The 143,622-nt window shown below is 42.5% G+C and overlaps 3 protein-coding genes across 10 annotated transcripts; 1 reads left to right on the top strand and 2 right to left on the bottom strand.

Annotated features, from left to right (window-relative positions):
• The first annotated feature begins 19,251 nt into the window (after nucleotides 1-19,251).
• Ankrd34b (ankyrin repeat domain 34B) lies at nucleotides 19,252-36,595 on the top strand. Its single transcript, XM_075976331.1, has 5 exons — nucleotides 19,252-19,552; nucleotides 20,430-20,575; nucleotides 22,146-22,228; nucleotides 27,137-27,195; nucleotides 33,125-36,595. The coding sequence occupies exon 5, from the start codon at nucleotides 33,148-33,150 to the stop codon at nucleotides 34,669-34,671; it is 1,524 nt and encodes a 507-aa protein (XP_075832446.1). The 5' UTR covers nucleotides 19,252-19,552; nucleotides 20,430-20,575; nucleotides 22,146-22,228; nucleotides 27,137-27,195; nucleotides 33,125-33,147; the 3' UTR covers nucleotides 34,672-36,595.
• Nucleotides 36,596-44,416: 7,821 nt separating this feature from the next.
• On the bottom strand, nucleotides 44,417-76,888 carry Fam151b (family with sequence similarity 151 member B). 5 transcript variants are annotated; one of them, XM_075976329.1, is made up of 7 exons: nucleotides 76,764-76,888; nucleotides 70,116-70,255; nucleotides 68,106-68,231; nucleotides 63,693-63,858; nucleotides 60,772-60,989; nucleotides 59,958-60,093; nucleotides 44,417-45,034 (listed from the first exon to the last, which is right to left on the bottom strand). In XM_075976329.1, the coding sequence occupies exons 3-7, from the start codon at nucleotides 68,179-68,181 to the stop codon at nucleotides 44,875-44,877; spliced, it is 756 nt and encodes a 251-aa protein (XP_075832444.1). In that variant the 5' UTR covers nucleotides 68,182-68,231; nucleotides 70,116-70,255; nucleotides 76,764-76,888; the 3' UTR covers nucleotides 44,417-44,874. The 5 variants fall into 5 exon arrangements, with proteins under 5 accessions (XP_075832444.1, XP_075832443.1, XP_075832441.1 ...); XM_075976328.1 differs by lacking the exon at nucleotides 76,764-76,888 and adding an exon at nucleotides 76,617-76,723; XM_075976326.1 differs by lacking the exon at nucleotides 70,116-70,255 and having other exon boundaries at nucleotides 76,764-76,872.
• Nucleotides 76,889-83,611: 6,723 nt separating this feature from the next.
• Nucleotides 83,612-129,707, bottom strand: Zfyve16 (zinc finger FYVE-type containing 16). 4 transcript variants are annotated; one of them, XM_075976322.1, is made up of 19 exons: nucleotides 129,564-129,686; nucleotides 127,054-127,103; nucleotides 120,393-120,501; nucleotides 117,142-119,378; nucleotides 115,297-115,393; nucleotides 112,413-112,574; nucleotides 109,814-109,956; nucleotides 107,761-108,133; nucleotides 106,318-106,440; nucleotides 105,227-105,382; nucleotides 104,359-104,583; nucleotides 101,141-101,223; nucleotides 99,994-100,098; nucleotides 99,501-99,648; nucleotides 94,396-94,476; nucleotides 89,648-89,810; nucleotides 88,169-88,274; nucleotides 87,195-87,362; nucleotides 83,969-84,278 (listed from the first exon to the last, which is right to left on the bottom strand). In XM_075976322.1, the coding sequence occupies exons 3-19, from the start codon at nucleotides 120,460-120,462 to the stop codon at nucleotides 84,117-84,119; spliced, it is 4,602 nt and encodes a 1,533-aa protein (XP_075832437.1). In that variant the 5' UTR covers nucleotides 120,463-120,501; nucleotides 127,054-127,103; nucleotides 129,564-129,686; the 3' UTR covers nucleotides 83,969-84,116. The 4 variants fall into 4 exon arrangements, with proteins under 4 accessions (XP_075832436.1, XP_075832437.1, XP_075832438.1 ...); XM_075976323.1 differs by lacking the exon at nucleotides 129,564-129,686 and adding an exon at nucleotides 129,201-129,219; XM_075976321.1 differs by lacking the exon at nucleotides 127,054-127,103 and having other exon boundaries at nucleotides 83,612-84,278; nucleotides 129,564-129,707.
• Nucleotides 129,708-143,622: the final 13,915 nt, after the last annotated feature.

Below are 143,622 nucleotides of genomic sequence, written 5' to 3'. Positions count from 1 at the left end.
CTGGAAAGATGATCTGCTCCCAACACCAATCAGAAAACCACGGCAGCTGTGGTTTCCCTGTGCAGCATGCTTTAAGAATCAGTAAACGAGACAGGCCTGGTCTTGAACTCACAGAGATCCATCTACCTCTTCCTCCTAAGTGCTGGACAGAGATCCATCTACCTCTGCCTCCTAAGTGCTGGAATTAAAGGCGTGCGCCACTACATCAGACATAACACTTAAATTCTGAGAGTCCTTCTTCCAATAGATTTGAGGTTTGGAGAATGTGGCACAGAAAATATGAACTCAAACATAATGAAAACAAGAGCTAAATTTCAAATAAGTTTATATAGGTCCTTGCTCAGAAACCTGAGGTTGCCTGAAACTCACGATCTGCCTGTCTCTAGCTTCTGAGTGTCAGGATTGTAGACATATACCCTGCCTCAGTATGATTTTATTGATAATCTTAAAGAGATCAGAGAAAACTTTATATGTGTGAAAAGATTGGACTATGTTGTAGGAGCTGCGGGTTTGCATTCTGCCACCCAGCTCCCGCCACCGGCTAGCTTTACACCAGAAATAACAACACACAAATTGTATTCTTTTAAACACTGCTTGGCCCATTAGCTCTAGCCCTTACTGGCTAATTCTGATATCCCGATCAACCCATCTCTAATAAACTGTGTAGAACCGGTCTTACCGGGGAAGATTCAGCATGTCTGACCTGGCAGCTTGCTTCATCGTGTGCGTCTGCCCGGGAGAGGGGAGCATGGCCTCTGTCTGAGGCATCTTACCTCACTTCCTCTTCCTCCCAGCATTCTGTTCTGTTTACTCCACCCACCTATGTTCTAAGCTATGAGGCCAAGCAGTTTGTTTATTACTTAACCAATGAAATCAACAGATTGATATATGACACTCCCACATCAGGACTATGCTACACGAAAAGAATATTCAGATGCCAAGAAAGAGCTCTTAGAAATTAAGAAATATGCTGCTAGTGTTTTTGTAAATCCTTTATGAAGTTGAAAGACAAATCTGATGAAATCTTACTAAAAGTAGAAAAACATAAATACCAAAGAAATCAGCAATAGGAAAAATCATACTGTGCATATGGTTCATCTAAAGTATTAACATGCAAAAGTAGAAGAGTCCCACAATTAGAGTAAGTGAAAACAAATAAATCATCAAGAATGTGATACAAGACAAATTCCTAGAATTATAAAACAAGAATATCAGTCATAAAGGGTCCTATCACTGAAGAACAGCAGAAACATACTCGAAGATAAATCTTCATTGTCACTGGAGAGAAATGCGTGTTATCATTGAGCTCAGAAGGAAATAAAAATCAAAACTTCAACATCAACAAGGATCTAAGCCTCTGAAATACAAATATAAAATACGTTCTGCTTTCCTGACACTCATTACTCTTCAATTAACAATTTAAGAAAACTGTAAAAGTGTCTTAGAGAGCTTAGTATTTTAAGAAATTCTGTAACTATTTCTTTTATAAACATGGCAACTAAGATTCCCCTGATTTGAAAAGACCTAGACAACCCATGAAGTGAGTGGAGAAAGGGGACCCTTTCCAGGAACAGGCAAGGCAGTTGTCTTTATCCACTTTATCCTGGAGTCTGGGTAATTTAGAAGGAACAGAACTGCATTTCTCTCGGTTCTGGAGTCTAAGTCCAGGAGCCGTTTTGTTCTGGTGAGAGCTTTCTTGGTTTACTCTCCTGTGGTGGAAAGTAGAGAATGGAGAACGAGCTCATCCATCCTTGTGTGATGCCTCTTTTGTCTAAACTCCAGTCTCACTGACAGGGAAGAGCCCATGGTGTTTTAGTTCCCTCCTGAGGATCCACCACTTAGTAACATTTGGGTTTTGGGGTCACTGTAGTAGAAGGCCAGACAGAAGCAACCTAAGCTGCAAGGAAAGGAAGGGCTCATTTGGCTCACTGTCTGTGAGGATTTCGTTTTATCCCAGCAATAAAAGAATCAAGTCATTGCGGCAGGAATGTGTGGAAAGAGGCTGTTTGCATCACAATGGACCAAGGAGAGAGAGGGGGGGGTGATATTTCATTTGTAGTAAAACAGCCCCACTGGTCAGCCTTACAGACCAGGCAGTGGTGGCACACACCTTTAACCCCAGTAGCCACACTAGTTCGCCATAGAAATGGGGCGGTAGAGGTGCACGCCTTTAATCCCAGTCGTAGAGATGAATGTAAGACGGGAGGAGACAGCTCTCAGACAGTCTCATTCTGAGTGTCATCCCTGGACGCAGGATGGCCATTTCAGACTGAGGTAGAGGTAAGAGCCAGTGGCTAGCTGTTTTGCTTTTCTGACCTCCAGGTTGACTTTATTTATTAAAATGCAAATAAAATATCACTACAAGAGAGAAATCAAAGGCCCACCCTATCAGGCTGGCCCAATATCCCAAAATTTCTAGGATCTCCTAAAACAACACCATCAGCTGATGATCAGGAATTCAAGACATGAGCCTGTGGGAGACATTTTGATTGGAAGCATAATGCCATTACCCAGACAGAATCTGCCTTCTAGGGGAGGCGCATTTAAGCCAGGGTAACAACTGACTGCATATAATTTCAGAATGCTACATAAAACTAGCAGATTTTTTCATGATGAATTTCTAAAGCTCAAAATTCCCCTTGATAAAGGAGCAACCACAAAATTTTGCCGAAGTCTTAATTACACACAAGGAAATGTATCAGGTAGCCAGTCACAATAAACATCAAAGTTTTGGGTGAGCTGTTTCTATTGATGACGCTTGCCTTTGTGGCAGTCTTTAATGTTATTGGTGGTTTATCTTTTGATGTGGGAGTGTCATATATCAATCTGTTGATTTCATTGGTTAAGTAATAAACAAACTGCTTGGGCTCATAGCTTAGAACATAGGTGGGGAGTAAACAGAACAGAATGCTGGGAGGAAGAGGAAGTGAGGTAAGACGCCTCAGACAGAGACGGACAGCTCTGCTCTCTGGAGCAGAGACGCAATGCTGCCCGCTCCCGGGCAGATACACGCGATGAAGCTCTGACCCAGGATGGACGTAGGCTAGAATCTTCCCGGTAAGATTGCTGCTCACAGATTATTAGAGATGGGTTGATCGGGATATCAGAATTAGCCAGTAAGGGCTAGAGCTAAAGGGCCAAGCAGTGTTTAAATGAATACAGTTTGTGTGTTGTTATTTCGGGCATAAGCTAGCAGGCGGCTGGGGTGCTGGGGACGCAGCCCCGCCGCTCATATTACTACAATCTTTCTCTTAAGATACTTGGCCCCAAGAAGAGAATCACAGCTTTTATTCATTTTGTTTACTCTCCTGACGTTTTATCAGATAGATTTATGAAGACCTGACTCTCCCATGTAGTAGCAGGAAGATGTAAAATGCTAAGGAATGGATGCTTAAACTGTGTAGAGTTGAATAGCACAGCATTTGAATGGCAGGATATAATTAGAGATCACCAGGGATATGGCACAGAGTGTGCTCAGCCTCACCTCTTCCTGCTTAGTAGAGAACAGGGTGCCTCGGTGAGATATGAGATTAATCAAATAGAAGAAGAAATAGTAATTTTAGAAGGATCAAATTTTCCCGGTTAAAGTGATCAAAAGTACAAGACTTGAAACTAAAATGTAGTCAAATCCATTTCAGCTGGAACCTGTGCTTTTCATGTTTGGATTAACTAGAATCTACTTTTTATTTTCATCTTACTGACTTCCAAAAATATTTGTCCAATACTCTGTAAATGCATTCGTTCCTTATGGGAAAACATCATTTCTTTTGCGGAATATGTCTCTTAGCTTGAGGTTCCCTCCAGACGGGGCCAAGACAAGGTCATGAAATAGGTAATTTATTTGGGATGCTATTCTGGGATGCAGAATGCCAGTGGAGAAAAGCAGAGGAGAAGGAAAGGACCTTCTAAAGGGTATGTTCTTAAAATGGCTGCTAGGTCATCGTAGACTGGCTGAAACCGGATGTAACCAAGGGAATTCTTCATCCTAGAATCTCCCTCCATTCTAGAGACCCTTAGAAAAAGCTTCCTGAGCCATGTGACTCAATCAGTAGCCTTCAAGCCGCAGGACCCATTTGTGATATCAAGAAATAGTTGCCACTTTCCTATTCTAATCACACCCAAGGCCTCATCTCATTTTGTGTGTGCCCTTGCGTCCTGTGACACCACATACCAACATAGACTAAGGCATTAGTTTTGGAAGCCCTGAAGGTATCTTTAGGAATCCAGAATGAGCCTCAGGCTGGATCTGGGTGTAGAAATCCGAAAGTGCCCTTTCTCTCTGTATGGCTTCTTTCTGTTTTTCAAGAGTCATCCTGCTACAGGAAAGAGGAATGAGAAATGCAGAGGGAAAATGCAGTTGCTTGGTACAGACACCCCAGACGGCCATTTGCATCCTGTCCTCCTTCCTGCCTAAGCTGTTTTGAGTTGGGTTCGTGGTACAAGAAACACCCATGCATTTCTGTATCCTGTCTAATGCTGCACTTGGAGGCTGTGATGATCAGGATGGCAGCTTGTGCTAATCCTGAGAAAGGGTGCAGAGAGAGGGGGAAGGGAGAGAGAGCGCTAGAGCAGAAGAGCTGAGGTGCGGAGGATGAATGTGGGGTCACCAGACAAGAGCAGGTAGAAGGGCCTTGGGGTCCCTCCCCAGGAAACACGCATGAACATAAATGATGTTTGAAGGATACAGATAGGATGGTGAGGCTAGCTGACCACTTCGCTTCTGTGTGCTCAAAGTAATAGATCGGCTGTGACCTTTGGGTTCCTGGGGTCTGTTGTTGCTATATTGGAGTGTAGTCAGAGGCTGCTTGTTTGTTTCCCGGCTGCCCACACCCTAAATAATCACACTGCAATTATATTAATTGCAACACTTTGGCCAATGACTCTAGTGTATTCCTAGCTAGCTCTTACATCTTAAATTAACCCATTTCTATTAATCTGTAGGTTGTGGCCTACTGGTCAGGTTCTGTCCAGCATCCGATGTCTGTCTCCTGTGGAGGCTACACGGACTCTGCCTACTCTATATATCTTTTCCAGCCTTGATATATTTTGTTAAGCCATTGGCCAAAAGCAGCTTCTTTATTAGCCCATGGCAATAAAACATATTTACATATAGAAGGGAATCCCACATCACTGAAGGTTGAACTCGGAGTATCATCGTGTTAGGCAAGCACTTCAATGTTAAGTTCTATTCTCCCAGGGTTTTCTTTTTTATTTTGAGACATGGTCTTGTTAAAGTTCCCAGACTGGCCCAGTGTTGGGCCTCATGAGGCCCAGGCGTAAGGCCCAGTGTAACTTCCTGAGCCTAGCTTGAGTTTGGAGACCTGTCTCTGGCTACCCGACCTACAGCCATCTCTACCCAGCCACCACTAGCGTAGCAGAACATCATTGGCCCTTGCTCCTTGCTCCACCTCAACCCATCCCAAGCTTCTCCACCCCATCACAACCCTATATAAGTGTCTGCCTGATATCACTAAACGAGATCCTGCTTTGACAGACTCAGGACTCAGTGGATGTGTTTCTCCCTAGTGGCCAAGGCAGGGAGGGCAGCTGGATTCAACACTCACCATCCAGCTCATCCCCAGGGAGAGTCGGTTCCGGCTCTGCCCCTACCCTTTCCAGAGAACTCTGCAGCCTAGGACTCACTCTGTAGTCCAGGCAGGCATTGTGTCTCAGTTCCCCTGAGTGCTGTGATTACTCATGTGAATTAGAAACAGAATGTGTGTTTGGGTATTATGATATTTTACACATTGCTACCCCGAATGTGGTTCTGCAAATCAACCAGCTGGTAGTACTTGAGTTCTTTTAGGAGGCAGTGTGTCCCACATCCCCAATAATACATCTACATTAGCTCTTTCCTGAGGCTGGAGACTCTGTCCCCTGCTCCAGCTTTAACAGGGACTGTCAATTAGCTATGGGCACTCTCTACTCATCCTGAGATGCTGTTGTGTGACATCCAGGGTCGAGGTGTGGTAAACAAATGTCTGTTTACTCCAGACATGGAACTGACCAAAGAAATTTTCCTACTCAAATCCAGTTGATGAAATGGTAAGTTTAACTGTACCTATTGATGGGTGAAGATGGGCACTTAAAAGAACATGCACAAGTTACCAGCTCTACCACCCAAGACACAGCAGCCTCCGCCAGCAGCTGTTAACCTTTGATTTCCCTGGAGAGAAAGCAACCTTATGCTTTGCCTTGTGCAAGCCTTGAGTGCCCTCCTCCCCATCCAGGAGAGAATATTGTTGGCCAAGGTCTAAGAGTCTTATGCCAATAACCAGAACAGCTCTGATTTCAAGACAGGAATTGCCATTTTACGTCTAGGAGACAAGGGTTCCACTGCAATTCTGGTGTAGACAACATGATTCTGGATCCAAGGAGCTGAGGATTTTCCTAAGAAGACAAGGAAATGTATACACACTCACACACTCACACACACCAAATGGCTTCCCCCAGGCTAAGCAACACACAAATTTACACAAGAGGTGAGTTACAGTGATTAGGATGGTTTGCAAAGGTTGACGGGGGGGGGGGGGGCACTTGAGCAGGCTTTCCCAGGAAGTTTCAGAGCTAGAAAAGTAGAGAGAGAAGATAGGACAGGAGAGCTCAGAGAATCAAAACAGGGGAGTATTCAAGGAAGGGCTGTGTCTATCCATTTCTAGGGCAGGAGATGACTTCATCTGTGGCTCCACCCACACTGTTAAGCTTCCCATATAACGCTGGCCAACATGGCAATCCAGAATCCACTTGGATGTTGGAGATGCCTCCCTCTTTCTAAGCTTCCCTTTGTGCATCACCTGCCCTCACATGGGCCTCAGATGCAGAGGAACCCTGAGTGACTGTGTACTGAACAGGTGAAGTCCTGAATGAGTATGTTCTGTTGACATGGGCACAACCATGTCAAGGACCCCAATGCCTCAGACCCATGGGAAGTGACTCAGAGGGATGCAAATGTTGACAGTGTTTGCAAACACTGGAACCTCAGCTTCCTCCTCCCAGATAGCTGTAACCTGAGACCTATCCCTGCAGAGGCCTCCCACCAAGACTAACCCCTCCTTCTGGTATTGTGTGGAATAAAAATGCTGAGGTTCTGGCCATCACATTGAGGCTCCAGCAGAGCACGAAGCACCTTAGCTTTTCTGTACATGTGTCTGTGGGTCCGTCCTGTCTGCATGTCTGTCCGGTCAGGTCAAGTCCTAGCCGGAAGGTTATGAAAACTATACATTCCGTGGGGGACCGTCATCAGTCTCCAGCAAGTTCAAAAACCAGGTGAGGGCAGCCACCAGCAAGGGTTGCTAACGGGTCAAGGGGCAAAAGGGTGGTTTTCGTTTGTTCAAAGAAGCCTGTCACACAGTATTTTCAGAAAATTTAGAAGCACCTGTCATCTTACATTAATATGAAGTCCTTTTTCCCCCTTTGATTATTCAAGACAGGGTTTCTGTATGTAACAACCCTGCCTGTCCTGGAACTTGCTTGGTAGACCAGGCTGTCCTTGAACTCACAGAGATCCGCCTGTCTCTGCCTCCCGAGTGCTGGGATTAAAGGCTTGTATCATCACAGCCCAGCAGTATGAAGTCCTTATAATGCAATAATAATTTCATTAAATGATTTCTTTTGTGTTAGGGTAAAATTATGCATAAAATGAATTCATTTATGCTTGGGGCAAAAAATTACAAGTTACACTAATTATTGGTTCATTTTCTAGTTATTATTTTCCCCAATCTCCAAGATGCAAAACTGTGCATCCACAATGCGCACACACATGCACATGCAAATGGAAAAAGAAAGAAAGAACTAAAACCTACCAGAACTAGACTGGGGAGAAGCCAGCAGAGTCCGCCTGTTCTGATCCTTTCAGGCCTCTCTGTGTGGCTTCTCTTCCTCTGCATATGGAGTGAGGGTCTTCAGAGCAGAAGTGAGGTTCTTCCTGGGTCTTATGGCTCTGTTTGGTGGAGAAGTATTCTTAGTTTCTCTTAATCATCTTGAGAAAGAGAAATTCTGGTTTCTGTGACCTGCTCTGGGTGAGACAGGAGAGGAAGAGCTGGGAGGAAGGTTTGCTTTCAAGGCCTTGCATTCTCCCTTAATTTACAAAACCACGACAAACCACCAGCCTTTGGAATAGCATGTTCTTGCAGAGGCAAGATCCTGGCTTCCCCCTCATCTTGAATTTGCCAAAATAGAAAAGATGTTTGGGTGCTGGACAGCCAAACCTGACAACTGTTCTCTTCACAGCTTCCTCACTCCCGGTTCCAGGCTCATCACGCAGCTGCAATCACAGCACAAGCAGGCTCTATGGCGGAACAGCTACCCTCGCGTCCCTTCGTCTCATCATGATTCACAGGAATCACTAGGTGCCTGGTTAATGAAATCATATTCATCAGCACAGTGACTCATTTATCAGGCCAGCATTTACATGGCTCCGCTGCATGACAAAAATGAATATTTAGAATCAATAATGAGTCGCTAGAGGGGTTGTGGGGACATCTCCTTAGCACAGGCTGCCCTTGTATCTCCTGGTACCCAATCCTGGTTGAAAATTCTGAACAAAGCTGATGTTATTTGTCCCGTGACAGTGCATTGTGATTTAGAAATCTCTAGAAGCAGTGGCTTATCTTGACTGGCAGTTTGATTGGTCCAAGAGACGAGAGACATGCCTCGTGGACATTTCCAGAAAGAATTAACCGAGGCGGAAGCTCCCTCACCCCCCAAGGATGGGCAGCCTCATCTGGTGAGGTCCAGAGGTGAAGTGGTCCAAGGGAGAAGCAGGACAGCCTGCTTGTTCCCGCTCCTGGCTGCTGAGCACATTGATCCCATTGCCGCATCTGTTGCTGCTGTCATCCCTCCCTGGACACAGAACCCACTTCTCCAGTGTGGTGATGCTTTGTTTGTGTTTCAACAAATAAAGCTTGCCTAAAGATCGGAATGCAAAGCCGGGCGATGGTGGCACACGCCTTTAATCCCAGCACTCAGGAGGCAGAGGCAGGTGGATCTCGGTGAGTTCGAGGCCAGCCTGGTCTACAAGAGCTAGTTCCAGGACAGGAACCAAAAGCAACGAAGAAACCCTGTCTCGAAAATCAAAAAAAAAAAAAAAGGTCAGAATGCAAGAGCTAAGCCACTAGAGGCCAGGCAGTGGTGGTGCACACCTTTAATCCCAGGACTCAGAGGCAGATGATCTCTGTGAGTCCAAGGACACCCTGGGCTAAACGAGATTGAATCTGTCTAAAAGAGAAACAGCTCACACAAAGGTGATCCCAGCACTTGGGATCTCATGACTTTAGTCCCAGCACTGAGGAGGTGGAGACAGGAGTGATATGGCTGGGCCGAGAGAGGAATATAAAGCGGGAGGAAACAGGAGCCCTTTGCAGTCTGAGATTGCAGTCAGTCTGGGGACAACGTTTGAGGAGGCAGTCTGAGGACAGGATTGCCCCTTTGTTCTGAGCATTGATAAAGGTAAGAACTCTAGTGGTCAGCTGCTCCACTTCAGTTTTAACACCTTTAACTGACTCTGAGTTTTCATTATTAAGACCAATTAGAATTCATGCTACGCTCCAGCCCCCCAACATGGACTCAACACTGACTGCCCAGAAACCCCCTACTGAAGCATCCAAATGATGAACTGAGGAGTTTTGGTCCTCAGTCTCTCTAGTTTGCAGACAGCTGTTGTCGGGCCCATCTCTTAGTGTGTAAGCCAATCTAACACGGACGAGCCGGTGAGATGGCTCAGTGTAGGTGCTTATTACCAAGTCTGGTGACGTGAGTTCAATCCCCAAGGCTTACAGAAGGAAAGAACCAATTCCTGAAAGTTGTTCTGAGCTCCACACACATGCTGAAACATGGGCCTCCATATGTTATGAAGGTATACATACAATAAATATTTATTCTCTACTCATTTGTTTTTTATAAGTTTTAGAAAATTCCATTTTATGTATATGGGTGTTTTATCTGTTCATGTATCTGTGTACCACATGTGTGTCTGGTGCCCAAAGAAGCCATAAGAAGGAATCAGATCCCCTCTGACTCGAATGAACAAAAGATTACCAGCTACCTACCACGTGAGTGCTAGGAATCAAACCTGGGCCTTCTGAAAGATCAGCGGGCACACTAACCACTGAGCCATCACTCCGTTTATTTGTAACACATATTCATCCTATTGGTTATGGTCCTGACTCATACAGTTAGGCAGTCAAGCTACCTAGACTTGTTCTGCTTTTTTTATTATTATTATAAAACAAAGAGGTTTATCTGGATCACAGTTTTGGCCTTATTAAAGGGGCTGCTTGGGAGACGGACTCTCTTCTGTTCAGAGGGGCCATCGGGTGTAACATGACATAAGACAGAAAGTCTAACTTACCTCAGAGTTAGCTTGGAAGTGTCTGAAAAGACACGGGAGCTAAGTCGGTCTTACTGACGAGATCTTCCATAGATGTTATGCCCGGACTGCATTGGCAGCCTCACCTGGAAGGCCTATTGTGGTTCCTCAGAAATTCAAGGATCCACCAAACAGAAAAGTGTGCAGCCAGCAAGCTTCGGGCTCTAACTCCTCTTCACAATGTCCTCAGTGGCCCTGCGCCCAGCTCCCTCCAACAGTAGAGGGAAGCATGCTGTTTTCCTGCAAAGAACACACTATGTTTTTATATTATTATTGATGGTACAGGTTGGATTGTATGTAACACTCTCCAACAACACAGTGAAGATGGAAGTGTGGTGTAGGAGGTCCTTCTGTATTTGTGTTGCTTTCATTGGTTGAATAAAGAAACTGCCTTGGCCTTTTGATAGGGCAGAACTTAAATAGGTGGGGTAGACAGAACAGGATTCTGGGAGGAAGAAAGCAGAGACAAGCAGACGCCATGGCTCTCCTGCCCGAGATGGATGCTGGTTAGACTCATGCCAGTAAGCCATAGTCAAGGGGTGATACACGTTAATGGAGATGGGTTAAACTAATATGTGAGAGTTAGCCAATAACAGGCTAGAGATAATGGGCCGGGCAGTAATTTAATTAATACAATTTCTGTGTGGTTATTTTGGGGGCTTCAGCTAGCTGGGCGGCGGGTCATGGCCTGTGCTCCTACTACAGAAGTGTGTTTGGCTGCATGTAAATATCTCCCCATCTGTCCCTGCTAGGACACCTGTTGTCCTTCATGTGTCACTAAAAACTCCAGCCCTTATGAGAAGTCTTCCCCGATGCCACCCAGAGAAGCTCACACTGCTCTGCCCTGCCCTGAGCAGCTTCAGGTTCCTTTGGGGAATTAGCACATGGGGTAGCGGCCTTGTTTGTGTTCCTCCACACCATGGTCCAGACAGCATCCCTCTCACTGGCATGGCATAGGTACTCCTCTGTTGAGTGCACTCACGATTAGGGGGACTTGAATACGTGTGTCTATTACACAGACAGCTGCTGCTCAGAGACCAGACTGAATACAAAGCAACACAGAGAAAGGATGGCCTTTCATGCCACTAGAATCCAGAGCTGAACAGGGACAAACATCGTTGGGAGGGACTCAGCTGATTGGGAGGGGTCAACAACATTTCTTTCTGTGAAGCCACAAAAATAGCAAACATTTTGCCCTAGAGATAGTGGGTGACACACTTGTAATCTCAGTGCAGAGATTTCAATGCTGGGCTACTCAGGTAGTCTCAAAAAAGGGGGAGAGGGGAAGAAATAGTAGAGAAAAAGAATTCGTTACTCAACTTTGCATCACGATGCAAAGATGCAAAAGTAACAAACTTATGCAAACAAATGGGTATCAGCTGTTTCAGTTTACTGACAGGCACTGAAATTTCACCTTTGTAAAATCTCATGTGCCATATTACCCTTCTTTTTATTTTTTCCCAATCATTTATTATGCAAGTGCATACTTAGTGATGTACCTTAAAAAAACTAAGCTGAATTTGGTCCATAGGCTAACCTTCGCTCATGGACTAACCTTTGCTCACAGACTAAGGTTTGCCAATCTCTGTCAGAGAGCCATTTTTTTTTCAGAGACAAATCCCCATCTTTCTATTATTTATTTATTTTGTATATTTGATGCAATTTAAAACCACAAGAACCCACTGTGTGCTGGCGCTGTGCCAGATGACAGAGACAGCCAAGCCCTGGTTCCTGCAACATGGGCTCACACAACATCAATGCAGGGCTGGTTGGTGGTGACAAGCTCCTTAGGGAATGAGCACACTGCAGTGGCAGCCTCTGGGTTAGGAGACAAGGATATAGTTCATATCTGGAGGCATGAAACATGTCAAATGCTGAACACATCCAGGAATCAGAAACATCTAGTCTAGTAGTAGCCTAGGATGAATGTCACAGGTCATAGAACTGCTAGGAAGGCGTGGCCAGCCTGTAGCAGGGCCCTCTAGTGCCAGCACCAATTCCAGTGTGGTAGGCAGCCAAGACCACACGGAAAACAGATGAGCAATGCCGACGACGTGTTTCTCATTATTACGGCACGGTGTTACACACAGCATCTTCACACAAGAATAGAATGTGCGTGGAACATCTTGCTTCATAGCCCACCCCTTCCTCCTTCTCCCTGTCCCTCCCCTCTGCCCCTTTGCTCCTCAGTTTTGTTTCTGCTTTGATGTCATCAGTACACAAAAGATTGTATGCAATGCATCACTTCCTGAATGACTCAACTTGGAAATCGCTAAAAGGTAGTTTCTGGAACATTCAGGGTCTTTTTGGTTTTCTAACTTACCGAACAATCCACCTGGGGGAAGATAATGGAGTCCAAGGACTGCTAAGAGGGGCATGTGCCGTGGTGTGCTCCAGTCAGGGGAATCGGTTCTTCCCAGGAGCCATGGCTTACAAAACGAGCTAGCGCATGAAGGCAAGAATAAAATAATCATTTCAAATATTCATTAGATGTGGGACTCCCAACCATCTCACAATGCCTCCCTCGGTCTACATTAAATAAGAAACCTCCATTTTGTGCTTTGGAACAAAATGACTGGAGATTATACATTTGGCCTTGAAGTGGAACTCTTTTTTGAAAATCATGAATAGGAAAATAATAAATCACTCATTTGAACATAAAATATAAGGGGCAAAGACATCTGCTCATGTTCCAAGGACAGACACTGAATTTTCCATCAGGTAGATGCAGAACGCTGTGTTGCTCAATCAAAAATTCAGGATGAATTGCTCAGGGTGCGTTATATTAAAAGATAGCATCTTGGAACACAGGATGCTCAGGAAATAGGAGGGACATTAATCTGCATGCAGCAATCATCTCCTGCAAGCGGGCACCGGAGTCTGATGGGAGATGAGCCATCCAGATGCCGGCGCCCAGAGGAGCTGGACTGGACAGAACACTGCAGCCCCGTACCATTCAGCCCTGCACCAGGCTGCTCCCCCCTCTGCTGGCTTTCTCCATCCCCTTTCTCCTGCTGCTGGTCATAGGATTGGGAGATAAGGGAGTTCCAGTGCAGTCCGGCTGCTGATCAGTGTGAAGATGTACCAACTGCATGCTGCTAGATGGGCACCTCACATCATCATCATCATTTCTATTTACAGGGCTCCAACCTCAATGAATATAAACAAAACAAAACATGCCGCCTTCCCATCACTGTCTCCCATTGTCTCGGTTCCCATGTCCACATAGAGCTTGTAATTAAAATTTCTCTGTATCTCTCCAGAAATACTTCACACATGTTTTAAGCAAATGTGCTTTTAAAGATACTATTTTAAACTATGAAAATGGTTATATTAGTTGAGATAAAATAATAGAATGGAAAGTTCCAGAATGTAAAGACCTCCCATGAAAATAGGAAGCTCTTTCTCCTCTGAGTCTAGGGTAGATGTGCCAGCTCAGCGCTCGGCTCCATACCATGAAGCCATTCAGGAGTCAGGCCTCTCTGACACTCTGCCTTTGTCACAGAGAACCTTCCGTTTCCACTGCTCGTGCTGTCAGAGGAGCAAAGGGGAAAAGGTGCAAGATTTCCCCAGTCACGGCCCTCTATGGATAAAACCTTAGTCATACAGCACATTGGTAGGAACACTGGGAAATGCGGCCATATCCCAGCTTCTCTCTCTTCCTGCTCTTCCTGCCACCTGGAAGAGGTTGCTTAGCCCCATATCAAATCGCAGGACACCGTGAGAACCAGTCCCAGGTTTCAGGCACATACTGTGTCACCTGAAAGCCCCATCCCTGCTCCAAATCCTCACAGGCACGGCGAAAATCAGATTATAGTGTTTAAGGGAGCACTCTTGCCAGAGAGAAACACCATCAAAATAGCCATGCTTGGGGACTGGCCCCACTCACTTCAGAGCCATGGATACAGGCTCCACGTTACTGACGGCCTTAGCAAATACTTCCCTGGTGCTATTCTGCTTTGTAAAAATGAACTCATCAATATTTCAAAGTAACCCTCTGGTTTAGGGGCTCCTACGACCTGTGAGGTACATCACTCAGGTGGTTAAGCAGCAAAGAGTAGTTAGATAGCCAGCCGTTCTGTGTTACAGAAGGAGACATATGCTCTTCTGCCATTTTTACTAATGGACCCTGACTCCAGGGACATTTCCGTGAGATAAAGGAAGGAAGGAAAGAAGGTGGAAGGAAACAATTTCTGCTTCTGTTAAAGATAGAGACAATCTGTGATCTGACCTCAGCAGAAGCCACAGGTCAGACAGGAACCAAGGAAACACATTGCTTTTCTAATCAAACAAAGGACACACAGTTGCTATTCATTTTCCTCATTTTGACCCTGACCCTCCAGGCCTGCACTGTGGATATGTCAAGAAGCTAAGCAGTCGTTCTGTGAACATGGGACCAAAGCTAGTAAATATGATTGAAAAAGAAGCCAGTTCCATCTGCCCCAGGCGTATGTGAGGAAATGTTGGCATACTAAATTAAAACACTAAAATTGATCCAAAGCTATTTTAACTGATATTTAAATGTAGATTCTGTTCCTGGACATTCCAAGGTTCACGGAACAATAGTCCTTGTTCAAGGCTTTAGCGGTCACCTCTCCTTCCTTAGGCCTGCCTCGTCCTATCCAGAACTCCCTTAAGGCATCAGACACAGAACCACCTTCTCTATCCTGATGCACAGCAGCCTAACCATCAACTGTGAGTCTCCTTGTCCCAGGACAGGCCTTTCACCCAGTCACGGACATTCACAAAACTGGATAACCTCATCTCACCATCTCCACAGCAGCTTATACACTAAGCCAGTTATAAAGGCCAAGAAACAAAACACTGGGATCCAAACTTTGGAAAATTATAGCCTTTTAATAAAATCAAATGGGTCAATGTACAGGAAGGAAAAAATTGGTCTCTCACTTCTGAAGGACAGCTGTCAAGCCCTAAGAGCCACAATACTACTTACCTGCTGGGCACATTGAGTTACAGAGGCCCAGCCCCCAGCCCAGAGAAACACCTGAGCTGACCAATCCTTGGTTCGTACATACAATTTGTATCTCATTGCTTTTTTTTTAAATTTATTTATTTATTAAGGATTTCTGCCTCCTCCCCACAACCGCCTCCCATTTCCCTCCCCCTCCCCCGATCAAGTCACCCTCCCTCATCTGCTCGACAGGCAATCAGGGTTCCCTGACCTGTGGGAAGCCCAAGGACCGCCCACCTCTATCCAGGTCTCGTAAGGTGAGCATCCAAACTGCCTAGGCTCCCCCAAAGCCAGTACGTGCAGTAGGATCAAAAACCCTCTGCGATTGTTCTTGAGTTCTCAGTATTCCTCATTGTCCTCTATGTTCAGCCAGTCCGGATTTATCTCATTGCTTTTTAGGAAAATCCCATAGGCTGTTTGGAGGCCAGTTTTTCTGGGCATCTTTTCAAGAGCTGTGGACTGTCTCGGCAGATACATGGGAAGCTGAGTCTTGGCAAGACAGAGTACATACAGGATTAGGGGTCATGGGTGGGTGCATGGGATCCATGCTGGGCATAGACTCCAAGGCCTTATGCACACTGGGTAGATGCTTTGTTGCTGAGATAAATCCCCCAACCAGGCTCTGACTTCAAGCACAATCTTTGGAAGGAGCCATTAGCTCTCATTGCTAACTCTTCTAGCACTTTTACTCCATTTAGTTTTTGCTTGTTTGGTTTCGGGGTTTTGTTCTGCTATGAGACAGTCTTGCTGTGGAGCCCAGGCTGCCCACAAACCTGTGGCAGTCCTTTTATCAGCAGACCAAAATTCCCAATTTCTCTTTAGAAGACAAAAGCAGATTGCGAGGTTTATGATAAAGATGCTCATCGAAGCCAAGCATCTACCTTTACCTTCAGTGTAGGATGGAGGGTATGTACCTTCAAGAAGTTTTGTAGCCCCTGCCGTGTTCTGCTTCCTCTGCTCTCCCTTCTTCGGGTTGGGGGGAGCCTCCTTACCAGATTCCGTGGCTCAAAGATCATTGGGAAGAGTCACAAAGCTCTTCCTGTTCCTGGTCCCCCTCCTAAGTGTACCTTGGAGCCAAGATGGTCTTGCTGGCAAAATATGGTATAACATCCAACCTGTCTCCTCTCATATATGGTTGCTGGGCTAAGAAGGGCTTAATCTAGGAACTTAAGCTGTGTGTCCTGGAACCTCTTTGGGGACCAGCCTTACAGAGGTCACCCCTTCTTGTCCTTGCCTCCCCTTGGCTCCTGCGGTAAGTCAGTCCTCATGATTCCTCTATGAGTCCTGAGACAGATAAGTCCCAAGAGCTGGAGAATGAGAAGGGACACAGTCTGGTTCAGGGACACCTTCCTTTGACCACAGGACCATGCCACTGAAAAGCACTTTTCAGGGTTCTGGACTCTGGGAAGTCCAAAGGCTCGGCATCTGGACAGAGCTGCTCTTGTGGTTTCAGATGGTTCTGCTGCAGCATCCTTGGGAGAGAACGAACATTGCTCTTCACACAGTGGAGAGTGCAGAGACACCAACCTACCCCCCGGGCCGTTTCTCCAGGGCTGTATCGCACCAGAAGGGCCACGCTATAAACAGCACCACATTGCATGTGCATTTCGACCTCTCACTGGGAGGAGCACATCCAGACCACAGCATCCCATACAGCAGATAAAGCCGGCCCACCTTCTCTAACCTTTCGCTCAGCATAGGTGTTTCTAGCCTAAAGCATCCTGAGCTCCCGTTCTGTGAGCTCCTTGGGGTAGCGACCAGAAATGAGTCTCCACCCTCCTGTCTCCTGACCTGGCACAGCACCGGGCCCACGGGAAAATCCTCCATGTTTCCTTATCCCCACCTCCCAGCCGTCTCTTGTCTCCAGCAAACACCTTCCAATGCTTCAGTGTAGCAAGCCAGATGATAGCCTGCCAAAGAAGTTCACAGCCTCATTCCTGGAACCCATGAATATGTTACGTTCTGCGGGGAGAGGAACTTTGTAGGTGTGATTAAATTATGAATCTCGAGATGGCAGATTATCCAAGTGAGCCCAGGGCAATTACGAAGCTAATTACCAAGAGCGAGGCAGGAAAGTCAGAGGTGAGAAGGATGCAGAGGGTTCAGGGGAGAAAAAGACAAGCCAGAGCAGAGGAGTGAGGGGAAAGAAAGGAAAGAGAAAGAGAGATGACACAGAGGGACAGAGGGACAGACAGACAGACACACACACACATTCATGAGGGGGGGCGGGAGAGAGATCCGAACATGATATGGAGGAAGAGACTACTAACCAAGGAATCCGAGGTAGCCTTTGAAAGTCACAAGAGGCGAGGAAAACAGATTTTTTTCCCCACAGCCATCCAGAACCAGCACAGCCCCACAACTGCTGATTTTAGTCATGTTAAAGCCAAGTCTGGACTTCTGACTGCCAGATCTGTAAGCAAGTAAATAGATCGGCACTATTTTAAGATACAATGTGATTTGGTTGTGATAATAATCGATAAGGAACTAATAATGTGGGAGTGAAATTGGATCAACTTTGAAGACTGGCAATATCCACAGAAGCTGAACACATGCCAGCTTCATGAGTCATAACTCCACTTCCAGCTACGCCCCCCACAGAAATGTGTATACAGGTGGGCAGGAGATAGCACCTGCTGGGTTCATAGCAGCATCTTTGAACTTTCCCAAGCCCGAGAATAGCCCAGATGTCTACCAGGAGCAGAATAAATCAAGATATACAGACACAATGGGATACCACACTTCTAAGAGAGTGAGAAAACCACAGCTGTGCATTGTATATGGTCTGAAACGTAACACCAAGGGGGGAAAGCCAGGCAAACAGGACGTATTCTCTATGGTGTTAGAAAACACACAAAGAGCAAAGCAACTCTTTTCATGGTAATGTGTTCTGTTTTTTGACCTGCATGATGCTTCTGTTCATGCGGAATCACTGAACTTGTGGTCTATACCTTTTAGTATATGTGCAATATATACAGAAGTAAAAATGGAGAGAGAGAGAGAGAGAGAGAGAGAGAGAGAGAGAGAGAGAGAGAGAGAGAGAAATGGGAGATAACCCATGCCTTTAAACTTTTATGAAGTTTGTTGTGTTCTTTCTGGGGCTGTACAGATGAATGTGTGACAGGGAAGAGTGAGCCACCCCAGACAATCCACATTCTTAGAACATACCTCTGATGCAACTTGTCCTTGAGTGTGCGCCAAGTGCTCAGTCAAAGGACCAGTTTTACCCGAACTTTGTTTAAATAAAGAATATCTATCTAGGGGTATATTATCTTCCCTTTGGGGGAAATCGTGCCTTCTGTCTTCTGGTCTCTTTCCCAGCGCTAAAATGGCAGAGGAGACCATCAGCCTGGCTCCAGAAAACTCTTTGATTGACATTACCTGGTCAAAAAAGATCTATCTTTTCCTCCACTGGCTGCTTCAAGATATATGAAGAGCTGAAACCTTTTCATCTACTTAATTTCCCTTTTTCTTGATGTTTCTGTGGAGTTGAATACCTCAATTTTATTTTTGCAAAATTTTGTTAGCTATTCTATTAAGCCTTAATTAGAGTTTAATGAGGTCATAAATTCATAAAAATAAAAACAAGACGGTTGCTCCCACAAACAGCCTTGAAGTGAGTCTCTGATTTTACCTTGAAGTGGGGGAAGAGAGTGAGGAAAGGGACCAGCGAAAGCTGAATCTCAGACCCACAAAATGGATATGAGATGGAAGGGAACATGGACGAAGACTCGGACCAGGGGCACCCACGGGTCATCTTCATTGGTCCACGCTGTGCCCCTTTGCTCTCCCACCAGTCGCTGCAGTCAAAGCTCCGTTGCATGGAGGGGGGACGGGGCGGGGCTTAGGAGCGAAGGCGGGGCTTCGGAGAGCATCTTTGGGCCCCCGAGGCCAGTGCTGGCCCGCCGCCCCCACCTGCAGCGCGGTGGAGCGCGGGCGCGTCACTCCCAGCGGAAGCGCCAGCCCCGCGTCTGGCGAGGTGCGCGCCTCGCGGCTCCCGTTCCAGAGCTTCGTGGCCCGCCTATGTCTGCAGAGCAGGGGCGGAGGCCCGGGGACGGGGGCCCGGGGCCACGGACTGGGGACTGAGATCGAAGTCCTGGGACTGAGATACTGCGGAATCGTAGACAGTCATCCGGTTCAGCTCAGACGGCGCTTCGGGGTGGGAGCAGATCGAGAAGGTGAAGGACCACTGCGGATCCGACAGCGCGTCCCAGGTCAGTCCGTCCGCTGCACTTGGGGAAACTTTGGGATGCGGTGACGACTGCGAGAAGAGGGCACTGAGGGTTGCGAGGCCGCATGGCCCCGGTGCACCCTGCGAACCGGTACCTGCTACGCATTTGACACCGCAGCTGCTGGAGCGGGGACCGAGACCCTGCTGCCGCGGACCACTGCGGGCCACCGGGGTTAGCTGGCTTCGGGGGGCCTTCTGGGAGCCTCCGGCTTGCCCGCGCCCTGCCGCGCGCCTCCGGGTCCCCGCGGGTCCCCAGCTCCCTTTGGCGGCTCGCGCCCAGACCCCGCGGGGCTGCGGATTCCGCCTTCTCCCGGCCTCGGGGTGCTGGCGGAGTGGCCCGGGGCCCAGGGCTGAGGGGTGACGGCCCCGCGGCTGGAGCGGCGCGCGCTCGGCCAGTGGAGCGCGCGGGTCGCGGGGTCCAGCTGGAGCGCGTGGCCGCAGGTGCCCGTGGCCGCTGGGCAGAGGTGCCGAGCGCGGGTTGGGGCCGCGGAGCCAATTGCAACCTCAGGCTACAGAAACCAGGGTCGCTGGGTGGGCAGTCCTGTCCCCGCGGCTCTCCGAGCGTGCACATCCTTGGCACCCGGCATCCAGACCCCCTCAGCGGGAGGCGGGCTACAGAACGGCGGTGCCCGGGAGGAGGACCAGTGCTGCCCGCTCTGACACGCCATCTCCCCAGCGAGGGCGGGGTGCTAGGCTGGCGGGCTGCACGGGGACCACTGCCCAGGACCTCCTGGCACAAGCCCTTTTCGTGGACAACCGCCTGCCCTGGCTTGGAGTGGAGGCGACGAAATGAGCACCCCGCCCCCATTCGCGCCCCAGCGCTGTCGCCCCAGTCACCTTCCTTTGCCCTTCTCCTACAGCACCTTGGACTTGCTCCCTCCTGAACTGGGGAAAATCTGAGGAAACCAAGCAGGGACCTTGGAGACGCCGCCTGCATTCTCAACAGCCTGGAAATCCAGTCACCTTGGTACCTCCTCGCTGCTTCCCAGACACTTCGGAGGGGCAGGTTTGCCATTTCTATCCCCATCCCTATCCCATCCCCCGTCTGTCTCTGCTGAGGAAGGGAATCTTCTGAGAGAAGTTGGGATTTAGGTACCCTGTAACCTAGCCCCAGAGCCCAAGGGGCAGCTCATAGGTAACTAAATGCCATCCTAGCTTTGTAGCTTTGTGAGGGAAACAAACCTTATCTACTAACTCCTTCCCTTGGGCAGTTTTGAATATTTCTTAGAAGACTGGAGACCCAAGGAAGCCGACTTTACTGGCCAATTATTGCACCCTTAGCTTGGCTCTGACTCTCTCCTTCTGGGAGACACATTCTGCTTATGACCTCTGGCTGGCCTCGGTCCAATCGCGGCCTGGCCTTGGGCTGCCATCAGGACTGTGGTTTTAAAGACCTGATTGAAAGGAAAGGCTGCAAACCTCCAGCCATAATTGGCTCAAACTCTGGGTTGTACTCTTCTCTGGGACCTGCCGGCTCCCTAATCCCGCTCTGGGCTGTGGCAGCACCTCTGCCCTTCAAGCCAGCAAGAAAATAGGTTGTCAAACCACTTGGGGATGATGATGGAGGCGTCCCCTGTGTGAGCAGGTGCGGGATTTGGAAGCAATCAGGAAACAAACAGGAATGAGGAATCTTTTTTAAAAGGCCCGCATGATTCTGGGACTAAGAAAAGATGGAGATGCTACTGGGGTATGATACTTGGCCTCTCCTTGTCAGGTCCCACCAGCCCAGGGGACTCACATATGCAGGACCTGTACTGGGTGATGCATGTTCAGAACCTAGCACCTACTGAATTCCTGAGCAGTAAATGCATTCCAAATGTTAAACTCCTCACAATCGCCTACTAAGTGTAATGTAGATGTTGACCCCCCCGCACACACACACCTTAGGAATGATACCCTGCCGCCTCTTCCACATGAGGGCAGGAACTAGGACAATGGAAAGGATCATTTTGAGCTTTGGAGACATGTGCCCATTTTACAGCGCCATAGCCAGACTACTGTTTAATAAGAGAGCGCACAAAGGCAAAGGCAAATCACTGTCCTGTCCAAATGAATAGAGAGCTGGGGATGGTGGGAGGACACGAGCAACAGGAAAATTCATCTCTATGATGTCTTTCCAAGCATGCCAGTCTTTTGGCACTGCCATGTTGGGTACCACACAAATCAGGTACCCCAAACCGAGCCCTGCCTTGGGAAGTCTGTCATCTAAGAGGCAGGGAGATACTGAGATACAGTACCCAGAAGCTAGTATTTAACTCAGGCAGGCAGGTACTAGGAATGACCTTGGGAGGGTGCGCTCACAGATCGTGGACTGAACCGGAGGAGCGCGGGGGCCCCACCAACTTTAGCAGACCTTGTGTGGTGGGCTTGCCTGCAAATGGACTTCAGCTAGGTTGCTGTGCGTGGGATTCCTTCCAGACTCATTTACAAACTCGTAGTCAGTGAAATGTGATAAACCGAACACTGGAGGGATTTCTAAACAAGGAATTAAAGAACTCGACTCCAAATGGAAGAGATTCAGGCAACAAATCGTCAGTGTTTATGTGCCTCTGAATAGCTCTGATTTCCTTCGGTAGGAGCTGACAGCTGGCTGACAGAAAGCTCGCCCAGGGAGAGAGGAGACAAAAATCAAGTGTGGAATTAGGAATAATGTTTTCAGGTAACTTTCTATTTCCATTCGGAGTGGGTGTCTGGGAGGGTGAGTGTAGTTCTGCTTTGAATTGCTCCCTTTATCCACAGATATTTTTTCCAAGGGCTCCAGACTCTAAGATGCCAGGCTTCGCTTCTCTCTTCTAGTTTCCTAGTAGCGGGGCAGTGAGCTAAGGATCCCAGCATTGAGCCTGAAAATGCCCTTTATTCTCACTGTCTGCTGCCTCCATTAGCTGTGGTCTTTCTGATTTGCTCAGAGGGTTCATCGTTGGTTTCCTGCCCCAGAAACTGCTTGTAGGCTGCTCGAGGTGGGGGCAGCATCTGGAAGTCCAGGCGCTCTGTCCCCACCTTTTGTTTTCTGTCCTTTGCCTCATTGCCACTTAGTGTGGTGCCTGGGACTACGGGGACCTATATAGTTCGAGGGTCATGTGTACCAGTCACATGACAGCATTTACCATTCTGCCAGCTCTCCTCTCTTTGCAAAGCTTATTTCAAAATTTTCATTTGATAATACCTTTCTTCCTGTTGCCTTTATTCTTGGAAGTATATGCCTTTTAGCCTTAAAAAAAAGGTAAATAAATTTTGAGTGGAAGTTTACCAGTAGAGAAAGGTATTGAAACAATACACCAAGCATACAGTGATGGTTCTAACTAAAGTTAAAGACTTCTAGTTAGCTGTTTGGATGCTCACCTTCCTAGACCTGGATGGAGGGGAGAGGACCTTGGACCTCCACAGGGCAGGGAACCCTGACTGCTCTTTGGACTGAAGAGGGAGAGGGAAGGGAATGGGGGAGGGGGAGGGAAATGAGAGGAGGTGGAAATTTTATTTTTAAGTAAAAATAATAATAAAAAAAGACTTCTAGTTAGAACAAGGAATTGGGCTGGAGCAATGACCCAACAGTTAAGAACTGCTCTTCCAAAGGACCCAGATTTAATCCCCAGAACCCACATGACCCCCTACAACCACCTATAACTCTAGTCCCAGAGAATCTGATGCCCTTTTCTGGCACCTGAGAGAACCAACATAGACATGCAGGCAGGCAAGCATTCATACTCATAAAGTAAAAGTTAAAAAAGAAATAAAATAGAGAAGGGGTTTACACAACTATTTCATAATTAAGACCTTCTAATAATGTAGGAACCTATGTGGAAAATCTAGCAAGTTCCTACTAGATTCCACTCAGTCCGATGAAACATTACTGACATAGTAAAAAGGTCATTTCCAATAGTCCAATAGTCTTGCTTCATTTATCAAGCACTGTCTGTTTTGTGGCATGTGTGCATGGTGTGTGTGTGTGTGTGTGTGTGTGTGTGTGTGTGCACATACATGGGTGCACACTGCCCGTGTGTGCCCACATGCAGGTGTCCAGGTACATGTCCATGTGTGCATGGTGTGTGTGTGTGTGTGTACCTGGGTGCACACTGCTCATGTGTGCCCACCTGCTGGTGTACAGGCACATGTGTACCTCTGTGTGTGTGTATACATGGATTCACACTTGTTGTAAAGAAGGCCACTTGTTGATCCCTGGCTGCTCAGCCCCAGAATAATTACACAGAAACTATATTAATTAAATCACTGTTTGGCCCATTAGTTCTAGCTTCCTATTGGCTAACTCTTACGTATTAACTTAACTCATCTCCATTAATCTGTGTATTGCCACGTGGCTGTGGTTTATCGGGAAAAGTTTTGGAGTCTATCTCCAGCGGGGCTACGTGGCTTCTCTCTGACTGTGCCCTTCTTTCTCCCGGCATTCAGCTTAGTTTTCCCTGCCTAGCTCTGTTCCCTTATAGGCCCAAAGCAGTTCCTTTATTAACCAATGATATTCACAGCATACAGAGGAGAAGCCCACATCACACACTACTCATGTGTGAATTTGTGCATGTGTACAAGTACATGTACACCTGTGTGTGTGCATGGTGTCTGTGTGTGCATACATGAGTTTACGCTGCTCATGTGTGAACATGTGCAGGTGTACATAGGTATGTATACCTGTGTGTGCGCATGGTGGCCAGAAGTTGAGAGTAGATGGTGTCTTCCTCAGCTGCTCTCCTCCTTTTTTTTTTTTTTTTAAATCAAGGCTTTCAGTGAACTTAGAGCTCACTGATTCAGCTAGTCTGGTTACCCAGTGTGCTCTGGGGTCTCCTGTCTTCACTTTCCACATGTTGGGATTACAGGCCGGCTACCATATCCATCCTACATTATGTGGGTGCTGGGGACCTGAACTCTAGTCCTCCTGCTTGCATGGCGAGTGCTGTATGGATGAACACATCTCCCTAACAGGGAACTCAACACCAGGTGGGTTAGTCTACTGGTCAGTGAGGCCCAGGGATGTATCTACTTCTGCTTCTCAAGTGCTGGCGTAACAGGCATGCACCTCCCATGTCCATATTTCTTTGAGCTTCAGTTCTGGACCTCAAACTCAGTTCCTCAGGCTCTCAGCACAACTGCTTTATCCGCCAATCCATCTTCCCATCTCTTGTCATTTTAAAAGACTTTGGATTTGGAATATGACAAAAAGAGGTTAAATTCTGAGATAAACTTCTTAAAAAGAAGAATGAATCAAGTAGAACGTGAAGCAGAAGAAACTCCTTCTAGTGCTGCCTCTTGGTTTCATGTCCACACTGCAAAAATATTATAAGGTTGTCATTCCAGCCAGCTCCCAAATAACAACACAGAGGGACTTCGTATTAATTATGAAATCTCGGCCTTAGCTTAGGCTTGTTCCTAAGTAGTTCTTGTAACTTCAGTGAACCCATTTCTATTAATCTAAGTGCTGCCACACAACTCATGGCTTTCACCTCTCCCCCTGCATCCTGCTCCCTTTGCATCGGGCTCATACCCTGCCTTTCTTCCTCTCTGTCCCCACAGTCCCACCTAACCTCTTCTTGCCTAGCTAATGGCCATGCAGCTCTTTAGTAAACCAATCACAGCGATACATCTTCACACAGTATAAAGGATTATTCTGCAACAGCAGATGATGAAGCCAACATTCCAACAGGCCAAGGCTTGCCTGGGCATACAGCTAACAGGGAAGTTTGGATCAAATTCTGCATCTGTCTGTTCTGAATCTGCACTGAACTGTGACTTGCATGGAAGACACACTGTGTCAAGAAAGTAGAAGAGCAAAGGGGCTGACTGTCCTCATGGTGTTGGCCCTGGGTTCTCAGGGTGGGGCTTCCTCCCACAGGAGGAAAGATCATTTTAGGCAAGAAAAGTGGTCTTCATCAATCACTCTGTGAAAAGCAAATCAGATTCAAATGTCAGGATTTGTGGTCTACAGATCGATCTGGCAAGATGAAAGAACTCCCTGAAAGAGGGTAAAGGCCTAAAGACAGGGCTGCTCAAGTGAGGCGCTGACTACAGAATGAGGTGCCGGAAGCCTAGTCATAACCTCTGGGGAATGAAGTACCCGACGATCTTTTTCTACAAAAGCTGAAGTTTTAACAGTAACAGAATGTGAGCAAACTCAGAAGCCAGTAGAGCACATGGAAGGACAGACCCATGGTGTAAACACTCTGGAGACTGAAGCAGAGGATTGCCAGAGCCCAGGGATTCAGGCCAGTCTGAACAGCCTAGCCTAGCATAAGGTCCAGGGCTGGGGAGCTAGCTCAGTCAGTTAAGACTGAAGCAGAGGATTGCTGGAGCCCAGGGATTCAGGTAGATCTGAACAGCCTAGCATAAGGTCCAGGGCTGGGGTGCTAGCTCAGTCAGTTAAGACTGAAGCAGAGGATTGCTGGAACCCAGGTATTCAGGCCAGTCTGAACAGCCTAGCATAAGGTCCAGGGCTGGGGAGCTGGCTCAGTCAGTTAAGCACTTGCCATGCAAATGTGATGACCTGAGTTTTTGTCTCCGGCATCCATGTGAATGGTGCACTCTTGTGCACTCAGCACTGGGGAAGCAGAGTCAGCCAGACCCACAGACTGCCTAGCCAGCCAAAGAGCCTTATCCAAGACCCCTGGGTCCTGGTGACAGACCTTATCTCAAATAGCAAGGCATGAAGCTCCTGAAGGACACTGGAGAGTGACTTGGGCTGCACACAGGCATGCCCCACCACCAGTGAGCATGCCTCCATCCACACATAATGATGATGTGAACGCAGAGTTCGTTCCAATGGGAAGTAAACCGCCTGGACTCCTTTCTGCTTAATAATTCTCTAGGCCTCCGGAGAGAAGGCTTGGCATCATCTGCATAACAGATACAGGAGGCAGCCATTTGGTAGTCAGCTCCCCTGCAGCTCACCACACCCCCATTTCTGTAGGATGGAGAAGAGGCTGCTGCCCCTCTCGGATATCCCCGCCTCCAGTTTGTTACGACTTCCTCTCTTAGAGCCTCCTGCTAAGTGCTTAGGGTTAGTGTTGTAGAGAAGGGCTTTACATGAAGGGTGTGTGTGTGTGTGTATGTATGTATGTAAGTAAAGCCTTTCCATATTTCCACACTTAAAGGTTCTGAAGAATGAGAACAACCAGATAAGAGTCCAAATTCTAGAAACTATAGGAAAGTGTAATATTGAAAGTCTGAGCCAAGGCATGGTGGTACACATCTCGAATCCCAGCACTCTGAGTTCGAGGTCCAGCCTGGTCTCCATAGTGTACATAGTGAGTTCCAGGACAGCCAAGGCTACATAGTGAGACCTTGTCTGGAGAGCATCAACAACAAAGACATAATAACCTGTTCTTATTTCAGGGTCTGTTTCTCAAGCACGACTTTGGCTTTAAGAATTTTTTTTTAACTTGCTTTTTTTTTGTGATTGCTACTGTATCATTTCTTTGCTTGGAGTTACTAAGTGCTTTCTGTATTTTATATTATGTTCCAATGCCTCCTATTTTCTTTGTATATTAAACCCACTTGTATATGAAAACTGCAAAGAAGTGGTTTCTTTGGTGTTCTCATGTGAACTTTCAAATGCTTATGCTTCCAGAATAGACCCACGAGTTGGGATCCACACTGCCATCTGAAGTCCTGCATCCCAAGCTTCAGGTATGTTTTGATAGTAGAGTTGCTTTTCTAGACTGTGATGATAGGGGCATTTGCTTCCCTTTGGGTTATGCACCCACTCCCTGAGTGCTTGGCTGTGCATCATGAACGATATCAAAATGGAGGCAGTTCAGTTTGGGGTATTGTCTTCTATGAGCTTATTGACGGCAACACCAATGGAACAATGGAACACTGAGCAGCAAATACCGTTAATAATACCGTGAGAACTGGACTGTGTTGTGCAGGAAGGCCTCGTATGACCTGCCTTTGCATATGCTGATCTTTTCTGCATGCAGGCTCCTATCACACCGAGAGTGGTCCTGTGTGGAAGAGTGTGTGAAATGCACCGTTTAAAGACCAGACAGACGCCTCTAAATACCACACCTGTGCTCAGCATCACTGGGCCTTTAGGGGCCTCTGGGAAACCCTCCCAGATCACACTGTTTTCCTCACTCCACCAATAGCCTCTTTCCCTTTGGATGCTAGTCATAGTTATCCTCTATGCTTTCGTCGCTGTCCCGTGACTTCTAAGAAGAATAACTTTAATTAGTTAGCAAGCACGACACTAGATGAATTGGGTGGCAGTGGCTGTATGTGCTGGGTCTCAGAAGACAAGCTGCCTCAGGATTCATGGGTGCTTACGGGAACCCCTCTAGGCAGGGTCAGGAGTGAGTCCTAGGATCCATGGGGCATGGTCTCCAGCCTGGGCATGATGCAGCGTGGTGATTATGTGTCCAAGGGGTATGGGGTTGCTCAGCCTTTCTCCAGCTAAGCCCACCAGGACTTGGAGCTAAAAGGAGCACAGAAGCAGGACAGGAGGGGACACAGAAGCATCAGAACACAGCAAATAGAGACAAGAACCGAAGCCAAGCTGCTGTGTGCATTGGGCCTCAGCTCGCAGATGGAACATGGAGGGGTGACCATTGAGGATGTCTGCGCACATCCATCAAAGCTGGCAGGCCCCTCCAGCATTTTCTGGGAGCTTGGGGTACTTCTCTTCCATGATCTTCAGCTTTTGGATTCTATGTGTGCTATTTTTTCTTGTTTACCATTTCATCTTGGTGGATTCTATCCTTTGGTTAATTCTTGAGAGTATGTCCCAATTCTTGCCTGGAGGTTTGGCTAAATATAGAATTCTAAGCAGAGGGTCATTTCTCCTTCGGATATTTAAAGACATTTCTGCATTGGTCTCATTGTTATTGTTGATGTACCTGAATCTAAATGCAGTGTGTGGCTTATCCCCACGCCCAAGGGCCTTTCCCTTCCCCTGCCATCATGACTGTAGATGTAGTACTTGTCAGTGCTCTGGAAGTTCACACATACATGTTATGGGTGTACACTGTTTCATTCAAAGGGCAATACTCTGACTAGGTCTCTTTTGATTTGTTAGCTCTTTATTCCCCTCCCCCACTTCTGTTTATGATGTCACCTCTTGGTCCCCTTTTGATAGTTTCCTTGCTGATGCTGTGGAAAGAATACTCCTACGAAAAGCAAGCTAAGGGGAGAGGCTTTGTTTGGCTTCCAGTTCCAGCTCATAGTCATTGAGAGCAGTCAGGGCAGGGACTCAAGGCAGGCAGGAAGCGTGGAGGAATTGCCTGCTGGCTCCCTGTCTGGTTTACTCACAGGTTCACGTAGGGTAGCTTTCTCCTACATCCCAAGACCAGCTTCTTAGCAATGGTGTGGTCCACAGAGAGCTGGGACCTTCTGCGTCAGTTACTAATCAAGGCATTTACCCAGAGACATGCCCACAGGCAGGACTGACCTAGGCAGGTCCTAAATCAAATCTTTCTTCCCAGGCGACTCATAAGCTGACAGCTGATGCTAACTAGGACACTATTCTACCACTTTTTCTTGGTACAAATATTATTTATTTTTCTTGTTTTGTTTTTTGTTGTTTTGCTAGTTTTTATTGTTCTTTTTTCTTTCTTTTTCTGTTTTGTTTGTTTGTTTGGTTGGTTTTTTTGTTTTTTGTTTCGCGAGATGGGGTCTCTCTGTGAGGCTGTCCCCAACCCTTCTACTTCTCCTTCCCAAGTGCTGGGATTACAGGCAGGTGCCATGAAAGCCCAACTTTTCTCTTTTGTTTTCACTTTACCATGTTTGAGATTCTTACCACAGCTGCCATCCACATTTTCTATTGCCTTTTTTAAAAAAAATGTGTACTGGTGTTTTGCCTGCATGTATGTCTGTGTGAGGGTGTGAGGGTGTCAAATCTTGGAGCTACAGACAGTTGTTAGCTGCCATGTGGGTTCTGGGAACTGAACCCGATCCTCTGGAAGAGCAGTCAGTGCTCTTAACTACTGAGCCATCTCTCCAGCCCACTTCTATTGACTTTTGCAGGCTTCTTTCATGTTCTTTAGTAATTTCATGGTCTCCAACTATTTTTTTCACAGACTTACCTCACACTTATGACATCTCTTATTTCTTCGAGGATACTGAGATTTTGAAGTTTGAATTCTCCTGACTACTGTCTTTTCTCTCCAGTTTACCCTGGTATCTGTCTCTATTTTTTTCATGACTGAAGGGCTAGAAGGAAAGACCAGTGAGAAGCTTGAGCATAGAGGTGATGCTTGCTAACTGGGAGCCTCACTGTGGAATGCTGGCGGCATGTGAAATCCCATGGTACTGGCTCAGGCAAGTCCAGCTGTTGAATGCAGACCTGAGCAGCTTCCTCCTGAGGGGTCAGGTGCTGCCAACCATCAGCTGGTCAGGAGGGCGGGATGAACCAGCTCTTTTCAAACAGTGGTCATTAAACAATCACTTACTTGTCTTCAGTCTAAAGACCCCGTGCTTTACCATTTTCAGAGAACAAACCTCCGGATGGCCCCAGGGTGGAAGCAGGACACCCATCTATCCCTGGTGGTCTGGAGCTGGTGGCACTGCCCATTGTCCGCATTTCCCAGGCTTTCTCATGCCACCATTGCTCAGGGATCTGGGTGAGGGCAGGACTGACGTAATGGCTAGGGATGGGATCTCAGAATCTGTGGTAGGAAGGCTGCTGTCTGACTCGCGAAGGCTTTGCCTGGTCCCTAACATCTTTTGACCTGCCCCTCCTTATCCAGGAATCCTGGTTCTAAACTTCTCTGCTTAAAAAAAAAAACTCTATGTTGTCATGAGCTAAGTGCTTAGCTTTCTTGGGCTGGCTCCTCTGCTTTCGGGCTTCCATGATGTTGTTGTTTTCTTTTGTCTTCACTCTGGCTTTGTGAGTGTGTGTCTTTGGAAAAACTAGTTTGTTCTGGGAAGTTTCAGGAGGGAGCCAAATGGGTTGTGTGCACATTTCCATGTAAGCCCTAACCCTGGCATCTGCGACAATATTTCCTGAGTTTGGTTCTCGCCCCGTAAGCAGAGTGTGGCATCATGGAAAACAGCAGTTAAGGCTTTGGCATCTCCCTTCTTCCTCTGTCTACCTGCAAAAATTCCCTTCTTAAAAACTTACTGTTAATTTAAACCATAATTATTATCATTGCATGTATGATATGTGAGTAGACACAAGGCATGAGGCACATGTGGAGGTCGGAGGACAACTTTCTGGAGTCGGTTCTCTCTTTCTCCCTTTATGTAGGCTCCAGGGATCGAACCCAAGTCATCAAGCTTACACGGCAAGCACTTTTACCTACTAAGCCTTCTCACTGGCCCCTTATTTTATCAATTGATTGATTGATTGGTGATGGGGTCAGAGCTAAAGCCTTTCAGTGCTTTACCACTTAACTACATTCCTAGCCCACCCTGCTAAACTCTTACACAGTCTACAAAAAGAAGCTCCAGTGTCTGGTTTCTGCGAAGCCTATTTGTGTGCCTAAATTCCTACCACTGTTTACATCTCAGGAATCTTACTGAGACCAGCCCTGTGCAGCATCTTCCACAGTCTCCATATGCAGCCCTCATGAACTCCCCGGGATGGCTGGTGTCTTATGAACTCCCCGGGATGGCTGGTGTCTTATGAACTCCCTGGTATGGGCTGGTGTCTCATGAACTCCCCTGATGGGCTGGTATCTCATGAACTCCCCGGGATGGCTGGTGTCTCATGAACTCCCCTGATGGGCTGGTATCTCATGAACTCCCGGGGATGGCTGGTGTCTCATGAACTCCCTGGGATGGGCTGGTGTCTCATGAACTTCCCGGGATGGCTGGTGTCTCATGAACTCCCCGGGATGGCTGGTGTCTCATGAACTCCCCGGGATGGCTGGTGTCTCATGAACTCCCAGGGATGGCTGGTGTCTCATGAACTCCTCGGGATGGCTGGTGTCTTATGAACTCCCCGGAATGGGCTGGTGTCTCTGTGGCTCTGCCCAGTGTCTATGGGGACCTGACAAATGTCCACATTGAATTCATTTCTGTGCATGCTTACTTCATCTTGTCCCCTCCACTTTCTGCTCTCTTCCTTCTGATAAGAGACAGGTGTATTAACCACCAGTGCTATCATCAAACAGAAATTCATGTCCTATAATCCTAATCCTCACTTGTTTATTTTTGAGACAGGGTCTCACTCTGTAGTTTCCACACTGGCCGTAAACATATTATGTAGACCAGGTTGACCTCAAACTCATGGTGATCCTCCTGCCTAAGCCTCTCAAACACCAGGATTACAAGAGTGCTCCATCATGCAGGTAGTCATAATTTACATTTAAAAATGAGCGATTGGTCAGTTTACTGTGCTAGGTTGATATTGCATAGAAATGAACAGCCATATTTGCCTAGAAATGTTCCTAGTTTTCATTTTTACAAGGATAATGCACTGTGTGAAATAGAGATAGTCTTATCTATGTGGGTTTGATTACAACAATTAATAAAATATGCTCTAAATAATGAAAAAAGCCAATGACTAGTAGAAACAGCATTTTTCAAACAATTATTCAGATTATGTCTACATGTTCTACATATCACATTTATAGAACAATCTGATCTTTGTCTCCTACTGTGAGCACAACTAAAAGACAAATTTTCTCTTAGCTCAATATAAAGTGATCATTATTACCCCATAATGAAATTATCTATTGAGGGATCTGAGACATTTAAATAAATTGAACATGTATTTTTAGTGTCAATAGAAAAAAATTAAATGTTTATAAAGCCCGAGTGCTCCTTTTAAAGTTTCTTTTAACTTCATTATTCTTATTTTATGTATATATGTGTATGCTAGTTTTGCCCACAAGTATGCCTGAGTACAGCTTGTCTACCTGGTGCCTGTGGGCGAGGGGCCAGAAGAAGGTATCAGACCCACTGAAACTGGTGTTACAGTTTTGAGCTACCATGTGGCTGTTGGGAATGGAATCTGGATGATCTGAAAAGGGCAGCCAGTGCTCTTAATGACTGAGTCACCTCTCCGAACTCTTTAAAAAAATTCAAACACTTTCTTTGAGATTTACTTTTATTTAGATGTGTGTGCATGTGTGAGGTGAATGCATTGGGCTGGGGAGACATACATGGACCCATGTGCTTGAACTAGTGCAGTCACATGAGGAGACAGAGGAGGGTCTCTGCGATTCTCTCTTAGACCCTTGAGACAGGGTCTCTCACTAGACCTAAAACTCACCTTTGCAGCGGGGCTAGCTGGTGAGGGAGATCCTAGAATCTACTGTTTTCTCTGACCCCAATGCTTGAGTCACAGGGTCACGTGGCCATTCTTGGCATCTAACTGGGGTGCTCGGGAGTCAAACTGGTCAGGGAGATCCTAGAATCTACTGTTTTCTCTGACCCCAATGCTTGAGTCACAGGGTCACGTGGCCATTCTTGGCATCTAACTGGGGTGCTCGGGAGTCAAACTCGAGCCCTCCTGCTTGCATAGTTCACTCATTGCCCTGGCCCCAGTTCGTGATTCTGCTCCGCTCCCATTAATAACACAATCCCCTCTATGTCCCCTCCATACATACTTCAGAGATAGGCAAAATGAATTGGACATCGAGTCTGATTAATCTTCAACTTCTTTGATAACCAGGTATCGATCTCTGACTTTTGAAGATGGATGAAGGCACAGAAGTTTCGACTGATGGAAATTCCTTGATCAAGGCTGTGCATCAGAGCCGGCTTCGCCTCACAAGACTTTTGCTAGAAGGTGGTGCCTACATCAATGAGAGCAATGACCGTGGAGAAACGCCTTTAATGATTGCCTGTAAGACCAAACACATCGACCAGCAGAGTGTCGGTAGAGCCAAGATGGTTAAATACCTTCTAGAGAACAGTGCTGACCCGAACATCCAGGACAAATCCGGGAAAAGCGCTCTGATGCACGCATGCTTAGAAAGAGCTGGCCCGGAAGTGGTTTCCTTGCTCCTCAAGAGTGGGGCGGACCTCAGCTTGCAGGACCATTCTGGTTACTCAGCTCTGGTTTATGCTATAAACGCAGAAGACAGAGATACCCTGAAAGTCCTCCTTAGTGCGTGCCAGGCTAAAGGGAAAGAGGTCATTATCATAACGACAGCAAAGTCGCCCTCTGGGAGGCACACCACTCAGCAGTACCTCAACATGCCTCCCGCGGACATGGATGGGAGCCATCCGCCAGTCACGCCTTCAGAAATTGACATCAAAACTGCCTCGATGCCACTGTCATATTCTTCGGAGACGGACCTGACACTTTTTGGCTTTAAAGATAAGGAGTTTTCTGGAAACAGTGATAATACCTGGGACCCGGACTCTCCTCGGCGGAAGCCTGTGATGACCCCTAATGGGCCCAAGCTATCCCAGGTTGGGTCAGGCTGGATCAAGAATCCCCCATCATTAAAGCACCAGGCCCGAGTGGCCTCCTTGCAAGAGGAGCTCCAAGATATCACGCCAGAGGAGGAAATAGCTTACAAGACCAACGCGCTGGCGCTGTCCAAGCGCTTTATCACCAGACATCAGAGCATCGATGTTAAAGACACCGCACACTTGCTCAGGGCCTTTGACCAGGTCAACTCAAAGAAGACTTCATATGATGAACTAAATTACCACTCCTTGTTTCCAGAAGGAAACCAGCCATGCATGGAAATTCCTGCTGACCAGGACCCAGACCCTAACCAGACCCTCTTCGGCTCCACTTTAAGAAGTATAGTTCAAAAGCGAAACTCAGGAGCCAGTCACTACAGCTCCGATTCTCAGCTCTCAGATGGTGTTCCGCCTCCAAACGTAGAAGAAGGCAAAGCTGGAAAGAAAAAGATCTTTGCGCCGTCTCCTTCCTTGCCCAAAGAATTAATGGAGACTGGCCCTCCGGGCCCCCTGAGCAGGAGGAACCACGCGGTTTTAGAAAGGCGGGGTTCTGGAGCGTTCCCCATCGATCACAGCCTCGGGCAGAGTAGACCCGGCTTTCTGCCCCCCTTAAATGTAAATCCTCACCCTCCTATCACAGACGTCGGTGTCAACAGCAAGATCTGCAGCCTGCTTTCCTGTGGCCAAAAAGCGCTTATGCCAACTGTTCCTAGTTTCCCAAAGGAATTCAAAAACAAAAAGATGTTGTTAAGACGACAGTCTCTGCAGACAGAACAAATTAAGCAGTTAGTAAATTTTTAAGAGATGGCTAGAAAACACATCATGTCCAAACGTCTGTATCAGAAAAAGATAGATTTAGAGAAGAAATCTTAACTGTATCCTTTCAAGTTTTAGCTAGTGCATCACGGCTAGGCAGATGAAAATATAGTGTATTTTGTGTTAGGTACAGTGAGCACACCATAATATATAGCTTCCGAGGAAATTCTAACAAAATGAAAGCCGTTTTTCTCAAAACCTCCAGTATTTATCGACTTTCATGTGGTCCAAGTTTTCCATCTAAACAAAAATGCTCCAAGAAAGAAAGGTACCTATGCTAGAAACGATTTTTAAAATTTCAGACTGGCTTCATGTTCTATTATGAAACAATGTTTTCAAGTTAGTAATTTTGTCAACACTTTATGTCAACGAGGTTGTAATTTTCCGTGATGTCAAAATCACCAAAGAAACCCTGACATCAGTGAAGCTAAACTATAAGGGAAGGATGAACAGATTCTTTAAAAATGTTGACTCAGACAAGTGAAAGTCTTATTAAAACAATGTAAACATGAAAAACTAGTTAGAAAGAGCAACCACTGCTCATAATGGCTGCCATACCTGCATCAGAATGGCAGGCAATGGGCCCGAGGAGACAGCATACTGGCAGTGCAAGCTGAGGTCCTGAGTGTGGATTCCTAGAATCCACCTAACAGCTAGACCCAATAGTGCAAGTTTGCGCAATCCTGGCATTCTCTGTGGGGAGATGAGGGGCAGAGCCAGGAGAATTCCCAGAAGCTCATGGCTCTGATAATCTGACTCTGAGGTGGTGAGACCCTGCCTCAAACAAGAGGACAAGGGATGACCGACCCCCAAAGGTAGTGCTCTGACAGCCACGCACCCCTCCCCCACACTGGCAAGGCAGGGCAGCAAGCCATATGCCAAATTCTGTTCTCTTTGCACCGTGTATTGCTTTCAAACAAACTTACCAATCATGTTATCTTATGGTATTATTCCTCGTGTGTGGTTTTTTTTTTTTTGAGTATCTTGCCCATAGGTTTCCAACACCAAGATAATATAAAAATTAAAAAGGGTTCCCTTGATTTGCATTATTCTTTTCTTCCCAAAAGAAATGGGATTCCCCTTGACTTACATTATCCTTGTCTTTCCAAAAGAAACACCCAAAACAGGGCGGGGGTGGGGATGGGCTGCAAAACGTTTGGGATTGAGCATAAATGGAAATTAAATGCTTGCTTCATTCTAAAAACAGAAAAGCTGATTAACATTAGTTTTTTAGCTAAAAGTACAAAAGCCAAGTAGAACCTTAATCATAAAACATATTACTGGGTCACTACTAAGCAGTATCTTTATTTCTGATATGTAGATATTAGACAGTCATATAAAGATATATAATGCCCTTGGTGTGACATTTGGATCATCTAGTATCTTAGGGTCAATGAATAACTTTTAACAAAGTACACATTATTATAAGATATTCTAAAAATTACAGTATTACCTACATGACTTCAAAGTCTGGTGTTCATAGACTTCTTTCTTCCTTGCAGCAGTTCTGAAGCAAAGACTGATAGAAACAGAAACCCCAGGGTGTGAGTCCAATGACATCATCCACAGCTTCAATTCCTCGCCCAACAGGTGGCATGATGCCTTTCTTGGTAATTTGATATCAGCAATTTGAAGTGTACATAAAATTATGTAATTATCTGTGGCTTTTATTTTAAAAACTAATTGCAGGTTTTTCCATTTAATGTTTTAAAGAAAATATTAATTACATTAGAAAATATTTTTATTCACAAATCAAAATTGTACTGATGTTTCTAAGTAGCTGGATTCCTTTCATGAGTTTTACTATCACAAAAAGCACCTGACCTCACACTGCAAGAAGGCAGTTCGGAAGAGAATGTAAATAGGGTAATTCATTATCAAGATGCTATCAATAAAGACTTAAAATAGCATTTTGACCAAGTTTTATTTCTCCGTCAAATACTAATAGTAAACACTGCAACATGATTTCAAGAGAAATTGTGCCGCACATGTAACTTAAACAACAAAAAGATAAGAATAACATGAGAACATGGTTAACCATCATCAGAGTTTTTAACCTTCTGGCACTCCTAAGAACACTGTAAATACTCAGGCTGTGAGAGTCTGGTTCTAAAGCCATTTATGAGGCTTTTTACTGCACTAAATGGTTATCACTGGGAGCCCATGAGGAGTTTCCTACAAGAGTCTGTGTGTGTAGTGGGGAGAGACGAGCTACGTTCCTTGCCACCCCAACTCCCGGCTGCCTGGCTAGCTTATGCCCCGAAATAATTACACGGAAAACTGTATTCTTTTAAATACTGCTTGGCCCATTAGCTCTAGCCTCTTACTGGCTAATTCTCACATCTTGATTAACCCATTTCTAATAATCTGTGTAGCACCATGAAGTGGTAGCTTACCAGGAAGATTCTTAACCTGCGTCTGTGTCAGAGAGGGGAATCATGACGACTGCCTGACTCGGCATCTTTCTCCCAGCATTCAGTTCTGTTTACTCCGCCTATCTAAATTCTACTCTATCAGAGGGCCAAGCAGTTTCTTTATTAACCAATGAAAGCAACAAATAGATACAAGACCCACCTCCATCATGTGTGTGTGTGTATGTATATGTGTGCATGTGCGTGCACATACATATTTATTTTACATTTATATTTGAATTTCATGTAGAGTTGGATTTAACTTTAACTTAGAGGTCAAATAACACTTCACATACTGGCTTTACAGTTACCATCCTTAGTTCCAGGAGAGCAGAATTTCCTCAATCATAACTAATACAGGCCCAGGGAAACAGTCATTCAGAGGGGACAGGGCAGGCTTTGTTACTAAGACAAGCTTGACATTGCCTATCCAAAGAAGGCATCTACACCTGCATAGTTTATCCTCAGTAGAGATGCACAGGCCAGGCATCTAGTCACAGAACCTTTGCAAGTCTCGTTCTGCTCCCTAATAATTCACTTAAAAGAGAGATGGCATTTTTAAGGGTGACGAAGAGGTTTCTAGGAGTGCCAGAGATAGCAAATCAGCCGGCTGCAGTGGACTTGCTCACCAGCTTCGCCATGTACAGACGGGTCAGTCAGTCAAAAAGAACAAGATGACATCACTTGCAGGAAAATCGATAGAGACAGATCCCATTATGTTAAGCAAAACATGCCAGACTTGGGTAACTACATATATTTTGTCATAGGGAAACTATTTTAAATCTATAGAGTTAAACATGGCTATGATCTGGAAACTATTTGGGGGAGGAAAGGGAACAGTGGAAGGGGAACAAGAGGAGGTGCGGGGGTTAGATATGAACACAATGTATGATGTCACCTGCATGAGTATATTAAAATGAAGCTAGAGAGATAGTTCGGGGGTGAAGTTACTGTGGAAGCATGGAGACACGAGTTCAGGTCTTCAGGATTCACATAAACTAGCTATGGCTATGAGCATGCGTAACCCCAGGAGAAGAGGCAGGATTCGGGGGAGAGGGTTGTGGCTAGCCAATCACACAAGTTCCAAGCTTAGTAAGAGACCTCTTCCCAGAAAACAAAATAGAGAACAATAAAGAAAGACACCCAAGGTTGACCTCTGGCCTACACTCACTCACACACACACACAGACACACACACAGACGTACATACACACACACACAGGTACATACACATACACATGTACATACACATATGTACATACACACACCTGTGCATACAACACATCCATGTCACAATTGTAAGGTAATTCCACCAAGAAACACACCCACACTCGTAAAGCCAAACAGAAAGTCTGTATTGCCAGCTGGCAACTGTACGGGGAACTTGCCAAAATCATGCAGCCCCAAGCCACACCATTCTTTGCATTTTATGCAGAAAAACCACATCCTGGTTGGTGCACTTTGGTTAGCCAGGACAGTTAGTGAGAAGTGAAACTACAGAAGCCAAAAAGCAAGGTTAACACAGTTAGGGACTTTGCTGGATTCTGAAACTCTGATCTATCTTTGATGAATTAGGTCTCTGTTCCCATCTTGGCAGTTGTAGGGGTTTCTGTGCTGGGTTGTAAGGTCAGGATGGCACCTCTAACATGGTGTCAGTTGTGCTAGGATCTCAGGGCCTGTTACATTATGGCACTCATTTTGTATGATGAATAGATGCTAATAATTATTTAAAATAAAATAAAATTTTAAGAGCATCTCTCATTCCCCTTCCCCTTGCTCTTTCTGCCTCCGGGAAACCTGACGTTGTCCTGGGTGGTGATAATGGTATGGGCTACATCGTATTCTTTTAGGAAATAGCAGTTTTGGTCTTTAGTTTTGCTTTTTTCCTTGTTTATTTATTTATTTTTTTTGTTTTGTTTGGAGATACGGTTTCTCTGTATAACCCTGGCTGTCCTGGAACTAGCTCTGTAGACCAGGCTGGTCTTGAACTCATAGATCTGTCTGCCTCTGTCTTCTGAATACTGGATTAAAGGGGTGTGCCATCACTGCCCGGCAGTAGTTTTCAAAATTTTTTCATTCCTATCCCTTATCTATATTTTTTTCTCCCTTTCTCTGTAGTAATATGAGCAGCGGCGGCGGGGCTGTGTCCCCAACACCCCAGCCGCCTGCCCTGCCCGGCTAGCTTTACCCCGAAATAATTACACAGACACTGTATTCATTTAAACACCGCTTGGCTCATTTCTAACTAGCCTCTTCTAGGCTAACTCTCGCACCTGGACTAGCCCATTTCTTATCATCTGTATAGCACCGGTCTTACCGGGAAGATTCTAGCCTAAGTCCATCCTGGGTCAGAGCTTCATCACGTGCGTCTGCCTGGGAGCTGGGCATGGTGTCTCTCTCTGAAGCGTCTGCTCCCCAGCGGAGAGCTGTCGAGTCTGACCTCACTTCCTCTTCCTCCCAGCGTTTTGTTCTGTTTACTCCTCCCACCTATCTCCTAACCAATGAGAGCCAAGCAGTTTCTTTTAATTTAACCAATGACCTTCCTCCATCATTTCTCCATCTCTCCTTTTCCCCCACACTTCCTGTGAGTCTGTCTACATTTTCCAGACTGACCTAGAACTTCTGAGCCCACAGGATTTATGTGCCTCAGCCTACCTAGGCTAGGAGCTGGAATTGTAGGCAACACCCTGCTTGGCTTGAAATCTATTTTAACACAAGGCTTAATTCAATCGGAAGCCATAATTCTTAGTAGATTAAAAATTGTGTTTATATAGTCTTGTCTAGTTGCATTGTCTCTAGGTCATATTTACTTGTTTTGTTGCGATTGAGTATTATTAATAGTTCAGGCTGGCCTTGAACTGAAAATGCTCTTGCCTTGGCCTCTGAATGATGGAATTATGGGCAAGCACCACCATACCTGGCTATTATTTATTCTTTGGTAATTTCATGCATATACACAATGTATATCATCCACCCTCAGCTGACTCTTGGATCGCAACTCCACGTTCCTAGGAGAGTCAAACCATAGCAAATCTGTCAGATACGGGAGACTCACCTGCCCACCTCCCAAGTGGACACCGTATCTCTGCAAACCTTCTGTCAGAGTCTACAGTTAAAGAAAGGGAAGGGAAAGAAAAAAGAAGGCTAGGAAGGATGTCCTGCAGATAGCAGGAACTGTGCAAGGACTCCAGTCTGCCGGGCTGCAGGATCAAACCCGCAATGAGAAGCTTAGCGGTCGTGAAGGCCGTGGGTTCAGCGGCACGGAGCTAGGACGAGCAATGGCTGGTGAGGGAAACGGGCAGCTTCAGTTAATCACCGGTCTAGGGGCGTCTGTGCGTGCTGGAACCGCCAACGGGGCCAGATCATGCTGCTGGAAGACTTAATCTGTGTCCACTACTGATTCAGCCCTCCTTAATCAACTGTGAAAGATCCGAGTCTGGGGACAGCATTGACATCAGGAGAAAGTTGTGGTTTGAACTGAAAATGTCTTGCTCCCCAGGCTGGTGGCACTATTTTGTGAGACTGGAACCTTTTGGAAGTGGGGCCTGGCTGGCCGAGAAGTCACCTCGGGTGATTTTTTTGTTTTTGTTTTTTTTTTCAGTTCTGAGTCACTTTCTGCACCCTATCTGCTGTACAGTGAGCAGACCCTGCCACGTGCTTCCAAGGCCATGCATCCCACCATGATAGACTAAAACTGGTCCCTTAAGGTGTTCTGTAGGTGTTTCTGTCACATTGACTCAAAATTAATCAATGCAAGAAGATGGAAAAGATAATCGAGTCTGGAAAATATTTAAAAGTGAGTAGTGTTTAGCTCAGACAGACTCAACTGAGCTTAGCCTTAAATACTGAAAGGAATGATGAAATGACTGAGCCCAGAGTCTTTCAAACGAAGTCAAACACGACTAGAAAACGAAGCAGCTGGAATATTTGCACTAGGGCTGCCAGTCTAGGGAGAAGCTTGCACTAGGGGGAATATAGGGTACCATTCCTGGAAACACACACAGGAGATGGCTGTGATCAGACATTCGAGAAGGGGGCCTCCCACTTAATGACCTCTGAAACAGTTTTAGCCAGAAGGTCCTTTGAAATGTCCTTACTTGTTATCACTTCTGAACTAAGTAGGAGAAGTCAAGAGCGGGTTTGGAATCTCACACCCACACAGCATTCTGCGTTGTTTTCGTGTTCACCCAGTGTTGGTTATGATGGTGCAGATTCTAATTGCTGAGCAAAACATTTCAATTCAAATCAATTTTCTCAAACTGGAAAACACTTACTAGCTGACTCCTGCAATGGTGCTTCTTACTGGGATCAAGAACTTGGAACAAAGGGAAGAAATCACTTCCACCCAGAGACACATGGAAACGCCCTAAGGGGGATGCTGAGGTAGCAATCTGACAGGAGCGGATGTGTGGCCTCCCTACAGCAAGTAGCCATGATGGAGCATGTCTCAGAAATACAAAGTCCGCTGAAACACAAGGACCTCACTGGGCAAAGCTCTTAAGTTACTATGGTCAGTAATAAAGTACGTGATTATAGACCTATATAGCCGGTGGGACCACCAAGGCCTCCAAACCCTTGAGAATGCAATGTTGGGGATACAACAGGAACTGTGTGTGTATGTGTGTGTGTAAGGGGGGGGGGCAGGGCCTCTTACATACTATGGTAGTTTAATGAGAAATATCCCCTAGGCACAGTATTTGAGCACTTTCCTCCTAGCAGGTAGTTCTGTTTGGGAGTGGTTAGATGATGTCGCCTTGCTGCTGGAAGCCTGTCACTGCAGGGCGCTTTGAGATTACACAGCCTTGCCCCCGCTTCTCGCTTCTCCTTTGCTGTGTCTGCTTCACGTTTGCCATTGAAGATAGGAGCTCCCAGCTTCCTGCTCAGGCTGCCTGCCACCATACCTCAGCATCACCATGATGGACTCTTATCCCTCCGGAATGATAAGCCAAAATAAACCCTTCCTAAATTACCTTCGTTCACGGTGCCTAATCACAGCAACAGACCTGTAACCAGTACACATTAGAAGAGGGCTCTGCTCTGAGCCCCAGAGTTTCTGTGCTTTCGTAATTAGCCCTTGGGCTGACAAAGAAGCAAGACTTTCACAGCCAAATACCTTAATTAAAAATTTGGACTTTTGTTATGTTCTTTCACTCCAAAGAAAGAAAGAGAGCAAATACAGCAGCAATGAAACCCAGGTGGCTCCGGCACCAGATGTCACTGGACTGGTGCTCCAGTGAGCCTCCTAGGCACAGGGACAAAGCAATGGGGAGAAGCCAGGAGACTGGCCAGCCTCCCACAGTCCCTACTCTCTTGCTATTGTAACTGTGAACTGTGTGGGAAGTTTTATTGTCTATGTTATGAAATAATTTAAATATGGAGTAAAGTCAAAATCACTGTGGGAGTGGGATGAGGTGGAGTCCTTAGAAAACAGGATGACTTGAGGAAAAGAATGTCTTTCTTGGAGAGGAAACTAGGTCCAGAATTGGGTGGGTGGAGGTTTTCCCTGCCTATGGTGGGGGTTGTGGTCCCTGGATTCCCACAATCCTTCCCTGCTTATGGTGGGTCATGGTCCCTGGAGCAGCCAAGCACCTTATCAGTATCTCAAAGCTTCCTCTCTGGCATCCGTAACCGTCACCTCAGCCTGGATGGAGTCCCAGCATAGGGTCCCAGAGAAACACTTGCAGAATCTCACCATAGGGAAATGTCTGTTCCGTTTCCAACCCCCTGAGCCTTAGGAAACTTAATGGGGTTCTTTAAAAAAAAATCTATGTGGCAGCTCAAATTACAAGGGGTAAAGTGCCCAGAGAACTATGATCCAAGCAAATCAACCAATTGTTCTGAATTATTTTAATAATTTCCCACAGAGAATGAGCAGCCATGCCTCTCTCACAGGACCAAAAGTAATTGTGCATCTGGAAGGCTCTGAAATTCGGAACAATCAAATCTCTTACCAGTGTCTCTTCTGAGGCGGGAAGATCTTGTGAGTCCTGGGAGCAGAATTCCAATGCTATGGGATGACAACACCGATACCTTAGGCTTGGGAATGTGGAAGTGTCAAATATTTTGTGTTTGAGCTTCTTTCCAAAATTCTCTGTATTTGTGAATACGCCAGCTTTGCATATACAACCATCCCGTAGTGCTGTTTTGCAACCACAATATCTTTCCACATTAACAGAAGCTGGCTTTTCAGTGTCTGTTAGCATTCTATGAATTTATATACATCAAGGTCTGTGAAAATACTATCAAAGATTGATATGTATAACTTACAACACAGTAAAATGTACATCTCGGTAATTTCTTCCCAAATATGCTCTTCAAAATGTTGGCACAGTTACAGACATTTTCATCTCTTCTCCAAATTGTTCCACTGCCCATCCAATACTCTGCCTAATCCTATGAGTAACCACCATTCGCACCTCTGTTGCCATAACTTACTTTTGGGTGCATATGGTGATTTGAAAGAAAATGGCCCCCATAGGGAGTGGCACTATTAGGAGATGTGGCTTTATTAGAGTAAGTGTGGACTTTGTCAGATATGCCCCAGTGCTGTTTTTTTTTTTAAGAATTTAATTTTATTTTATGTGTATAAGTGTTTTGCCTGCATGTGTGTCTGTGCACCACATGAGTGCAGTACTCAAGGAGATCAGCAGGGGGCATTCCATCCTGTAGATCTGGAGTTTCAGATGGTGGTAAGACACCATGTGGATGTCAAGAACTGAACTTTGAGTCTTGTGGAAAAGCTGTCAATGCCCTTAACTACTGAGCCATCTCAATGGTGTCTTTTGATGAGACGCTTGTTCAAATCCATTTATCTGAATTTTCTTTTAGAGTTAGTGCTTCCTGCCTGTCTCAGAAGCCAGGAGGTCCTTACACTCACTGCCAAATGCCTTCTAAGCCCAGCTTTGTGTTTAGGCCAAAGGTGCTCTTCAGTCATGTGTGGCGTGAAGACCTGAGCACAGGTATTTACCCACACAAGTAATCATTCAGAATATACTTTGCAGTAGAATAAATCTCATGATTCTCTCTAAGTACTTTTGTTTCTTAGAACAGCTTAATTCCTTTATATCTAAATCTAAGTGGAAGCTTCTTGAATGTCACTTAGAATATACTATTGTCTTCAGACTATGAGGCCAGACATACAGCTCAGCAGTAAAGGTGCTTGCTGCCAAGCCTAACAACCTGCGTGTCATCTCCACACACAGGTGGAAGAAGAGAACCTGTGCCTAGAGACTTTCCTCTGACTGCTACATATGCATCATGACACACTCACATACACATGCATACAATAAATAAATAAACATAGGAAAACTTTTCAAGAAAATTGTTAAGGGCTAGATAGGAAGTATTTTATTCTGGACAAATATATCGTGCTTCTAATTTCATCAAAAAGTAGTCAATTCATTAATTGAAATTTTTTACAAAATTAATGTCTGGTGATTACAGAGAATTTATAAAAATTGTTTTTGAGATAGGGTATCACAATGTTGTCCAGGCTGGCCTTGAACTCTTGATTTTCCTGCCTCAGTCCCCTAAGTTGTAGGGTTAAAAGCATGTTCTAGCACACCCAGCTTGGACAGTTTTACTGCAGCTGGGAAATCTTTCATACGCACAGCCATATGACATTATAAAGGTGGAGGAAGTACACAATAGACATTTTGATTGGATAAATTTAGCACAAACCAATAATCACTATTAATACAGTAATTAATTTTGACAAAGCAGAGAAGGATATGAAGCCAAAAGAGAAACGGATTTAGAAGAAGTGAATTCTTGTATTCTTAAAGAGGGACTCGGATCCCAATGGCTTGTTTAAATTCATGGTTTTGTGGATCCAAAATATCATAGAAAACTTGGGTTTTATTAAAGTAGTCTCGAATATAAAGTAAATCTTCAGTGGAATAATTGTCATCTTTTCCAGTCCAAACAGTCAGGCTGTACCTGTATTAAAACAGAAGGGTACAGATAAAGCGGAAGATAAGAAATTGGTAAAAATTTCCCCCACATCTCCGACAGTTGAATCCCCGCCCAGCCTCATTCCTTCAGCAGCAGCAGAGTGGCCAGAGGCGGGCAGACCCCCAATGCTCCGCATATATCACGCAGCTTCTGAGTTTCAATCATGAGACTGCTCCGCGGCTTAGAAACCACACAGCCGCGCTGGAAATGAGCCTCGTTCTGTAAGAGGAGCTGATCAAAGACTCTGCTGCTCATCAAAGACTCTGCTTCTCAAACGGAATCACAACTGGATACCTGGGTCTGCTCAGCTGTCTAGTCAGGAAATAGAAAGCCCGATGGGAGAGACTGTGAAGTGATCGAGTGTCACCGTCACCCCAATACCAGTCACTAATGATTGCCTCGGAGGTTTGCTTACGGTTGTCAACAGAGCAAACAGGTGTCGGGGGAGGGCTCATGGGGAAAATGCTACTGCTGAGCCAATGACCTGAGTTCAACCCTGGAGACCCAGCTGGTGGAAGGAGAGGACCAGGTCCTGCCAATTGTCCTCTGACTTCCGCATGCACATTGTGAGACACATGTGTCCCCTATCACACATTAAATACATAAATAAAGTGAAAAAATAACAATAATTTTTTTTAAATAAGAGCTAACGTAAAATTTTACATATGCAAGACATGTGAGAGTTTGGGTATTCTTTGCTCTGTTTTTTTTTCTATTGATGTGGCTGCTACGCCAGCCTTGGGACACCATATTCTTTAGTAGCCACATCCCCTCCCCCCATAAACGCATGGGAATCCATAGAGACCTCCAAAGTGCTCCTGCTACTAACGAAGACACAGGTTAGTGAGGAACACACATTTGTTAGGCTGCCGTCCTGATGAGAAATGAGAGTAAAGAAACATAACAGTGGGAAACAGCTCAGATTTAGTAGAAGTGATATACGACACACTGAAAATAATTCTAAACTACAGTATAGGCCACAAAAAGACAACATTAGCTTTTAACTCTCTATATTTTTTCTGAGGTGGAATCTATTAACTTACCTGAGAATCATGGTAATGGACCTTACAAGGAGACACAGATATGATCGTTTAGGTTAAGAAAAGAACTTTCCAGGCCATTTCTGCCTCATTAAATAGCTCTACATTTTATTAAAACAGAAATGGGGTAAATAAGACTGTTAAAGGGTATCTCAAATGGATTCATTTAAACCAATTCTCAGGATCCATTTTTAAAAACATTCTTACTATGAAAAACCGTAAGATGGCATATAAATCTCAAATGTAGTTTAAACCAAACATTATGAAGGGAATGTTCGTGTAACCAACACAAAGCAAGACGCTGGGTGGGCAGTACCTCAGGGCACCTGTGTATCCCCGCTCCATCACACCTGTTCTCAGACCCCTCCTCTACCTGCTCTACTTCAGGACCAAGGTACATAAGGCAGATGCTTTGAGAGGAGGAAGAGGAAGAATGCATAGTTACCTTTTCTCATGTTTCCACACAGAAGCCGAGAACTGATAGTGAGACATTAGTGGTTGTGGGTAGGAAGGACTGTGTAGACGGAAGAGACGTTAGAGACTGTGGGGAGGGAGGACTGTGTAGACGGAAGAGACATTAGAGACTGTGGGGAGAGAGGACTGTGTAGACAGGGAGACGTTAGAGACTGTGGGGAGGGAGGACTGTGTAGATGGGGAGACGTTAGAGACTGTGGGGAGGGAGGACTGTGTAGACGGGGGGGGGGGGAGACGTTAGAGACTGTGATTAGGGATGACTGTGTAGACGGGTGGACTTTTCACAGCAACCCTTTGGTTCTATCTAGTTTTTGAACTCATGCATTAATGATTGAGAAATTGAATTTAAAGTCACCCAAGGGAAAACAGAAAGCAGGAGTTAAACACTACACGAGACTGCATGACAGACATGCTGGCTCTGTTTAACTTCCTATTTTTCCTACGTAACAAACCTCTTCATTATGTCTACACAGTTACGCAAACAAGAGCCGCACTTCCCGGACTTCCCTGCTGCTAGGAGCAGGCACACACTGTGACAGTAGCTGACTACAAAAGAAGACATGTTTCTGTGACACTGCCCAACAGTCCCCAGCCTTCCCTGCCCATGGAAACCAAACCTCACCAAAGCAGATGGAGAAGCCTACTATTCACAAAGAAACAACTCACCGAGAAGGGAGAAAATGATTGGAAGTGTCTATGCACTGAATTTAGGACTCCCAGATTTATGTAACAAACTCTAAAGGGCATGCAAGATCAGAGCACCTTGACCATGTTAGTGGGGGGGACTTCAGATCAGTGACAGCTGCAGAATATCTCAGCCAACTGGCAGGGAACAAATACTTCTCAGTGGTAGATAAAATCTCTAAAAATCAATTAAATTTCAATTTAATGAAACTGAAATACTTCCTAATAATGTATCCTATTACCTGTACTGAACTAAAACTATAAGTTAACAGCAAGAGAAACCACAGAACTAAGCCCATATTCAGAGCCCGAATGATGTACTTCTGTTACTTAATTGATTCATTTACTTCTGAGAAAGAAACCCAGGGTTTGTGTGTAATAGTCCAGCACTCTTCCAACATCCATAGCCCCTGAAAACACTTTTCAATCAACAGTGAGCCACTGAATAAAGCAGAGAGGGGATTTTTAAAATTACTAGAGTCAAATGAAAAGACAGCACAACTCACTGAACCCTGGGCTATAGTTAAGGCAGTTCTAACATAAAGCTGCCTCTAAAACTGCCAGAGAAAAACACAGGGGATATAGAAACAGGCAAGGACCTTTAAAAAGAGCTCTAATAGCATAGGAAAAAACTCCAAGAACTGACAATGGAATTACATGAAATTAGAAAGTTCCTACCCAGCAAAAGAAACCACCAACAGCGTGAACTCATAGCCCACAGGATGTGAGGGAGTCTGAGCCACCTGCATTTCAAAGCTAATATTTAAAATACAGAAAGAACCGCAAAAATAAATAAATAAACACCCAAGCCCTAAATCTTCCAATCAATAAATGGGCTAATGAACTCAATAGAGATTTCTCAAAAGAACATAAACAGCCAATACTATTTTTAAAACACTTCAGCATTTTTAGTCACCAAATAAATGCACATAAAAATTTTGAGGTTCCATCTTACCACAGAAAACAAATAACAAATTCTGAAGAGGATGTAATAAAGGATAAGTCATTGGTGGGAATGTAAAACCGCACAGCCACTAAGGAAGCTCACATGACTGAAGATAAAACTACCATAAGACCTAGCTATGACACTCCCGGGCATTCGCCCAAAGGATTCCACGTCCTATCGACAGATACCTGCACATGCATGTTTATTACCACACTATTCACAACAGCAAGAGTGGGACCATCCTAAATGTCCACTAACAGATGGCTAAAGAAAATGGGTTACATATACACAATGGGATTTCTTATTCAGCCATAAACAAAAATGAAATCATATTAGTAGGAAAAAGGAGTTGAAAATTCAGCCAGGCGATGGTGGCGCACGCCTTTAATCCCAGCACTCAGGAGGCAGAGGCAAGCGGATCTCTGTGAGTTCGAGGCCAGCCTGGTCTACAAGAGCTAGTTCCAGGACAGGCTCCAAAGCCACAGAGAAACCCTGTCTCGAAAAAACCAAAAAAAAAAAAAAAAAAAAAGAAGAAGAAGAAGAAGAAGAAGAAGAAGTTGAAAATTATTACAATAAATTATCTCATGGTCAGAAAGATAATTTTCTCTGAATTGAAGCATTCTGTCTCCCAGGACAGCTTCTTAAGACCTAGGAAGTGACCAACAAAAGAATGCACAAAACACCATAACAAAATAAATCTATAACAATATATGCTAATTTAAACAAATAAAAAAGTCAAAGCTTGCATTTCTAGAGCTTGGTTTTGCCTCTGCAGATTATGCTTGCTCCCTCCTGAAGTAAAAAGGTTTAATTTTTGATATTGCAAGAGCACACAGTTGAGAGATTTTAAACTTTCTTAAGAGAAAATTTTGTAGTTTTACAGAAAAAATTTAAAAAACTAGATTTTTTTTAAAGAACAGCTTTGAAAATCTTTATATTTATAAGGCTATGGGACATTTTAAGTTCATAAAATGTTTTATATTATTAATATAATAAAAATAAATAAAAGGCTAAAGAGCTAGGGCCACAGCAATGAGTACCAAACATGAAACACAAGAAACTGGGGTATTCCTTCTTGTGATGTAGCAAGACAAAGACTTAAAGCAGACCTGCAAAGAGCTTGGAGCAGCAGCGGTTCTCAACAATCAACAAGGTTGCCATCCCTTTGGGGGTCAAAGAACCTTTCACAGGGGTAACCTAGGGCTGTCTGCAAGTAGATGTTTGTATTACAATTCATAACAGTGACAAAATTACAGTTATGAAGTAGCAATGAAAGAATTTTATGGCTGGGGAACTGTGATGAAGGGTCACATAGCATTAGAAAGGCCGAGAACCACTGACTTAGAAAACATCTCGCCTTCCCTAAAGTCTATCAGGCTGAAGAATGTATGTCTGGCCTTCTCTTGAGGTCACCAAGTCAAACAAGAAACTGTGATATTCTGTAGTGAAGCATCGTGAACGGGGCAGGAAGGTGAAGCTGCCAGTCTCTCTGTGGACTCTATTCATTATTTGAAGTTTCATCTTGACACTAAAAGCTTCAGTTCAGAAATTGTTATTTTTTAAGACCACAGAGATAAAGCTGCAAATCCTAATCTTATAAAAACTACTAACTGGTAAAGATAATTAAGACAAGCAAGTTAATGGTCAGTCACCTCATAAAGTATCAAGTTCTTCAACAACTCAGAACTATACTTGTAGTCGCGCTAGGCATTGACGTAATTAATTATAAGAGCATGAACTTACTGGAGCTCTTTTTCTCTCCAAGCAGGGCATCTGCATTTCCTTTTGCCCCCTTGCTCTTTTCACTGTACACTTGCAAAAGTGTTGTCAATAATAACCAAACCATAAACTCAACATTAGATAGTCTTGAAATTTCTTCCACTAATAAAATTACTCCTTTATTTTTTAGTTTAGTCTCAAGCAAGTTCTTACAGGGACAAAAGGCAACCAGTCTTTGCTAAAATATCCCAGGAATGGTCTCGGGCCAAGCTGCTGTTAAAGTCCCCGCTCCAGCACTGCAGTCTTGAACCAGGCACCTTCACAGCCGCCCCGCTCCAGCACTGCAGTCTTGAACCAGGCACCTTCACAGCCGGCCCCGCTCCAGCACTGCAGTCTTGAACCAGGCACCTTCACAGCCGGCCCCGCTCCAGCACTGCTGTCTCTCAGGACCCTGCCAGGCTGGCCATCAAGCTCTGCTCTCAGCATTCAACCACTTTTCTAGTCCTAAATTCCAGAGTCTTCCATATTCCTTAGGGGAGGGGATGGTCAGGTTCTTCAGAGCAACAGTCCAGTTTGAGTACCTACGCATGAATTAGTTACTTTTATGTTGATAAAATACCATGGCCAATAGTTAACTTATGGAAAGTATGTTTATTTTGGCTTACAGTTCCAGAGGGACAAAAGTCCATGGTGGGGAGGCATGGCAGCAAGGGACAGGACAGGCATGGTGATAAGAACAGGAAGCTGAGAGTACTATCAATGCCCACCTCCAGAGACATACTTCCAGCAAGGCTGCACCACCTAAACCTTACCAAACAGCACCACCAATGGAAACCAAGTGTTCTAATACCTGAGCCTATGAGGGACATTCTCTTTCAAACCACCATAACAAGAATGGGATTTTTAATAGAAATCATATTCTGAAGTTGATATGGAACTATGGGAAATTTAAATATCTAAAGACTCTTGAGAAGAAAGAAAAATATTGGAAGTATCACATTTGTAAAGTCAAATTACAAAACCATAGTAATAAAAAAACCACGTGGTACTGGCATAAAAAAAGACACACAGAACCATGAAACAGAACAGATCACCCAGAAATAAGTCAACAGATTTACCATCAAATGTTTTTCAACTGTAAACCCACAAAGTAGAAATACAGTCATTATTCGTTTACGTGTCAATAAAGGCTGAAAATATTATTAAAGTCAAACTGGTAAAAAAAACCACCACTTGGATGGCTAACAGCTACAGACTAGTTCAGATCAGCAGTGTCAGAAGCTCTGGAAGACCGACAGGATACATTTCAAGCACATGGCAGAGAAAGGGAACAGTCTCCAAAATCTATATTAATATAAGTAATTCAAAGCTATCTTAACAAATGCAAAGGTGAAAACCAGCAGTGAAGAATCCAACCAGAGCAATAAAAGGAAATCAATATTCCAAGGAAGAAAGGGAAGGAATCACTAAGTCATAATCTAGAAAAATAAATCCAACCCAAAAGCTTACTGAAGAATTACCATCTAGTCTAGGAGCAGGGAGATGGGCCTGTGGGTAATACTTTTTGTTTGTTTTGTTTTTTGAGAAGGGTTTGTCTGAGTAATGGCTGTCCTGGAACTACGACCTGAGTAGGGATGCCCAGGGCTCACACAGAAGGGTGTGATGATGGCATGAGCACACATCTGTACCCTCCACGTGGGGTGGGGATAAAAACTATGGTGGCGGGGCTGGAGAGATGGCTCAGTGGTTAAGAGCATTGCCTGCTCTTCCAAAGGTCCTGAGTTCAATTCCCAGCAACCACATGGTGGCTCACAACCATCTATAATGAGGTCTGGTGCCTTCTTCTGGCCTGCAGACACACACACAGACAGAATATTGTATACATAATAAATAAATAAATAAATAAATAAATAAATAAATTAAAAAAACTATGGTGGCGTGTGCTGTGGGATAATGTTCGCTTGCTTATTTATTACTTATTTATTTATTAGGTATGATGTGGGAAGGTCATATGTCAATCTGTTGATTTCATTGGTTAATAAAGAAACTGCCTTGGCCCATTTGATAGGCCAGCCTTTAGGTGGGTGGAGTAGACAGAACAGAATGCTGGGAAGAAGGGAAGTGAGCCAGACACCATGCCTCTCCTCTCCAGGGCAGCCGCAATGAAGCTCCAGCCCAAGATGGACATACACTAGAATCTTCCTGGTAAGCTTACTGCCTCGTGGTGCTACACAGATTATTAGATATGAGTTAAAGTGAGATATGAGAGTTAGCCAGAAGAGGCTAGATATAATGGGCCAGGCAGTGTTTATATGAATACAGTTTGTGTGTTGTTATTTTGGGTGTAAAGATAGCCGTGTGGGAGCAGGGCAGGACAAAAAGCAGGTCTGCTCTCCTCCTTCTACATAGCTATACAGTATTTTGTCTACATGCCAGAAGAGGGAACCCAATCAAATTATAGATGGTTGTGAGCCACCATATGGTTGCTGGGAATTGAACTCAGGACCCCTGGAAGAGTAGCCAGTGTTCTTAACCTCTGAGCCATCTCTCCAGCCTGGGATAATGCTCTTATACTCTGTAAAGATTTGTAAATTTTATTTGTTTTATAAAACAATAATTGGCCAGTAGCCAGGCAGGAAGTATAGGTGGGGTGATCAGACTAGAAGAATTCGTGGAAGAGGAAAGGCTCAGTCTGCAGTTAGCTGCTAGACGCAGAGGAAGCAAGATGAGAATGCCTCAGTGATAAAAGGTACCAAGCCACGTGGCTAAACATAGATCAGAATTATGGGTTAACTAAAGTTGTAAGAACTAGCTAATAATAAGCCCGAGCTAATAGGCCAACAATTTATTAATATAAGCCTTTATGTATTTTGTTGGGACTGAACAGTTGTGGGACGGGGAAAACAAAAACTTATGTCCACAGAAGAGTGATTGAGGAACACAGCTGACACCAGTCTCTGGGCTGTGAGTGCATCTGCATGCACATGTATACACATACGAACATATACACATCCATACACCATCCATACAAAATACTCAGTCAAAAATTAATGGAAAAGGTACATCAAGGAACTAAAGACTTGTAAGAAACTAAGACAGTAATAAACTACTATATCTAATAGTCAGCTGTATCTAAATAAATTTAAAAACATGGATTGAACAATTTTCTAAGAAAATATAATTTATGAGACTTGGCTTCTAAGGCCATTAAAAAGAAATAAATCATTTATTAAATCATAAACAGAAAGGTTGTTCAAGTTCAGCTTTCCCCAAAGCCTCCGCTTTAGAAGGTTTCACATGTAGGCCACTGAAATGTCATTTCTGACGTCCTCGAGTACATAAGAAAGTGCAGGTCATTGTATGAAATGCTCAGACCTCAACCTGAGAAGGAAAATCATGCAGATCAACATAGAACCAGAACTGAGAAGCACAAGACAAATACAATAGAGAAATGGGGGGGGGCGTGAATAGTCTATTACTAGGCATGGGGAAGAAGATTCTCTTTTTGGCTGACCTGGACAGAACTTGCAATATAGACCAGGCTATGTCTCATAGAGATTCGCCTGCTTTTGCTGGCCACTGGCATTAAATGTGTGCCCACCACACCCAGCCAAGATTGCTTTCATGGGAACAGAAAAAGCATTTGGGTAAACTGAACACACATAGGAATTTAAATGCTTGTTTATACTGGCATCTTTGCAAGCTCTGAAAAGCTTTCATACTGACAATGCCCATAATCACCAACAATTGGACACTTTTCTAGAATTCTCTATAAGGACATTATGACATCGTGGGGAGTGGGGTGGTGTCCTAGAACATACTCATGGATCCTGGCACAAGAGCCATTAGGATCCCTGCCACACACAGAAGGTCCCAGAACCAAAATGTCCTCAGGCATTATCTGCCGGAGAGCCAGGCTTCCCCTGGCTGTGAACCCTTGTTCTGGAAACACTAACCAACAAACCTGAAAAAGGGAAAAGTGGTGAAAGCTATCAAATTTCAAAAGATAAAAATATCATTGTTTAAAAAGATTTTGCTTCAAAGACTCAAAAATCAACTGAAAACCATTTAAAATGATAAAATTATTAGAAGATTTTAGCATAATGTAAGTGTGTAAAAATAAGTGACCTTCATACACATAGCATGTGAACATTACATGTGCATATTATATATAAATATATGCATATCAACCAATTCAGGGTATAAAGAAGTAATTCACAATAGTAACTCAAGCGGCTGAAGTGACACGTGTGTGCTGACATGTGTGTCTGCATGAACAAACACACAAACACACACGCGTGAACACACACATATTTAAAACTTTAAAAATAGCAATACATCATAAATACAGTGTAGCCACCCAGACCATGAACAATGTGCATCTAACTAGAGATGGGGTTTGTTGTCATCATTTATTAGGTGCTGGCCAGTGTGCTAAGAGCCCCACATGCTGGCCAGTGCGCTAAGGGCCCCGCATGCTGGCCAGTGCGCTAAGGGCCCCGCATGCTGGCCAGTGCGCTAAGGGCCCCGCATGCTGGCCAGTGCGCTAAGGGCCCCGCATGCTGGCCAGTGCGCTAAGGGCCCCGCATGCTGGCCAGTGCGCTAAGGGCCCCGCATGCTGGCCAGCCCTTCCCACTGACTGCATTCCCAGCCCAACCTTTAGTCTTCTAAGGTAGAATCTTGATCAGATTTGTTTGTGTCAGTCAACTTGGATAAACATCTTAGGGCTTTTGCTTTAATTTAAAATACATAATAAACCCCTGACTTCTTCCTACCTCAAGCAGTGTAAGGCATTAGAGCTGTAAGGACAATGGGGTTTATAAAGGTGTTGTTTTTCTACAGAAGAATTAAAAAAAAAAAAACTTTTAAGTTTTGTAACAGTTCTATTAGCTGGTACAATGACACACTGCCTGTGTCTAAAGCAGGAATCTCAACCTGTGGTAGCATCTCAGATATCAGATGTTTATCACAGCAGTAGCGAAATCACAGTGATGAAGTAACAACGAAATGATTTAATGGTAGGGGCCACCACAATATGAGGAATTGCATTAAAAGGTCACAGTAATAGGCAGGTTGAGAACCACCGCTCCAAAGTTTAACTGTACTTATTTTGGATCTAATACAATGACAGTTGCTACATATATCTAAAGTTTAATTAAACTTATTTTGTATTAAACTTTCATTATAACTACTGAAGAAAATATGCCCTTCCATAGCTATTCATTTTTCAAAACAGAAAACTTTAAGGCCTGAGAATACAGTTCATTGGAGAAGTACTTTGCCTGGATTGATGAAATACCCAGTGCTCCCCTTTCATATAAACACATACGTTTGTGTGTGTGTGTGTGTATGTGTGTGTGTACGTACGTGTGTGTGTACATATATATACTTAACCTTAAGAATCTGCTACTATTGTGAGGCTGAGGTATATATTTCAATACCAAATTAAGAGGTAAAGTATTAAAATGCAAACATATTTGTCTTTATACATTAATAAAATGATACTGAAATGAATTCTAAATTGTCTTTTTATTGGTAATGATTAGTGTCTATTCAGCTACTCATCTTCAACTACTTCCTTTGACACGTATTTAGGGGATAAATTGAAGGAGAAGAAAAACTGTATTAGAATAATAAAAAGAGGCTTAACTCCCAATCTTTTAAGCCTCAGGCAACTTCCTACACAGCACTGGCATTCTGAAAGGGTTTCCCTTACACATGTGTGCATTGCACACACATACACACATAAAAGTTAAGACAATGTCTTAATAAAAATGTCATAATGAAAACAGCATTTAGTTCATAAATATGAATAAAAATGAAACACAGTGTGATTCATGAGGCATAGTGTCACATCTCTCATGACAACCTAAGGTGTAACGCGGTCCTGACACTTCCCCATCATCTCTAGAGGAGTGTGTGTTTATATGCATATTTACATATAAGTTGAGAGCAATATTTTAAATGTTGGTAATTTATACTGTTTGTGAAACTAGAACTCATTGCTTTAAAAAATATTTCTCAAACATTGTCCTTCTTGTGAAAAAAATGACTCATGGATTAATTAGCTACTAATAATTCACTAACATTGTTATACAAATCCAGAACAAAGGATAAAAATAATCAGTTATCTCTCTATATTTTGTGAGACTAAACAGTCTAAGGAAAAGAGAGCAAAGCTATAGAAAATTACTGTTAACTTACTGCACAGAACGGTCACTGAAATAGCTTCCTGTCGTCATCTCCCTCCATGTGTAAAACCATAGAAAAATCATTAGGTATAGTCCACCACTTTCAGTTTGAAAGGCCTGACAGCAGATATCTAAAAATGTGCAATTTCTGCCTAACAGAAAACAAACCCTTCTAAAAGCTCCTAGATGTGGTCACAGCCCACAGCTCAGCAATGTCTGCTGGCAGTTGCCTTCTGCATTTTACAAGGCCCATCAGGATAATGTTTGAAAGAATTGTTTCTGATTGAGGGCTCTTAGACTAGCAGGTGCCTCTGTGAGCTGCAAAATTTTCAGGATGAGACACGGCCTTTCAAAATCATCGTGAGCATTCAGTGGAAATGCTGCACCCGGCACACGAGTGGAGTGCGGCCTTTGCCGGGTGCTCCCAGCTGGCCTCTAACCTCAGGGTGCTTACACATGACCACTAAGTACTCTGTATCCATGCAAATGATCTCTTTATCCTGGGGAGGTTTCTCAAACAGGTCTATGTGGAGACATGTTCATACATTAGAGTTCTGTGGAGAATCTAATTTTTATAATTTAATTGAGCACCATAATTTAAATAGTAATCTTTAAAAATTAATATAGTATGCTAGCTGACTTTAGAGTAATTATCCAACACCAATAAAAACAAACTAAACTAGAAGCAGAGTTAATAATAATAAGAGTTAATAAATGACATGCTTGCCCCAAGAGAATGTCTAAAGCACTGCAGACTCCTCATTAGCTCAATACATCTCTCTTCTACTGGTTAGTCAGACTTGGTTCCAGTTGTTTGCAATGAAGACCCTGGTTAGTCTATTGTCTGGTATCATCTAATGTTTCTCTTCCACCATAGTGTTGGCTACCACTGCTCAGACAATTTGAACTTTAAGTCATCTATAAACATTTTATAATTCAGTTTTCCTATGCAAGTGGAATCATAATGCCCAGGTCATTCCGAACTTTAATGTTTTCACTTAACAGAATTATCTTAGAGATTCATTCATGGTAAAACACGAGGCTACAGCACGGCCTGCAGCAAGCATTTCCTCCTCCATCATGGTAAACCACGAGGCTACAGCAAGGCCTGCAGCATTTCCTCCTCCATCATGGTAAACCACGAGGCTACAGCATGGCCCGCAGCAAGCATTTCCTCCTCCATCATGGTAAACCACGAGGCTACAGCATGGCCTGCAGCAAGCATTTCCTCCTCCATCATGGTAAACCACGAGGCTACAGCAAGGCCTGCAGCATTTCCTCCTCCATCATGGTAAACCACGAGGCTACAGCATGGCCCGCAGCAAGCATTTCCTCCTCCATCATGGTAAACCACGAGGCTACAGCATGGCCTGCAGCAAGCATTTCCTCCTCCATCATGAGGGTCCACCACAGCACACTCAGCCAGTTTCTGGCTGGAGGACAGTCGGCATGTTCCACGTCCTTTATAATTACAAGCAATGCTTTGAAATGTGCTAGTACCTCCTTAGTGTGTGCATAAATGTCTAGGAAGATACGTCCTTATTGATGAAATCCACAGTACATGCCAAATTATTCTTCAAAGAAATCGATCAGATTACATCTGTGATAAATGTATGCCTGATTCCTCTACTCTCTTCGACATGGTAAGCTATCAAATTGAGCCTTTTGCTAGATAGTTGATACAATACCATTTATGCTCTCTGACTGACATGTATTACAATACCATTTTTTCTAGAGTTCCCTTTTTTATATTTATTTATTATGTATACAATACTCTGTCTGTTTGTATGCCTCCAGGCCAGAAGAAGGCACCAGACCTCATTACAGATGGTTGTGAGCCACCATATGGTTGTGAGCCACCATGTGGTTGCCGGGAATTGAACTGAGGACCTTTGGAAGAGCAGGCAATGCTCTTAACCACTGAGCCATCTCTCCAGCCCCTTTTCTAGAGTTCCTTATTTTTATGTGTTCAAAATTTTATTTCATGGTTTCTGCACTTGGTTCATTTAACACCATCTGAAACTACACTAAGAAGCTGACCTCGGGGCTGGAGGAGAGATGGCTCAGTGGTAAAGAACGCTTGCTGCTCTTGTAAAGAACCTGAGTTTAGTTCCCAGCACCTACAGGTGGCTCACAACCATGTAACTCCAGTTCCAGGGGACCTGATACCCTTTAATGGCTTCTGTGAGCATTAGGCAGGCACACAGTACACACAGAGATATACAAGTGAAACACACATACACATAAAACAAAATAAGTAAATCGTTTTTTTTAAAGCCATTCTTGTCTATTCTTCATGCGCCGTCAATTTAATATTCAAGTGTCAATTCAATGGGGATATATTTGGCAAAAAGACTAAGGAAGACGGTAAACATAGCTTTTTATAGATAGATAACTGGTACTATCCTAGTTATTAGACCATTGCTTTGATGGCTGCATTGCCATCAAATAACCCACAGTAAGTTTTGGGACAGCTTTGGGTTGACTTCTGGGTTTCTACTGACCCAAAAAAGTAGTACCCATGGTATTCTAATATTTGTACCTTTAGAGTATTGTAGTAATAAGGGCGGCGGGGCTGCGTCCCCAACACCCCAGCCGCCTGCTCTGCTAGCTTATGCCCGAAATAACAACACACAAACTGTATTCATTTAATCACTGCTTGGCCCTTTAGCTCTAGCCCTTACTGGCTAATTCTGATATCCCGATCAACCCATCTCTAATAATCTGTGAACCAGTCTTACCGGGAAGATTCTAGCCTAAGTCCATCCTGGGTTGGGGCTGGGGCATGGCGTCTCTCTGAGGCGTCTGCTCCGGAGAGGAGAGCTGTCGAGTCTGCACTCACTTCCTCTTCCTCCCAGCGTTTTGTCCTGTTAACTCCTCCCACCTATGTTCTAACCAATAAAATGGGCCAAGGCAGTTCCTTTATTAGCCAATGACCTTCCTCCATCAGAGTATTCTTTAACATTTAATATATGGTACAGTTAAGTTAAATTTATTTATTTATTATATTTCTTTAAAACTTTATTTTGAATTATGTATACATATGCATGTCTGTGTGTAAGTTTGTACAGGTGAGTGCAGGTGCCCTTTGGAGGTGGGATATCACTACAGCTGGGGCCACAGGCAACTGAGAGTCATCTGACACAGGGGCTGGGACTGTGCTCAGTCTGCAAGAGCAGCACTGGCTCTTAACCACTGAGCCATCTCTCTGGCCCTCAAAATGTATATTTATATCATTATTATTGTTGTATTATTATCATTGTTTTGTGTGTATGTGTGTATGTACACACATGAATGTGCTCATGTATGAAGGTCAGAAGACCACACTGTGGAGTCAGTTCCCTTTCTACATTACATGGGTCCCAGGGAATGAAATCAGGTCAATAGGCCTTTGTGGCAAACGTGTACTTGCTGAGCCATATTGCCAGCCCCAACTAATTTTTTCATTGTATATCAAAAGATTAAAGTTTTGTATGAAAAATATTTATGTAATGGTAATATTCAAAGACAAACTACATTTTTAGCTTATAACTAAAAGATGACAACATTTACCTGGAAGTACTACATGCAGAAACAGTGGAGTAAAGGCTGCTCTTCAGGTCTGCTGAGAAAGGAAACTGTGCTGAGGGCACCAGTTTTTGTTCCTTCTCTTTCTTACAGTCCTTTAATACTTATTATGTCATGGTTTTTTCCTTTTAGACAGAGTCTGTGTAGCACAGGCTAGCTTCCAATTCCCTCTGTAGTTGAAAATTACCTTGAATTTCTAATCCTTCTGCTTCCACTGCCCAGGGGCTGGGATTGCAGGCAAACACTAGCACACCCACACCGCAGGCTGGTAGGATAATAATTTATACCTGTTTGATTTCTTCAACAGCCACAGCAACTGAGAACAAGACTGCCTGACCAAAGCTGCCCTGACAGGAAACGTGACAGGCTGGGTCAGTCCACGGCATATGTAGGCCATCTCTTTCACCATTGTCCAGCTGTAGCCTGAAGTGAGAAGGAAGGAATGGTAAATTTTGGGTTGCAATCTTGGTAGTCAATTAACTAAAAGACCAAATTACCCAGAAAAAGACAACTCTGTCACTAATTTATAGATGAGATCCTAGAAAGTTCAGAAAGTTTCACTGACTTCCCAGTAAATTAAAACATAGCAATGCAAGGAAAAGATGGCTTTTATTTATGCTTCAGTGGTGCTGGCTGAAGCCCGGGCTCTTGCCAATCAAGTCCACCACCATTAAGCCGCCCAACAACAGGGAAATGTTCAGGACCAGAGCTGTGTCCTCAGCCACACTTGCTCTTCTGACACTGAGTTTGCTGTACACAGCGTGGGAAAGTGAGCGCAGAGGCCGTTACCCATCTGCACGGACCAACGTGGGATTGCTCACAGCGGGTGCAGACACACCTTTGTTCTACTACAGCTTGCAAATACATGCTTCCATGGAGGTGTGTGGACAGATGTCATCGGGGCCTATGAGGGGTAACTGAAGGAAGGGCACACACACATACCCCGCGCCCTCCTCCCGCCCCCACATGGTCACATCTTTCCTTTAGGCCCTCAGGCTCTGTGGGATGGACTTTTTAGCTCTGTATGAAAGCGTGTGCAGCTTTTATAACTGGAGGATACTTTAACTCAACCAACAGTAAACACCTGATCAGAATTACCACCTTCATTGACTTTCTCAGGATGCCAGCCTGTTGTCCAACCCAAGGAGAAGGTCACATCTGGAAAGGAAGACGTCACGGTGTCTAGAAAGGCTTTGGCATCCACGACTTTGCTGCTTCCATTTGGCCCAGGAAGAATATCAGCATTGATCCACACGGGACGCTGAAGGAGATGCTTCACATTCTCCAGGATCAGCATGGACGCTCTGACGGCTGCCAGACTGACAGAGAGAGATGGTGACCAGTGAACCACCCTGCTCTGAGAATGTCTAACTGCTCTCAGGTTCAAATACAAATGTAAAATGTCCTATGGGACAAGAGAGGAAGAGTAACCCACACAACTTACCTCAAAATACTTATGCTTCTATTTCATGAAAGGGACTTATAGATTTTACCACTATATGACTGATACCATTACCTATGACCCAAACGGGGGCTTCACAACTCCTATTCGGGTCACTAAATGTGAAATGATGTAAGAAAAGATAGACATGTTCACTTTCCAGTCACCCCAGGGAATGGCGGGTACAGCTGGGCATGCTCTGAGCGTGGTCTACCACATCTCAGTCTCTGGTAAGAGCGACTCTGACACCTGACATCCTGCGGGAGACAAGGGCTCTCCATCACGCACGATTGGGTGAGTCTGGAGACATGAACACATTTCATAAAGCTAGTACAAACCCGGTTCTTCTGCGCTCTGAGCACCTTCTGTGGAAAGGAGGGAGGAGGTTTCAGTGCCAAGTCAACGGTGCCTGTCTTCTCCCCTTCCACAGCTGTGCTCACAGACTTCACAACAGCTCTTGACTTCTTTATCTGTTGGTTTTTGAGACAAGGTCTCACTATGTAGTTCTGGCTGGCCCGGAACTCACTCTGTAGACCAGGCTGGCCCCAAACTCAGAGATCACCTGCCTCTGCTTCTAAGTCCTGGAATTAAAGGTGTGTGCCACCACACCCAGCTTACAAAATGGTAAGATTAGTTTAGTTTATCATATTTACTTTACTTTGTGTGTGTATGTCTGTCTTACTGTTCTCAAATCCACACACATACCAACTTAACTGGAAAACCTCACTACTTCTAAAGGTTCTTCCAACCTTAAAGATGACCCCTTCTGAGACTTTAGAATGGCTCACCAGGAGAAAGAGCTCCTGTGCTACTGTGGTGAAGGCTGAGACCCTGCAGATGGAGAGACAACGCTCTTCCCGAGGACAAGCGTGTCCATCTGCGTTTCCTTCCTGTAACTCCTACTCTTTAAGGAGAGAAATTTTATTAAATCATGTGCTAAAGCCGGAGACGCGTGGCACTCGGCCTCCCGTCTCCTGTACCTTTCATAGTCTCCCCACTGTCTTTGAAATGGACACCCTAGATTTTAGTGGATTAATAAGTAAGTCTTAGGCAGGACCTTGTAGGTCCTAATTTAGATGCTTTTATTTATCTGTAGTGCTTCATGACTTCTATTACATTCATGTCTGTTGAAACCCAGATTCTAAAATCCACAGGGAACCACAGAAGCCCCCAAATCAGCAGGAAATCCAACGAAAAAACAGCAAAACTAGCTGGGCACGGTGGCGCACACCTTTAATCCCACACTTGGGATACAGAGGCAGTTGGATCTCTGAGTTCAAGACCAGTTGGCCTACAGAGTGAGTTCCAGGACAGCCAGGGCTACACAGAGAAACCCTTTCCCAAAAAAACAAAACAAGATAACAAAGATAGGTGCACCAGAGGCTGAGGTGGGGGGGGGGGACTGACGAGACTATGAAGAAGAGAGTTCAAAGTTAAAGTTCAAGATCTTAACTCCAAAACCAAAAACAACAAGATGCAACAACACTCGGATTCTGAATTGCTTCTGAGGACTGAGCACGCAGCTCCCAGCCGGTGGCACTATTTCAGAGGCCATGTAAGGCTTTCTTTAGGCTGCTAGAATGACCTCAAGGGGCAGGCCTGGGAGAACTCTCCCTGCACCCGGTCCCAGCTTGCTTCTTGGTCTGCCGCCATGGGAACTGATTCTTCTCACAAGAGCCTTGCCCCAGATGGCATCTGTCCTCTCCAGGGAAGTGGACAAACCGAAACTCATCTGAAACCCTGAGCCAAGATTCTACAGCTGTCTCTGCCAAACAGTTTGGTCACAGTGATGCGAAAGTAAACTGATAACGCCGAGCATCTTACCTTACCTGGCCTTCTTACAACTCCAAGGCAACAATAAAAACCATCTCCAATTTACAAGAAGTAAGTTAACATTGTATTTTAGATGAAAATCTTTTAAAACCCCAGAGCCAGCTAAACTCCAGATGAAATTTAAACATCACCATATATTACTATACGACAATCAGAATGCCATATTGTAATCATGTATTATCATTTGTATGTTATATAAAATAACCTAGAAGCATAATACAAGATCCACTAAAATACCATGCAGCTCCACTTCCAGAGGTAGTTCAGGGGTTTGCTTTAACACTCGGGCTGGCTGCAGGTTCATCTGTAAAGGTGCTCGCTGCTAAGTCTAATGACCTGATTGTGGAAGGAGGGACCCGACTCCTGCAAGTGTCCTCGCACCCCCACGAGCCTGCTGTGTAGTGTATACACACACACACACACACACACACACACACACACACACACACACACACTAGAAAAGAAGAACATGTACTCTGGAGCATGCACTTAGCATGCACAAGGCCCTGTGTTTGGTCCCAAGCACCACAGACAGGAACAGAGAAGCGAGCTCAGTCTTAAAGGAGCAATCTTACCAATCAACATTTTTAAGTCTATTCTGGAAACACATAAAGGCCTAAAATTTCATTTTCAGTTGACTGAGGTGTAAAGATAGGTACACCTTAGGTACATCAAAGACAAAGATGCACGTGTTGGTTTTTCCTGCGAGTGAATTCTGTAACAGTAAGACGCATGTTTGTACAAATACCTCTTGAAATCCAGCTTGATGCCCTTGTTGCTCTTGATGACCTCAGCCAGCCACTCCTGCAGAGTGTTATCACTGTATGTCTCAGGAGGATGGGCCATGATTGGCTGGACATGCTCTGATCCATCACTAGGAAGAAGGACATCAGCCTCTATCATGTGGGCAGCACCTGCCCAAGCAAGAGAGCTATGTTACTGCCGAACAAGGAGGGAACTACAGAAGCAGCGTGTCAGTACCCGTGGGAGGAAGAGGGAAGGAATCACCCTACCTACGAATCCTTTCTGGTAAAGGGAGAACAGAAAGGGAAGGGAAGCCTGTTAAGTATTGTTGGAGTTTTCTAGTAGCAAAAATAATTTATTTGAGTTGAGAGTGTCCCTCAAAGGTGCTGCTTGCCTAATAGTATGAGCAAGACTCTGGTTCTACCTCTGGTACCAGACAGACATATACAAACCTGCACACCACACAAATACAGAGACACACACACACACAAATATGAAGACGCATGCACACAAACACATAGACACATGTACACACACACAGATACAGAAACATGCATACACACATACCTGCATATACACAGAGATATATAGAAGCACACATACACACCCTCACATACATATACAAATGCACACATATGCACGCACACATAAATACAGACACATACATTCACATTTACAGAGATACACAGATGAATGCATATACATACATGCATGCACACACACAAATACATAGACACACATATACACACAGATATATAGACAGCTGCATGTATTATCTTCTTGATATTCAAATTAGAATCCAAGGACATTCATTGTTCATACCTGAAGTGCTACACAAAAATTATTGTCTTTGATTTAAAACTTAGCTACTTTTAAAAAGTGGCCTGTTTGGTGGGACAGACTATCACCACACAGTCCAAACTGGCTTCAAACTTGTAGCTGTGCTATTCCATCCTCCCAAATGCTGGGATTGCAGGCATTCACCACCACCCTAGCCCTGGATGCCTGCTACCAGGAGATTAACAGAACAGACATCTGATAGCGGCTGCTGTCCTAACAAAACCCTGACATAAAGTACCAGCCCTGGGACCTGGGAAAGCCTTAGCAGGTAAGGAAAGAACGGTTCATGGACTGACTTGAGAACAGACATCTGTCTTAATTTTTATAGTTATTTCTTTATTTTGTGTATATATGTGTCTGTGTGCATGCATGTACACACGGTATGCACGTGGAAGTCAGAAGACAATGTACAAGAGCTGGTATTCTCCTATCCTGAGGGTTTGGGTATTGAACTGAAGTTGACAGGCTTGGTAGCAAGCACCTTTACCTACTGAGCTATCTGTTTTAGACAACAGTAAACTTGGAAACACCGTCATTTGTAGTCACGGCAGAAGATGGAGAGGAGAGGACACCAGTGAATTTGTGGAGTTAATGTACGTGGTTTCCAGGAGACGCTTCAAGTGTCAACTGGTTTCTTTGAACAACTTACATTAATAATGAGAAGAAAGACGATATAGTTAATTGCTGGGATTTTTAGTAGTGTACTAAGGAAGGATTTCCAACTTAGCCCCAAATATCTTTCTAGAGACTTCCATCTTCTATACAATGCCACTGTCAATTAAATTTAGATGAGTTTGGAGAAAAACCTTCAAATCAGAGCGCTACAAAAAAATATAATTCCAGTGCCAACGCAGCCAACAGGGCAGCTGCAAGGCCTTTCTAAGCCTCAGGACAGCACCCACTCCCACACAAGTGGATGAAGAGAATGTAGAATACTAAGAGTATCTGTCCATAGTAACCAAACCTGCAGACCAACCAAGTCAGAGTGAAGCAATCTGGGTATGTGGCTTTTGACTAGAGGAGTGTAATAAATCCACAAGCTGAGGTCAGAGAGATGGCTCAGTGGTTGCCACCCTGGCTACTCTTGCAGAGAACCTGGGTTCAGTTCTCAGCATCTACATGATAGCTCACAACTGTCTGTAACTCCAGTTCCAGGGATCCAATGCCATCTCCTGGCCTCTACAGACACTATTCATGCATGGTAGACAGACATACATGCAGACAAAACACTCAGACACAGAAAATTATTAAATAAATCTTAAAAATAAATGTTTATGGGAGATACATACAATTGAATCAAAATGAACAGAGGTAGTTCAAATAGAGACTTAAATGAGAGTCTGTGGGCTCCCAAAGTTCACAATCAGGTCAGAGCAGTCAGTAGCAGATGGGACCACTTCCCCAAAGACACCACCAGAGGCTCCAGGGTATTTCTCTTTTTAAAAAATTATTACATATTTTGAACCAGGTGGTGGTGGTGCTTGCCTTTAATCCCAGCACTTGGGAGGAAGAGGCAGGCAGATCTCTTGTGAGTTCAAGGCCAGCCTGGTCTACAGAGTGAGTTCCAGGACAGGCTCCAAAGCTACAGAGAAACCCTGTCTCAATAAACTAAACAAGACAAAACAAAAATCATTAGATATTGTATTTGTTTATGGGGTCACACGCATGCCTGCCGTGCTGTGGAGGGCAGAGAACAGCGTGTGAGACTTGGTTCCTCCTGCCATAGCCGTATGTGTCCCTGGGATTCCACTCGTGCTGACAGGATGGGGCCGCTGCCTTTGCCAGCCCATCAAGGGTAGTTAAGCTTTTAGGAAGTACAAATCTAAACTGCAGTCACATATACCAATTCGTACAGACTGGGGTGCTGGCCAAAGATGTGAAGACTTAGGACCCTCTCCTCAGGTACAATCATTGAAGCCATGAGCACCCGTAGCCTGGCTTCTAGTAACCCATGTCTAACCTCTCGTGGCCCAAGGAACCTTCCACAGAGGTCAGCCTTGAGAAAAACAACTTACATAGCAAAATTAACTCCCTAACAAGATTACGGGAGACAGTGCCATCAAGCCTGTTGGGCATCCCACAGTGAGACTGGCTCCTGGTCTCTCTTGCAAGGACTTCGATCCCCTCCCTTCCAGGAGTTCCATCCCATTTCTGGGAATTCACCACTGCTTCTCCTCAGTGTATTTTAACACCATTTCTCTGTGTCTGTTCACGTCTGCTGACTTCTTTTTAGGGCAGACAGTAACAGGGTTTGTAGCAGCCCAAAATGCAAACAATAGTTTGCATTTTAATTGTGGAGTGGATAAAACATGCCCTGTGGATACAATGTACTCCTTTGTGTGCAAAAAGGAATCATCAGCAACCCACGCCAGGACCTCAGCAAACCTCACAAACACACTAAGGAGCAACAAGGAAGGTACAAGGCAAGGAGATGTGGAGGATCCTTAGTGTGGGGGAGAGTGTTCAAGTCTGGGTTCAGAAACAGGCCCAGCGGGGTGATACAGTTCTGTAACTCCCACTGCTGGTGAGATAGAGTTCAATCAAGCCCTGCCTAGACTACAGAGAACATTCAGTGAAAACTAAAAGGAGCAGCTGGAGAGACCGCTCAGCAGCTTGAGTTCAGTTCCAAGCATCCACATGGTGGCTCATGATCATCCGTAGCTCCAGTCCCAGGGAGTTTGATGCCGTCTTCTGGCCTCTGGGCACCAGGTACAATCACGCTGCATAGACATACATGCAAGCAAAAGACCCAGATACATAAAACAAACTGAAAAACACAGACAAGCAAGAAAAGGAAAAAGAATGCTAGGGCATAGATTAGTGGTAGTGCTTGCCTAGGGTGTTCCAGGGTCTGGGGTCAACATCAGTATCGCAAAGCACACGGTCCTGGAAAGAAAGCAGCCGGTCTGAGGACAGCAGGGGCTCAGCCATGCGAGGAGCTGGAAGGCCAGCAAAGAGGGAATATCAGAACCACAGCAGGCAGACCTGAAGACTTAAGCTAGCTTGTGCAGGGTTTTCAGGTCACTGTGATGGTTTGGAGCGCCAGTAAACAGAACGCATCCTCTACACGGATGGTAGGAGATGAAGCAGCAGGTTAGCAGATGGGTATCAAGTTGTTACACCTGTGATGCCAGGACAAATGGCACAACTTAGTTGAGGGGGAAATCGACCCACGCTCAAATTCTGGAAGGGAGTCTGTCTCCAGAGCCAAGTCCAGCTGCGGCCACACAGCTGCTGCTCACTCTCCAGGGAAGCCGCCCACTCTCTTGCCCACTGCCTGGGACATGGCTGCTGCCCACTCTCCAGGGGAACTGTGCACTCTCCTGTCCACTGACTCTGGCAGACTGGCTCCCAATCCAGCGAACTCATAGACATTTTACTTGGATTTCAAAAAATGTACTGAGTTCGTAAATTACCCCAAGTAACCTGAAGTAGTCGGGTGTGGCAACTCCTATCTGGAATCTCTTGGATTCTGGACTTGGAATGCTGATACCAGCCTGGGTTGCATACCAAAGACTGCTTCAAAAATATAGGAATAGGAAAATAATTTTTAGCAGAAATAGCAGAAGCCACTTACTCCTCAGTGCCTCACGCATCTGGGACTTGTGGTTGGCTGCGTGATACCAGACAATCTCAGCGCCATCTTCTGTCATGATCTGATTGTTTCTGAGAAAATAATCCAGTATGTTTTCACTCCAGGATCCTGAAATAACAACATTTACATGACAGAGAATATTGTTTTTGATGGGGTACATGTTTAAGGTGGACAACACGTGGCAAGTAAAACAGTTTCTGTGCTGAGGCGAATAAGCATGCCCATCTTCTCTCCAGTGACTGTGTTTGAATTTTGTTGTTGGTGCGTGTGAACACGTGTGCACGTGTATATTGCACACATGTAGGTGCGCACATGCACGCACATGCGTGAAGAGCAGCTACAACCTCACTAGCATAAGTCTCATGAACAGAACACTTTCACTATCTTTATTCCTCATGGAGCATACTAGATCTCCAGACTCGCTCATTCTGCATGTCTGCCCTTTACCTTTTGGTCAACACTTCCTTACCTCTCCCAGGAATAGCCAATGTTGTGTTCTCTATTTCTATGTATTTGAGAAATTTTACATTCTACAAGTAAAAGAGATCGTGCAACATAATTTCTTCCTGTGGCTGGTTTATTTCACTAAGCACGATAATATCTCCTGGGCTCACATGTGTGGCTACTAGAAAGGGCTTTGTTAGCGTGAAATGCTATTCTACCCATTAGCCTGTCACTAGACTTGGGGGCTTCCACGCCTTGGCTGTTGTGAAGAATGTCCACACACATTCCTTTACAAGTGGTTTCCTCCCCATGGTATGTGCCCACAGTGGGGGACTGCTGGGTTGCAGCGTTAAAAATGTTTTTATATAAAGGTGCAAAAGATATATTGAGAGAGAAAAACCAAGCAATTAGGCTAGGAAAAATAGATTCACAATACATATATGCACTGTGACATGTGGGCCTGTGGTACATGTAACATACATCATGCTGCAGTCAGCAGCCATGCGCTGTGCTCTGCAGACTGGAGGTGTGAAAAGCATGCAGGAAAGCCATGCGCTGTGGTCTGCAGACTGGAGGTGTGAAAAGCATGCAGGAAAGCCATGCGCTGTGCTCTGCAGACTGGAGGTGTGAAAAGCATGCAGGAAAGCCATGTGCTGTGGTCTGCAGACTGGAGGTGTGAAAAGCATGTAGGAAAGCCATGCGCTGTGCTCTGCAGACTGGAGGTGTGAAAAGCATGCAGGAAAGCCATGCGCTGTGCTCTGCAGACTGGAGGTGTGAAAAGCATGCAGGAAAGCCATGTGCTGTGGTCTGCAGACTGGAGGTGTGAAAAGCATGCAGGAAAGCCATGTGCTGTGGTCTGCAGACTGGAGGTATAAAAAGCATGCAGGAAAGCCATGCGCTGTGGTCTGCAGACTGGAGGTATAAAAAGCATGCAGGAAAGCCATGCGCTGTGCTCTGCAGACTGGAGGTGTGAAAAGCATGCAGGAAAGCCATGCGCTGTGCTCTGCAGACTGGAGGTATAAAAAGCATGCAGGAAAGCCATGTGCTGTGGTCTGCAGACTGGAGGTGTGAAAAGCAGGAAGACAAAAAATGCTAAGAAGCAGACAATGAAAAGCAGAAACTCTGCATTGTGTCCTCCAAAAACCCTGGTCCTCTGCATAGAGACAAAGCTCCACTAAAAAACTGAGGGAGGTTCTGTGTGTGTCCCCGCCAAGCGAAACCCAAAGTCCTGAAGGTGTGTCTATGGAGCCCCTTTAACACCACGAGTCCATGTGCTGCTGCAAATCTGCCTTCAGACCATGCGTGACCCTCTGGGCAGCTGAGGGCTTGAACTCAAGGCAGCAATCACAGGCTCAGTCAGCACACACAGATACAAGTAACACACACATTGCCAAGTACTCACAGTGTACCAGGTTTTCCTTTAATCTCCTCCCTAAGCACTGTTATCCAGTGCAGTGCCTACACACGTTGCCAACTGTTGGCTTTTTAACTCTGCCTGGCAACTTTTAAAAGTCTAAAAAATGCTAGTTCACATTGCCAGTAAGATACCAGGCTGGAGGTCTCGAGGCTGGAGAGACGCTCAGTGGTTAATAGTGATTAATAGTGCTGCCGCTCTTTCAGAGGATCCAGGTTTGATTCCTGGCACCAACACGAACACCCTTCTGTTCTCAATCTGTTAACTCCAGTTCCTGCAGAAACCCCCCCCCCCTTCTAAAGCACAGGCTCGCATGCAAGCAAACACTCACATACATAAAATAGAAGTAAAAAATAAATCTTTAATATCTATTCATTGGGAAAAAAATCTTTGGTCAGAAAATAGGACTTCTTTTACTACCTCTGTTCATTTTGATACAAGTGCATGTATCTCCCATAAACATGTGGGCTTCATTTTTAAGATTTATTTTCTGTGTCTGAGTATTTTGCCTATGTATGTCCATGATGTGTGTGCTTTTTGTCTGCAGAGGCCAGAAGACAGCATTGGGTTCTAGAACTGGAGTCACAGAGAGCTGAGAGCTGTCATGTGGGTGCTGGGAACTGAACCCAGGTCCTCCGCCACAGCAGCCAGCGGTTTTCTCCCCAGCTCCAGCATGTGGGATTTTGACATACCAAATTACAAACCACTTCTTTAGTCATAAAACTGAGGAGTTGGAAAGATAGCACCTGCCAGCCTGTGGCTTAGCAAGCACTCTGGAAAAAATATGGGAGTCCCCAGTGCCCCCAATTATCCCCAGTGGCCCCTCCAATGCCCACAGAGTTTCCCCACTGCTCCAGAGTTCCCCCCACTGCCCCCAGAGTTACCCCTGGCCCCAGAATCCCTCCACTGTCCCAGAATTCTCTCACTGCCCCAGAATCCCCCCACTACCCCAGAATCCCCCCACTGCCCCAGAGTCCCCCCACTGCTCCAGAGTCCCTCCATTGCCCCCAGAATCCCCCCATTGCCCTCAGAATCCCCCACTGCCCCAGAGTCCCCCCACTGCCCCAGAATCCCCCCACTGCCCCAGAGTCCCCCCCACTGCCCCAGAGTCCCTCCATTGCCCCAGAATCCCCCCACTGCCCCAGAGTTCCCCCACTGCCCCCAGAATCCTCCCACTACTCTCAGAGTTCCCCCACTGCTTCCAGAGTTCCCCCTGGTCCCAGAATCCCCCACTGCCCCAGAATCCCCCACTGCCCCCAGAATCCCCCCCCTCGGCCCACAGTGGCATCCCACTGCCCCAACAGCTCCCCCAACTACCTCCAGCAGCCTGTACTGCTCCCAGCAGTCCCCTCAAACACAGGGCCCTCTTCACAAATGCAAGAGTATGCATGACCATCATTTTTTAAATATCCAAGTTAGTCATTTTAGGAAGCACATTAATTCTTAGTTATGACAAATACTAACAAAGAAGAAAACAATTACATCACAGTATATATCATAATAGAAGCATAATAGGTGTGGCACTGGACACTTGAATCCCACAGCTCAGAAGCCTAAAACAGGAAGATTATGAGTTCAGAGCCAGCCTGGACTACACAGTAGAAGTCTCCCTAAAATGAGGTGAGGAGGGACAGATAGACAGAGATCAACTGACTGAGAAGTTGGGTCATTCTTCCCTGGCACACAGGTGCCAGAACACACCTAGACCTTAGGCTTTGCTATGGCGCCTTTCAGCCGTTCATACTGCATTTGGAGTTTTCATAAAGGCGCCTTACAAATCAGCAACAGGACACAATGATGCAGGACGGGTAAGTCCAATACCTTTTCTTTGGGTAGATTGCTGCTCTGTACTTAGGGACTTACGATGGGGTGATGTCCAGATAAACTAATTGTTGGGTTAGAATATCCTAACTCAAAAGACATTCAACACACCTACTGAGCATCACAGCGCAGCTCAGTCGATTTTAAAATGTTTGAGACATGTGAATTTGGTCTCTTCGAAGAGACCAAGGTAACTTTAGAAGCCACTTAGTTGGGGGCTTGCTGACAGTTTGAGAGGGTGAGTCCACGACCCTCGCAGAATGGCAGCTGGCAGGCAGGCAAGGTGCTGGAGCCGTAGCTAAGAGCTTAGATCTTATTTGAAAGTTGAAGACAAGGTGGGGTTGAGCCTGTCATGGAGTTTTTTGAAACGAAGCCCACCCCCAGTGACACTCTCCTCCAACAGGCCACACCTCCTCCCCAAACAGTTCCACTAACTAGGGAACTAGCACTGAAACACAGGACTCCATGTGGGGTGGGGGCATTCTTATATCTGTTCTTTGAGAAATTCTATTCTTTGGATTTATTCATAGACAGGTAAATTCATTTGGGAGAATGAATTTCATTCAGGAAACTTAATGAACTGTTCATAACAGCAAGAGAGTGAAACTTCAAACGTGTCGGCACTAAATTTGGACCATTCTGCAGCCCTTCAAGTGAACAAGACAACTATCTATGTACAAAAGGATTTCCAGGACAGTAGTAAGGAAAGCGTTAGAGCAATGGTGCAGGAGGAATAATAGGTACCAGCCAATATGTTACACAGCAAAGAAGGAGTTAAGGTGCCTATGTGAATTCAGGGTTTCTGTTTCATTTCGTGTAAGTGAGGATATGAGACATTTTAGTTCCAAATGGCATCGGGTTGCTATTCAGATGACTGAAATGGGAGGATGTTTATTTGAGTGTATAAATGTCAACAACAGGGTCCTCTTAAGTCTAGAGGGAGGAAGGCCAGTGAAAGCTGAGGTGATGTAGTGAGGGGAAGCCCACCAGTCCTTTCTGGCTTCAGAGATGCAGGAAGAGCTCCTATGAGCCAAGGAGCCAGAAAGGCAAGAACACTGCCACCCACACCTCCTGGAGAAAAGCCCTCCTGGTAACACCGTGCTTTTAGCCCTTGGAAATCTGGCTCAGACTTCCGATACCACTTGGGCAAAGCACTGGACACAAGGGAACTGAAAAACTGTAGCCACGTGGTGGGAGCTGTGTCTCCTGTCAGAATTCCCCTCTGAGGTTAAATGTCCTTAGGCCACAGTTAGGCTGTTCCCGCTGGATCAGAAACTAAGGTCTTCTCCACACTGTGCTCTAAGGATCTACAGGCATTATGTTGTAAAGTGGTGTGCTGTGTGTGTGTGTCACATGATCGTGAATAGGTGTGTGCCCGTGTGTTCACGTCACATGAAGAATAGGTGTGTGCCCGTGTGTGCACGTCACATGAAGAATAGGTGTGTGCTTGTGTGTGCACGTCACATGAAGAATAGGTGTGTGCTTGTGTGTGCACGTCACATGCTCATGAAGAATAGGTGTGTGCTTGTGTGTGCACGTCACATGAAGAATAGGTGTGTGCTTGAGTGTGCACGTCACATGCTCGTGAAGAATAGGTGTGTGCCCGTGTGTGCACGTCACATGAAGAATAGGTGTGTGCTTGAGTGTGCATGTCACATGCTCGTGAAGAATAGGTGTGTGCCCGTGTGTGCACGTCACATGAAGAATAGGTGTGTGCTTGAGTGTGCACGTCACGTGAAGAATAGGTGTGTGCCCGTGTGTGCACGTCACATGAAGAATAGGTGTGTGCCTGTGTGTGCACGTCACATGAAGAATAGGTATGTGCCTGTGTGTGCACGTCACATGAAGAATAGGTGTGTGCTTGAGTGTGCACGTCACGTGAAGAATAGGTGTGTGCCCGTGTGTGCACGTCACATGAAGAATAGGTGTGTGCCTGTGTGTGCACGTCACATGAAGAATAGGTGTGTGCTTGAGTGTGCACGTCACATGAAGAATAGGTGTGTGCCCGTGTGTGCACGTCACATGAAGAATAGGTGTGTGCTTGTGTGTGCACGTCACATGAAGAATAGGTGTGTGCCCGTGTGTGCACGTCACATGCTCCTGAAGAATAGGTGTGTGCCTGTGTGTGCACGTCACATGAAGAATAGGTGTGTGCCCCTGTGTGCACGTCACATGAAGAATAGGTGTGTGCCCGTGTGTGCACGTCACATGAAGAATAGGTGTGTGCCCGTGTGTGCACGTCACATGAAGAATAGGTGTGTGCCTGTGTGTGCACGTCACATGAAGAATAGGTGTGTGCTTGAGTGTGCACGTCACGTGAAGAATAGGTGTGTGCCCGTGTGTGCACGTCACATGAAGAATAGGTGTGTGCCCGTGTGTGCACGTCACATGAAGAATAGGTGTGTGCTTGAGTGTGCACGTCACGTGAAGAATAGGTGTGTGCCCGTGTGTGCACGTCACATGAAGAATAGGTGTGTGCTTGAGTGTGCACGTCACGTGAAGAATAGGTGTGTGCCCGTGTGTGCACGTCACATGAAGAATAGGTGTGTGCCTGTGTGTGCACGTCACATGAAGAATAGGTGTGTGCCCGTGTGTGCACGTCACATGCTCCTGAAGAATAGGTGTGTGCCTGTGTGTGCACGTCACATGAAGAATAGGTGTGTGCCCGTGTGTGCACGTCACATGAAGAATAGGTGTGTGCTTGTGTGTGCACGTCACATGAAGAATAGGTGTGTGCTTGAGTGTGCACGTCACATGCTCGTGAAGAATAGGTGTGTGCCCGTGTGTGCACGTCACATGAAGAATAGGTGTGTGCTTGAGTGTGCATGTCACATGCTCGTGAAGAATAGGTGTGTGCCCGTGTGTGCACGTCACATGAAGAATAGGTGTGTGCTTGAGTGTGCACGTCACGTGAAGAATAGGTGTGTGCCCGTGTGTGCACGTCACATGAAGAATAGGTGTGTGCCTGTGTGTGCACGTCACATGAAGAATAGGTGTGTGCCTGTGTGTGCACGTCACATGAAGAATAGGTGTGTGCTTGAGTGTGCACGTCACGTGAAGAATAGGTGTGTGCCCGTGTGTGCACGTCACATGAAGAATAGGTGTGTGCCTGTGTGTGCACGTCACATGAAGAATAGGTGTGTGCTTGAGTGTGCACGTCACATGAAGAATAGGTGTGTGCCCGTGTGTGCACGTCACATGCTCCTGAAGAATAGGTGTGTGCCTGTGTGTGCACGTCACATGAAGAATAGGTGTGTGCTTGTGTGTGCACGTCACATGAAGAATAGGTGTGTGCTTGTGTGTGCACGTCACATGCTCCTGAAGAATAGGTGTGTGCCTGTGTGTGCACGTCACATGAAGAATAGGTGTGTGCTTGAGTGTGCACGTCACATGAAGAATAGGTGTGTGCCCGTGTGTGCACGTCACATGAAGAATAGGTGTGTGCCTGTGTGTGCACGTCACATGAAGAATAGGTGTGTGCCCGTGTGTGCACGTCACATGCTCCTGAAGAATAGGTGTGTGCCTGTGTGTGCACGTCACATGAAGAATAGGTGTGTGCTTGTGTGTGCACGTCACATGCTCCTGAAGAATAGGTGTGTGCCTGTGTGTGCACGTCACATGAAGAATAGGTGTGTGCTTGAGTGTGCACGTCACGTGAAAAATAGGTGTGTGGCCGTGTGTGCACGTCACATGAAGAATAGGTGTGTGCCTGTGTGTGCACGTCACATGAAGAATAGGTGTGTGCTCGTGTGTGCACGTCACATGAAGAATATGTGTGTGCCCGTGTGTGCACGTCACATGAAGAATAGGTGTGTGCCCGTGTGTGCACGTCACATGAAGAATAGGTGTGTGCCCCTGTGTGCATGTCACATGAAGAATAGGTGTGTGCCCGTGTGTGCACGTCACATGAAGAATAGGTGTGTGCCCGTGTGTGCACGTCACATGAAGAATAGGTGTGTGCCCGTGTGTGCACGTCACATGAAGAATAGGTGTGTGCCCCTGTGTGCCCGTCACATGCTCCTGAAGAATAGGTGTCATTCTTTGGAAGCCTCCACCTTGTGTTTTGAGAAAAGGAGACTTGCTTGCCTGGAGCGCACCAAATAGACAAGTCTGTTTCCACCTCTCGAGAGTGACCTGTACCAGGGTAGCTGGTTTTCACATGTGTTCTGTGGATGGAACTCTGCTTCTCCCGCTTGCAAAGCAAGTAGTTTATCAAACGAGCTCTCTCTCCAGCACCTCCACTGGGATTTTGATACCCCTTTCTCTTGTGGGGACCATGAGACAACACGCCTGAGAGATATCAGGTTCACTAGGGTTTGGAAGGCGAAAAGAGTCACCTTAAACCATATATATGTATCATAAACAGCCACAAAGACTTCCTTAAAATCCACAGCCCCAAACCAGAGGGAGGCCTCCAACCTGGGGAAAAACCAGTCTTATTTTTTCTTCGGAGTTTGACAAAATAAAGGAACAGACAAAAAGGAAACGAAGTTTGAGGAAGGTTTGATGGGCTGAGAGGAGATGTGGGAAGGGCAAGGGTGAATAGGATCAAAATACATTGTATAAAGATCCTCAAAGGGTTAATATAAAATACTATCTAACATGTATATGCGTGTTAAAATGTGGTAAGAAGGATCCACCAAGGAACTAACAGCAGAAGCCTGAGGGGAAAACGGGTTGAAAGACAGGGAGCATAGCCCTTCCGGGACCATTCCGAACTTTTTATATTAAGAACGAATTTTCAGTTTGTATTGGAAACAACTGAGTTACCCTAAATTGTTCCTAAAGCCCCCTTGTGACATGGAGACACTCACTCCGGTCTCTGTAAAATCCACCACCAGGCCTCCTTCACGCGTTTAGCATTCTCGAACCTTCCACACCCAGCTGACACTGGCGTTTAGTTCCGGGATACTAGAACAGGGAAAGGAGTAGGCGGCGCCCGCCCAGCTTTTTGAGCTTACCTGGGCCCCCAGCGCATGCTGCCATGGTGATGGACGGACGCCGCCGTCTGCGCAGGCGTTAAGGGTTGGCACATATGGGCGTGGTCTCGGGTGGAGGAAGCCAGATGACCTAAACCTCGGCGCCGTGCGGAATTGGTGCGCACGCGCATTGTAGCAGCTGGGTTGGCAGAGGCGCTACGTCCAGTTGCGTCGCTAAACTACTTGTCCCAGGGGGCTGCGGGCTGCAAAGCTATCACGTGACAGCACGAGTGGACTCGGTTCTGGCCCAGCTCTTCAGAGGATAATGATTTGGAAGTCGCTTTGACTTCCAAAATGGCAATTATTTTTAGCCTCAACCAGACTTCCATAGCCAGAATTTTCCATATCACAAAACACATTAGCCCTATCGCTTTATAGTTTTTCATTTTCTGCCTGTATCTTGGCATTTAAGTTTAGTTTTCCTTTTTACACATTTAATTACTTCTTTACAGAAAGCATAAACCACACACCCCTCACCTCGACTTTATTATAGGACCGAGTGTGAGTGCCATGGTCCAACAACACCAAATTAGCTGCCCCAAATATCTTGCGGTTTCATGGCGTTTTTGCTGTTTAAGAAAGTCATCCATCCCACCCCAAGATCCCACTTTTCTCCCCGGCAATTTTGTCTACTTCCCATAGGCAAGAGGATAACTATATGTTTTTCCTTGGGTTCACCTTCTTATTTAGCTTCTTTATGTTCACCAATTGTAGACTCTGTGACCCTTATTTATGGCTAGAAACCATTTATGAGTGAGTACATCCCATGTTCATATTTTTGGGTCTGGGTTACCTCACTCAGGATAGTGTTTTCTATTTCCATCCATTTGCATGCAAAATTCGAGAAGTCATTGTTTTTTTACCGCGGCATAGTACTCTAATGTGTATATATTCCACACTTTCTTCATCCATTCTTCCATTGAAGGACATCTAGGTTGTTTCCAGGTTCTGGCTATTACAAATAATACTGCTATGAACATAGTTGAACAAATGCTTTTGTCATATGATAGGGCATCTCTTGGGTATATTCCCAAGAGGAGGTAAAGGGAGATGGGGAGAGAAAAGTGAGAAGGGGAGGATGGGGGGAACTTGGGGAAACAGGATGATTGGGATAAAGGAAGGCTGGATAGGGGAGCACGGAACCACAATTCTTAGTTAAGGGAGCCACCTTAGGGCTGGCAAGAGACTTGAACCTAGAGTGGCTCCCAGGAGCCCAAGGTGATGTCCCCAGTTAGTTCCTTGGGCAGATGAGGATAGGGAACCTGAAATCACCCTATCCTATAGCCATACTGACGAATATCTTGCATATCACCATAGAACCTTCATCTGGTGATGGATGGAGATAGAGACAGAGACACACATTGGAGCACTGGACTGAGCTCCCAAGGTCCCAATGAGGAGCAGAAGGAGGGAGAAGATGAGCAAGGAAGTCAGGACCACGAGGGGTGCACCCACCCACTGAGACAGTGGGGCTGATCTAGTGGGAGCTCACCAAGGCCAGCTGGACTGTGACTGAAAAAGCATGGGATAAAACCGGACTCTCTGAACATGGCGAACAATGAGGGCTGATGAGAAGCCAAGGACAATGGCACGGGGTTTTGATCCTACTTCATGTTCTGGCTTTGTGGGAGCCTAGCCAGTTTGGATGTTCACCTTCCTAGATATGGACGGAGGGGGGAGGACCTTGGACTTTCCACAGGGCAGGGAACCCTGTCTGCTCTTTGGACTGGAGTGGGAGGGGGAGAGGAGTGGGGGGAGGGGGAGGGAAATGGGAGGCTGGGAGAAGGGGGAAACTTTTTTTCCTTTTCTCAATAAAAAAAAATAAAATATATAAAAAAAAAAGAAAAAAAAAGTCATCCATCATGGAATTTCCCAAACACTCGGGTGGAAACATCAGGCGTACACTTTACAGCAAATGAGGACATCTCGGTTTATGTTGTCAGGGACCAGTTGCTATCAGAGGATTCTTAGCTTTGAGGCTGATGGAGATGAGTAGCGTCTGTTAACACACTGCAAAAGGTTTCCCTTAGTCACAAGGATGTCAGGACAAAAGTGGCCAATGCTATTAAGGGAGCATGATAGCAAAAGATGGTTGTCTCTGGATAGTCAACATACCAACTGGGAAGTTCTGACCTTTTTATCATAGCCGTGGCTCCGCCATCACTTTAGTTAGCACATCATCTACATGATTATGTTTTTATTTATTCTGTTGCTGAAATATAGTTTCCTTGTGTATCTACTTATTTTGTACTGTTAGATGATAGCACCTTGCCTGAGTCTGACAACAGACAGGATTTTTACACTTTTCCTGGCACTTGGTGGCACATTCAATATGTGAGGCTTTTCCGGATAATGTAGCTATTCCCCTTAGGTTTTTCCACCTGTGGTGTTTCACCCCAGTAAAGGTGAAACCCTCTGAGTTTGCCTACTTACGCGAGGGCCTTCAGTTATGCATACCGCCTTATGGGGAGCCTGAACTGATTGCTGCCCCGTACATGTGGGTGATTGCCCCAAGAGGTACTACTAGCTTGTATCTTGTAACTAGGCATCCCTTGTTAAACTGTTGTGATGTTTTAGGATGAAGCTGCCATTTAGTCAGCTTTGTTTTCAGCACAAACATGGATCCTATCATGCACTTTCCAGAAACACAGCTTCTTGTGTTTGCACATTTGTGTACTCTTTGCATTTCACACTTACTACTTGTGGCAAGGACTCCACCAATCTTGAACTGTATAATTTTACCAGAAAAGCCTGTAGCTCTTTTTACTGACTGCTGAAAACATTAGTGTGTCGGTCATGGGATACTAGATGCTACAAAGAACAAATCCCTAGAAACTTACACTTACAGCAGAGTCTTGTATGAGCTGGTTTTACCCATGAGGGTCAGGAGTCAGAAGCTTCAGAGGGCAGGTCTCTGAAGGTGAGCCCAGTCCGAGCCGCTTCAGAGGCTGGATTAAAGGTCTGGCTGGGCTTCGATCCACTTTCCATTCAAGCTGTGTTGTCAGGAAGCTTCAGGCCCTTATCAAATGGTTGTTTTTGCAGTAGCCAAAGACTGCAAGTGGTTCCCCCAACACTAGTACTGGATAGAATGGCAGCTGTCAACACGTGGGTCAGGACCCTTTCACAGCGGTCACATACCAACTATCCTGCAGTCAAATATTTGCATTATGACTCATAACAGCAACAAAATTACAGTTATGAAGTAGCAATGAAAATAATTGTGTGGACGGGGTGTCACTAAGCATGAGGAACTGTAGTCAAGGGGCACAGCATTAGGACGGTTGAGAGCCCTGAGAGATGAACAGAGAGGGGTTAGTGGTTAAGAGTCTCTGGGGTTCTCCCTTCTGCCACAGTCTGTTGTCATCGGTGGATAGCAGGGAACTGCAGCAGGGAGGGAAGGGGGTAGGGACCGCTGTAAGTACCTCTAGAGCAGTGCTGTGGCCCTCAACACAGCTCCTCACAGCTGTGCTGACCCCACCGTAAAATTAGTTCATTGTGTGTTTTCCAATGGTCTTAGGCAACTCCTGTGAAAGAATGGTTCGACCCCAAAGAAGTCATGACCCCCAGGTTAAGAACACATACTTAAGCTTATTTTTAATCTTATGATTAAAAATTAATAGAGCCTTAACACTATTTTTTAAAGGACCTTTATTGGAGTACTTGAACTACAACTTACCTGTGTAAGCATGGGAATAAAGTTGAATTTTGTTTCTACAGATGCAAAAAAAAAAAAAAAATACTTGCCCAAAGGCATTCATACGAAAAAGAATATTAAGAACACAATTTTAAACTACCAAAAATCTGGGAGTGCAAAAAGTAAGAGAGAGTGATGGGGATGAATATTACCAAAGTACTTAATATGCATCCATGAAAATGTCGCGATGAAATCTATTCCTTTTCTGGGTCTGGTCAAACACACCTGTAATTCCAGCACTTGGAAGGCTGAGATGGAGGCCAGCCTAAGCCACACAGCTAGACCTTGTCTTAAAAAGAAGCCAACCATTAGTTTTTACAGTCAATATACATGAACAAAAATGTGGAAGACTAATGTATCAATTAAGTGGAAAAAGATAAATTTAGATGGTAAGGCTTAGTGTTCCAGCAAAAAAAAAAAATTCAAATAAAAATCTGCATGCAGGTGTGTAATAAAATTGTTTTGATGAGAATACTAAGACCACAGGCTAGATTTCTAAAGGATTTTTTGTTCCGTTCTGCAATTAAGATGTATTTAACCAGTCACTGAGTAAAAAGTGTTCTGACAGAAGCAACGAAGCCTTTATGGCCCTAGGTATAACGCTATAGCCCAGGGAACTGAGGTAGGGAAACTTAATGTGCTGCATTTTATGTAAGAAAAGTCACTATGAAAAATCGTGTGCACGGCTCTGGGAAATTAAAACTATGTATGAGTCACCAAGCAACTACTGGGCGTGTGTGTAAAGGAAGTCCCTGTCAAACAAGCAGCTGGACTGTGTGCTCACTGCAGTTTTATTAACAAAAACAAGACACAAAACCAACGTAAGGCCCACCAAGGGATGAATATGTGGCGTAGGCACACAATGAAGTCAGGGCCCATACAGGAGATACCATCATTTTAATAAGGGTGAACTGACAGGTGACAGGCGAAGGCAGGCCGGCACAGGACGACCACTGCTGCATGGTCTCACTTCTGTGTGGAACTGAAGAATGCCGGACTCAGACAAAAAGCACAGATGGTGAGTGCTGGGGCTCAAGAGGCAGAGTCGGCAGAGGAAAGGAAGATGCTGGGGAGACTTTGGTCAGGACACAAAATTTCAGGTAGGTAAAATAAATTCAAGTGTTCTCTTGTACAACCACAGTAACTACAAAAATCCCAATATATCGTGCACTTGAAGAAATAGAAAATAAGGCCACTACTGTTATGACTTCTGCGCCCTGGAATGGTACACAAGAAAAATGACTGTCTGCTGAGAGGATGTGGTGGAAGAATGGGGAAACGTGCAGGTGGGAGGCAAAGTTAACACTTAAGTTTTCATGTTTCTTTTTGCTGAGTTGTGCATATTGTATATATTGTCAAACATTATAAAGTCACTCAACAAAATATATAAAACCTAGAATGAGTCAGAAGTTTCTGTTTTATTCCAAGACAGTCTTTTGAAACTTGAATCACATTGTCAAAATTATTCTTCCTATTAAAAAACTTCTGTGCTTTATTTTATGAAACAATGCAGAAAGCTAAGCTGTCAGCAACCTACACAACCTCTGAGTAAGACTCATTATCAATTATAAGGTGCAACATTCAGTCTCTCCGCAGCAATCTGGATGCTTCCGACTTCTAGCTCAAACACCCAGTATGCTGTAAGCTCCTCTTGAGGTAGACATGGCATCCTCCAGTCTGAGCCCTGCACCCACCCAAGAGTCATTTTTTCACTGCAGCAATGAAAACCTTCCTATATGTTAATTACCTGTTCCATATGCCTAGTTCCAAAAAAGAAATAACTTATTTTTCAAATGATGAAACCCGATATGGTATATTTTTTTATGCAGCACACACAGGCACACAGCTTGTTCAAAAGATGCATAAAGCAAGATATTTTACTTCATGTTTCAAAATGCAGAGAGACCGAGTTGCATTAAGTCTTAAGACCATAAACAAATACTGTGGACTGACTACAAGGAGCCTGACTTAAGTGCCAATGTGAAGACTATGACCGAGAAGGTGGCAAATGCATTTAGAAAAATCCATCTCCAAATGCTGTCAAATGTGCCCCGAACATTTAGGTTAGAATTCCTATTTTCACTAGTTGTAGACAGTTTGAAAACAAATTCAAAGTTACTTCATCATAGAAGAGCTTCCCACTATTTGGTAAATTCAATATTCATAAATTGTGCAGTTACACTACAAAGTAAATATATAATATACCGAAAAATAAACGCATTATATAAAGAAAACAGATGAGCTTGACAAGCAGTCACTTTTATATTATCTTTATAGCGCATCATTTCAATAACTGTAGAGAGTTTTATGTTGACATTTTATTTACTACTTGTCACACGTCACATCGTTTATGGATATCATCCTCAAATGTCTTTGGCTGCTCCAAGTGTGATTCAGATGAAAGCTCTGGTCCTAAGACCTTCGCTCCTGAGTTACAGACATGACTGGATCTCTATGTTGCAAGGCTTTATAAATATCCTTCTTAAAACAGGGTTATTTAGTGTGGTTTCTTTTTCTTTATATATACAGTGAGTGTTTTTGATACAAAAAATATATTCCACATAATAAAAAAGCATCAAAACAATGATTACATTTTATATAAGTTAAACGACACACTTTTCTTTCTCCTGCTATTTGAATTAAACAAGGAAGTTCTATCACAGCCTTTAACTTTATGTTAAATATCCCGTTATAAAAATAACTGCCATAGAAAGAATTAAAAATATGCAAAAGTAACAAGTTTGTTAAAATTTATACTTCATCATACATTGGGGCCAATCAAGAAATACTTAAGGATTAACACGGAATAATAGAAACCTGTTTGAGGCTTCAGTTATTGCTACACAATGACTACCTCATGGGTCATCTGGCCTGCTGTCCTCTGAAGAGTGTCAAATACAGTGGTGTGATTTTGTAAAGAAGGAGAAAGCGAAAGCACTGTGATACAAAAATATTACCTATGTATATTAGCAAAGATTTATAAAACACATTTCAAATCATATGTTGCTATGGAAACAACAGACTTAAATAGAGAAGCACAAAGTCCTGAAGCACCCACAATTATTTTAATCAGGAAAAATGATATATATATATAATTTATGTGTGTATGTATATATATAATAATTTGGGAAGAAATAAAGGCAAAATTCTAGTTTAATCAGTTTATCTAACCATTCCATTTATACAAATAAGTAATTCGGTTTTATTCAAAGAACTAGCAGTCTAGAGTCCTACTGGTCTTCACTACTGAAATACATTTGAAAGACTCCAAACCCTGTTCTCACTAGTGTGCACACAAACCAGGGGTCCCTTCATAAACCATCCTTGGCAGAAAGAGGTATAACTAAGCACAGATACTTTGGCTTAACATTTAAGTCACACAGTAAATACTATAAATTTTAAGTTAGAAGATCTATTTTTCTTCTTAGTTCTTATATTAAACATAAAGCTATAAAAGTGATGGATTCCTTAAATTTTTAGACATTTAAATATTGTGCTAATGATTTTGAAAAATCATTCCTGCCTAAAAAGCAAAATTATATATTTCAATTATCAAACATTTAGTGTTTGTAACATTTTAGTTTTAGTGCTGGGATTCATTTTAACAGGTCAGTTTGCGACATATAACATAGCACATTCTTTCACTCAACAAGGTTCTCTAAAATGAAAAATGCCAGCTCTATCTCTATGGGCACACTAGAGTTGGAGGTCCCACCGTGGATCACAGGTATCAGTGCACTATCAAGCTCGTTCAGGTAGTGCTGAGGCAGAAGCTGGCCTTCACAGCCTGCCTGAAATTCAACCTGGAAAAAAGAAATCTTGATAAGGTAATCCTAGAAAATTAGTCCTCTTGTGTTGCTCAGTAGATGAATATACAGAATATTTGAGTATTCAGCTTAATGATGTTAATAAAATAATGTTAGTTTCAAAAGTATATTCTCTCATTTCTTTCATCTCTTTACTAAATAAATAACATGTATTAAATATTGTCACTGCTTTATACTTTAGATTCTTTCGATTGAATAAGTAAAAAAGTATGAAGCTTTTTAAATAATTAGCAATGTAACTTAAATTAAAAATTAACTGGAAAATCAATTTACCATGTTTTGTGTGAGATGTAAGTGCACTGCGTCCATGCGTACATGGGTGTACGCAGCTGTGCAGCTGCATTCATCTGCGTGTGTACAAGTTAAGTTCAGAGGTTGACTTGGGTATCTTCCACGACGGCTCTCCCCCTTACTTATACAGGGTCTCTCATTGTCTCAGCTAGACTGACTAAATAGCAAGTCCCAGGATCTTCTTGTTTCTATCCTCATAGCACTAGGGTTATAGGCCTGTGCCATCAGACCCAGCTTTGATGTAGGTGCTGGGGGTCCAAACTCAGGTTGTCATGTTTGTACAGCATGTACTCTATTCATTGAGCCATCTCTCAGGCCCTGCAATACGACTTAAGATTTAATATTATTGATGAAATTTTTGTTTTATATATTTAACTATAAAAGAAAACAGTGTTTGTTCACCTAATACTCATCAGGAGCTTCCTTGAAAAGGGATCTTACTATAAAGTAATGAAAACAAAACTCCTCTTCCCACTAGGAAGCATGAGAAACACATCTTGCTGGAGAAGCAAACTAACCTACGAATGCTGTTTAGAAAGCCAGATTCTGGGCTGGAGAGATGGCTCAGCCGTTAAAGGCTAGGCTCACAACCAAAAATATAGAAAGCTAGATTCTAGTGAAGAATCTGCCTTGAAATACTCTACTGAATGTTTTGGCAAGAGTTACAAAATAAATATACCCAACAGATATACACTAGTCACTCTGGGAAAAATAGATGGGTTTTCCCATGTAAGAAGAGCACTAGTCATTGCCAGTAAAGATGTATACAGAGGCAACTCTGGGCTTCATACTGCACCTATCAAACTGTCAAAGTCCAAATGTCCAACTGGGCTTGAGGTACGGCAGACTAGCAGAGCACTTGCCTAGCATGTACAGCCTGGATTTGATCACACACTAAGTACAAGGGTGTGAATAATAAACTGTCTCAGAATTGGCAGACAGTAGCCAGGCCTGGTGGAAACAGGCCTGTAATCCAGCTACTCAGGCGGAGACAAGAGGATCATAACTGCAAGGTTCATCTGGGCTACAGGGTAAGGTCAAGGTCAGACTCTGCCTTCAAATAGAAAACGATGGGCTAGAAAAAGACAGCTCTAAGATGGAATATCTGCCTTGCATACAGCGGACCTGGGTTCACGTTCTCAGTGCATATTTGGGGCAATATGTTGATATCCATTTAATGTGTACTTGGATATAGCCACTACATCTAGGAACTCATTTTATATATATTTATGCAAATGCAAAATACTGTCAAACTAAATTTCTATCAAAATATACCAAATATATCTAATTAATTGTCATCCACTTATCTAATCAAATATGACTAATATACAACAATTAAAAAGAATATGTACTAGGGCTAGAGAGATGACTTAGTGGTTAAGAGCACTGGCTGCTCTTCCAGGGATCCTGAGTTCAATTCCTAGCAACCACATGGTGGCTCACAACCATCTCTACGGGATCTGATGCCCTCTTCTGTCATAACGGCATAAATGTAGATAGAGCACTCATATGCAAAAAATAAATAAGTCTTAAAAAGAATATGTACTAATATATAACAATCTCTAATATATTAAAAAAGCATGTCAAAACATTTTGAAGAGGAGTGATAAAGGTTTTATTACACACACACACACTTGCTTGTATATGCATACAATCACAAGAAATATAGACTACTAATTGCCTGAGGAGGGGAACGATAATTAAGGAGAATCTGGATGAAGTAGTGCATGGAAGGTAAGGATAAGAGGACATCTTTCCGGGGCAATGGCCTAGCTCTGCTGGGAAACATTAACTTTGCAGTCTAGAGCTGACCTCTCCAAGGCCCCCCAACTCCTTATTATACAGCATGATGGCTGCTCCTTGGAAACATTTCATGAAATGTTGTGTGTGTGTGCATGTGTGTGTGTGTGCGCGTGTATGTGTGTGGGTAATAAAAAATAGATTTTTTTAAATTTTTGAGTCATGTAAATCTAATTAGATGAAATTTCAAAGCCTATCACACGGGACAATTAGAGATGATCAGACTCTGGTCTGCAGATCACCATGTTCGCTGGATCAGAGCCACCCTCATTCAGTCACACTCACAGCTTCGCACTGTGACAGGTGAATTGTGGGAGGAACCCTACAGACTGCAGTGCCCAAAGCAGCCACCCTCTGACTTCAGCTAGAGCTTATCAGAGGTGCTGCAGGTGAGGTGTGCAGCAGTTTCTGGCTCAGGGCTGGGAGGCGAGCTCAGTGGTAGAATACTTGTCTAGCGGTGAGGCCTTGGGTTCCATTACCAGCACTAAAAACCAACACCAACAGCAACAAAAAAGCAACAACAAGAACAGAAGAGTTTCTCAAAGGGCTAGATAAAAATCTTGCTATTGTAAGTATAAATCCTATCAATTTCAGGAGCAGCAAGGTGGCTCGGTGAGCAGAAGTGTTTGTGGACAAGCCTGAAATCTGAGCTTAGTCCCAGGCCTCACGTGCTAGGAGAGAGGACTGACTCCCAAGAGTTCTTTTTAACTTCTACATATGCACCCTGGCACACGTGCCCCACATATAGATATCTTTATATTCAGATAAATTCCAAAAGTATATCACAAAGATGTGTCTCACCATGTCAGTGTCGACGGAAACTCGGAGTCCAATTATGTTCATCCTCTTACTCTTCAGCGTCCTCAGGTGAGGGCACAGGGCGGCACTACAAGCCGTGGCTATTTCTTTTGCAAACTGATAACTAGTTGATAAAACAGATATATCTTGGTTCTTTAGGAAGTAGAACACCTGAAAAGTAATTAAATTAAAAAGAAATCATGATTACGATTACAAAGGCAACAATTACTGCTTTCAAATCAACTTTAATAAAATTCCAACATTAGATCTTTGAAATCACTGGTTGAGAGCATTCTGTATCGATAGCCTAAGTTTGTATGATAACCAAAGTTTAAAACCAAAGATCAGATTATGGGAATGGCTCAGCTATTTTTGCACTAAGTCGACTTGTATCAGTGAATTCCTTGTTAACTCAGTTCAGAGCCCATACTACAGGACCATCTGTATGGAATTAGCTCAGACAAAGATCAGTGCTCTGTGGTTGCTACATCCTCTACAATCTGCTCATTCTGCACAAGTGAGACCACCAAGATGACCGAGGACTTCCCGACTGACTGAAAGGAGGACTTGGACTGCTGGGCTGGGACGCTGTGGCTCTGTAGCTTCACAGTCTCTTATTAAAAAGCGTAGATGTGCAAAAATGGTTTTCACATGGGTGATGATTATAAGCTGGTGTTAATAAACTCTTTTATTGTAACATAAAACAATAAGTAAAATAATAGAATAAAAGGGCAATCTTTCAAAATGTAACTATTAGCTGTCAGGAAGTACTATCAAGATGAGAGCTTAAAATAAGTATATGCAAATTCAAATCTGAGGTGTGAGAGATTCTGAATGGGAATCTGTTTCAGTGTGGAAAGTGGAAGGCATAGTAAGTATACCTAAATATTCATAAGCTAAGTATGTAGTATTACCAAGTACACACACACAACGACTATCCAAACACAGCATGTAAGGAAAAAGACCTTTTTCCATACCTCGGTGCACTTCAATGTCTGCTCTTCAGTTTCAAAGTCTGCTTCCAGTTTTATTTTCTCACTTGGAAATTCTTCTAATGATATTCCATCTACTGAACTGATAACACTATGCAATAAAGTAGAATACAATACGTTAGTATCACAGTGCTTTCTATGATTACTGAATTTGGAAAATGAGATGAGAAAACTCAAAGTTTTACATTTAAAGCAGCAACAAATACCATTTGTATATAAATAATCATTTATCACGATTCCTTCATTGTGCAACAAACTTTTGTTTAATAAATTATATCTCCTTTTTCATATATCCAATTCAGATACAGGTTTCAAATACTTTAGTTTCTTAACAGAAAAGTTTACCACAAATTAAAAGAACCATTTTCTGGGGTTGGGGATGTAACTCATTTGATGGAGAGCCTGCCTAGCCTACAGGCAGCTCTGAGTCTGATCCCTAGCACTACACAGGCCTTTAACCCTAGCACTCAGGAAGCCAAAACAGGAGGACTTCAAGTCTAAAGCCATCCTGGGTCACATACTAAGTTCAAGTCCAGCCTGGTCTATATGGCAAGACCTTATTTCAAAAGTCTATTTTGGAATCCTTTCCTTTCTTTCTTCTAGACGGCTTAACCCATCTCCAGAAAAGAGAGGGGATGGACAAGTGGAAAGAATGGCTAGCAGTGGCAACTGGTGGGGCCTCTAACATATACATCATTAAGTTTAGCTTATACTAACGGAATTAATAGAATTCAACAATCAAAAGGAAACCCTTATTTACTTAATGAAAATGTATACCATATATCAGAAAAGGCATTTTGCCTTCTTCCTTCCTTCCTTCCTTCCTTCCTTCCTTCCTTCCTTCCTTCCTTCCTTCCTTTCTTTTTTTTTTCAAGACAGGGTTTCTCTGTGTAGCTTTGGAGCCTATCCTGGAACTAGCTCTTGTAGACCAGGCTGGCCTCGAACTCAGAGATCTACCTGCCTCTGCCTCCCGAGTGCTGGGATTAAAGGCGTGCGCCACCACAGCACGGCCTCATTTTGCCTTTTCTTAGCCCTTGCAGAAAACTACCTAATTGATGTTTTATAATTAGCACCTCCCCAGCTGACTATTCATTATAGCTTCTTGCTCAAGAAAACTTACAGTCTGGTTAATTATATGTTTGAGAAAAATACTGTATTAATTAGGACAGAAACATTTAAATTATTGGCATAATTCTGTATTCATTCAAAAATATTTCATTGTATTAAAGAGATGTTTTGCCAGGTGGCGCACGCCTTTAATCTCAGCACTCGGGAGGCAGAGGCAGGTGGATCTCTGTGAGTTCGAGACCAGCCTGGTCTACAAGAGCTAGTTCCAGGACAGGCTCCAAAACCACAGAAAAACCCTGTCTCGAAAAACCAAAAAAAAAAAAAAAAAAAGAGATGTTTTATACTCCCACTCCCCATCATCAAATCAAATACATTTTAGTAACACGAAATACCTACCCTTTATTCTTCTTTTCTTCCGAGTCCACCCAGCAGATGTCCACATACTCTCTCAGGTCTACTGCATCAGCTTTCCCACAAGGGATTTTAAAGTCCTTTTGCTCTCGTAAAGCCAGCCGTAAGCCATCCATGGTCTCTGGAGTTATTTGTACCATTAACCCATCTAGAAATCAGAGTTATACTTCATATTGAGTTTGCCAAATTTCAGTATGTGTGCCAAGTAACAGAATTTATTATTAAAGATACAAGTTTTAAATATTCTCCTGTTAATCATTTAAATGTTTAGTTTTCACTAGGAAAATAAAACCATTTTGTAAAGTTAAGAATTACTTTTAAGGTTATGTAAAGACAATAAGTTATGTTTCTTACAGCACAACAAAAGTATCATGCAGCATAGTTAAATAGGATTCATCCTAAGATGGAAATATGATTTGACATACGCAAATCAATAAACATCATGCCAACTGAAGTACAAAAATTTTGCATCAATCATCTTGCAAAAGAAAACACTGGAAAAGATTCAACATCTGTTCATGAAAAAACTCTCAATAAATTAAGTTTCGAAGGAACATGCCTTAAAATAAAAAAGGCAATACAGGACAAACCCATGGCTAATATCACAATAAAAGGGGAAAAGCTGAAACCATTGCTTTTAAGACCAGGAACAAGACAAGGAACAAGCCTATTCTGAACACACTACTATAGCTCCCCAGACGCTGATTCGGACAGAAGCAAGAACGGGCATTCAAGCAGGGAAAAGGGAAGTAAAACTGCTCTTGTTTACAATTGTATGAGTCTGGCAGACATTGGTTAAAACTGAATATAAATCAAGATATAAAATAAGGAACAGGCTTATGTAGGTAACAAGCATGCTTACAAAGAAATCAAGACAGCAATCTCTCTCATAACAACAACAAAAAGGAGTAAACTTAATGGAGGAAACCAGATGATTTCTACAGTGAACATGACAAAAACCCCAATGAAAGACTTGCGGACACGCCATGTTCATGAATTAGAAGGACTAATATGGTCAAAACATTGATGCTATCCAGAGCAATTACAAATTCAAAATAGGTTCAATCTAGATAGCAAGGGCATTCTTCACAAAGGGAAACAAACAAATTCCCAATTCTAAAACTCAGGAAAGCACAAAACATGAGGCATCTTACTACCTACACACTATAAAGCTATAGTAATTTGAACAGCACAATATGAACATTAACCACCACCACCACCACCACCACCACCACCACCACCACCATACACACACACACACACACACACACACACACACACACACACACACACCACAACCAAGCGCAGAAGAGAAAACCCAAAAATAAATTCATCCACTTAGGCTACTTGATTTTCAACAAAGGGGTCAAAACATTAACTGTAGAAAAAAAAAGTCTCAATAAATGATACTAGAAAATGATTATCCAGTCAGTACAAAGAAGAATGAACATTACATCCCTATCTCTCACCGTGAACAAAATCTCCTCAAAATGAAACAAAGGCAAAATGTGTGACCTGAAAATATGGGCTGCAGACATGGCTGAGGTTAAGAGCACTTACTGTCCCTCCAGAGGTCCTGAGTTCAATTCCCAGCAACCACATGGTGGCTCACAACCATCTGTAATAAAATCTGGTGCCCTCTTCTGGTCTGCAGGCATACATACAGGCAGAACACTATACATAATTAATAATTAATCTTAAAAAAGACCTGTAAATACAAGCCTACTAAGAAAAAACGCAGGAAAAGTATTTAAAATGTATGCATGGACAGATCTTTCTCTCTTTTTGCATTTCTTATAAGAAATGAAAGCACAGCTGGGTGTGGCCACTTATGCCTGTAATCCTAGGGCCAGAAAGGGAAAATAAATGTAAAAAGATGAACCCAAAGCATCTTTGGTTCAAAATGTACATCCAATTAAGCCTCTCCTATATAACAAAGGAAAGAAGAGTGCAGACTGAAACACGAAGAACAGGAGAAAACATTTGTAAATAAATATTTTCCGACAAGGAGCAGATGGGAACCGAGAAATCTCAACAGTTTGAGACTGGGTTAGTTTGTTTAAAAACAAAAGCGAAAACAGTAACAACAAATCCAGCCCCTGATTATGGAAGCAATTAATCCCAGCATTCTGGAGGAAATATGGGGGGAATAACAAGTTTTAGGCTAGCCTGGACTACAGACTGAGATTTTGTCTCACAAAATCAAAATCTGGCTAATAAATTCACAGAAGTTCTCAAGACATTTCTTTAAAGAGGTTTTACAAATGTCCAAGAAATAGATGAGAAAAAATATTTAGTATCACTACAGTGATATGCAAATCTAAACCACCATATTTTTCTCATTCTAGTCAGAACGGCTGTATTAATAAAAAACACAGGGACCAGAGAGACATTTAGAGTGCTGGCTGGTCTTCCAGAAGACCCAGGCTCAAGTTCCAGCACCCACATGGCTGTTCACAACCCTCTGTAACTCCAGTTCCAGGGGATCCTATACCCTCTCTGGCCTCCATGGACACTGCATGCCTGTGGTGGACAGACACTTGCAGGCAAAACATCAATATGTATAAAAGTAAATAAATCTTAACTACATATTAAAATAAATGATATTAAGGAGGCAGAGAAATGGGAATTTGTCCTTTACTTATGTAACCATTCTATTTATTCACTTACTCATTTACGTTGTGATGCTGGGAATGGGCGAGGGCTTCAGCACAAGCCAAGCCAGTGCTCTAGCACTGAGCTACATTCCCAACCAGACACAGGGAGACTTCTACACTGCTGACAGGAAAATAACTTAGTGCAGTCATGATGGAAAACAGTACAGGAGTTCCTCAGTAAGCCAGAATTATGACTACTTTATGATCCAACTATTCACCTACTGGGTGTGCGTCAAATGAAATTAAATAATTAATCAGAGATAAGCTAGGCATGACAGTTAAGGTCTGTGACCCAAGCATTCAGGAAGCACAGGCAGGAGAGTCAAAAATTTAAACTCAGCTAGAGCTACACAGTGAGCCCAAGGTAGCCTAAGATAGTAAGAATGTCCTCTGATGTTCCCCACCAAAAGAAATAATAAAAATAAAGAAAAAAGAGAGACTTCTACATCCTCCTATTGTAGCACTATTGTTAACAGCTACAATATTAAATCAAGAGGTGTTTATCAACAGAGGAATGAATTAAAATGTGGCATAAAGACATAATGGAATATTACTAGCCAGATGAAAAACTGAAATTCTGTCTTTTACAGCAACGTGGATGGAACTGGAGGTCAGACATTAGATTACGTGCACAATCACAGAAAGTCAAACACCACTTTGTTTCAGTCATATAAAAAATAAAATAGTGGTTCCTGCAAGTTAGGGAGCATAAATGTAGGACAGAAAAAGAGACTGTATGAGGGTTTCCATAATGCATATACATATCAAGAACGTTGCAAATTCAGAAAGGCAACTAAAACAATTTACACTTTATAAAGAATATGCAGAGGAATTTGGAATTTGTCAAGACAAAAATAACAAGGGTTTAAACAGAGGGAAATGGTAACTACCCTGATTAGTGTGATCGTGATCACACTATACATTCTAAACAATTATTATTTGCTAAACATGAAGAAGGGGGAAATTTATAATATGCAACATAAAAACTACAAAGCAGTTTAAAATAAGACAACCAATAGAAAATAGGCAAAGGCTGTAAATGAGTATCTCACAAATAAAATAACGTGTTCTATAAATATGAAATAGGACATTCTATTCACTAATAAATAAGAAATATGCTTATAACAATGACCATATTCAGAAACAACTGAAAGATTAACAAAGATAAGTAGACTAATAACACCACGTATGGAGACTATGTAGACTAGAGAGGAACTTAACAGCCTAATGGTAATAAGGATTGGTACATTCACTTTGCAAAACAATTTGGAAATATTCTGGCAAATATACATTTACAAATCTAATTGATTAAGAAATTCCAGTCCTATATATTAGCACTACTGGTTGTCATAATAGAAATAAGAAACAATCTAGAAGTTCATAAATTATTACGTATTCACAAAGTATTTAATAGCACTGAAGCTGAGCAAATTATAGTTGTCAATATGCATAAACCAGAAACATGAACAATGTGCATATTATATATTATTCTTTTGCTTTATTTTCAAGACAGAGTTTCTCTATAGCTTTGGAACCTGTCCTGGAACTAGCTCTTTAGACCAGGTTGGCCTCGAACTCAAAGAGATCCGGCTGCCTCTGCCTCTGCCTCTGCCTCCTGAGTGCTAGGATTAAAGGTGTGCACCCCCACTGTCTAGCTGTAACTCTATTCTTAACAGCATAACTAGGTAATATATTGTGTAACTATACTCTAAGACAATAATACAGCAGTTAGTCTAGTAGCTAACTCTTGGGGAGAGAAAGAAGACGTAAGTAGAACCATACTGTCATGCTCTAGTGCTTGACTAGGGATTATTTTATTTAAGTTTGAAGTACTGACTGTTCTTAACTTACATTATTTTTTTTTTGTAAAAATCAAATATATTCTTTGGTTGTTTCGTTTTTTTGGTTGGTTGGTTTCTGTTTTGTTTTTTTGAGGTCTCACTATGTAGACCATGCTGCCCTCTAACTCTGAAATCCGCCCACCTTTGCCTCCCAGGTGTAATATTTTGAAAACATATTTCTTAAAGGCAAAGGAAAAATAACTTTACATTAAAACAATCAAAGATTAAGTCATACCTTCAACTATGCTGGACTTGGCAAGAAATCCTGAAGATGTTTTCAGAGCACCGTTGAATACCACGAAACTTGCTCCTGTCACTGATAATATATAATAAATTATATTTTAATCTGTTTATTTTATGCTATATTTATTACTCAAAATGTTGAGGCTGCACATTTTAAGTATTCAATAAATTTTATGCTCATAACACATCAGAAATATGATTAAAAAACAAGATTAAAATATTGTATAAAATAGTATTTATAACTAATAATGTTTGTGCTTTTGTTAATGAGGGTGCCATGAATCAAACTCACTGAAGGTGAACACACAGTGTGAAAGTCTCTGTGGAACCCCCACTTGACAAAGTTAAACCGAATGTAACCTTAGGGGCTGGGGGGAGTGTGAAGTGTTTTCCCATACAAATATCAGTGCCAACGCTAAGATCCCCGGGCACATGTAAATCTGGGGTGTGTGTGTGGTGGCCTGCCTGGATGCCAGTCTGTGCAGGCATGAAGAGGTGGACTCTTCTGACCAAGCTGGCTGGCAAGGCTGGCCATATCAAAGAGCTCTGAGTTTTACTCAGAGACCCTGCCTCAAAGAGTAGTGGAAGAGCAATGAAGCATGATTCCCAAAATCAAACTCAGGTCTCCACAAGCACAGCTACACATGTGCACCTAAAGACATGTAAGAACATACATGCACATAAACATCAACACCACACACAAATGAGAAGAAAAAAGAAAAAACAAATACAACCTTTGACAATAATTTCACTTCTAGGAATAGAAACATGTATGTATATAAGGTTATTCATAACAGCATTTTTACAAATATCTGAGGAATAGAAGTCATTTATGACAATAATAGTTAAATGATGAACAATTATAAAATTCTTTACTAATATAGAAAATCTCCAAAGAGTGTTAAAAACAAGGTGCACAATGAAACATGTTACAAGCTGGATCTGAAAAAGTGGGAGAAAGACAAGTCCTGAGTGTATGCATACCCATTCACTTGCTTGATTACATACATTAAAACTAGTCTCTGGAGAGATACACAAGAAAGTAAACTGGTTTGTTGCTCTGTAAGAGGATGGTTAGATGGTTAAGAGAATACCTTTCACCACAATATGAATACAAATAGTCTGAATCTTACTATATATGTCCCGATAAACAAATAAATACTTAAAAAATACTTAAAACTCCATAATTTTAGGGATCATGAAGATAGTTTAGTCAGTGAAGTTCTTGCTGTACAGGAATGGAAACATGAGTTCAAGTTCTGCTGCCTTCAGGTAAAAGATGGAATGTGGTGGCTGCGACTGTAATCCCAGCATTGTGGAGGTGGAGAAAGGAGGATCCTGGGGGCTTGCTAGTCAGTAAGTGTTGTGAGATATTTGTGCACTGTGTGAAGGTGCATTGCTGTGACTGATATAATAAAAAGCTGAATGGCCAACAGCTAGGCAGGAGGTAAAGGCAAGATTTCTGGGGAGAAAAGGGAGGAAGGGAAGGAATCTAGGCACACAAAGGATGCCAGGAGACACAACAGGAAACATGCAAGACAGAAGAGAGGTAGCCTATGAGAAACTAATGCTATATATGGTATCCAACATAAAGATTTGAATATCCAAACATAGGGCCTGAGGAAGCTAAGAAAAGTTCTAAACAAGGAGTTGATGTGACTTCCTGGTCCACAGTCTCTTAGGTGGACTGATGCTTGAGCCAGCTGCCATTGCCATGTGCTAAGTGGACTGTGCTGAGGACAGAAAGACTACAAGACAGGTGATGGATACGCGGATCCCTCTGCTTGGGAATAGCTCTGAGAGCAGATGAGACGTGACTCATTATTACATGCCATCCTTTCACATGGCATGGATAGAGATTTATATTTCAGTTTAGTTAGGTAGCACAAATGGACTTATGAAGCTGGCAGATGCCGTTTACCTGCTCAAACATAAAACAAAATATCATCTTCAGTTGACTTGGACACACCACAAATCCAATACCCGAGTTAATACTGACATGTTAACTTTAAAAGTTGGCATGTTTTCAGAAAAAAAGGACTAGACACCAATAAAGTACCCCAAGGGATCCAGCCTCTCCAAGTGCCTCTGCTGCAGTTTCCTCAAAATTCTGCATCCAGAACAACTTCAAAGATGCTAGCTGAGATGGCCAGCCCAGTTTCACATACAACTCCAGCCAAGACTTCAGATAAGCTCTACACTTTCCCATCACACAGAGAATAAACAAACAAACAAACAAACAAAAATACAGTTAGCTCTCCCAAGACATGACCATTATCCCAGTTTTCTTAGGGTTCCCTAAAGATGTCATCACGTCCAAACAACAAAAAGCAGTTTATAGAATACAACACCCATAGAGGCAGGGTGAGTGGGTTATAGATGTTTGTCATTGTTTAGGGGGGTTGGTTACAAGTTGTCACTGGTTACAGGAAGGGAAAAAAGAGGATATAGGAATGATAGGATAAAAGAGTAGATTATTGACTCTACCTTTAAACTAAAAAAAAAAAACCAAAACAACTACAAGTCTTAAATATTTTACACTGGTATAGATTTTTGTATACTGATACAAATTTAAGGTTATTTTTGTTATACTGTATATATGTTCTACTTTTGTTTAAAGTGTTTATTGTACCTAAACAGCTCATTTCAAGGTATAATGTAAAGTTCTAGTCCTTAGAGGCTATTATTACAAACTGTTTAGGATAATTATGAAATGTACTTCAGTAGTTAAGTCATGTAACAATCAAACTTGTAGTCATATTAGGTATGTTTTCAAGATCAAACTGAGATATATTTTAAATAGATGGATGATCTTCAAAGACTTCAAAGACCTACAGAATATGGCATTTAAAATGTTTTTAATAACATAAGGCTTTTCATGACAGTGAGATGTGTCTGCTCATGGTATCACCAATCTACTTCAAAAAAGATGATGGGCATTGAAGAACTTCCAGTATGGCGTTTGCTTTCTCTATGTCAAAAGCTAGTCATCTGGGCAAGAAACTGCCCTTAGCTCGACTGCTGACAGTATATCGTCCAAACTGGACAAGCAGAACACACAAAAAAAGTAAGTGTCAAACTTTGTCAAGACAAGATAGGACAGTCTTTCAAAATTCCTGCTTCACAGACAAACCTGTCAGATATTCTACTCATGCACACAAAAGACGGATGTCCCGCAGTTACAGAGGACTCTTGGGTGACTGTCCAGGTAGCCAGTTGTCTCTGTCATTTCTATAGTTTTAGAAGTTGTTTGCTCTGCTCTTCCGGTTTAATCAGGTAATATTATATGCTCCTCAGATCTTTAATGGGGTTAAAGACTAGACAGTTTTCCTTGATACCAAATTCAAAAAAGAAATGCACATGAGAGATGTGAGGTTTATTAACCCTTTAAGACAAAAAAACTTAAGTTGTTTATCTAAGAAGACATTTTAGGGTCTAAAATGATATTTTTATGATGGTAACACAAGTTATGATAAAAGAGGTTTAGGTATAAAACTATGGACTCACCAAGATAGGACAGATAATAAAGTACTTTCTCCAAAATTGCCAAATACAAATGGACTGGACATTGTGAATGTAATTCTTACCTGATAATTGTTCTTACAATATATAGTTTTACTATGTTAAACTCTATTATATAGAATTAAAACTTTGCTTTTTATTTAAACAAAAGAGGGAAATGTTATGGGATATTTGTACACTGTGTGAAGGTGTATTGCTGTGATTGGTGTAATAAAAAGCTGGATAGCCATTAGCTAGGCAGGATGTAGAGGCACGATTTCTGGGGAAAGAAAGGAAGAGGAGAAACCTAGGAGCACAGGAACACCAGGAGACACAAAGAGGAAACAGGAGGTACAAGATGGAAGAGAGGCTGGTAGCCAATGAAAAACCACTACTATTACAGGTAAGTCTAAGTGGCTCAGGCTCAGTGAGACCCTAGCTAGAAAACTAAGGTGGCGAGAGTTGAAAACATCTATGTCAATCTCTGTCCTCCACATGCATACATTTTTAAATTGCAATGACAAAAATGTCAGTTAATGTTAAGTAAAAAAGCAAAGTATAAAAGTATAAACATCAAGTATAAAACTATCTATTCAACCTATGTATTAAGAAATAAAAAAATACAGTAAAATGTCAACGATGGCCTTATTTTGGGCTCTCTCTGTTTGAGTGTGTGTTTTTGCATGTGCATGTGTGTGTTTTATATGTGTGATGCAGATACCCTCAGAGTCCAGAAGAGGGCATCACATAACCTGAAGCTGGAGTGATAGGCCTGACATGTGTACTGGTAACCAAACGGGGTCCTCTGCAAGAACAGTACACATTCTTAACTGATGAAGTCCCTTTCCAGCCCTAAAAGATTTATTCATATCTAATCAGGTATATATATGTGTGGCGGGGTATATGTGCACATGAATGTAGTTGCCCACAGAAGGAAAAGAAAGCATCAGATCCCCTGGAGTTGTAGTTACACAGGATTATAAGCATGTGGGTGCTGAGAACCAAACTCAGTCCTCTATAAGAGCAATGCACACTCTTAACTACAAGCCCTTTCTCTCGCCCCCACTTTTTCACTGCTTTTCAGAACATTATCGTATGAGTAGTGAAAGCATCAGGCTATTTCAATGCTGCCCTGTGATAGTGTGTTAATCTCACGAACCACTTCCCTTCCACTGGACTTTCTGTCTGTCACCGTCACTGCAAGTCTAGCAATGGCAGCAGTCAGAGCTGAGGACGATGTCACAGAGGCTGCCCACTCCACCATCTTCATCTGTTCATTATCCTTCACCCTTGCCTACACTGTGCCCTCCTAAGTAACAGGAGCTGAGCAGAGACTGAACAAATGTAGAAACATCCCATTCAAAAAGAAACTGTGGAAAATAAGTTTCTCACACTATGGGATACACTAAAGAATAGACTTCCAAATCTTTACATCTAATGTAGCCAGAAATAAAAACACAAAATAAAGCAATATTTTCAATCTATTCTTTATAAAACAGAAATTCTAAGCATACCACTCGATCATTAATTCAGAAAATATGTTAAGGAATTTATTTCTTTCTGGAGGGATCTCTTAAGTGGGGTTTCATAAATTACCTTTTCTGGGCTGACCAGTGGCACTATTGGCCTGAGTTTGATAAACTCCGTCACTCTGTACACACACCAGATGAGAGTCTGCTTCTGTACTAAAACTAGCTCCAATGCTGATGACGTGCTCGTTAGAAGAGTTTATCACCTTCATTACCTGAGGGAAAAAACCCATCATATTTGTTAAGAAGCATTTTCAACATTTGTGTCTAGTCTAGACGTCATATTATTGATCAGCTTCATAATTACCAAGCTTTGGTCTGAATAACTTCTTGGGAATGTGACAAACAATACAAAAGAAAAATCTCAATTAATAGATAAAACAATAAAGGGTTGAAATAACTGGATCAAGCAAACTCTCTATTAACAAACCAATTCTAAAAATGTAAAAACACTGTTATTATAAAACAGGTACCTTCATTCAAAACAACAACAAAAAGTCTAGTCTCAGGAACTCCGCTCTTCTACTATCTTTAGATCTGGACTGAGCGAGTATACTTACATCACTGTACTTTTTCCGAGGTATTTTTATACAGCTTTTTCCCATTTCCATATGAATCAACAGCTGATCGATGTTATGCAATGTATACTGGTAATTTCGAAGATCCTACATAGAATGATCACAGTTCCATCAACATTTGCCCATCCACTAAACATTTTCATCTGTAACTGTAGTTTAAGCCTTCTGACACAATTCTATCAAAACGCTACCTAGAAACAGTCCCAACTTGAAAAACAAAACACCCACCCATAAAAAAACCACAACTCAAAAGTAATAAAGAATATTCTCAGAGAGAGGGGCTACAGTGTTTGGAGAACACTCCTTTCCTTTTACAGTTCTTCCCAAACAGCAAGAGTTATTTTTATAAGTGTTCTCAAAGGCTCATATGTTTAAAGGTTTGCTCATATCTCGTGGTGAGGCCTAGGGCTCTGGAGGCGTGCCTCTGCAGAGAATAGTAGGATTTAAGTCCATTCTGTTTCTTTCTTTGCTGCCCAGGCACTATAAGATGAACGGCTTCCTCCATCAAGTACTCCTCATGATGCCGCCACATGCCCAAAACAACAGAGCCAAGTGACCCTGGACTAAATCTTCTGAAGTCATAAGAAACAGTAAACTACTCTCTTTACAAAGATTATCTCCTATATTTTGAAAACCTAACAGAAAACTGAGAGCCTTCAAGCTAGAGATGGGAAATTAAAAGTAGGTTTGCTAACTACTTCAGCAAATATAAAATGACAAAGTTCTGGGTAAAAGGAGCCTCATATGTCACCTTATCCAGGTTTCCTACTACAAATAAAGACACCAAGGTCATAAACTGCTCACACTCACAACGCTGATTTACTTTTCTAACACTTCCCCTAAAGCTCCATCAATTTCAGAGGCGTGTGGAGAAGTTTCCCATTGCCCCCAGTACATAAGAACAACAGCAGAGCTAAGCAAAGAGCACTCAGAGTTAGGGACCCATGGGTCATGAGACACTGTATTCTAAAATGAAGCAGAGCTCATTTCTATGATGGGGACATATTATAGTAAGTCTTCAAATACCAAAAGCTCCAAATTAAATGAACAAATAAAACTAGGTCAAATATACTAAATAAAAGTTTAAAGAAACAGTATTTAAAAACAACACAATAGTTCAGTTACTTACAACAAGTAAGTTCATAATAGTGTGTCCTATTTCTCCAAAAAGAGGCTTCCTGCCTCTGACACTTGTTAGAGGAGCGGGATATGCTGCACATAAAAATGAGTAATTGATCACTATCAACAATAACAGAAAGTCCTCCGTTTATTTTATTTATTTTTAATTTCAAAAAAAAAACAATACATATAAACACCACTCAGTCAGTTATCAGAGAAAAGTAAAAGATGCCTGTGCATCTGCTAGATGCTACACTTACTGGTAACCTTCCACGGACCGCCTGACTCAAATCCTACAACAAGGGTGTTGACACTTACTTACAGATAAGAAAATTGAGACAAAGAAACATGCTCATTTAACTGTGGAAAAAGTACAATAATTGCTTTGACCTCTATAAAGTTTTTCTAATTTAATGAGAAATTGAAAAAACTTGGCATTTTGATGTTTTCTTCTGTAGTGTTGGGGATTGAATCCTGAGTCTTATACACACTAGGTCAGCACTACACCACTCAACTATAATCCTGGTGCCCAAATTAGAGACTTTAAAGATATTTACAGTCAATATTATTTTGTGGTAATTCAAAAAATGATCGTATATTTTTATAGTTCTTAGGTCATGATAATAAAAGGAACATAAAGAGTCAAAGGATCCAGGGCAGAAGGGCGCAAACAAGGGCCTTGTTGAATGTCTACTCTCTCGTTAGGGTGCACACTATAAACATAGAACACTAAAAAGAAGACAGCTTGCAGCCAACACAGAAGGACCCTGATGCTGACAAAAGGGGTAGACTTTTTCTATGATGACGAAGAACTGACACATTTTTAAATTAAGCTCTCAGCTCTTGAGATAAGCAATCTAATATTTCTGGTATCTACTATACAAACATTCTTCCTTCAGCTTCTAAGAAACACTGCACATCTGGCACTATTTTATAACCTGAAGTCAGAGCACCACATCCTTGCTAGTACAAATATATTTTGTAATCTTAAAAAAAAAAAACCTCCAAAGTTATTTGGACCATAGAAGGTCTAGACTGGTAAAAACACGGTTAGTGTTAAAAGACATGACTAAGAAAAATGCTTGCATTTCACCTTATCTTTTCATGAATGAGGTGCATCCTGTAATGACTAAAGGTCATTTTACTTGAGACACTGAACAGGTTATGGCTTAGAATGACATGCTATCAGTGTTACAGCCTTACGACTAATGTTAAAACAGGTAGTCACTGATCAGAGAAAGCGATTTTCATCCTTAATCTTGGGACTTTAACTTTGTTACTGAATTTCCCACATATATATTCCATTAAAAATTCCCAGTCAGATGTAAACAGGCATGTCAGTGTCAGTCTACCTACGGTCTGGCACAACAGAACACATACAGGGCACTGCTGAGGCTAGTTCATCTCCACTGGCGACTCTTCCCATCACTATCACACAGCTTTGAGTTTCAATGCTGTGATCTTTTGAGAAGTTCCTCATGTTACCACACAATAAACATCACTGTAGGGAAACTAGTCTTACCATTTTTAGGTGCTACTGTCCAAGCCCACAGACCGATGATTAACTAGTATATTGCCCTAATATTCATAAAAGACAGCATTCAAATGCTTTGATCAGCAACAAAACATTGAACTGGACGAAGAAAACGCTGGCTCAGTAAAATGCTGCGAATTCTTGGAATTATACTCAAAACCTGAGATTAAAGCTAACTTTCCACATAACAGAATCAAATGCTTAACTCTTTTTGTTTGTTTGTTTGTTTTTAGAGACAGGGTTTCTCTGTAGCTTCAAATGCTTAACTCTTAAATAAATAATAAGAAATACGTATCATCAAAGTCAGAATTTAACAGTTTGTCAAACAGAGGATTAAAACAAATTATCTTTCAGAACTGCCCATTCTGAAATAGAAATAACTTTTATTCTTCCCAAAACAAAATTGTCTCCAATATTACTTACTAAATTATTTAAATCACATGCCTTGTAGTTAGATATAATATGTGGTAGATTAACAAAAATTACTTCTTTAGAAAATCCAGAAATAAAGAAACAAAGGAATGTTTAAAGTTTAACATTAGAGGGGGCTGGAGAGATGGCTCAGTGGTTAAGAGCATTACTCGCTCTTCCAAAGGTCTTGAGTTCAATTCCCAGCAACCACATGGTGGCCCACAACCATCTGTAATGAGGTCTGGTACCCTCTTCTGGCTAACTGTATAAATAATAAATAAATAAATAAATAAATAAATAAATAAATATTTTAAAAAAAAGTTTAACATTAGAAATAGTTTGGAAATTACAAAAATAACTACATACAAAAGTCTGTAGTTCTTTCAAAAGCAGGCATGTAAATACACACAAAAGCATGTATCTAAGTGATATATTCTATAGCACTTTTGAATAATTAGCTAATCATTACGAATATAAAAATCAAGAGAGGAATGTAAAACTTAGGGAAAAGGCAACCACCATCTCTAACCCACTATCTCTAAAACCTTTGACTACATCAGCAAGTAGACAACAATACTCCATCTAAGAAACACTGTATGTATTGATGACGCAAACGTGGGGTGGGGGGTGGACAGACAACAACACACACATAATTTGCCTAATGCATAGATAAACTCTCAATAATATATGGTCCTAAGAAGACTTCAACAAAGGTAACAATGTAAAGAACTTTGCTTTCTTTTGAAATAGCAAAGTGCAATCAAGCATGCCCGTGTAGGCCTGTGGCCTCAGCACTTAGGAAGAGAAGCAGAAGGATCAGGAGTGCAAGAACATTATCAGCTTTAAGTGGTCTGAGGGCCTAGAGTGGTCTCATATAAATGAGACTGTCTCAAAAAAAATTATATCTAAATTGTGAGCTAGGTTATATATAATTTATGAGCATCCTGAAAAAATTTAAATTGTGAGCTAAGATATATATAATTTATGAGCATCCTGAAAAAACTTAAATTGTGAGCTAAGTTATATATAATTTATGAGTGTCCTAAAAAAAAATCTCAATTGTGAGCTAAGTTACATATAATTTATGAGCATCCTGAAAGCTCACGGCACACAGGCTTTATCGCACTAACCTGATACAGCCAGACTGTCTTGGAAATTTAAAAATCCACCAAGTCAAAGTAGTTCTAGTAATTTAGTAAAAATTACTTAAATAATTTCCCTGAATCTATTGTTTCATCATTAGTATATCTGAAGATATGATATCTTATTATTCTCAAACTTACCTTTGTATTCTGCTCCCAGTCTCAACATTAAGCGCATAGGAAAAACCTTTGCCCAAGGAATCTCCAGTTTCTGGATGAGAATACCGCAGAGAAAAGGACTCCTTGGTACTGGGAGATCATCAAGTTTCTGAAAGGTAGGTGTAATAAACAGGAACCCTCCGTGATCCTTACTATTGAGAAAACTCTCAGTAAATGTCAGATTGTCCAAGTTTTCTATGTACTTTCCTGGAAATGATATTATTAATAAAAATATTTTAAGTTGTTAAATTATTATTTTGATGAAACATTCTGAGACTGAATGTCCTAATATAAATCTTAAGTAAAAGCAATATGCTTTTGTTTTGTTTGTATTTTTACTCAAAGCCTGTATTTGGACTGGGGTATAGCTCTTTGGTAGAACGACTTACCTCAAGGCCCTAGAGATTTAATACATGGCACCATGAAAACATTAAAAAGGAGTGGGAGGAAGAGAAGAACCTGGTGAACACTATGCACAGACTTGAGCCACTCCTGGAGATTGGGTTGGGGATTATAATTAAAAATTTGAAAATGTTTCCATTCCTAATTGTTTTTCTCCTTTGTGCATAGCAATAAGAAAAATCATCCCCTACATCTAGTACAGATGATAAGAATATAGATACATTTAAAAAAATTCAAGGAGGCAAAGGTAGTTCCATTTTTAAAATGAAAAAAAAATCTATGTGGAGACATTAATCACCTAAAAGTCTAGATTTAAGGAAATTAATGGGGATTAAGCTCTTTAATTTCTTCACAAAATAAATCTTTAGTATAATTAGCATGGAATATAAATGCCTTTAACTACTTTCTTCATCCCCTAGTCTCAGCAGTTCAAAATAAAATAGTGTACCTTTTAAAGCATCCTTGTATATGGTGATGAACAGTCTAAAGATGTCCTTAGGAACTGTATCCTCGTTTGGCAAACATAGCAACAGGACAATAATTTCTGCCTGTCCCAAGCCGTGCAATCCATTGGTTGAGAAGTACCAATATTTATCTGAGGCATCTTGAGGAAGAATGACTTATGATTATAAACATCATATTTAAATTTAAAAATTAAACAGTTTTTGAAAAAATACAATTTATCAAATTTAAAAAATTCTCTTGATAAAAACTTTAAGTGTTTAGGATCCATGTAAGAAAGACCAAAGATTATTGTAGGAGTCAAGTAATAACAGTAAGAAACTTTAACGTAAAAGATACACTAAAATGCCAGAAGAATTTTATTTGTTTCAGAATAAAACATAGATTAATGCATTATTGAGTAGCAAAAATTATTATTGAGGATAATTAACTTATTTTAATTAAGTCACATCATTGACTTTAAAAATGCCTTAAATGTGGTGGCCCAGCATTTGAGAGACAGAGGAAAGAAGGCTGCTGTTAAGTCCAAGGCCTGCCTGATCAATACAGTGAGTTCCAGGCCAGTCAGGGATATGGAGAGTCTCTGTGTCGATAAGAGAAGAGGAAAAAGTCTTTATTGCTACCAAGCCATGATTCCATTTACCATAGTTGACTTTATTTAAAAGGATAACAGCCAACAGTAAACATTCAAATGCCCTTCAGCTAGACTGCGGAGGCAACAGAGCAGCAGAAAGCTTAGCTCCCACACACGATGCCCTAGGCTGACTAACCATGGGAGATGGGGAGAGAGGGAAGGGAGAGAGCTATAAAAGGGGAGAGAGGGAGAAGGAAATGAACAAAACAAAACGCCTGGACTAAGCAGAGCATGCCTGTAATCCCAGCACTCCAGAGGTAGAGTCAGAAGAGCCTCAAGTTGGAGACCAAACACCGTTAGCTAAAATTATATACAGTCACATTTGGCTGGAAAAAAATTCAATATATTTATTTTTCACTATCGTCAATAAAATGTAACATGAGAATATAATTACTTTAGATATCTTTACTGAAAAATAATCAGAAAACTAAATTTCTACTTACAAAATACTAACTTGACATTCACAAGTAGGTTAGCATTGAGAACAAATGTGGCAGGAGGAAATCCTTCACCTTCAAGAAGCAAAATGATCTGCTCATGAGATGGGTGTTCTTGTATCACAGGCACTAAAGAGCAGATATATATTAATCAGGATAATTATCCTCTCATATGCATATGATAAAAAGTGTATAAATCTACAATAGACTGATTAAATTTAAACAAAACAAACATGTTTCTTGAAACCAATTACCACTCTGTTCTATAATTATATACTCATTTTACCTTCCTAACATATAACAAATAGCTATAACTCAGATATATATGCATATACTTTTTGTGTATTTTTCAAGATTAAAAAAAACACTTTTATCAAAACTGGATTCTAGGGCCTGCGAAAGTGCATAGTAGGTTAAATTTCTTGGCTGTGGAAATTAGATTCCCTAGAACCTTCGGTGGAGGAGACAGCCTCACCTCACCAAGTTGTCCTCAGACTCCACACACAGGCTGTGGCATACGCTGGCACTCACACACATCATACATCACAGTGGATTCTAATTTCTGAAGTCTATACTTGTGTTTCATATGCTGCTTGCTGCCATAGGCATGATATCAGTGACAGGTAGCCATAGCTAAACAAAATGACAGCCAACCAGAAAACATGCACAATATTCCAAGAACAGAGCTTAAAACACTCTTGTCTCTGTAGAGGTAAGCTCGCAGAATGTCTCTTACAGGCAACACAACACTAGCAAGCTTCATCTCTCTACATTAGCACGTGAACAACAACCCACAAGCTTCTGTTTCAGATGTCATATAAAGCTTGAGGCAACAGGCATCTCCCTAGGGAGCAACTCTGGGGTGGGAGTTAACCACAGTATCCTCAGCTCAGCTCATTTCCCTTCTTACAAGAAAAATGGAGACCCAATGAAACTAAATAACATGCTTAAAGTCATACGTGAAATAGGTAGCAAATGATGGCCTAAAATTCCTAATTCTGCCATTGAATTTAATGCTATTTCTTTGGAAACAATCCTTCTTAACACACAAGCTAGAGTTAAAACCCCAAATAGAAACATTTCTGAGGGGTTTACCCATTGTATTAGATTTTAATTCATCCTAAGACAGAGACCCATATGTAATAAATGACTCAAAAGTTCAAAAAGTTTTCTATTTGTTTTGTATAAATAAGACTTTCTATAAACTAAAGTTATCACCCCTTTTATATATCATAACAAAAATGTTTTAAAATGCATTTCCTGTACTACAGACAAAATTAATATGTTCTTTGAGAAAGGTATTTCCCCTAGGATGGATATGGTAGCTCACTGTCCTCTCACAGGCCTGGGCTACACAGCAAATTTCCTAACAGCCACAGCTACGTAGACCTTTTCTCAACAAACCCAAACCAAGGATTCCTGTTCAGTTTTAAGCAGCCACTATCCTACCTGATCCCTCTTCTCCAGATGTGGTCAGAAGGGGTGGCAGACCAACCTCGTCTTCAGGTAGAAGACTAATCTTGGTGCGGACGTGTGTGGCAATGCCACACAATAATCTGTAATCTGAGACACTAGCCACAGGCGAACCCGGGTGAGCAGGCACAACAGCAGAAGTAGACGGCTCCTCGCTGTCTACAAAAACGTCATCTTCTAGTGTGAAAGGGCCAGGCATAGGCAAGCCTTCAGTGCCTGTTCTCAGAGGCAGTTTTTCCAGAGGTACATGAGAAACAGGACTCTGGGTTATCTCAGTTCTCGTGAGATCTCCTATTTCATTGTTCGGCTTTTCCACCACAGAATGGGTATGATCCACTTTATTTACAACCTGTAAAATAGGAGGGAAAGAAATCAGTCCATGTTCTCTGTTCAAGAGTGAAAGGTTGACCTCTATAACCAAATGTATTTTAATAAAAATAAAAGAAACCAATATAGGCTCCCAAATTCTTCTCAAGTTAAATTTCCATTTGACTTCCTTGATTGAGTTCAGGGGTATACCACATTAAGGAGTACAAGGGTTTAGCTAATGGCCGTACCCCTTACATAGTGACTAACTTAGCTCAGCTCAAGGCTTCCTCCCTCTTCTAACAGTTAAAACAGCCTGGAAGGATGGGGGAGGGGACAGAGGAATGGCTGGGAAGCAGAGTGATAGAGTCCACACTAGCAACCACCCAGAAAAAGCTGTCGGTCATCTTCACCAGAAGCTCTTCCCCTTTTAAACCTTGCAGAATAAGTATTAAGAGGTCATGGACTTGAGTGATATTTATAGTCTGTTTCAAACTTCCGTTCTGTTGGAACAAGATTGAGAATACACCACCTTTGGTAACTAGTTGTGTTTGCTGAAGAACTGTTACTTGCAGGTGGTGTCTACCTTCTACTACATCTGGTACAGCGTGCAAATGGAAGCAGAAGATCACCAACAAATACTTTCTTGTATGCACAGAAAACATTAAATTAGTATCAATCTAAAATAAATTATGATTCTCAAAGTGCAGTCCAGGGACTGCGAAGTCCACAACATCCTTCAGAGAGACAGAACCCAAGAGTGCACCACACTGCACTACACACGGAAGCAAACTGAAACAATGCCGCTCTCTACTGAAGGGATGTGGCTTTAAAATAGTCTTTTTCTTCAAATAGTATCTCCTATTGGCTTATATAGTAAATAATTTATAAATAGGTTTATTATGTTTAATTAATAAATATTTTAGTTTTCTCCATCTTAAGTTTTAAAAACAATAATTATAAATACATATAACCTACATAACTTTATAATCTTGGAGGTTCTCTGTAACAATTAAAGCTTACAAACAGGTTCTGAGATTTTTGTTAAAAAACTGAGAATCACTGCCAAAACAATACTAAAAAGGGTGAAACCGGGGCTGGAGAAACGGCTGGCAGTAAGAGAGCTTGGTTCCTGAGGAGGACCGGAGTTCGATTACCAGCACCCACACTGGGTGGTTCAAAACCACCTGCAGCTCCAGCTCCAGGGAATCTGATACCCTCTTCTGGCCTCTCTGGGTGCCTGTACATACCCACACAGACACACATACACATAAATTAAAACTAAAATAAATATTTCAAATGGTAAAAAACTCTATTAACAACATTAATCCAAGCATATCTCAGATTTAGGGAATCTAGGTCCATAGTAAAGCAAGTCTGAGAACATAAAAGTTTACACTGTAGCATAGTTTACTAGGTATGCAATAACACGGTATCTAAAGAAAAACATTAGAAACACTTTACTACTAAAAAAGGCTAATGACCACTTTGAGCTGTTAGATAAATGAGGTTGACAGGCCTGCTCCATCAACACTGCCCACAGTCTTCAGCTCATAAACAATGCCGTTTGCAAAGTGCTATGAGGGAAGCACAGCACAGCAAAACATGCACACACATATCTCTAGAAAGATTCAAGGCATCCAGAGGAGAAGCACACTAATAATCACACGAGGAATCATCTACAAAATAAAATTTATGAAGCATAAGCTATTTAGATCCTTACTGTGGATACATCAGGTAAGACAGGACTACAGTCATCAGGACATCTTTTACTTCCGGATGATAGTTTGGTTGTGTCGGCAACCTCACCATTAGGCAGAATGCCATCTGCGAACCACACTCGCTTCTGTTCTTTGGAACACGGTCCTAAAATGAGTTGGAAAGATGAACTGTTTTAGTTTGGCAATACTGCAGTGACACGTTTCCAGACAGGTCAGTTAATGTTTTCAGAACCCTTCTGCTATTCACGACAAGTCCTATATTCTCAGGGCTGCAGAATCCTACAAAAAGTAGATCTGGACCCTGAGCAAAGGCCATGCCTATCTAATTCACTCCAAGAAAGAGCCTAGAGCAGCTGTGGCCTGGGAGTCACCTGCTCTGAAAGGGAAGAAGTATCATACTTTATGGGCAGCGGGACAGACATATAAGCCCTCTATTATTGAAGGGATGCATGGCGTAGCATGCTAACTCAGCTTTCCACTGACAAAAGAAACCATGGAGAAAATGACTTAACGGGGAGTTTTCTGACTCAGTTTCAAAGTTTTCGCTCAAGGTGGCTTAGCTCTGTTTCCATGGGCTTTTGACAAGGTAGGACACCATGGTGGAAAAGATGCAGCAGAGCAGAGCTATTCCCCTCGTGGTGGCCAGGAAGCAGAGAAGACACAAAACAAGGAAAGGACAAGATGCGGACTTCCCAGAGGTACCCCTAGTGCTCTGCTTCCTCCAGCGAAGCCCCACCTTCTGGTCCCACTCACTGATTAGCTCGGAACCCTAGAACCCAATCACTTCCCTAATGCCTGATATCCGAACAATTTATTGGGGAACCAAGCCCTCAAAACATCGTCTTTGGGGACATGTCACATCCATACCATAGCAAGCAGTGACTGGAGACAACTTAAGGGCTGAGTAAGGTGCAGGGATAAAAAGCAGGTATCAGAGCATAACAGATAAGCAAAGAAAATCATACAGATAACAAAAAGAAAAGCGAAGGAAAGGTAAGTGGACCACTTAGGTATTCAAGAGACTTTTTTGTATTTTCACTTAATATGCAAACAGTAACACTGTAGTTCTTAGATAGGCCAAAAGCCTTCCTAACACTCATTACTGCTTCTTCTCAAATCTGGGATAAATATCTATTATAAGCAGGAATACTTGTTTTTGTTGTTGTTAGAAAGTGTCCAGAAAGAAAGGTTAAGAGAATTAAAGTCAGATGATTTTAGAACAATATAAAAACACAAGTAGTTTAATGTCTACTTTTCAAAATGGAGAAAACATAGAAAAAGTTGGAATTATGTATATGTATTTGCAACAAGAGCGGGTGTATTAACAAGATACCTTTCTTACATTTACGAAAGTTTGATAATTTAGGTTGTTGATTTGAGAACATACAAATCATTTTAAACACAAATTTATTATCTCTAGGGTTAAAATACACAATTTCATAACTACATCTTTGCTTGGATATGATTATAAATAGAAAATAGCAATTGAGTGATAACCTAACCTCCCCCCAATACACACAATGCCAAAAGAATCAAATTTATCTTTAACTGATATTTCAGGCACTTTTTAAAATGTCACAGCCTTTGCTTCCAGAACAGATGTCTGCAAATACATCCTGGCCCTATATAAGACTGAAATGTCTGCAAATACATACTGGCCCTATATAAGACTGAAATGTCTGCAAAGACATACTGGCCCTATATAAGACTGAAAATGGACACAGCCAGAACAACAGCAGATAATTCAAAGGGTTTAAATATATTTTTGTGATAGTGCATGTCTGTAACCAATGACCTTGACACTAGCTTGAGTCTTAAAAACTAAAGACAATAAATAGATAATAGCTTGCTATTGCCATAAGATATATAATTAAAGAGAAGTTTTTAAAGAGCTATTTATTTGTTATCCGTAGACCCCAAGTCCCCCACACTACAATGAGCTCTTGGGTGCTATGCTTGGAAGTGTGGAAAGTACAAATCCTAGCCTTCTTGGTGTGCTTGCTAACTGGCTGGGATCACTGCCAGGGTAGGGAGTGGTGGGAGAGGGAGAGCAAATGTGGGAATGGAAGGGATTCTTTCTGTCCTGTTTCCTTGTTGCAGTATCCCTGCAGCAGCAGTAGAAGCAGCAGGAGGAGGAGAAAAAGAGGAATGTTGCATATCCCATAACTTTATCACTCTGAACATCAAATCTAGACTCTCTGTGTTGCTAGAGAACCAGTCATAAGAGACCCCCTTGATGCTTCCAGTATTTATCATATGGCATTTTCCCAGAGATCACAGCTTGTCACAAGGTGCTTTAACTCCCAACTCCCAGATCTGAGAGCTAAGCACCACCAGGTACCCCTTCTCTGAGAGCTACTACTGCCTTCTCCCCTTTTGTCCCCCCAGTTCTAGTGGTGGCAGCTGCTTCCTGTAGTTACTTGTCTGTTAAACTCCTGAGCAAGTCTCCAGCCTCCACCCGCACATGTTTAACCAATCCCCTGTATAAACCCCTCCTGATGCTGAGCTGGTTTCTCTTTCCTGTCTAGACCCTGACTGCTAATGCATTTCCATTTGAATAACTTATCTTAGGTGGAAAGTACAGCAGTTCACTCTGGTTACCTTCAACATTTGGCTGTTTCAGTGCTGAGGTGGGCACAGTCGTAGGTGAAGGACTACTGGATGTCTGGGTCTCCTGAAGTGGCTGGGTGGTGGCACAATCATTAGAATGATTAGACTTAAGACAAGAACCAACTGGACTCATCATCCTTTCAAATGCCTGGGCTATAAAGGGGAAAGAAGAGTATTAAAAACTCATGTTTTTAAATTTCCAGGTAAGCTATAATAAATATTTGATTTTTTAACTTGTAAGGAGAAAGTATACTTGGCAAAGATGTCCGAGTGACTAGCACAGGCTCCTTAGGTAGCAGCACTCCAATAAGTAACAGACGAGGTATTTAAAATGTTTTTCATTAGTGTATACTTGATATCTACTACAGAAAAATTGTCTTCATTGAGTATGAGTGTCTCTGTATGAGTGGCCCTTTTACTCCCAGGCTCTACTAGCAACATACTCCAGAGTTATTCTTTAAGTCCTAAGTAATAATATTTCCTTAACACTCAGTTTAAATCCTTTATGGCTTTCTAATTGGAGTAAAACTTTAAGTTGTCTGAATGACAGACCACGTGGGCTCTACATCCCTAGCCTCATCTCAGTAGAATCCACTGACTCATTGTGAGCCAGCGACCTGCGCCTCCTTGTTCTTCAGGGTAAGCAAGTCTATGCTGCCCTCCGCCTAGACTGTTCTCTCTACAGGTTCTCACACAGATCCAGTCTATTTCCTTCAAGTTTCCACTGAAGTCCCTATCATAAAGCATTATTATGGCCACTGTCCTGTTTCTGTCTGTCTTGGTACATTTTAACATCCAGTTTAGGGTATTATTACCAGCTGATGGCTTCTCTGTTTACTATTCCTTATCTCCACATTCAAAAATTCCACATCAGCAGAACATCTATTTTGTTCTCTGCTGGAGCTCCAGAATACAGAATAGTGTCTGAATATCACTGAACACTTTTTCAGGCAATGATATCTTCAGCACTTTTGCAAACTGAATGCCCATAAGTGGTTATCACTGCTACAGTCTTCTTTTTTTTTTTTTTTCGAGACAGGGTTTCTCTGTGGTTTTGGAGCCTGTCCTGGAACTAGCTCTGTAGACCAGGCTCGTCTCGAACTCACAGAGATCCGCCTGCCTCTGCCTCCCGAGTGCTGGGATTAAAGGCGTGCGCCACCATCGCCCGGCTGCTACAGTCTTCTTAATATCACCAAATGACAGCGCTCTTGGAAACTGCTTCTGCTAACCAGGAAAATCAGCACATGCCTACTACATTCTAGATTCCAAATCTTCCCGACAGCATTCACACAATGCTGAAACTCACACAATCTCAGCAGCTTTCTAACAGTCTCTATTCAACCTATTCTTCCAGTCCTTCATTGAATTTATCTCTCAGTCTTTGAGCCACCTTTTTATCTGATAACATGGCTTAAATGATTACGTCCATCATTTTCTAGCCTATAGTTGACATTTTCTTGTAATATATATAACCATCAATAGCTCCCTAAACAAAACTACGTAAGATACTGAAACAGAATAAAAACAGGCATCTAAATAAATTCATCCCACAACACATTTGTGTGTGTGTGTGTTGATAATTAAACTCATGGTCTCGTACATGTGAGGCAAAAACTCTAACACTGAGCTACATTTCTATCCCTCTACATTATATCTTTGATAGACCAAAGTTTTATCTAAGTATTCTATTAAGTCTCTTTAATGAGAATATCTTTCTTTCTCTATAGTCTTTCCAAAATCAGACCTGTCAACTCAAATTTTCATGGCTTTTTAATTAGGAGCTTTCATGTGGGAACTTGCTCTAAATTTGAATTCTAGCAAACTGCTTGGGCTAATAGCCCTGGCAGTTATCTTCTAGGCTATAGATACACTGCAAGAAGAAAAACAATTATAAGCATGTAGCTTCTTCATAAACAATGGTGATAACATAAAAATATTTTTTTAAATTATATTCTATTATCTTCCAGAGTATAGGTCAACAGCAGGGAGTAGAACAGCTTACCTCAGGCTAACAGACTCACATCAGAGCTTTTTGGAGAATTGCTGAAAAAATTTATCTTCATTCAAAAGAGAAAAACAAATTATTATCAGGTATTTATTCTCCTGGCTAATAGGAGCTAGTTCACTGGCCTGGTCAAAAAAGGGTCAAGTATTTTTGTTGGGAATGAAATGGACAACAAATCTTTGAAAATGAAGAACCACTCAAAAGAACAGACATGTATCTAGGGGTGAAAGCACAACGTAACACACACATATACACACATGCACACACACACACACACACAAAACCTGTGGGAATTCAAAGACCACCAAGACCATTGCTGAAAATGGAAACTAGCTAGAGAGTTAAGAAACAATGGGAAACACACACGTTACATTCTAAAACCAAGAATGGAAAAAGATGAGACCAAAATGTGCAAACAGAATGGGGATCCTATGAGTTTATAAAATCATATACAATACCTTATCTTTCACACTCATTTCAAGCAATTGTCTAAAGAATAAGAACTATTACCTCACCTTTTGACATTAATATATAGCACTGAGCACTACTTGTAGGAATGTTTCAACTAAGGTGATGAGGATGACAGTGACGATGAGATAGCAGGCGGGTGAAATGAGGTACTAAGGACTTGGTACCTGTTAAAAGGTAATGAATGCCACTCCAGAACCTGAACGCTTCCTTTCCAGACTGGTAGTGTTAATTGTGAGAATGGAACAAAAAGAGAAACCAAGCCTTGGGATGTCCCACCTAAGCCAGATAAGTCAACACTAGGTCCTTGCCTTAAGAAAATAAAGAAGTTTATCTTTGTCACAATCCAGTTACTCTTAATAATTCATTTAGTGGAAGACAACATGCCAGGTCAATACTCACCTTTATTGATTGTCTCATAGCAGATTATACACACTCTTGCTTCCTTTTCTAGATACTGAAGCTTACATTTCCTGTTACAACAGACACCACAAAATACCTATAAAATACAAAATACTAAATTTGTTTTTGTCTTAAGTATATTTATTAGAAGCAGAGGGATAGGAACTTAAAACCTAATAAGCCAAAACCTACTTTCTTTATTATATGATTCATTTTCCTAATCCCCATAATCATAAATAGAATTATTTAATGTTCTTTAACTTAAAGGATAGTTAATCTTGACTGCCGCCATCAGGTGGAGTGAGAGACGTCTAGGAGCTGTGGGTATGTCTGTGAGGGTGTGTCCAGACAGGATCAGCAAGTAGAATGATAACTCAGAGGGACAGACAAGCTCTGACGTGAGCAGCACTGCCCAATAGACTTGAGGCCTGGCAAGCGTAAGTGTGGAAGGGCAAGGCAGCAGGGAGGACAAGCTGCATTCCTCCTGAGTCTACACTGCTGCCATCATTCGTGGACAGCACACTCCAACTTCTTTAGCCACACTGATGGCTCTCCAGAGACCCCAGGCCTTCACACTGCTTTTTCTCAGGGGCTTCTGGTGCCCAAAACGAGGCAGTGACTGTACCATCTGCCTCTATCCAACAGATAACCATTGTTGGACTAATGAGCCTCCTATCATCAAATCTAATAAATCCCTTTATAATTACACATATATATATACATATTTATCCATAAATATATATAGATATAATTGTTTTTCTAAAGAACTTTAATACAATAAATACTTTATAATTTATAATCAAATTTCTGATATTTTAAATCCATTATGTTAACTAAAAGGCAATAAAAACTTTAATATGTCTATGATTTAAAAAGCTTCCTGTAGCAGTTAAATATATATCCTAGTGATAATGAGCCTGCCTACAATGTACACAGACCTGATCTCTTCTTAAAGATTTTTATTTATTATGTTTATTTATTATAGGTTTCTTCCTTCATGTATCCTGCAGTACAGAAGAGGACACCAGATCTCATTACAGATGGTTGTGAGGCACCATGTGGTTGCTGGGAATTGAACTCAGGACCTCTGGAAGAGCAGCCGGTGCTCTATTCCTCTGAGCCATCTCTCCAGCCACCCAGACCTGATTTTTATAACTAGGACATTATTTTGCTAAGATATAGTAGTTTGCATGGACTGGAGAGGGAGGGGGAGGGAGAGGGGAGGAGAGGAGTGAGGTGGGAGGAGGGGAGGAGGTGGAAATTTAAAATAAAAATTAAATAAATTTTAAAAAAGATATAGTAGTTTGATCTGAACCCAACACATTACTGCAAAGTACTAAATAAAAAGCACACTAGCATTTAAAGACAGCTTCCTTGGAGTGTGCAGACAGCACCTTTATCATCAATAAGAACACAAACAAGGTCAGGTATGGCATTCTATACAAGCCAACTGGCTTTCCGGTGTTCTCCTAGGCAGTGATCAGGAAACTGGCTACATAATGGTCTTAAAATTAAGTATTTGAGGAAAAGGAGGATCTACTAAGCTTAGAGCACCTGATATATGAATATTAGAGCACATAGACACTTGGAGCAGCAGTTCTCAACTGTACAGTCATAACAGTACAAAATTACAGCTATGAAGTAGCAATAAAATAACTTAGTGACTGGGGGTCACCACAGCATAAGGAACTGTATTAAAGGGTCACAGCACTATGATGGTTGACTATGAATCACTGACTTAACAGGGCAGAGAAGTAACTCAGAATTTGCCCTATGTGAGAGGACCTAGTTTTAATCCACAGGACCATGGAAGAATAATAAAAAGCCAACATTTTTATAACTTACTTTCCCACATGCTCGGCAGTGGTGTCGCCGTTTTGTGAAAGTGAATTTGACTTGGCAATTCATACAGTTTGGAGCTTCTGAATCAGGAACCCAAGTAGGTTGTTTCTGGCCCAAAACCAAGCCTTCTTTGCAAATGTTTTCAGGCAGAGAATCCTTGTTTGCAGTTACAAAGCTGGATCCACCTTCAAAATTACTTTCTATGTCAATGTAATTGGAATTGAAGCTAGCCTGAGAATCAGGTATATGGTCGGCAGAGCAAACAGATGCAGCAACAGCATTTGCTATGCTTGCCTCACCTTCTGGAACATCTGGAACATCTGGCTTATTCAGTTCCTTTGAACTCCTTGGTCCTGGCGGAAGGCTAATCAGCTGCTTAGGCCTGGCCCCTCCAACAGCTTGGGTGTTAATACTGGGCATTGGCAATTCATTCACTACGTCAGACTTACTGGTAGATATCCCTCTTTCAGTTGGAACTGTGCTTTCTCCTACAGAAAGACCACCATTTACTTGGGTGTTTTCTTTATCAATTGTTTCACAAATCACAACACCTCCATTTTCACCAGCAGCTCCTGCTTCAGCACTGAAATCCGTATTGCCCGCATTTTCATCCTTTAGTCCTTTCACATCTATCTGATTCAGCTGAGACTGGGAATCTCTTTCGCTTTCTTCAAAAGGCATTGTGTTAGGGTTCTGAGGACACTGTTCATTCAGGAAAGCATCCAGTTCAGCATCGCTAATTAGTGTGCCACTTCTCATGCTCCCATCAATATTAAAGTAATCTAACTCCTGCCCATCCATGTCACTGCTGGCAAAGGTGAGACCTTCACATCCGTCAGGAGACTCTGGAGCATTTGAAGCACAGAGTGCCATTTGAGACTCTGCAGCTGAGGAAGAGCTGGAATCCTCAGGGTATTCCAAAGATTCACCACTGATTACCATCTGCTCAGGTTCAAACTTTCCATCCACTTTCTTTTCAGTTACTGGCTGAAGAAATAGGCTCTTACACTTTTCCTTTTTCAAAAGATCTGTCTCCCCGTCTAAAACAGCACTCTTCTGTATTTCTTCAGGTACAGTCATTACCTCATCTTTCCCATCTTCAGACTCTTCAGGAGGTAAACAATCACCATGCACATCATCGTCAATTAACGGTTCACACAACAACCCAGAAGATGAGAGACAGGACGGGGAAGAGGGCACACCTTCCTCTGAAACATGTGAAGATGGAGAGGAAACCTGGACTATATCACTATTATCTTTAAGGTCTACATTTCTTGAGTCTTCTTTTACAGACTGTTTCATGAATACAGCAGCCTTATTTTCCAGAAAGGAAGAGCCAGGTAACTTGAAATTTTCATCTTTTGAATCTGTGTCACTTAGACATATTCCTTCATTTTTTGGAAGATTACAAGGCAAAGCAATTGTCTTACCTCCTTCTTCTGAACACTCTGTATTTATGACTGCCGCACCTACTCCCTCTTCTGCTAAAGAGCCATCACCTTTTAAAGACTCACATGGTAGCCTCTTATACTGTGGGTTATCTTTGGCATTAGATGTTTCAGAATTTTGTTCAGTCAAAGCAAATGACATGTCAAAATCAATTGTTTCTAACTCATTAGGGATCTTTTCATCCTTTAAATTTTCTGTTCTACTATATTTACAAGAACCAGAAAGTGCTGTGTCTACTTTCACATCCAATTCTTTAATCCTACTAAAATCTCTGCTTTGTGGGCTGGAGTCATTCTGTTTTTCTCCAACAGCATCACTATCATGGCCGACTGAAGAAACAGAGAGGCTATCTGAAACTGAAGACGAATCCAATGCGATTAAAGCATCTACACTGGGCTTAGAATCATCTGACAATAACTTTTTAATGTCTTCTTCACTACTGGTGGCATGTACTAAGTTACCCATGTCACTTATCAGGTCACAGACAGGCTTACTACATCTTCCCATGCATGAAGGCTGGATTTCATCTGAAGCACTAGCATCTACAGAAGAAAGAAGGTCGAGTCCCGTGACATTTTTTTCATTCTGTCTAGAGGTTAACCCCTCGCATGCTTTCTCGTCGAGGAAAGTCTCATTTGCTTCACAGCACGTTTCTGGTGAGATACAACTACCAACACATCTTTGGTCCTTTGGCAAGAGGAAAGCTAACTGTGGAGAAGCCAACTCTGAAGAAACTGAACAGTGGTTAGAAACATATACATTCTGTGCATCTTGGAGATAATCTTGTTTATCTAGTGAAAAATAGAAACACAAAGTTATTCAGAAGACCCAAATCAAGTAAAGATTACAAAAATATGCTTTCTAGAACTTTCAATCAACTTTTTATTATACAGTCTTAAGACGACAGAAATTTACTGGGCAGTGGTGGCGCAGGCCTTTAATCCCAGCATTTGAGAGGCAGAGGCAGGCGGATCTCTGTGAGTTTGAGGCCAGCCTGGTCTACAGAGTGAGTTCCAGGACAGGCTCTAAAGCTACACAGAAAAATCCTGTCTCAGAAAAAAAAATGGACAGAAATGCTGTCAATAACTTAGCTACAGTATAAACCAAACCGAAAAGGCTGATGAGCTATTTTATCTTTAGCTACTTTTGTTCTGTCATTGTCCTGATTGGCTTTTTGTGAACTTGGCACCAGCCACAGTCAACTGGGAAGAGGAACCTCAATTAAGAAAATGCCTCCACCATATGGCCTGTAGGCCAGTCTGTGAAGCATTACCTTGATTAATGGGTAGATGTGAGAGGGTTCAGCCCACTGTGGTGGGGAGACTCCTGGCCAGGTGGTTCTGGGCTAAGGAACAAGTCATTAGGTGGCCCTCCTCCATGGGCTCTGCTTCAGTTCCTGCCTTGAGTTCCTACCCTGACTTCCCTTCATGGTGGACTGACTATATACTGTAAGGTGAAGCAAACCCTTTCCCCCTAAAGTCACTTTTGGTCATGGTATTTATCAAAGCAACAGAAATCTGGCTAGTATAGTTCTCCCGTTTCCTAAGTTCATTCTGAGGAAATATCTCTTACAGTAATGACATCATAACTTAAAGAGTTCTACCAAATTGCTTTGATCTTCCTTATAGAGATTTTCTTCTAAGTTTGTATCTACACAATAACTTTTATTTCTGGCTAATAAACTAATATGTTATAATGAAATAGACAAACTTTTTAAAGAATACAACAATGTGACCAAGACTGAAATAAAATTTTGTTAAAGGGACATTTTAGATTCTAGTGGCAAAGTAGAAAAACCAACAAACCTGGGTTCTGCTCAAAATCATCAAGAAGTTTGTCCAGGTCACTGACAGCTGCTTTGAAGTAACTGTCCATTCTACCTGTAGGCTTACTCAGAATTTAATTCTTGTATGTCTAGAAAATAAAGGTACAATATTATATTTAATTTTCTACCAGGCAAATATTATGCTATCTATTCTGTGACAATACAACTATCCAAGTAGAAACAAAAAATAAAGTTAAAGCTGAGCGCTGTGGCTCATACCTTTAATCCTAGCACTCAGAAGGTGGAGGCAGGCAGATCTCTGTTTGAAGCCAGCCTGGTCTACAAAGTGTGTTCCAGGACAGCCAGGAGTGTTATACAGAGAAATCCTGCCTTGAAAAACCTAATTAATTAATTAATTAAAAATAAGTAAAATTAAATAACTTTAATTTTAAAATAATTAATTTACTAAAATTAAATGAAATTAAATTACTTCTTTTCCATAACACAGGTAGGAAATGCTCTCTTCATGAAAGCGACAAGAAAGCCAACTTCTAAACACAACCTCAGAGCACAAGCTACTGCATGAGAGTGTCCTGCATGCACATAAGTGTGCAAGTGGAGACCAGGGGGACAGTGCACATCTTCCTCCGTCACGCTCTAGTCACTGCCTTAAGATAGGGTCTCTCGCTGACTGGAAGCCCATCATTTAGGCCAAGTGGGCTGGCCAGCAAGCTCTGAGGAGCTACCTGTCCCACAATGTTGGGGTCACAGGTATACACAGCCATGTCTGGCTTTACTATGGCTTCAATAACTTCAAACTCATGTCCTAACCCTGCATGACATGCAGTCTTTCTCACTGACTGGACTTCTCTCCAATCCAGTATTATGAATTTTAAAACACTTATCTAAATAATTCACAAGTAGAAGAATAATTAACAATGAAATGTTACAAATACTTAAATGTTAAAAGACAAGTAATATATACTATATACAAACAAAACAGCACAGAAAACTAAAATGAGCTTTATGAAAAGATCTGTGAGTAGCTAACGCAGAAACCAAATGAGCTGAAGACATGACAAGACTCTACCAGTGACCAACATCAGAAGGAAAGAACCCAAGCTAAGGGGTTCTTTCTCACTGAAATGGGATAAGTGAACATCAAAACAATGAAGAACACACAGAACTGAAAACAAATCAAATAAAACTTAAAAACCAAGCAATCACAACATTACGTTAAGCTCAAAACCAAAGAACCCCACCTACGGGAAGGCTGCTAGGGTAATAGTAATCTGAAAATTAATAAATTAAGGAAAATTAGCAGAGAATTAATCCTTAACTTATTTACAGAATACACTTCCAGGTAATACAGTAGTTACCAAGAGAACGCTCTTTATGTAAGAATTCCAGTAAAAATACGCAGAAGGATTTAAACTTTTAAGAAAATCTTTTTATGGCTCCTAGTGCAATAAGTGGACTAAGCAATTGTTACCAACGAATGTTAAAACTTTAGAGGAAAAGTCTGATGGGAACTCATGATGCTAGGACTGGGTCAGCAATTGCAATCCAATCATCAGTTTTACCATCAGTCACGTGGAAGAACACCAGCACACAGAACATGGGCCTGAACCTAATCAAACCTGAATACTAACTGTCTGCAGGAAATCCAACCATCTAAAGACAGCTAAATGACATTTTAAAAAAACAACATGTAAATCAACCCAGAAAGTAGAAGACTATGTTCTTCAAGCTGTCTATCGTGTATGACTAGTTTGTTTTTTAAAAAAAACTTCCAAAGTGTTGCCAACTATCATTTTGTAGAGCAAAGTAAAGCTTTGCAAATTTTGTAAGAATACATATAAAGGTACAGGATAATTAGAAACATTCAAATCTTGCCTGGAATAGAGAATGAACAGGAGTGAGATAAGGTTTTTTTGAGAACTGGTTATGACTGAAAGACATAAACTAAGGCTCAGATGACTCAGAAGTGCAGAGCACAATGAGAGATTTCGCCTAAACAAAGCACAGAGAAACGAGGAGCAGATGAATATAAAACAGAAGCTCAGAAATCCAACAACAGAGTGAGAATAGAGTTCCACAGGGGAAAGCAGTATGGGAACATTTCCTTTGAAGGCAAATGCCAGGAATTTTTTTCAGAGTTCATGAAAAATCGAACAAATAAAAAATGATACTTCATACCACAATAAAACAGAAATTTACACTTTTAAGTACATTACAGGGAAACAACAAAATTCCAAACAGAAATGGTCATTTCAGAGTTATAAGTATCCTCACAACAAGCTTAAACAAAGGTACACTTCAGAAGCACTCGGGAGGGAGAGGCAGGCATATCTCTGTGAGTTCGAGGCCAGCCTGGTCTACAAGAGCTAGTTCCAGGACAGGCACCAAAGCTACAGAGAAACCTTGTCTCAAAAACCAAACAAACAAAACCAAACATATGACACATCCCGATTCAATAAAGCCTGTTAGCTCTTGTTTCCAACATACACAGAAATGTACACTAAAACACAGATATTAAGCCAATGAAAGGGGGTAGGGGGAAGAAACAATGCAGGAACTAAGAAAACAGCAAAGCATATTCTGAGAGAAAGAAGCATCCACGCAACTGTGAAACAGGAACACAAAACCATAAGGAAGGAACATAAGGGGAACAACAGCTGATCATAAGTCAACGGCAGAAATCTTAGGGGCTGGAGGGACCCAGTAAAAACAGCTCTTTCATCAGACACAGTAACAGGATTAACTGAATTTATTAAAAAGAAAGCAAAACTTGAAATCGACAGTTTAAACTTCCAATTTGGGAAACTATATTGGAAAATCAGCTTACCCTAAAGGAGAAGAAAAATGAAAACTAAAGAGTGCTGGGTCTTTAAGTATAGACCACCTTACCTGCACTAAAGAGTGCTGGGTCTATAGGTATAGACCACCTTACCTGCACTCACGTGTGCATTGTGGTGTACTCACAGTGCTTTGCTCTAGAAATTGTTTATATTTTTTTAGATTTTTGACAGGGTCTTATCTAGCCCAGCATGCCTTTAACATTCTCAATAGATTAGATAGATAGATAGATAGATAGATAGATAGATAGATAGATAGATAGATAGATAGGCAGACATACATAGATAGATATCAAGGTCATATATATATATATATATATATATATATATATATATATATCCCCAAAGATGACCTTGAACTCCTGACCCTCTTGCCGCCACTTCTCCAGTGCTTCTGCTACAGGTATACATCACCATTTGGAAGAGAATGCATTGAGTGACTTCATTCATTCACAACTACCAAAAAAGGTGGAAGCAACCACGACCATGTGTCTTTGATTGAAACACGAATAATATTAATGAAATGTGCTAACCAAGCCACAAAAGCATAGGAATTATCTCTAAACGCATACTGCTAAATAGAAGAATCTATACTTACTCTATGATCCCATCACATATCATTCTGGGAAAGTAAGACTATAGAGATAATGAACATGCCAGTGATTGCCAATGGTCAGGAGGGCTAGAGAGGGCTGGATCCAGTAGATGTTTCATGGGAATGAAGCTATTGTGTGATACTGCAATGGCTAACCCAGAGAAAAGGTGCTGGACATACCCATAGAACTTTACACCACAAAGAACACACCGCAATGTACACAATGACAACATTTACTAGCCAAGAATTGTGGCTCACACCTATAATCCTAGCACTAGGGACTGAATTATAGCAGCAGGATTGCAGCATATTCAAGGTCTGGCTAGGCTGCACAGTAAGTTCTAGGCCAGGGCTATAGAGTAAGACCTGACAAAAACCAAAAGACCTTTAAGGTAAGGGATCCCAGAATGAAATGCTGATGCTATTACCTGGAACGGAGGGAAAGGAAAAGGTACTGACTTTTGGAAATGTTTAACAGCAAAAGGAACACAAGCACGGGACTCTTCCATTTCCTATAGCAACTACTCACTTTATGTCCTCGTAGGGTATTATAGAAGTTACTACATTTATTGTTTAAACACCCAAAGGACAGGGCCTGGTACTTTGTTCACTCATATATTCAGTGTCTTTTTTCACATTTTTTTTGTTATTTTACATGTATAGGTGATTTGCCTATGAGTATGTCTGTGTACCACATGAATAACTGAAGCAGTATCAGATGAGTTATAGGCAGTTGTGAGCCACACATGTGCTGGGAATTGAGCCCAGGTCCTCTTAAAGAGTATCCAGCGCTCTTAACTGATGAGTCATCTCTCTAGCCCGATATTCAGTGTCTTTATCCGTACCCATCATATACAGTGTGTTGTTGAGTAAATATAAAGGTTTCTAGAGAGAAGTAACAGAATTGGTTATCATTCCAGCATTATACTTCTCAACAGTAACACGAGAACAAAGAACACTGGAGCCATGCCTCTAAAATTCTAGAAGTAACAACTGACGCTATCAACCAAGTGTGATGGTTGGAAAATTGACTAGATATACCTAAACGTGTGGTCTACAAATATGATGGAGACTCCAAGAAAGATAAAACCTTGAGTCTAGGAAACAAGCTATTCCATGAGAGAGAGACAAATAGAATTCATACGAGATATAAAACAGTAGCCCAGGAAAACTGCTATATTGCAGGACCAGAGACAGAAGCTAGGCACCACACATCTGATGAGAGAGACTGCAAAGTAAAGACATTATTGTATACATTTGAACCTACTCATACGTGAATATCATATCTTGTCTGAGGGGTTAAAATCTCAAAGAATATAAACTACACATTAAAAATATAATGCATGGTGGCGCACACTTTTAGTTCCAGCACTCAGGAAGCAGAGGCAGGTAAAGCTCGGAATTCAAAGCCAGACTGATCAACAGAGTGAGTTCCAGGACAGTCAGGGTTACACAAGCATTAAAGTGTATATAAAATACATTCATAAAGATGCATGAGAGGATGAGAGGTAGATACAAAAAAAATAAGGTCACTTGTAACTCTAGGAAAGCAGTAATTATATAATGATATAAACACAAAGTAGCTCAAAGTTAACAAGTAACTAGCTAGAGAATACCAGGGAAAGAATGGGCATTGCAGTGTTCAAAGAGAAGAGTGGAAGCAGCAAACCTAACTCCTATAAACTATGACACAAAATGGTTCCCAAACTAGAATAGGGTGGGAGTGAGGAGGGAGATAACTAGATAGCTGAATATGCTACTTAAACATCTGGCAGATAAAAAAAATCTGAAGTCATTGGCACTCAAGCAGCCTGCCTCAGTTTTGTGAGAGAATTGCCCTACGGTATCTCCATCTAGTAACAAATTAACTCCATTCGAGGGCATGTAAAGTACTTATTATTATTTGTATTATCCATGGAAGGATTGGGAAATAGTTGCTGAAACCATTTTCTATGGTCTATGATTCACGGAGGGAGCCTAGACTAAGATGGTTTCTCTGGAGAGTAGAATTCTGAGTAAGAAGAGCAAGAAAGGGTAACTGGGCTTTTCATTATACACCTTTAGTATCATTTAAATAAAAGAGTAAAGGAACTCTGAATACAGAATGTATTAAAAAAACAAAAACCAAAAAACTACTACCAGCTGGGTGGTGGTGGCACACACCTAGCACTTGAGAAGCATAGGCAGGGAATCTGAGTTTGAGGCCAGCCTGGTCTACAGAGTGAGTCCAGGACAGCCAGGGCTACTCAGAGAAACCCTGTCTCAAAAATCAAAACCAAACAAACAAATAAAAACTATCACCAAAAGTTCTAAAAACAGTTTCTCATTAGTAAAATCCAGAGGGTTTTTTAAAAAACAAACAAACAAACCAAAGACTGCATTAAAGAACATCTATTTACAGAGCATCTCAACATAGTAACACACTGCTAAGCATTATATTATTTGAAGTGGAAAAAGTACAGGACACAATTCAACAATTTGTAAAAGGTATGACAATGCAAATATTTACATTGATACTTTTTAACACGAAGTACTAGTAAGGTGTGGATTTACTCATTTCAACCAAATAGAAAGTACTTTTGGTCTAGCAATCTAATATAAATAGAAGAAACAAACAAAATGTACAATATACTCTTTATTTTAAAGTTTATGTGAAGAAGCACTGACAAGACTGTTTTTAAATCTCCTGTACTTGAGAATGAGCTGCTTGTTTACTTTCATTTATTTATCTGTGTGGGTGTGGAGGTCAGCTGAAAACTTTCAGAAGTGGAATAATTTTGTCCTTCTATCATGTGTCCTGGAAGCAAACGCCTCAGGCTGTCAGACTACGGCTGCACGAACCTTTACCCACCATTTTGCCCATCCAACGAAGACTTGAGATAGTTTCATTAACTTAGCCATTTATATACTCTCAGATTTCCAAAAGATTTTTTATAATACTCACTTTTAAAAATGGTTTTAAAAGTCTCTTTACGGTTTTAAAAAATTGGTAGTAACAGGGAAGAGTAATAAGAAAAAAGTAACACTAAAATTGCTAAGGTGAGATATGGTGAGGACATGAGGATGAGAAGAAACAAAAGCAGTTAAAGGATCTGAACTTTTGGAGACTGAAGCAAAGGAGAAGGCTGGAACTAACAAGAGGCGTCCACTGTGGGTGACTGGGTAGACCAATGGAGATACACTGACTATCACAGGTTATTCAAGACGAGCAGGAAGAAGCGAGACACTTTGAACTCTGTGTCAAGTACCTTGAGAACATCCTGGGGGAGATGTCCAAGAGGCTGTTGAATGTAAGGACCTGGAATGCAGAGAAGAGTCTGAGACAGAGATTTGAAAATTGGCAAATATAGCTGTTAAAGGAAGTGACCTAGGGAAAGAATACAAGAGTACAGGAGTCTATTAGACAACTAATGATCCCCCAAACCTACTGGGATAAAACTATGCCCTGGGTTACACACGCTTCTGTATCCAATATATATATATCCAATATGCAGTGTTGAAGGAAAGAAAATTACAAAACTCTGTACAATATAAAACTATTCTCTACAAATAAGTTAAGATATTAACAAAGGGGAAATATGGAGAAATAAACACCAAACAAAATCTAGCAGAGGTATTTATGTGAGTATTTCAGAGATGAAGAGTTTTTAAAAAGAAAAAGGCATACACTTTTGTAAACAAGGTAGAAAAAGATAAAATTTATTTTCCTTAAAAGTGATATAATGAAGCCTTACACTATAAAACATCTGTTAGAAGGCACTTGGACACAAGACTGTAAGTGGGTAAAACAAATTATATGGAAAAACATAATATGATCATAAAAAGTTTAATGTACATTAAATAATTAAGATTTAAAAACACCATGGGTTACTTACTAAGTTGAAATAAAGTTTCTTTACTATAATAAAGCACTCAATGTTGGCGAGGTGTGAGGTTTAAGAAAGAATCTCAACTGCTACTGACAGAAAGTGATATTGCCTCTCAGGCAATAGACACAACAATATGTAGAAATGGTCTGGGGGGATTCCAATTCTCTCTTTAAATTCACGAAAATAACTCAAAACTACTGAAAAATATACAGACACTTTGTCAATCATTAGGTGAAATAAATTCAAATAAATGACATGGGAACACAACAGAAAATTATGAAAATCATCCAAATTAATTACTATGTCTATCACAATACAAAGGGGCGAGGGGCAGGACCTAGCCATTCAACCTGCAGAAAAACACCAGCACCTGTGCCCCGGAACACAAGAAACTTTGAATGCGCAAAGTTTGCAAGTGAGAAGCACAAGATAATAGGTTATTTAATAGAAGAAATCTTAAATCAGTTTTCTCATGCTTCCAGATCGTCTCTTTTCTAATCATGTAACTAGGCGAAGACAGATTTTCTTCCTGTACCTTAATCTAAACAAGTCAGCGCACCAGGACAAACTAAGAAATACAAGAATTCAGCTGTCTTCTATGACGCCAGATATTAAAAGTAACTTGCCTCCAGGTAAAACGATACCACCTGGCCCCTAAACTTAGTTTTGGAAAGATAGTTGATTTTTAATCGAGATACTTAGCAAGTACAATAATGCTCTTACTTTTATCTAGCTTTATTTTGGGGACAGTAATTTACTGTGTACACAGGATAGTCTGTAGCTCGATCCTCCTGCCTCTCTACAGTTACTTGCTGGGATTATGGTCATGATCCACCATGCTTCATTATAATACTATTTTTAGGTGAATACATGAAAAAAAGAATTTTCTGAGTTTTAATTTCCGAAACGGTAACTATGCTGCATGAACAATTATTTTTTCCTCAACATTTTTCAATTGTCATTGCTCTCAATCATAGGGGATGTGTAACACAGTATTATGACTGGGGATAAAAGAAGTTTAGTTTTATCTGCGAGGCAGCAACTTCAAAAGATGCTTTTGCTTATATGTGTACAGTAAAAGGATGATCGGTATATGTGTAATGCTTTTAAAAACATGGGAAGGCCAAGCAACCTGATCCTTAAGTTCAAAATGCAACGAGGGCAAAAAGGACAAAGAAAAATGTCAAAATGTTCAGCGGCTGGTTACTTTTGCAAGCTAGAACGCTATTATTCCTTATTCCTTGCTGTAATTTTAAAACAGCTTACCGCTAAATATGTAGTTTAATACCCAAGAGAGAGAAAGAAAGAGAGAGAGAGAGAGAGAGAGAGAGAGAGAGAGAAGAGAGAGAGAGAGAAGTTACGTGAAATATCAGAGCTCGACTGAATCAAACCACTAAACTTTTGCCAACTCAAGAAACGCCAAACTCAGATAAGTAAATGACAGAACCGAATGACATGACATCACTAAATTATTCACTGAACAAAAAGATGAACGTAATGTTAAATTCAAGGGCCGGCTTTCTGACCTGTCCAAGCAAGAACGTGGGTCTAAAATGTAGTCATTTGCAATCACGGTCGTACAAACAGGCTAACGGCTAAAAGTCAGGCCACCTCTGACTTCAGAGGCACTAAAGAAAAGGCAGCGGGAGAGGACACTGGTGCATCCCTGCGACGGAGGCGGCGTCAAGCGGCAGCGGACTCGCGGGGGCCAGTGCACTCCGGGCCGGGCCTGCGGTGGGGTCGGGTATCCCGGCTGCTCAGCGCCCAGGGCGGCCGGCTAGTCTCCGAGGAAGGCAAGGCCCGGCTGTCGGAGCCCAGCGAGCCCGCGGCCACCCCGCCCCTCCGCCCGCAGGACGCTGAGAGGCCGGCGGCGGCTCCGGGGCGCTTACCTCCCCGCACCCCGCCGAGCTCTCGGGGACTCGTCGCGACGCCGCAGTGAGGCGTGAAGAGAGACCCGATCAAGACACCCGGGGCTGCGCGTTGCCGACCCAGTGCCCGTCCCCTGCCGACCCAGCCGAGCGGCGCGCAGGCGCGGAGAAGGTTCCCAGCTGCCACGCCCCCTCCGGGAGGCTAGGCGTCTGCGCATGCGCACTGCTCGGGTCCGAGCTGGCGCGCCGGAAGTGGCTGAGTTTCTTGTCTTCAGGGTGGAATGTCGTTGCTGTGTCGTGGTCCACAGTCCTGTGTGTCCCTGGGCTCGGGGGCGACCCGAGCCGCAGCCTAGCTCCGGTTTACACCGTCACACCAGCGGCTCACACCGTGTCTCACCCCCGGCAGCTCCCAGAAGTCTTCCCCGCGACAGAGTGGACCCGGCTGGCGCCTCTGACCGCGCCCTGCCCTTTGGCTGTACTTCTGCATTGCCATCCGGTTGTGGCCTTTAGAGCTGCTGCTGTCTAAAAAACAGAAGCCAGCTGACCTCTCCGAAGGAGAAGCTGACACTACTGCCTGCTTCGGCCTTCGTTATTTTCACCCCAAGTTTTCTAAAATTCAAAGCGGAAGAAGAGAAAACTGGGATCCGGACCTTCTCGGGGACAGCTGGTGCGCCTCTGCTTTCAAGATTGCGTTATCGCTGCGATTTGCTCTCAGAGACTTTACATCCTCAATCTGCAATTTGCAGCTATAGTCTTTGATCCTTCAGAGATTTTGATTCTCCAGTTTTCGTTTTCCTACTCTTGAGATGGAACTGTGTGATTTTAGCTCGAGTAAATCTTTTGGTTGCGTGATATGATTTATATGTTCTATGACTGATAATGCATAAGAGATGTTTTACTTACATTACCTTATTGATTTTAAGAATAATTCCACAAAATACAGTGTATTCTGTCTCTTTAAGAGACATGCCACGCCCACTCCCTCCCCCTTCCGCTGAGGCAGGCAGATCTTCCTATCTGCTTGCAGCCTGAGTCTCATCCCCTTATCCTCTCTCTCTCTCTCTCTCTCTCTCTCTCTCTCTCTCTCTCTCTCTCTCTCTCTCTCCCTCCCTCCCTCCCTCCCTCCCTCCCTCCCTCCCTCCCTCCCTTCCTCCCTTCCATGGTCTCATGGCCTACCTATTTTCCCACTGCCTCCCGCCACTTGGGAGACCTGTAGTGTTTTTGCAGGTGCAGCCTCAGGGCTCCTCAGTATTTTAGTTAATCCATTTCAGTATGACTTTTCTCTAATTCTCTACTTTGAACACTGTTCACGGATAAAATGGGTCCCTCGCCTTTCGGAACCTCAATTCAGAATCAGGAACCCATTTATACAAATTCATATAAGGGGCAAAGTATCTATATAGTATAGCTTAAAGACCGAAAAGAGACATTTAAAAATAAAGAAAACATCAACACTTAATAGTGTATGTACATCAATTCACAAAATTGCATAAATTACTACCACATTTTATTCGTATTCAAACTCAATAATAACAAAGACAGAAGTAGTGTATTCTCTATAAACCCGATTTACCAATTTGCTTAACTTGTGGATGAATTCCATTGGTGAAAATGATGCAGATACTCTCATACGCTGGTGTGGATATAAGTTAGGAAAAATTTTGCATATAAAGTAGATCTTTCGAAAGTTGTCAAATCGTATCAAGAACCTTACAAATTTCATATGACCGAATTAAGTGATTTTCCCTTTGAAAATATCTAAAGATGTACTTTAGAACAGAGATGTTTGTATGCAAAAATACTTAGCATAGCTTTTTAATTGACAAGAAGACTAATGAGATGGAGCAGTGGACTTAAGTGTTCGCCATGCAAATCTGAGACCTAAGTTTGAATCCTCAGAACCGGCTTAGTAACCAGGTGCAGTGGCATGGGTTTAATCCTTACACCTGTAAGGAGAAGGGAGGCGAAGACAGGAGAACTTGAGACACTCTTAGGCCAGGATGCTTTCCCTCCCCGGCCCCCACCATTTTTCCTATCTTTCTCTTCTGCCTCACTCACATGAGTAGGAGTGTGTTCTTGATCACAGAAGCTAAGACTCCAGGCCCCTGTTCCCTCCTCCCCTTTTCACTGCCTGAATTTGAATTCTAGTCCTATCACATATTACCTGTGTGACAGAAATTGCTAGGCTTAAACACTCTTAGTCAGATTGTGATAGAAATAATGCATAGCATGAAATATCCACGTAGCACAGTTAAAATGGGGAACTCAAGTGGATCATCACTGTTCCTGGTGGCTTTGTTCCTCCTGTGAGCTGTTGGATTCTAGTCATGCCCTAAGATCATGGCACATCGATGTCTTCAAACAGATTTCAAAACTGACTTTCTGGGGCTGGAGAGATGGCTCATGAGTTAGCAGCACTGTCAGCTCTTTCAGAGGACCCAAATTCAATGTCCAGCACTCATGTGGCAGCCCATACCAGTTCTGGGGGTGAGGGCAGCACCTTGGGTACACGAGTGGTGCACAGACATATATATGGGCAACATAGACATAAAAGAAAATGAATGTTCAAAACGCTAACTCTCTTAACCAAGAACAAGTCTTAACAGCGAATATATGTGACTGCCACCTCGGAAAGACCTGGGTTTCTTGTTTTGTTTTGGTTCTTTTTGTTGTTCCTGTTTTTCAAGGCCTGATCTAAAATATCTATAGCGCCAGGGTTTATTTAACCAGCTAGTTTAATGTTAATGGAGCGGCGGGCTGCATTCTGCCACCCGGCTTATCTTTACCCAAAATAATTACGCGGAAACTGTATTCTTTTAAACACTGCTTGGCCCATTAGTTTTAACCTCTTATTGGCTAGCTCTTACATATTGATCTAACCCATTTCTAATATTTTGTGTAGCAACACGAGCTGGCTTACCAAGAAAGATCTTAACCTGCGTCTGTCTGGAGTGGGAGAATCATGGCGACTGCCTGACTCAGCTTCTTTCTCCCAGCATTCTGTTCTGTTTACTCTGCCTACCTAATTCTCTGTCCTATCAAAGACCAAGCAGTTTCTTTATTAATTAACCAATGAAATCAACACAAAACAGAAGACTCCCATATCATTTCCCCTTTTTCTTTTTAAACAAATAAGAAAGGCTTTAACTTTAACATAGTAAGATTACATATAGCAAGACAGTTACCAAGCAAGAATTACAGTTACAATATTTATATCTATTTTTTATCATAACTAAGAAAAACCATAACTAGAAATAACCATTCTTCAATTCCATCAAAGACTCCAGAAGGATATAATACTACCTAAGTAAACAAGAGGTATGCAACATCCAAAACTCTAGAAATAACAGAGACATCTCGCTGCCTGTACAGTCACCCAAAGTTCCTCTTTACCGTTGGGGCATCCATTTTTGGCCTTCAGGCCCATAGTATCCAGCAGACTTTTCCATGAAGCAGGAAATTTTAAAGGTAGTTCAGTCACTATCTGCTGTGTCCTGCAGAATGTCTCGCAGACTCTTTCATGAATCAGGAACCCCGAAAGACCATCTCACCCTTAGGCAAGTTCAGCAGTCGTCTTTCTGCAGGTTCTTTGTATCCAGTTCATGCATCAGTCCAAACAAGAGCAGTTTCTTGCTGAAATGGCTATCAAACTCCATAAAGAGCCTCTTTGATGCTCATCTTCCTCTCAAAGTAAATTGGTACTGCCAGGAGCAGACATGTCTCATTGTCATGAAAAGTCCTAAGTTATTATAACATTTAAATGCCATATTTTGCAGTCTTTGAAAGATATGAAGAATGCCTATCTGAAATATATCTATGCACATCTAGAAAATCTAACATGACTACAAGCTTGACCATTATTGATGGTTATCCATTAACAACCTATATACATTACATTTTTAAATGAACTACACAATCACAATACCTTAATCAATATCAGAAATACATATACATATAACAAAATTGACCTTAAAATCCATACCAATGCAAATCATTCATATCTATATCAGTTTAAAACCAGTATTTCCAATTTTTGATCAACAGTCCCTTTTTCTGTGGTGACTACAAGCCACAGATCTGAGTTCAGGGAGTTTCTTCACCAAGGCAGACTAAACTTTGTACCAAGCAGCGATAAGCAAGCAGTTAAGGAGAGAGACGTCTACAGCAGCTGTTTACAGAGCACACAGAGGGACTTTCACACCTATGGCTTCATCCCAGGAGGCATAACACAGTCACTTATCAGGAATGCTTTACAAATAGGCACCATTTATTGACCCTGACTGCTCTTTGGTCCTCACCTACTGAGTGAGACAGCATTCCCTAGGATAAACAGTTTGGCTCATCTGTGAAATAGCCTAGACTTCTAGAATCCTCCCTGGATTCTAGATTTGGAAATGCTCAGCTATGCACATCAAACTCACCTGCAGAGGCCTTTATCTTTGCAACTCACTGAAGGGCCCCGGTCCTGATAACAATCTGTCTTTCTTTACACAAGTGCTTTAACTATTGGGAAAATAGCTTTTCAATTCTTGAAGGGAAGCTATAATTATTACATTTACAAGACAATTCAAACATCCAAAATTTCTTTTGCATGTGCTTTGAAATCAATGACAAATGAGTAAGAATAACATGAAGATTTGCTGATGAACAAAAACATCTGTACTTCTGACATCAACACAAATACTTGGTTGTATGCCATGATTACACTATATTTCCTATCAATGACAGACTCATTAGAAAATCCTTCAGTGCTGTTATTATCTATTTATTGACTGAATGATTTGTTTATGTTTTGACAAGGTCAGCACTATGTAGTCTAGACTAACTATACTTCTGCCTCAGCCTCCCAAGTGCTGTGGAATATTAGTTGAAGGTGTGCTACATTTTGTTTCTCCTACAGAATATTTAACGATGCAAAAATGTGCTGCATTCTCTATATTGTATTTATTTAATTCTGTGAACCTGTGTTACTGTGCCTGACTAAAACACCTGATGGTCTAAAAAAGAGCTGAGCAATTAGTAGCTGGGCAGGAAAATGGTTAGGCGGGACTGGCATACAGAGGGAATAAAATAGAGGAGAAGCGATCGAAAGGAGTGGGATCTCCAGGAATCAATCACCCAGCTACACAGAATGCCACGGAGTAAAAATGTAAAGAAAGGTACATAGAAAGGCAAAAGCCTAAAGGCAAAAGAGGACGGGATAATTTAAGAAAAGGTGGCAAGAAATAAGCCAAGCTAAGACCAGGCAATCATAAGTAAGAATAAGACTCTGTATTTATTTGGGAGCTGGGAGGCAGGCCCACACAGAGCAAAGAGTAAAAAAGAACCAACTGCATGCAAGTGCTAGGGTTACTGGTATGTACCACTATAACCAACTTTTGTAGTGCTTTTTAAATGGCAAAGGAAGAGAAACTTGTATGGGTTTCTTTATAATCTGTTGTGTTATATTATACTAAAGTGATTTCTTTAACTAGTTTATTAAATGGCAGTTTATTTAGATATCCTAGTCTCCTCAGTTCCTACATATGTACTAAGTAAACTAAAACAAATGATTAGACATATACCTTAGATTTTTTTTTAAGTATTGATTTTGGGCCCAGAACGACTTACTTAAATAAAACAAAAATATTTTATACTAGATTGTCTTACTTTGTTAAGGGCAAAGGTTTAAAGAAGACCATAGCAATGGTACTTTGTGGCTTCAATTGTTATGTAACATGTGGCTCTGTGTTTGTTTGCCTAGTCATAGTGTTCTATAACATTTAGGTCAAAATTGACAGCTTTGTTAACTTGTGACTTCCATAATAATAAGGAAAACACACATGCTATGAAAACTTAAAGGCCTTTCCCATACAAGTGTAGTTGTACTTTGTATCACTTTTTGCTCTTAGGTATTTTCTCTGTGCAGTACATTATTATAGGAGTTACGAGAATTACAAACATGACTGATGATGACTTTAACACGGAAGAATTTCACAATCCACCCTGCCATTCTTTTTCTTACCAGCATAAATCATTTGGGAGACAAACAGAAACTCTACAGTGGTGCAGTGCAGGAAGAACAATATTCTACATTAATGTTACTGCCAATGCCATTCCTTTTTTTTCTGAGACAGGATTTCTCTCTGTAGCCCTACTGTCCTGAACTCATGATGTAAATCAGGATGGTTTCAAACTCAGGGATCAGCCTGCCTCTGCCTCTCAAGTGCTGAGATTAAAGGTGTGTCCCACCAATGCCTGATGGAGGAAGGTCATTGGCTAATAAAGAGACTGCCTTGGCCCATTTTGATAGGCCATCACTTAGGTGGGTGGAGTAGGCAGAACAGAATGCTGGGAGGAAGAGGAAGTGATCTCAGACACCATAGCTCAGCTCTCAGGGGCAGATGCGATGAAGCTCCTACCCAGGATGGACGTAGGCTAGAATCTTCCCGGTAAGCGCACCTCGGTGCTACACACATTAATAGAAATGGGCCAGGCAGTGTTTAAATGAATACAGTTTGTGTGTTGTTATTTCGGGATATAAGCTAGCCAGGCAGCGGGGAGCAGGGCAGCAGGAATGCAACCCGCAGCTCCTACTGGTTTTCCATATATCTAATTTCCTTTACAATGGGGGCCTAATATTTTAACAATGGAGCGCTATCTTTTTTAATTAAACAAAGTCTGTATGTATATGTGATGTATATGTGTGTGTGCATGTTCAAGTGTGTTTGGGTGCAGGTGTGTGTGCAGGTGAGTCTGCACAAGTCAGTGAATGTGTGCAGAGTCCCTAAGTTTATGTTGGATAACTTCCTCAGTGGAGGCAGGCTCTCCCACTGAACCTAAGCTCACTAATTCTGCCACATCTAGGCAGCTTGCCTTGGAAATCTACTGTCTCAGTCTCCCAAGTACTGGGATTAAACACAGCTACTGTACCTGCCAGGCTTTAATATGGATTCTGAGGATCTGAACTCCATGTTTGTGCGGTGAGAACTTTATCCACTGAACCATCTTTCAGCCTTCAACATTGACTTCTAAAAGGTATTGCTAAGAACTAAGGATGAAGCTCATGCAAGCAGCCCTGGATTTAGTCCCCAGGAACAGAGAAATTCAAAGAACTTTATTGAATTCATAATTAGGTTACCAGAAGCCCCACTTTTGTTTTGCAATCTCTGCACATTGTGTATCGCATGGCTGTGAGTCAGAGGACTTGGCCCAACAGGATGGACGAGCACTCATGTCTACCTTAGGGGTAGCAACAAGGCATAGTCACCCCCAAGGCTTAAGACACAGCTCCAACACCAGGACATGGGGTTTCTTAGTAAGGAAATCATTGGAGTTCTTTGACAAATGCTTTCGATTGACCTGTCTTCTAGGTGTGCAATGATAGCATACTTCCTGCCCTATTGTGACTATGTAGGACACACAGGACTGATCCGGACAAGTCAACTGTGAGCAGGAATTATGGGCGCCATTTCTAAGCTATATTGTTAACTCAGCAAAGTGAGGTCATCGAGAACCTACTTTTTTTTTCTTTTCATTTATTTATTTATTTATTTATTTATTTATTTATTTATTTATTTAGGATTTCTGCCTCCCCCCCTCATCTGCCTCCCATTTCCCTCCCCCTCCCCCGATCAAGTCACCCTCCCTCATCTGCTCGAAGAGCACTCTGGGTTCCCTGACCTGTGGGAAGCCCAAGGACCGCCCACCTCTATCCAGGTCTCCAAAGGTGAGCATCCAAACTGCCTAGGCTCCCCCAAAGCCAGTACGTGCAGTAGGATCAAAAACCCACTGCAATTGTTCCTGAGTTCTCAGTATTCCTCATTGTCCTCTATGTTCAGCTAGTCCGGATTTATCCCATGCTTTTTCAGACCCAGGCCAGCTGGCCTTGGTGAGTTCCCGATAGAACATCCCCATTGTCTCAGTGTGTGGGTGCACCCCTCGCGGTCCTGAGGTCCTTGCTCGTGCTCCGTCTCCTTCTGCTCCTGATTTGGACCTTGAGATTTCTGTCCCGTGCTCCTCTGTCTCTGTCTCCTTTCATCACCTGATGAAGGTTAATATTTATGAGGATGACTATGTGTTTGTCTTTGGGTTCACCTTCTTACTTAGCTTCTCTAGGAACATGCATTATAAGCTCATTGTCCTTTATTTATGGCTAGAAACCAAATATGAGTGAGTACATCCCATGTTCCTCTTTTTGGGTCTGGCTTACCTCACTCAGGATAGTGTTTTCTATTTCCATCCATTTGTATGCAAAATTCAAGAAGTCCTTGTTTTTTACTGCTGAGTAATACTCTAATATGTATATATTCCATACTTTCTTCATCCATTCTTCCATTGAAGGGCATCTAGGTTGTTTCCAGGTTCTGGCTATTACAAACAATGCTGCCATGAACATAGTTGAACATATACTTTTGTTGTATGATAGGGCCTCTCTTGGGTATATTCCCAAGAGTGGTATTGCTGGATCCAGGGGTAGGTTGATTCCGAATTTCCTGAGAAACCGAAACACTGCTTTCCAGAGTGGTTGCACAAGTTTGCATTCCCACCAGCAATGGGTGAGTGTCCCCCTTTCTCCACAACCTCTCCAGCAAAGGCTATCATTGGTGTTTTTTATTTTAGCCATTCTGACAGGTGTAAGATGGTATCTTAGAGTTGTCTTGATTTGCATTTCCCTGATCGCTAGGGAAGTTGAGCATGACCTTAAGTGTCTTTTGGCCATTTGAAGTTCTTCTGTTGAGAATTCTCTGTTCAGCTCAGTGCCCCATTTTATAATTGGATTGATTAGCCTTTTACGGTCTAGTTTCTTGATTTCTTTATATATTTTGGAGATCAGACCTTTGTCAGTTGCGGGGTTGGTGAAAATCTTCTCCCAGTAAGTGGGTTGCCTTTTTGTCTTAGTGACAGTGTCCTTTGCTTTACAGAAGCTTCTCAGCCTCAGGAGGTCCCATTTATTCAATGATGCCCTTAGTGTCTGTGCTGCTGGGGTTATACGTAGGAAGTGGTCTCCTGTGCCCATGTGCTGTAGAGTACTTCCCACTTCCTCTTCTATCCGGTTCAGTGTGTTCGGACTGATATTGAGGTCTTTAATCCATTTGGACTTGAGTTTTGTGCATGGTGATAGATATGGATCTATTTTCATTCTTTTACAGAGTGACATCCAGTTTTGCCAGCACAATTTGTTGAAAATGCTGTCTTTTTTCCATTGTATACTTTTAGCTCCTTTATCGAAAATCAGGTGCTCATAGGTTTGTGGGTTAAAGTCAGGGTCTTCTATTCGATTCCATTGGTCGACTTCTCTGATTTTATGCCAATACCAGGCTGTTTTCAATACTGTAGCTTTATAATAGAGTTTGAAGTCAGGGATGGTAATGCCTCCAGACAATCCTTTATTGAATAAGATTGTTCTGGCTATCCTGGGTTTTTTGTTCCTCCATATAAAGTTGATTATTGTCTTCTCCAGATCTGTGAAGAATTTTGATGGGATTTTGATGGGGATTGCATTGAATCTATAGATTGCTTTTGGTAGAATTGCCATTTTTACTATGTTGATCCTCCCAATCCAAGAGCAAGGGAGGTCCTTCCATTTTCTGGTGTCTTCTTCAATTTCTTTCTTCAAAGACTTATAGTTCTTGTCGAATAGGTCTTTCACTTCCTTGGTCAGGGTTACCCCTAGATATTTTATGCTGTTTGTGGCTATCGTGAAAGGTGATGCTTCTCTGATTTCCCTCTCTGTTTCCTGTTGTCCTGTGCCACGGGGACTGTGCGAAGCACTTAATGGCAGACATTTAGCTTAGATGTTTCCAGAGGAATAGCTAAGCCTTTGAGGCATCCCCTGAGACTTGTGGGTGGCTATTCAGAAGTCTAAGCTGAGATAGTGTCTCCGTGAGAGCGTGTGAACACTGTTTACTGGTGTGAGTTTTTCCCACCGCTAGTAAATCATTATGATTTATCAAATATATTTCATCATAAAGAAATGCCTCAGGGGGACAGGTAAATTATTTTATTGTAAATATGTTAATCATATATAGAAACATGTAGAAAATGTCAAAATATGCAATGTTCTGAAAGTTTGGGTCCCCTCAAAATTCCTATGTTGAAGTACTACTTCCCAGACTAATAGTATTAGGATATGAAAGCTTTATGGCATTGTGAGATCAGAAAGGCTTCGCCTTCAAAACAGGTCAGTGCCTTCCATCATGGGAAGACCCAATGAGGATTCTCTGTGAAGGAAACGGGCCTTTTCAGACATGAGATCTGCCAACACCTTGATCTTGGATCTCCTAGGGTCTAGAATTGTAGGAGTTCTTTTTGTTTGTTTGTTTTGTTTTTGTTGTTGATTTTTGTTTTTGAGACAGGGTTTCTCTGTGTAGCCCTGGCTGTCCTGGAACTCATTCTGTAGACCGGTCCAGTCTTGAACTCACAGAGATTTACCTGGCTCTACATCCTGAGTACTGGGATTACAGGCATGTACCACAATAAGAGATAAAATGCTAATTTGTGTTATTTTATAGTTATTTTAATGAACTGGGATAACAATGTATTTGCCACTCAGTGCCAACAAGAAATAGCTCATAGTCATAGATCTCATTTTTATCTCTATCCCATAGCCAGATTCACTCTCCTCTCTCTCTCTCTCTCTCTCTCTCTCTCTCTCTCTCTCTCTCTCTCTCTCTCTCTCTCTCTCCCCCCCCCCTCTCCTGAGAGTGTTGTTGGGAATCTTGTCCAGGGCTCACATAGGCTGTGTAAGCATTGACAAATCTCATTTCTCATACCTTTTCATTGTTAGATTTTTTAGATGTGGATTTAAAAGATAGACAACTTTCAGAGTAGAAATAACAGTGCAAAAACAGCTCCTGTGTGCATCACCATCACTCACTTTTACTCCATCAATACTTGCCTTTTTTTTCTAGAAATGGAGTACATACAGGAAGCAGAAGTAAAGCTTAACCGCTGACCAAGAGTTTCAGAAGAGGAAGTGTCTTTTCTTTTGTCCTCTGAAAAAGACCCGTGCTGGGGATATGGATCCACTAGCTGAGAGTTCCAAAACCACATAAACCAAGCAAGGTATAATTTAGCTGCAGCACTTGAGAGGTGAAGGCAAAAGGATTGGAAGTTCAAGGTCATAGCTACATAGACTTTAAGGCCTTTAATCCTGGACTAAAAAAAAAATAATTAATTAAAAAATAGAAGATCAATGGTGTAGTAATTGGTTTAAATATGTAAATGTACATATATATGTATATACTTTCTTACACAAAAAAGATGGGCTGGGGAGATGGCTCAATAGCTAAAAACACTTATGGTTCTTATGGAGGACCCAGGTTCACTTCCCAGCATACACTTCAAGGTGGCTCACAACCTTCTAGGATCAGATGCTCTCTGACCTCTACAGGTACCTTATGCAGGTACACATATGTTGTGGGAGCTCCTTTTGCTCCTTTAGCCAATAGCCATTGAGATACCAGCCCACTGGGGCATGGTCTCTTTCTCTTTAAAAAGTAGCAACAGGCCTCCACTCTTTCTCTTGCTCCAGCGACTAGACTCCTTTCCTGGCTGTGGTGTAGGATGGTGTTCTGTAAGTTTTCCCCCCCAAATAAATAACCATTTGAATCCAAACTGGTGTGGGATTGCTTCGCCCTTTACACATACATTAGACATAATAAATAAATAAATAAATAAATAAATATTAAATGTGTATCTAATCTATAATGCTAAATTATTTATCAAGATTTTGTACTTTTGTAAACATATCTAAGAATTTTCACCATACCTTTTCCCATTCTAAATGTTTAATACTATTAAAAAATCATCATATCCTTTGCTACAAACTTTGGAAATTATTAAAATGTTCAAAAGAATCATAATTAAATTTAAATAAATTTATAAGTTAGTTATAATTTTAATGTTAGGTTTCTGCTTTCTTATTTTTCTAGAATTCATACGGCCATTTGGATGAGGATCCTTTTCCAAACTGCTGAGTGTGTGTTGCGGGGGGAGTTTGGTATGTAGCAATGGGTGAACAAGAACTTGCCATATAGACCAGGCTGTCTTCTAACTTACAGAATTCCAATTGTCTCTTCTCCCAAGGGCTGGGATCAGAGGTTTCAGTCACCATACGCAACCCCCATTGATTATTTTTATATTGTTTTATATTCAAGGACCTTCATAATTTCTCTACACAGTTGCGAAGATATAGACACAGCATATCGGTGCACATATGTGTAAGCCTTGTTGAGAAGCTACCACAAGGAAGCTCACCACAGCTCAAACGCTAGATGGGATTGGTATCACCAGGCATTCAATCAGAGAAGAGCCAACATTTAGCCACCGAATTCTACTGCCAATAGCATGCAAACAGGAGCTAGAGAGAGGAGTAAAACGTGAAGCAGAGGAATGAGAGCAAATACTCTACTTTCTAGTCACATGGATAATGATAGCCAAAGAGCTCAAGCTCGAACTGTGGTTAACTGGCTGTGCAGATACCAGCAATGAGGAACTCGAGCTGCCGTTGCTCTTCTTACCTCTACACAGGAAAGCCATGTGTATATGGTTTAACACCTTAAAGAAAAGTACAGACTAAGTATGGAAAAGAAGCATCGCCTGCCTGTGCTAACATCTTGAGTGGGCTTTGCCAGGGGGTCTTCCGTGATGGACAACTGGTGGGCAATGGGACTGGATGATGTGGGACCACACTGCGTCTTTCATCAGGTGCCATTTCTTCCAACTAAGGTCACTTCCGTGCCTATTTTCTCCTTTCTGCAAGGACACTTGGACATGATCTCTAGCCTTTGACTGTATACTGTTCATAAGTCAATTTTTCTCCCAAGTTTGAATGAGCTTTTATTTCAGGGGTGGTTTTTTAAAGGTTAGATTTTGTAAAAAAAAAAAAAAAAAAAAAAAAAACAAAAACCAAACAAACAAACAAAACCTCAGTCAATCAAAAAATGTGAGTTTTAAACAATGCTTGTTCTCCTTCAAAGTGACATCATGGCAAAGAAGAAGTGGTGGTAAGTGGTGGGAGAAGCGTGGAGCATCTAGTCACTGTTCCAGTTGGCAATCAGAGAGAGAGGGGCATCTGGTCACTGTGCCAGTCGGCAATCAGAGAGAGAGGGGCATCTGGTCACTGCTCCAGTTAACTGTCATACTTTGGAATTGTATTTATTTTAGGAGGGCCTCAGTCCAGTTGAAAAATTCTGGTAGGAAAGTATGAATATATATACCAGGAGGAAATAATGACTTCTCACGTGCTCTTTTTGAACCACAGTGCCCCAGGGAGCTCTCTTGTAAAAAAAAAATACAGGAATATTTTATCAAAAAGCTTGAACCTGAGTTACAAATCTCAAATAAGGCTGCTGTCAGTCCCCCAGAATACAGCATCAAGGATTACACGACCAGTGTACACTCATCTATGAAGCCAAGAGAGAATGCCCTCGCCCCACCCACAATGTCTCCTCACCAAGTCCAGTCTCATGAAACATGTCTCCTCTCCCCACCCCCATTGGCTCACCTTCTATTCATCTCCAACCTTCTACCAAATGGCTTCTGCCTCTTCTACCCCGCTTTCCTGCTAAGACCAACAGTGACCCCAAGAAGCTGAAGGAATCTACGTTCTTCTGTCAGCACCTGATGGAAAGGGAATTTGAGACTCTTTGTCCCTCGGGGTTTCACGAGGTCGAGTGTACTTTCAGAATCTCTTTATGACCCTTTGGGACGGACCTCCTCACGGGTCAGTCCTCAGTCATACTCTTCCTCACGTCTCCACACAGATGACTTCATCCACTCCAGGCTTCCATTATTACCAGATGCTAATGTTTCCAGATCCCTCTTCTAAGTCCCAGTCCAGCGAATCATTCTTTTACCTTGAGCTCTCGCAATAACAGCGTATGGGAGTTAGCGTGGTATCTGTTGCAAAACAGAAACTCAATGACTATGCACTAATAGACAAACATAACCCTACTTAAAACATAAATGTACAGAGTTTACTTTCCTTCGTAAACTAAGTGTTTTTGTTCTTAGTATGGAATCTAACAACATTTCTCCCTGTGGGAGAAACAAAGGCATTAGAGAAACCCCGTATCAAAAGTTCAGTGTTATGTTT

Source organism: Microtus pennsylvanicus, chromosome 6 (genome assembly GCF_037038515.1).
Source record: "Microtus pennsylvanicus isolate mMicPen1 chromosome 6, mMicPen1.hap1, whole genome shotgun sequence".
Lineage (NCBI taxonomy): Eukaryota > Metazoa > Chordata > Mammalia > Rodentia > Cricetidae > Microtus > Microtus pennsylvanicus.
Note: the sequence above shows the minus strand (reverse complement) of the source record. Positions and strands in the feature narration are given on the sequence as shown.

Excerpts from the sequence above, each read along its gene's own strand:
- Fam151b (XM_075976326.1), bottom strand. The coding sequence starts at position 76,788 with ATGGCAGCATGCGCTGGGGGCCCAG. Across the intron at positions 68,232-76,763 it reads AGCATGCGCTGGGGGCCCAG|GATCCTGGAGTGAAAACATA; the intron begins GTAAGCTCAAAA and ends TTGTTATTTCAG. Across the intron at positions 45,035-59,957 it reads CTGTTGAAGAAATCAAACAG|GTACAGCCTGACTGTTTGGA; the intron begins GTATAAATTATT and ends GTTTTAATACAG.
- Zfyve16 (XM_075976321.1), bottom strand. The coding sequence starts at position 120,462 with ATGGACAGTTACTTCAAAGCAGCTGTCAGTGACCTGGACAAACTTCTT. Across the intron at positions 112,575-115,296 it reads CTATGAGACAATCAATAAAG|CCCAGGCATTTGAAAGGATG; the intron begins GTGAGTATTGAC and ends TCCCCTTTATAG. Across the intron at positions 109,957-112,412 it reads GAAACAGCCAAATGTTGAAG|GACCGTGTTCCAAAGAACAG; the intron begins GTAACCAGAGTG and ends AACTCATTTTAG.
- Ankrd34b (XM_075976331.1), top strand. The coding sequence starts at position 33,148 with ATGGATGAAGGCACAGAAGTTTCGACTGATGGAAATTCCTTGATCAAG.